This window comes from Xenopus tropicalis, chromosome 2, assembly GCF_000004195.4.
Source record: "Xenopus tropicalis strain Nigerian chromosome 2, UCB_Xtro_10.0, whole genome shotgun sequence".
NCBI lineage: Eukaryota > Metazoa > Chordata > Amphibia > Anura > Pipidae > Xenopus > Xenopus tropicalis.
Window position 1 is genome coordinate 78146679 of NC_030678.2, and position 144179 is coordinate 78290857.

Consider the following 144179-nt stretch of genomic DNA (forward strand, 5'->3'; position numbering starts at 1 on the left):
CAGGTTTGTGTGCATGCATGCAGACCGAGTCTGTGGGTGATAGTTTGTAGCTGGTATAAAGGTATTCTGGTAACTGTAGTTTCTATAGTTCAGCGGCAAGGCATTCTGGAAGGTGTAGTTTTGTAATAGGTTATCTAATGTAATATACGCACGTTTGTTGTGGAAGCGATTCAAATATTTTTGTGGTGTTTTCTGTCACGTGTATGAATGAAACAGAGTAGGGGAATGTGGATATGTGAGCAAGCTGGAGTTTTAAGGCTCGTTATATCAAGAGATGTTTAAAAAAATTGCCAGCAAAAAAATTGCAGCAATTTCTGAAATGTATGTAATCAGTAAAACTTGCATGTTTTACTCTTACATGACTTTTACATTTTTTTTTTCTTAAATAATTACTGAAATCATTTTGCCACCTTAGACCTCCTACAGCCCTATTGTTTTAAATGGGAGTGACAGAAAATAGCAATATTTTAATAACCATTGATGAAATGTCTGTAGTCAAGCTCAGACTTCTGGAAATGATACATACTCACAGGTGTAGGGTGGCAGATCTTATGTAGGGGGGCAGCAAGTTTGCGCATCTCTTAACTTAAATGGGAACCATCCCTTTTATCTTTTAGTATGTTATAGAATGGCATGTTCTAAGCAATGTTTCAACTGGTAATCATTATTTTTTTTTTTTTATCGTTTTGAAACTATCTGCCGTCTTCAGTCAACTTGTGGCTTTCAAATCGGGGTCACTGACCCCAGCAGCCAAAAAACTATTGCTCTGTGAGGCTACAGTTTTGCTGCTGTTGTTAATTTTTATAACTGATTTTTCTATTCGGGTCCTCTTCTATTTCTATAACAGTCTCTCGTTTAAACCACTCCCTGGTTGCTATAGTAATTTGGACCCTAGCAACCCTGTAACTCCAAATTGGAGAGCTGCTGAACAAAACAAATACCAACTAAAAATTGTCTAAAAATAATAAAAAATGAAAACCAATTGCAAATTATCTCAGATTATCACTCTATACATCACACTAAAAGTTAATTTACAGGTAAACAACCCCTTCAACAAAAATTGTAAATGGAATATTTTTTCTAACAGACTTCCTCCTTAATAATACTCTCTACATTCTATAACATACTAAAAGTTAATTCAAAGGTGAACAACCCCTTTAAAGTGGTGGGTTATCTTTAAGTTAACCTTTAATGTGTTATAAAATGGACTACTTCTACCAACTCTGCAATTGGTCTTCATAATTTATTTATTAATTGATATTTTTTTAATTATTTGCCTTCTTCTTCTACTTCTTTACTGACCCCAGGAACTAAAAAACTGTTGCTTTGTGAGTTTACATTTGATTATTATGTTATTGCCCCCTACTAGTCATATTCCAGTCTCTCATTCAAACCACTGCCTGCTTGCTAATATAAACAATATTCTAGCAACTCGGATAGGTTGAGCTGAACAAAAAGCTAAATAACTGAAAAACCACCAATAATAAAAAATGAAAACCAATTGCAAATTATCTCAGAATATCACCCTATACATCACACTAAAAGTTAATTTTACAGGTAAACAACCCCTTCAACAAAAATTGTAAATGGAATAATTTTTCTAACAGACTTCTTCCTTTTTTAATTGTTATTACTGGGAGGGCCATGGGTCAATACACTGGCACCATGAAGAGAGACATCCTAGGGCAGCCTGGATTGTAAATACAGACCTGGTCTTAGTCATTCAAAAGCCATGGCATTTTACTACTTTGATGACATTTCTGCTTCATCACTCCTCAAACAAGCGGGGAAAGTGCAATAATAAAACCATTGTACAATAATTTTTCTTTTTTTCTTTTTTATGCTATTTTTTTGGTTTTGCTTTTTCAATTAAACAACATCTTTCATGTTTATTCTCTCATGCGCATGCTCTACTTGCACAGATATACTTTCAACATACCTGCCAAATGTTTGCTTTATGGACATATTTAAAATATAAGTCACTATGCTTACTGCTCATACTACACGCAAAGGAATTGCATAATTGATGTTGCCTTATACATTGCCAAAATTTAGCAGTTGGTGTTTGGCAAGTTCTCACTGTAACAACTGAGAATCATTTTTAGGTGCACTTTGCCACTGGGCCTTAACAACCAGTATACCTAACATGTTTATAATGATCCATATGTGTTATATAGGTATGCCTTATACCTTCTCATACATTGAAATATTTCTGTGCACTTCATAGTAGAGGTCATTCCGTCTCACATGCTGTCTGAGGGGGACTTCCTGGTGCAAACTCTGCTCTAGAAATTTCTTTTATTTCTTATATTTTGGCTTTTTAATCAACATGGTGGATTTGCACCTATGGGTTCAAGCCGCTTCCATCCCCATGGACTAAAAATATCTTTGATAATGTTACCACTGCTGACACCTCTCACCATACTTCATGACAAGGGTAGCGCTGTTTCTTGACAGAGAGGGTTTGGGCAGATTGATACCCCACACCCCAGCATTGCAGGTTTCATGAATATATTGCTTCTCACATAAATATTATTAGGGATGAATAATATGAATACTGACTTCTACACAAAAGGTTTGTCCGAATACAATTACATTCTGTACCTATTTACTGAGGCAATGTAGACCTTGTCAGACCCCCAAAACACTTGGCTTTTAACCTGAGCTTTTGAAAGTTATGTATTAATAATGCCAGTTACTAACTATAATATTTAAACTGCTTTGTTACATAGCTTGCTTATTTAATAGGATGTTATATATACTTTGATAGATAGAGGTATGTTCTGCTTGGGTATGCAGAGTTACACTAACAGCTAGTAAAACTTGAAAATATAGAATGTTACTTTTCTTTTTTTTTGTCTGTAATATTAATACCTTCAAAATAAAATATTTCTGTCTCTGCAGAAAAAGGTATTTTGAATTTCATAGCTGAAAGCAAAAGCTTTTCTTTGCACTAGTGACTTTATGATCTCTCGCAGGAATGTTCTGCTGTAGCCAGAATTAAGTTTCCTGTTTTACAAAACAGGAAGTTAAATATACAAAGGAAATTTGCTTCTATAAGAATACTGCTTGTTCATAGGAATTTGTAAATTCAAAAGACACCTTTGGTCCTAAATGGGTGCTTCCCAGTGGACAGCTGGCTAAAACAGTGGATGGGAGAAGAAATACTGTTCAGCAGTGGCACACATAGGGGAAAGTTGTGCTAAACCATTAAATTTTAAACCATTAGGTGGTGCAATGAGGTTGTGACCACAAAGTACATACAGGCAACAAGAGATCCTCTGCACTCACATACCGTATACAGTCAGGAACATAAGTATTTGAACACCCTGCAATTTTGCAAGTTCTCCCACTTAGAAATCATGGAGGGGTCTGAAATTCACATTGTAGGTGCATTCCCACTGTGAGAGACAGAATTTTTAAAAAAATCAGGAAATCACATTGTATGATTTTTAAAGAATGTATTTGTATTGCACTGCTGCACATAAGTATTTGAACACCTGGCAATCTCAAGAATTCTGGCTCTCAAAGACCTGTTACTCTGCCTTTAAATAGTCCACCTCTACTCCACTCATTAATCTAAATTATGGAAAAGGCTGGAAAGGGCTACGGGGCAATTGCCAAGCAGCTTGGTGAAAATAGATCAACTGTTGGAGCAATTGTTAGAAAATGGAAGAGGCTAAAGACGACTGGGGCTCCATGCAAGATCTCACCTTGTGGGGTATCACTGATGATAAGAAAGGTGAGGAATCAGCCCAGAACTACAAGGGAGGAGCTTGTCAATGACATGAAGAGAGCTGAGACCACAGTTTCAAAGGTCACTGTCGGTATACTTATATTCCTCACTGTAATATATTATTATTATTAACATTTATTTATAAAGCGCCAACATATTCCGCAGCGCTGTACAATAAGATATATAACATATACCATATATAATAATACTGCCTAGGATTATCAGCCAGTCACAACTGAACTAACTTTTCTTAGTGCCTACTCTGGTTGGTCATGTTTTTTGCTGGTATTTCTTAGTTATTGACTATATATGATGTGTAGAGTGAGCATGCATTATATTTGTATTCTTTATAGTTTCACAAGCGCATTACTATGTCGAATAATTCTAGAAATCTCTGCAACTATTAACAACACAATCCTACCCTTTTGTAGGGTAGGATTGTGGGGGGTCTTCTGGTTGTCTTTAATTCTGTCATCTATTTTATTCTTGTATCCAAAAAACAACTAAATTAAGCCACTGTCACCTAAGTAACATCTCTAAAATATGTGGCTTACTCCATACATATGTTTGTCACACAGGATACAACCAAAATTATATTTAAGTCCCCTCTGGTGTTGAACCTTGATTATTATAACCCTCTGTAAACTGCTTCTTTACCAATCATTTCCCTCTCTGGGGGGTCTTCTGGTTGTCTTTAATTCTGTCATCTATTTTATTCTTGTATCCAATAAACAACTAAATTAAGCCACTGTCACCTAAGTAACATCTCTAAAATATGTGGCTTACTCCATACATATGTTTGTCACACAGGATACAACCAAAATGATATTTAAGTCCCCTCTGGTGTCGAACCTTGACTATTATAACCCTCTGTAAACTGCTTCTTTACCACTCATTTCCCTCTGCAAGGCCCTTACACCTGCTATCCTTTCTACCTATTTGATCCTGCCAGTTTTTATACTGTTACTATGTAATGCTACTATTTAGCATGCAAATTACTATAATTGACCAGAGGTTTCCACAACACTGTCCCAAGCTATATCTGTAACTAAGTTTTTTGTTAACTTCTGCCAATTATCTGCTGACTGATTATCATGGATGCAGCCCTCAGTTATCAGCACATGCACAGACTATGTGCTGATCACAGAAGAGCTGGGTACCCCCCCCCCCTTTCCCACCAGATATACCTGCAAATATACAGTGGTTTTTCCATGCATATTAGTTACCATATTGCCACCTAAGAGTTGCCCCCCATAAAGCTGCCACTATTGGCACAGGGTTCCTATATGCCATGGGTCCCCAACCTTTCTTACTCGTGAGCCATGGCCAAATGTAAAAAGACTTGGAGAGCAACACAAGCATCATAAAAGTCCATGGAGTTGCCAAATAAGGACTAAGATTGGCTATTAGGTAGCCTCTATGCACACTTTACAGGCTTTATTTAACTACCTGGTTTGGGGGCACTGAGAGCAACATCCAAGGGGTTGGTGAACAACATGTTGCTCACGAGTCACGGGTTGGGGGTCACTGATATATGCTAAATACAACCCTGCTAGTAATCACTGTTCACATTACATTTTTATATATACAGTTTCTCTGGAATTCCCATCCATTTTGCATCACAATTTCCACCACATTCTCAGCTCTAAACTGTTAAAACATTTGCATTAGTCTCATTTCTAAAATAAAAATTATAAACCTTAGCCATGAACTGTGCTTCACTGCCTGTTTACACAAATCACAATTTCCAGACTGTTCAACATGCCTGGCCACCAAAACCCCATCCTCACTGCATCTTCTTACAATAATGTATATAGTTTTACATACCCATTTATAGGCCCAACTCCTTTTGTACAGTGCTTCTCTATATGGTGCTTTGTATCTAAAAGATTGTCTCTACATTTTTATTAGTCTTTTGCATTTTTCAGCTTGTACCCACAATTAATGCAATCTGAACCTCAAGCTGGATTTCAAGGGCTCCAGCACCTTGCTTTTAAGGAGCCTCATGTTTTTAAACATGTTGTAAAGTGTGCAAAATTCTGAAAAAAACTTAACTGAGATTTTTGAGACCCAAAAAAATGTAAACTGAAAGAAAATGATACATCAGGGTACCCAGAGTATCTGTATAAGCTGAAGTAGTGAATAAACATAGATTATTTCAATGAAGGTTGAACTGCAGGGCAATTTCCCACAGTAGATCTATACACTTAAGACTGAGCCTCCTACCTTCTAGGATATACTGACTTAGATCTTCTTCTTATGTTTTTCTCTACTCTTTCAATATCCTGTTGCCTGATGAGCTCACTGCTTTTAGATGGAAGGCTAAAAGGAGGGCTGAATTACCATAATTCTCTGTCAAAAGATTTCTTGTGTCTGTAATTCATGTGCCAGAGACATGCAGCTCTCTGCTCTCTCTCCCCTCTCCTGCTCCCCCCTCCCTCAAGAATGCTAAGAACTCACTCCCCCCCCTTTAGGAATGTGGATCTGATCCAATCAGCAGGAAGCTGACTCATAGTCTTACAAACTGAGCATGTACACTTGGTCTGGGTCTCGGTGCAGGAGTGAGGCATTATGGGAACTTTCTTTACACAGCTCAGCGTTTTTTCTTCCTGTTTGGCTTCTGATCATCTGAACAGGTGAAATATGGGGAGACTTAAGGGCACTATTGAGACAACTGAAGGTATGCCTGCAGCTTGAGATTAACTCTTTATTAGCCTTTCCTTCTCCTTTAAAAGGAGGCTGACTGCAACAGGCTGTTTTGCTATGTATTGTACAGCCAATAGACTGTTTATTTTCTGCAACAAATGACTGTGTCAGTGAACACTGTACGAAGTCTCAGCTAGCAGTTGTATATTTGGATGCACTCATGGATGTTTTATAGTGAGGTGAGAGCCATGACTTGGATATCACTTGTATGGCAGCAGTAAAGATAAAAATGATTGACTTTTGAGTCTTTTTATAACCACAATCCCTGTTTACTTTATCTGTTTCATATGGCTGTAAAGTCTCATATAGCTGTAAAAAAAGCGGTACAGAAATCGACATCCAGTACTGATATGGCTAGTTGTAATGTACATCTATGTCCTGGACATAATTACTCTCTAACTGTGCACTAATGGGCCTTATTTTGCTCCCCTAAGGGGGCAGTAAGGGTGGCAAGATAAGGCTCCAGAGTGCTTGGTTAGAGAGCTCTTGCATATTAAGTTTTTCTAGACTGAATTATAATGGGTTATTCCAGGATTTTTTTTACTTTAGGGGTTCAATTTTTTCTTGAGTATTTGCTTAGGGCCTGTTTGGGTGAAAAGTTTAAATTTATACAAATATATATTTTGTTTATTAACAACAATTAAGGGTGAAGACAAACGGAGCTACTAATAAGCGTTCACCCTCAACTCCCTTTCAAGCTGGGCTTCACAAAATTAAAACCACAGATAATCACTCACAAAGTATCTCTGGCCTTCAGCCAGAGACACCTCTTCCAGTGTTTTGGATCCCCTTATGCTGATGGCCATTGGGGAGATTAGTCGCCTGGGTTAAATCTTGGTTACCGCGGGTGACTAATCTGCCCAAAATGCCTTCCCAATGGCACCAAAGTTCTCTCCTGCAGGAAACTGTGCACAACTTAAGAAAACAAAGCCACATATATGCCTTTCTGGCAATTCACTTTATTGTCTCCCCATGGGCCATTGCCCTTACGGGGCTGGCCCCGCAGTTGGTAAACTAGTGAATTCATTAAATCACAATGGTAAGTGCATTATTTTTATGTATGTTATTATCAATGTTAGTATAGTACCAACATATACCACAACACATATACATCTTTCATATCAGTCCCTGAACCAATGAAGTTTACAAATGCCAGAGAAACTGCTATAAGATGCCTTAGGCTATTTAAGGTACCAACAGGCCCTGGGCAATCATTTTTTGGTGGGCCCCCACTGCCCCAAGAAATTTGTGATAGAATAAGCCTCAAGCATGTCAATTTCAATATAGCAAGGCAGGCAGTGAATAAATGGTCTGTGATTACTGAAGATGCCGCCCTGGACCAATAGCCCTGGGAGCAGAATATTTACAAAATAGTGATGCAACAAGAAAAAAAGACAGAAGTTAAAACAAACGATTATACTGTAGAGCTCTTCTTGTTGGTAAAAATGATGGGTCTGCATCCATGGAGAATGCTTCTTACAAAATTTGCCCCAGGTTAAATGTGTGCTAATGGACCCCCTATTCTGGTGGGCCACAGGCAAATGCTTCTTTTGTGCATTTATTAAAATGGCCCTGGGTGGAAGGCTGTTTGAGCTTCTTTGTACTTGAAATGCCAGGGCCTATTGAATCCCAGGCCAGGCCTGCCAGTGTCTATGCTTTTGGAGTGTTGAAGGAAACTGGAATACTTGGAGGGAATCCACACAAACATGAGATACTAATACATTGCAAAGAGTGCCTATATTAGTGATGTGAGGGTTGGAAATTTTTCAAAACCTGCCCATTTTCAACCTGGGTATGATCTGGCCCAAGGTTGAGAAGGGAATTCAGAGCCCTAACCCAACCGGGGCCTGCCCTACCCTCTTGCCTGACATCATAGATGATGTGATAGGGGTGGGCTCCAGGAATTTGCACTTCCAAAGTGATGTGTGCTGTGGCAGAGGAAGTATAACTAGCACCTGATCTAGACCTGATGTGCAGACCCAAACCTGCCTCACTGGTGGGTAAACCCATGGGCCAGGGCGGGTTTCAGCACAGCGTGCACATCATTAGTCTACATCGAATCTCTTTTACCTTATCTATAGGCTATATTTTGAAAAGTACATATCTATAAGCTGATTTAATAACTTTAAGTTGAGTTTTATTATCTTAAAATAAGGGAACCTTTATTTATAAACTATCCAAAATACCATAATCTTTAAACTGATGGTTCCAACACTGACCCAGAATTTTGGTGCCAGCAACATAACTACTCTGCACTGGGCCCCCTGCAAAAAAGTAGCAAACTCACCCGAGCCCCCTGCCCTGATGCTTCCTCCCTCACTCTGATGCCCCCTGCCCACTTACCTCTCGTACCTGGGAGAGAGCCTGGAGCAGAGATGTACATGAAAAATGGAGGAAGCAGACCCCACACTCTGGGCCCTCCTGTAGTCTGCCCTGCCCCCCCCCCCCCCCCCCCCGCAACCGCAGGGTCTGCTTCCTTTATTGTTATGCCACTGTTTGGTGCTTTATTTACAAATTTAGCTCATTACTAATCTGTCCATAAATGGACTGATTAAAAATGGGTAACAAGAGTTAATATAAATTTGCCTCTGCCCATTAATTTGCTGGTCAAGCAGTATGCATATTCTGGGTTTCTGTGAGAGCACAGTGCCTCATAGGATCCAGAGGGATGGAATATAACAGTGTCGCTTTTTTGGATAATCATATGGCAAATATTGTTAGAAAAACATATTTTTAATATGAATACTTTATTTAAATAAAATAATGTCTAAAATGTGGGATGTTTTATGTGCTGCATTTTTATAGAGGCATGCAATGTTTAGAAGTATATTTTCAATTTTAGTTCCCTTGTATTATGAACTCTGCTGCCTGTTAAATTGAGATATAGGTAGCTGGGGCTTATTTATACAGACAAAATTGCCAAGATTCCAATATGTGGATAAGAAGGTAGGAAGGGTAAATATAAAAACGATTATTATTACTATTTTATATAAATGTAAATACTTAAAATATATAATGTAAATTAGCCATAAAATATGGATTTATCTTTTTTAACATGCAAGAACAGGCAGAACACATATTTTATGCAAGCCCTACTTATTTGGCTCATGGTAAACATAAACATACTTTTTAACTTTTATACTGACCTATATAAGCGATAGTCATCATTAATATACTGTATGTCATGGATATCTGGGCACCTCCGTTCTGTCAGGGGTAGAAAAAAATAGTATGTGAAATGGCATGGGGCCCAATAAGCCTTAATTTAGGGGCAAAACTTGCACTGGGTCTCTCCTCGGTTGATCTATGCTGTGGCCCCAAAATGGCTGTTTGCTAATGTCATTTAATGTCACCTTACTTATATCCCCCAACTATGATGTTGATATATTTCTTCTTAACTCGGTTGTTTCTACTATTTCTGTAGCAAATTGATGCTTGATGCTTTAAATCCCATGATTATTGTTATTGCATCTACTATAGAATACAGGCAGCCAGAGTGAAAAGCAGAAGACAGATTAAAGGGATACTGTCATGATTTTTATGGTATACTTTTTATTTCTAAACCACACTGGTTGCATAGCAATATTCACTCTACCATTTAAAATTGTATTCTTGAACCAGCAAATGTATTTTTTTAGTTGTAATATTGGTGTGTAGGCAGCCATCTCAGTGCACTGTGCCTGAGTCTGAGCTTTCAGAAAGAGCCAGCGCTCCCATGTGACTGGACAAGTCCCAAGGCGGACTTGGGTTTCTTACTATTGAGTGTTATTCTGATATCTACTGGGAATTTCTACCTTCCCATTGCTCTGCTGATTGGCTGCTTGGGGGGAAGGGAGGGGTCGATACCACTGCAACTTGCAGCATAACAGTAAAGTGTGACTGAAGTTTTTCAAAGCACAGGTCACATGGCTGTGGCACCCTGGGAAATGACGAGTATGACTAGCCCCATGTGAAATTTCAAAATTAACTATAAATAAATCTGTTTGTGTTTTTGAAAAATTGATTTCAGTGTAGGATTCTGCTGGAGAAGCTCTATTAACTGATGCATTTTGAAAAAAACATGTTTTCCCATGACAGTATTCCTTTAAGAATACTGTGCTGTATTAAGTTATTCCTTTGTGTTTTTTGTAGCTTTGGTTGATTGTGTTGTCAAATTAATTCCTATGGCGCAAGTTTATGTAATAAGAATTAGAGTACTTGGAGTTTTATTAGAATCTATATGTAATATAGTTTTGAAGGGTTACCTATGTGGCTGTACAGTGAAGCCTGGGATGTTTGGCTAGCTTACTGTCACATCTTGAAAGGCAAAATTTAAAGGCTTGAAATGAGCAAGTCTGAATAGAGGGTGTGGTAATTCAATGAATGAATGAGCACCGCTAAACCGTGCCACTCTGTGGGGCAGTGAGAAAGATGACCTCTCCTTCCATGTGTAATCTGTTCATTTTTGTCCCTTCAAACATGTATGCACCAGTGTCTCTCCCTACATTTTTATTTCATGGAAATGTATTTTGAAAAAAAGAGAGATGTTTTCCTATGATATTGTTTCTTTAAAGGAATCTGTCATGAGAAAACATGTTCAAAACACATCAGTTAAAGGAGCAGGAAAGCCTAAGTCACTTGGGGGTGCCAAAATGTTAGTGACTTTAATCACTTACCTTGTACCCCGGGCTGGTGTCCCTGTTAAGAGAGAACACTACCAGCCTGGGGGGTAGCTGCAAGTGCTTCCTTCATCCGCGTTGGTGCGCTGCGCATACACATTAGAGTGAAAAGCTGAACTTTAACAACAAAGTTGATTTTTCACTCTGATGCACATGCGCCAGCCCAGGGATTTTGCCGCAGAAGAAACGCATAAGAAGGAAGCGCTCGCTACAGGTACCCCGGGCTGGTGCGGTTTTCTCCTAACAGGGACAACCAGCCCAGGGTACAAGGTAAGCGATTAAAGTCACTTGGGGGTGCCTAACATTTTGGCACCCCCAAGTGACTTAGACTTTCCTTCTCCTTTAATAGAGCTTTCCCAGCAGAATCCTGTATTGAAATCTGTTTTATAAACATAAACAGATCTTTTTTTTATATTTAATTTTAAAATTTCACATGGGGCTAGCCATATTCTTCTTTTCCCAGGGTGCTACAGCCATGTAACCTGTGCTTTGGTAAACTTCAGTCACACTTTACTGCTGCATTGCAAGATGAAGTGATATCAATGGTAAGGAAGCAAGATAGCAGCTCCCAGTAGATCAGAATATCACTGAATAGTAAAAAAATCCAAGTCTAATGTGTAGCGCTGACTCTTTCTGAAAGTTCAGACCCATCCACAAAGAGCTAAGATGGCTGCCAACACACTAATATTACAACTAAAAAAAATACATGTGTTGGTTCAAGAATAACATTTTAAATGGTAGAGTGAATTATTTGTGTAAACAATGTAATTTAGAAATAAAAAGTACACCATAAAAATCATGACAGTATCTCTTTAACCAATTACTTTTAACTGGAAGACATTCTGACTGTTTGCAAAGTTTGAAAATGTAAAAAATTATAGAAAGGTGCATGTTCAGCTGTCGCACCAAGCCCTTTAAGCTAATCCTCCTCATCAAGAGGTTGCTGGTACCATGCCCAGCCACAGGATTTTATGATCCTATTTGCCGACAGGGAAGGTAACGATAGGGCTAGCATTCACAGTAGTTGCTGATCACAGTTAGGGACCTAAGTGATTATACTATATTTTTGCAAAACAGTTTGAAATTTGGTAGGTATTGATGTTTGGAAAGAATTTTTAAAGAGGCAGGATTTATACTTGGTGATTGGTTGTGCTTACTTTATAATCACTTACTGAATTAAACACTAATGTGGCCAACTTAATATGATTTCCCCATCTGTGAGGAGTGGTTGAGCCAGGTAAGGCACTGGGTGGGGTGCTGACGGCTGAGAAGCCTGAGACTGATTTCTGAGTCAGCTCTTTGTGACCTTGTGCAACAGACAAATTATCATTGTGCTTCAGGCACTAACATCTAAAGCCTTTATTCATCAACAGTTTAAACACTAAAATTATGTTTCCTAGAAAAAAAAAGCTGGGCTATATTAAGCTGATGTAAAATGCCAGATTACACTGAATGTTATTGATATATGCCAGTGCTATCCAAGTTCTTAGATATGGACAGGGTCGGACCTGCCCAGACCCTATCCCCGCCAGAGCTCCCCCGTGCCAGTCATCTCCCTCCCCCGACGCGCTGGAGCTAAGTTTAATTTCTATGCGTTTGGGTGAGGGGCTGTTGGGGGCTTCTGCAAGGGTTGTGGGGGCCCCAGGGTGGCAGCCCCGGTGGGCCTTGCACCCCCCAGTCTGACACTGGATATGGAAGGCTGTGCATGTGCTCTTAAGCTGGCCATACACTGAAAGATCCTTTGGGCCACACAATTAGATCAGAGCAATGGGAATACAGGCCAATCCCAATCAATATTTGGCTAATTTTTTTCCCACAGTCGGGCAAACCTTGTTGTTGGGCCCCATTATACATAAGTAGATAAGCTACCGACTTGGTTTGAAGGGGTTGAAACAGCAAATTCTGCCTGTGTTTGGCTACCTTTAAATGTTGGAGGGCCACACACTCACTTAAAGTTTTTTTTACCCCCCCTTTTTTTAACCCTTTTAAGCCATACTTACCATATTAATGTAGAAAGTATCTCTACATAATTCCCCTTTCTACTGTTTTTACCTATGCTATATACAGCTTTCCCTTCATTTCCCCTTACTTGCATCCCTCTTATTGCATCCCTTTTATTTCTCATGGCTGGCTAACTTTATCTTCTTATGATGTTTTTTCTCCTTTTCCGATTAATAAATTTATACTTTTCTTTAAACTTCTCTCCCTTTCTCACCCCGCATTTTCTTTAGACCCTGAGACCAATGAACCCCCTCCCTCCAATCCTATACTCTATAGAAATCCCTGGTGATCTTACCTTCTATCCCCATGCTTGAGTCCTGCAGCGGGTGGGTAACCTAATGGTTGCGGGTGGGTAACCTAATGGTTGCGGGTAGAATTTTCAGATGTGGGTATAGATGTGGTTGGAGAGTCCTGGGTTGGGTTACAGGTCTTATATATATTTCTTATATTATCTATATTTGACTCCTTTTTTATAACAACCAGATTCCACGCATGCAAGATGATGTCCGTTACAAAAGATCTGACACATATAATGTCAATGTGGAGTATAGTGATATAAATAAGTTATCTTGTCTCTAGTAATCTTAACATTCAAAGCAGTATTGATAGGCTTATTGGAAAGTTAGCAGATATATGTAGGCGATTAGGTAATTGGCTACATCACTCTTTGGTGTGCATATTACCATGCATGTATCGTGGTGAAGATCCGAGCTATAATTTAGTCAAAACAGAATAGTTCACCAATTCTGGACATGGTCATTCAAATAGATACCTGTTTTCTGTTGTATTGTGGATCCTGGGAGGCAGCAGTGATTTGTTTCATTTTGGGGCTGTTGCGGTATGTAATAGAGGGTTGGTGTCTCTAAGACTCTCTTGATCATACCAGGTTGTGCATTTGAATGTGTCGACTGTCAGCTGTCTGATGTCAGGAGGGAGGTTCAAGATATACAGTAGGTAGATCACATGTCGAATAATCTGTGTGTTTGGGTTGTTTTATTAATTGATGCCTCAAGCCAATCCACATGGAACAGAAATTGTAGTTTGTTATTGACAAGATTTTTAAACATTTTTAAAACTTTTTTTCTGCCCCGCTTCTAATCATGTTACTTCTGGTTTGCAGCAACAGCACTCACTGTTTAATAGTGGTCAGCTGGTCCTGAGTCCAGGTAAAAATCCAGGGTGTGCATCCAGATCACAGGTTGCAGGTCCGGGATTCAAAAATTTGTTCCATGCAAGACTTGTGTCACATCCCTTCAACCCACATTTTTAAATCTATTCACCATTTTCTCCTTATTGCAGTATTTTTTATCAATGCAGTGCTCTTTAGTTCATATATCTATTCTGCTTTTTCCCTTTTTTTTACCCTTTTAGAACTCTTTTCAGCAGTTTCACTCTATCCAAGTTTCCTGTGTGAGTGCTCTGTTTTAGGTATTTCTATTGGAGGCACATCACCCTGCAGTGGAGAAGATGCATGTGGTTAGAGAACTGTGAGCCAGAGACAGTATGAACATGGGCCACCAGTTGGAGACAGCTCATAGGTATATTTTATTGCACACCAGTATTAGGCAACCTTCAGTGTTCCAGCTGTTGCAGTATTATAGTTGCAATTATTGCACTAATGCAACCTGGGAAGGGCATTCTGGGAATTCTTATCTCGAATTGTTGAAGTAGCTGAAGTTGCCCATACTTTTTTTTATAACATGCAAGTGCCACTGATGAAAGAGTTTTTATATACATGATGGAAAGGGCTACAGGTCACTCTTTACAATAGAAAGTACTGTGCAAAATACACGGTTCGCAAGTATGGTACAGCACAGTCACAACATCCAATAACCACATGCAGGGCTACCATCAAGGATAGGGTTGCCAACTGGCCGGTAATTACTTCTCGGCCTTTGGCTAAGATCAAGTGTACTATCTGTAGGGAAGAGCTGCTGACTTATTTTTTGTCGGGGGCTTCGCACATGCTCATTATGCCTAATCATGCTTCACTTCCTTGCCACAGCCATTAGGCGGGCGGGAGGTATTTTTCTTTTATTCCTTCCAGCTGCCAGCTGGAGCCTTACCAAGGTGATTAATGGCATTGCACCTGTACACTTCTGCACCCTTTTTGTGTTTGATTTGTGCACCCTTGATAGGTGTCATAGTCCTCTGGGCTTGACCCTAGGCCAAGACTTGGTGGTTTTCACCCTAGCTTCGGCGAAGGTGGATCTGCCCGCACATGCTGTTCATTGGTGAAAGCCTTGGACACATGAGCATCGGAACCCATACCTTCGGGTAGGACTCACAGGCGATGACTCAACATCGTGATCTGAAATAAGTGGGCCATATACTGTGAGAAACCTTTCTTGGATACATGGAGAAACACCTGATCCTCTGGCCAAAGGGCCAGATGCTAATGAAGCCTGAGCATTTTTTTGCACCCCAGGACATGTCTGGGGTGCCATAAGATCACAATGATTGGAGTCACCAATAATCATAACAGCACTATGCCCACTTTATACTCAAGCACTTTAGCAGCACATACTCTTTTACCACCAGTCCTTTCAGAATAAAAGCAAATTTTTTAACCAGCTGAAAGGCTGGGACAATTACACTGTCACTTTTAATTATTTTACTTATTTATTGACACTCCTGTTTTGCACAAAGGTCCAGAGGGGGGTGAGCGTGGCCATTAGGCTCCTTCCCCCTGAAACCCTGGCCCGTCATGGGCACACAAGACTGGAGACTTCAGTGAAGAGAGCTAGAAAAAGGGGTCCTCCTAGCCTTGTAGCAAAGGAGATCTGAAGACCCTTACCTCTGTGGGCATTTTGACTGGGGGGTTGGGGATAAAGGGGTCTTCCCCAGTCTTCAGACCAAGGAGACTCAAAGATTCTGCTGCTTTGTGCCTTTTGGTCTGGTGGTAAGGCTACCCAGACTTTTCCTTTTTTAAGGAGTGTCATTGCACCCTTGCACTTTACGTGTATTCCATGCAGTGTTTTTTGCACTGGGTGATTTTGATTTTTAAACCATGCTCAGGCTTCAAAAAAAGGAAAAGAAAAATCTGTTCTTATCAGGTGGGGGGACATCCTAGCAAAGGGATGTATGTCTGGTGGAGCAGAGAGGCCCTAAATCCCAAAGGCTTGCTTATGAATGGAGCCCGCGAATGTGCCCCAGGCCTTTGCAACCCTGGGGTGCCAGATGAACATTGGCGGGCTTTGACAACAGAAGCACTTGCACTTTCACACATTTTGGCACTTTATTATTTACACATTTGCTCTTTAGCCCCTGTCCTTTTGACATGGTAACAAGAGAATCTTTAAATCCAGCCGATAGGCTGGTGCAGTACACTGCCATGATATTTTATGGATTTTTTTATCTTATTTAATTTTTTACCCCTGGCACTTTTCAATTTTAGCACTTTTTTGGATTGCAGCACAACAGACCCCTGGGTCAAAGCATGGATCCAGGGGATATGAGTGGCCATTAGGCTCTCTCCCCCCCCCCAAAAAAAACCTGTCAGTCGGGACCATTGGTTTATTCTGACATGGAAGTTGAAGGACAATGGGACCTCCCTTGCCTTGCGGTGAAGGGGGTCTGAAGATCCTTGCTTTCTGTGGGGCCGGGGAAGTTGGGGATAAAGGAGCTCTCCTAGCTTTGGCGAAGAGGAGTCCAAAGACTTCTGGAACATTTTGTTCCTTTGGCCAAGTGGTCCTTGAGATTTCTGGACTCACCTTAGTTACTTTGTGTATGTTTTAACATTTGCACTTTGGTGACAGAAGCACTTGGGTTTTACCAGCCTGGCCAGTAGAATGCTGCTTGATGCTAATGTTATTAATAGGGAAGAAAGATAAAATTATTGTTTTCCATGAAAAGTGGCAACCCTAATCAGGGATCACAGAGCCCCATACTATTAAGTTAGCAGGGACTTTTTCCCTTTTTAGCCAATTGGTCACTTGGGCCCCTTGGAGGCCGCTGCCACAAATAGAAAAAATGGACAATGCACGCACAAACACCCGCCCTTCCACGTCCCATTATGTTATGTTATCAATACGACTTTTAATAGACTAGCAGCAATTAGACTGGCTTTGAAGAAAATTTCATATACAGTTTCCGGTAAAGTAACAACATCATTATCAGCTAACAATAATATATTTCTAATGCAGACATCTCTGGTCTGCAGCCCTACAGATGTATTTGCAGTATAATTCCCAGGATCTCCTGTCATAATGGCGATTGCTTTTTGCAGCCCAGTTAGAGGCCATGGCCCTACTCATATGCATCATTAATAGCACTGTTCATTCTGCTCCCTTGTGCAGGACTTGCATTAGTCACCTTTTATGCCTCCCAGGGTTGAATTTTGAACACTGGGTTTTTCATTGCACTGCAGCTCTTCTAAGCTTGTTTCCACATACTTCTGTAACAGCCTTCTCTGGCCTGGTCTACACCTGTTCTCTCTCCTTATCTCCTCCTCCTTTTCTCTAAGGGGATCCATTGTGCAATTTAGGGATGCCATGCCAATGACCCTCCAGCTGTTTTGGCTTAAGGCTGACTGAGCATTCTGGGAGACAGATGGAGGGATGTGACTTTGACAGCCCTGTTGTAATTGTTCCTTTCAGAACTCTGCTTCATGCACCAGTACACACTTTCTCTATTATTACTTCCAAAAGCCATCCCCAGAGGGATGTGGAGCATAAGTGTCCCTACTTTTCTTTTCTTTTTCTATGTTCTACTTGTTTATACTGGGAAATAAGTATAGAAAGAGAGTTTTCTAGTGTCGGTATACTTGTGGAAATAAAATGTATTAATGGGGTTTATATAAACTAGGTTGGGGTAGGAATATTACTTGCACTTTTGGTTTCCTGTCCAATAAATGAGTCACGCAGTATCATAATAACTTCCCAAAGCAGCTGCAAGCCTGGCATAGATACTGCTTTTAGGACCGTAGAAATATACACACCAGTTCTAGGCTGAGAATATTCCTGTTTAGCTCTATTGAGCAGGGCCCCTTGTATCCCCCAGTTGGTCAATACTTGACCTGGCACAAACTAGCTTTTGTTTAATTTTTATATAAGGTGAGGGGGTTGAGAAGGGTTTGTTCTCTGGAAGTAACATAGTTAAAAGAGCCCTTGTAATATGGTTAATAATATGTATGTGTGAGTGGGCGATGATGGGGTAACTTACATGTTTGTTACAAATGCAAAACTGGCTCCAAAGGCAATGATTTAGAGAGGGTGCTGCCTTATGAGTGGGTGTTACCTTACAGTTTGCATAGCTGGTCAGTATAAACGAATGAAAACCAAGGGGAGTTAAACATGTCATTTGAGGATGTGTCAGCGCAATGTCCATTTTTTTAGAGGGAATCCACATCATCCCCCATAGGCCTTGCCTTCAATTCAGACCACTAATTTTACACAGTGTTCCCCTTTAAGCCTCCTGCAAAGGATTTTCCTGTGTACAGTCACTCTGCCCTTTATTCTTCCCTCCCATGACCTCCCTATTATGCTCAGCTGGTGTGTGCAGTGACTATTATATACCTGCATGGCTTGATTTTCCAGACAGCATTCACAGTGGGCTTCACACCAGGTATTTTCCCACTAGGGTTCATGTGACAAGTGTAGCCTTTGGGGTGTGTTACTTTAAACTGCACAAGGCATCATGCCAAGGAGGCTTATAGTACTGTGATGCTCTTTTTCCTTTCAGTTCTCAGTACGCTCTGCATATTTCTATGTGAAAAACTGTAGATTTCATAGGGAAACAATATGTCTTTATTGTCCAGATATACTTCATTTAAAGGGAAAGTTCATATTACAACAAACATTTGGTATGCTCTAGGTACTGATATACTAAAACAATTTCCAATCAGTTGTTAAATATTACATTTATTTTTAAATTGTCCACTTCTATCTGGTGGCTGAGCCTAGCAACATGGTTTGCATGTGAGAGTGAAGGGTGAGCTGCCAAGGAACCAAAGACGAACATAAACAGCACTAAAACATAAAGAAATATTCTCTGCACAAAATAATCAATGTTTTCACACACTAAGGTCAATGTAAAAAAAATAAAGTAAAGAAAGTTCATTTTTGTTATTAGGATATATTTTTCCTTTTGAAATTTGGTTTGCACAGAACTGGACTCAGAAGTGATAACAGCATGTGTCTTTTGATTTCTTTGCCCCAAGCCATAAATAGGGCAGCATGGTGGCACAGTTATTAACATTTCTACCTCACAGCACCGGGTTTGAGGCTCAGTTCCAACCAAGGCACTGGCTTGGTGGTGTTTGAATGTTTTTATTGCATTTATATGGATTTCCTTCTGGTTTCCTCCCATACTTGACAAATATACAAATAGTTTAATTGGTTACTAATGAAATTTACTTTGCAGTGATGGATATTATATTGTAAGCTACAATGGGGCAGGGACTGATGTGAGTGAGCTTCTTCTGTTACATAAATCAGTGTCAGACTGAGATGGCAGGGGCCCACCAGAAAACCTTGGACCATGGGCCCACTCTCAAAACTTTAATTCCTCCTCTCCTCCCTCAAACTCTTTATTCTCCTAGTCTCTTTTCTCTACATACTATACTCTATTCTTCCATTAATCAAGCTTCCTTGTTCCCTTACAGAAATAGGAAATGACCACAAAATAGGCTAAATAGGTAGAAGCAAGAGGGCTCACTGACACCTGGGCCCACCGGGAGTTTTCCTGGTATCCTGGTGGGCCAGTCCGACACTGTAAATAATTATAATAATGCTAACAGCTTATATGTAATACATACTAGAATGTAACCAGGCTGGTGGAGAAAGCAAGGGTGGTGGGGGGAGATAATCATGGATCTTATTAGACCCCCTCTCCCCTCTGCAGGCACAGGGTCTGTTCCCCCTATAGCAATAGCTTGGGACACAAAACATTGCTTAAAGAGATTGTTCACCTTTAATTAACATTTAATATAACATAATCATAGATATTTTGAGACTATTCACAATTGGTTTTCATTTTTTATTTTTTGTGGTTTTCCAATTATCTAGCTTTTTGTTCTGTAAGTCCCTAGTTTGAAATTTCAGTAGCTATCTGGTTGTCCGGGTCTTTTGAACCTTAGTAACCAGGCAGTTTGTTGAATGAGAGACTTGAATATGAATAAAAGGACACAGAATAGTAACATAGTAACATAGAATAGTAACAATAATAGCAAACTTGTAAGCAATCATTTTGTGGCTGCTAGGGTCAGTGACCCACGTTTGAGAGCTGGAAAGATATAGAAAAGGAAGGCAAGTAATTCAAAAACTATAAAAAAATAAATTATGAAGACCAATTGCAAAATTGCTAAGATTAGGACATTCTATAACATACTATAAATTAACTTAAAGGTGAACCATTCCTTTAAAGCACACAACAATTGTGACATATTTTAACTCTCTAGGGTCCTTGGCAATTTAGAAAGTTATAGTTCAACTACAGCTAAAGGCCCACAGGTTAGCTGTAGTTGAACTGTAACTTTCTAAATTGCCAAGGACCCTAAAAGAGAGTTCATGGTTATGTTTCCCTCTTTTTCAGATAACTGAATGAAATCACATTGGCTTTACTATATACTCCGGTTGTAAACCATAAAAACAGCTTCCTTGCATTACCTGTTATCCTTACTTTAGATTGTAAGCTCTTGCAAGCAAGGCCCTACAATTCCTTTGTTTAATATTTTTAATGATACAGATCTCTGGATGTCATTCCTTCCATGTGCTACACCTCTGTTGATATTCTTGATAGAATATTTTAAAATTATTAATTCCCCCTTCTACTACTTGTCATTTGCACAGATCCTTCCTACTTTATGTCCATTCCCCCCCCCCCCCCCCCCCCCCACTCTTCTTCTTCTTGCACCATTAGCCACCGGCACCTCATCTCACCTTCCCTCCTGTTTTCTTCCTTCTCCCCTCAGTAACCCCAGCAGTGAAGGGTGTGGGAGGGGGGCTGGCACTGTATATAGAGGGAAAGGGCTGGTTCTATGCCAATCAGTCTCTGCACACACAGCAGAAAAAGCCAGCCTGGGAGTTAGGGGGAGGGGGAGAGAGGACTTTACACAAGAAGGGAGGTGTGAAAACCTCTGAATCAGCTGAGAGGTGTCTGTAACATAACCCCTGAGAGAGGGAGAAGGAGAGAGAGAAAGACAGAGATGGGGGAGGAGAGAGATAGGGAAAGATAAAAAGGTTAGGGGTACAAAGTTATTCAGACATTTTGGAAAAGAAGAATCAATAAACCTGATGTCTCCAACTTGCATCCATAAATCTCTTCTGAACTACAAATCCCAGCATTCTTAACCAGAGTACAAGGGCTGAGAGTCTGACATCCTTGATAATGAAAGTAGACATGTAAGATAGCCATAAACAGAAGTGGGAAGAGGCATGAATACAGCAAATGAAGATAATTTAGTAGTTATTCGTAAGGACTGATGCTACATTGGTTCCTGTGTATTTTACAGACTTGGATTTGTCAAAACCATATACTGGGTTATATGCATAATCAGCTCCTTCTAAGCTCCAACTCTGTAAAACAATGCACATCCTCCTACACTGCCGTCTATTCTGTATGTGGTGAGAGAGATAAATTAGTTAATGATATCATCTATGTGTATTCAACATGGTTTCTACAACATGCGATTTGCCACACGCAAAATAATTTTTCCTTTTTTTTCAGTTAGTTGTAATTTCCAGATAATGAGAGATGCTCACTTTTCCCAACAACAGAATAGATTTGCAAAGCATGCGTCTTTAAGAGGTTTTTCCCATGAGACAGCATTTAATTACACAAAAGGCAGACACAAGAATCCCTTATGTATAGATATCTATTCCTCTTAAAAGGCCGCAGGAGTGCTTCTATGTCCACCCATGCACTTGCTACAAAATTTTTGTCCACTCCTGTTGGTCATGATTGGGAAAGTAACTTTCATGGCCTCAGCATATCAGTTTAAGTTATTGTGATAAGGATTCTCATAATGTTTATACAAAATATATTCATATATATATATATATATATATATATATATATATATATATATATACCATTTTCACATATTCTTGGACCTGCCACTGTTTCTTGTGATTTCTTTGGGGTTGAGATTATGCTGTGATCAATAAAACGTGGTCTCCATGATGGCTTTTTCATGTAACTGTGGTTGCATTGTTATAGATCTGGCCAGTCCAGCTGGAGGCCTGTGTGCTAAATGTGGCCCTCCAGGAGATTTTTTTGGCCCTAATCTTGCCCAAGGTCTCTAATGTATGACATTATTTTATTATAAGTCCTAAACTTGTGATATAGCAGAGAAGCAGTCGACAGCTCTGGCAAATAATCTTTGCTTAGTCCTGAAGGTGAACTTGCCAGTCATTTCTTTATGATCCTTTTGGGACATTCTCCTTGTACTATTTTTTTTTTTAATCCATCCCAGGTGAAGTTTTAGTTTTACCATGATCATAAAGGAAGTCTAGCCACATTTTAAATGTTGTCACCTGGCTGGTATTGGGGCTCAGTGGCTGTGAAGTAATCCTCCAAGAAGGACTGTAAGTATTCAAAGGTTGGTCTTTCCTCAGGGTCCCCTCGCCAACACTGTAACATTAACTCATGGAGTGAAGGTGGACAGGCAGGGGGGGCAGGCATACGATACCCCCTCTCTACTTGCTCTAGGACCTCCCTGTTGCTCATACCTGAAAGGAAGAGAAAGAGATTAAAATTTTAAAGCGATGAAACGAAAGGTTATATCTTTAGAAAACAAAAATGGGAGGCAAATTGGAGGAAAAAGAGGTGATTTTTTCTGAATTTGCCCTGTGTCTAGTAACCCATATGAAAAAACAGTGGCAAAGCTTTGGGGTCCCAGGCAAAATTTTTATTGGCCCCAGCAGAAAATTGTGAGATTTTGTTACATGAAACTGTGAGTCATGCACAAACCCCAATAATGGGCCCCTTCTTGGATACCCACACCTGCAGGGTCTGCTTTTTCTTTAGTTACGACACTGGTAACAAATCAGATGTTTGTTTTTAAACAGGTAAACTATATTCTATCTGCTGATTGCATGCAGTGGAATACTAAAGCTGGTGCAAACTTTGCATCTGTTGTTACATTATATTGTGCTAGGAGATGCTACTAGCAGTGTTATACTGGGGTGTCTGAGGCCCACTGGGGCTACTACACCAGGGGCCCCCACACCCCCTCAGCGGTCAGTGCCACCCACTCGCTCACTTGCTCATCCACCAAATGCCCCATTCCCGTGCCCACGGAATAACAATAGAGGGTGGGTGGCTGGGACGGTCTGGCAAGGGACCAGAAAGCAGCATTATTGATCATGACGTTGTAAGTGCCTATGAAATATTTTCTATGGGAGGTAAGAGACCTCAAGTTATACCCCTGATTGGTATTGATGTTGTCTGGACTGTAACTAGTCATATTTCTGGCCTCAGCCTTAAGCTTATTTTAGAAAAGGCTTAGTCATTAAAAGTATGAAATAGTAATTCACCTACAAAAGAAAGCAGAGACAGAATAAGGAGAGGGTGTGAAAGTGTGAAATATCAGGTATGAGAAAGAGTCAGAAAAACAAACACGCACAGTTTTGTTTATATACATAAATGTGCATCCTTTACACCCTCCCTTATGGTCCCCAGATCCTGTTGTTAGGCAGACTAAATGCACCTGGATACGGAATTCGTCCCTTCGTCACCAGCTCGCACACCATGATCCCAAATGACCAGACGTCTGATTTAATCGTAAATTTACCGTACAGAGCAGCTTCAGGGGCCGTCCACTTAATAGGAAATTTGGCACCTGTATAGGGGACACAGTAACCGTGCAAGCATGCAGAGACATTAGAGATCTAATGCAGGAACACTTCTGATAAATAGACTGGACACAAAATGCTGCTAGGAGTCAGCCAGTGAAATAAGGCACTCAGGAATAATGTTACAGCAAGGAAATTGCACAGGGCAATAAGATACTTAGTAACTGGGTTACTAGAAGGCAATGTTACAAGAATAAAGGCACTGGGAGCCAGGTTACGGCAAGGAGATTTTAAAAGGGCACTTAGGAGTTTGGTTGCTAAGAAGAGGATGCAATTGGGGCAATTAAGCACACAGAAACCAGGTTCTTGCATCGCAGGGCATCCAAAATTTACTCCTTAAGCTCAACCAACAGGCATATTTAAATGTTCCTTTAGGGGACAATTTGCTTAGCTTGAAAACACTGGGCAATCATCCTGCATGAGTCTGGCAAATACAATCCTATAGCTTTCTTAAAGGCAAACACACACTAGTTGTTGTCAAGGCTTTTTTTCATGAGTTATAACTTAGATATAAAAGAATGCATATGTAGTTTTTGGTCAGGTAAGTTTAAGTTGCTTATTTTTCATCACCGAAAATGAAAGTGCATTCAAGGTTTCATTGCTGTTATATGTCTGCATATAGCACTTGTGCAAAAACTTTTTAGATTGAAAAGTGGCAGCTTTTCTTTTCAACTTACCTAAAACCATTTGCACAAGGGCTTTCTGGGTTGTGTTGTAGTGGTAAATGCAGGCAGTTTATGGCATTTTGGGCCCACCTTCAGAAAAACTAAAAGATCAGGGCGAAAAAACCCCAATATGGGCCTGCCTAAGTAACCTTGGCCTATGTATTAGAAATATAATTACATAATAAATACAGTCTTGATACAGAAATGCGTTTTCCTTCCCTGATGGAATGCTTCCATGTCTTCTAAATAAATGGACTAAGGCCCTTTGTACATGGATGGAGCAGATTAGTTATACATATAATATTGTAAGATGGCACCAAGGAACTTATTATTAAGCTGCTATTAACAGTTGGATGAAGTATGGAACAAGAAAAACAGCTGCAGCACTTTTCCTTTAATTTACTGTAGTATACAGTATACCAGTGTGTGCTCTTACCTTGTCGTGCTGTATACTCATTGTCCTCAATGAGGCGTGCAAGGCCGAAGTCCGCAATCTTGCAAATCAAATTGTCACCCACAAGAATATTGGCAGCTCTGAGATCGCGGTGTATATAATTCATCCGTTCAATATAGGCCATGCCAGATGCTATCTGGAGGAGAGAATTTTGTATTCAGACTAGAGCAAAAAAATACAGCCAGTGTAAGAAAATGGCTTGTTTTCCCTGCTTTATAGGAAATAGGCAGAAAGATATCCCAGTTGGGGTCACCGCTGGTATTCCTGTTGCTTCTCTAGGTATTGTTTTTTTTATGACTGGCTTGGAGGGACACCTGAGACTTATATATGGTAAGTGCTATTGAGCATGGTTCTCTTTACCTTCTGTATCAGTCAGTATTTGTATAGAATTAGTATGTTTGATGTATCCACCCATCTATTGTACAGTGCCGCAGAATATGAATAATATGCTTTATTAATATGTTAACAATAATAATAATGCATTGCAAAAGTAACAAGTGGTAATATATCTTATTTTTACTGAATGGTGGACCTGGAGTATAGCACTTGGCAGGAAAGAGCCTTTGTATGCTATTCACTACAAGCAGCTGTCTCCTATTCTTAATCAATATAGCCTAGGGAGACTAAGTGCAAGGGGGTCAATACTTATTAAGCAGGGTGGATTACTACTTGATAATTTAACTTGCATCTCGAACTAAAGTGGGGGAGCAAAGACCAGGGGTGCATTTAAGTCTAGTGCTGCCCTAGGCATAGGACCTAAATACTCCCCTACATCATGCGTGTGATGTCACATGCACCAACGTCGCAAAAGTGATGTCACTTCCACTGAGCGCCGCATCCCACTACCGCCTCACCCCCCCCAGCTCTGTTGCTGGATTTCCTATGGAATGGGGCGCTTTATTATCACTACTTCCCTGGAAAAGATACTAATGGTCCCATTTATCATTGTTCACATTTGAATTTTTGCAGCGATTTGAATTATTAAGTGCTAAAACTCACAAATTCAAATGAGGACTTCTGTTCTGTATTCATTAAGCCCAAAAAACTTTGAATTATGGTTCAAAAACTTTAATGTCTGGTATTTACTAAGGGAAAAAAAAATCTGAAAAATTAAATGGAAAATTTCCTCTTGGCTTTGCCTAGGAAAACTCCCATTGACTTCTACATGAACTCGCAAGCTTTCAGACTGATGGCCCATGGAGCAAGTTACTTGGTCATGATAGATCTCTGCTACTGCAGGTAACTAACCGCTCCAAAATTCCTTTCTACTGGCAACAATAGGAGTTGCCGGAGTAGGACTTTTCTCCTACAGGTTCTTCTAAGGGCATTTTGGAGTGGTTAGTCACCTGCAGTAACAGAAATCTATCTTGGCCAACTAACATGCTTATGGGCCACCAGCCTGAAAGCTTGCGAGTTCATGTAGAAGTCAATGGGAGTTTTCCTAGGCAAAGCCAAGCCATATTTCAATTCAAGATTTTCGATTTTTTTGAGTTTTTTTTCGAGTTTGTGAATGCACAAATGTGAGATGTTTTTTAAATTTTTCATTAGAACAAGTTTTCCTTCTTAATAAATAAGCAAGCATTCAAAATACAAGTTTATTCAAATTAGAAAAACAATCTCAAATTCACAAACTCAAAAACTGATAAATAAGCCTGCAAGCTTTTTTAATTTTTTCTAGACCTATTGAAAATGGAAAAATTGGTAACATTTTGTTTAATTGAATTAAAAAATTCCAAAACAAATTTGAATTTTGATTAATAAGCCTCTAAGATTAGGAGAACATACAGGCCCTGACCTGCAATCTGTGGGTTCTGGCAAATGCCAGAGGGCTGCTATAAATACATTGGGCAGATTTAAGCTGCTGATCTGGGTCCATCAGACCGACTCAACAACTTATCTGCTCATCCAACAGGCCAGCTGGAATTATAGCTGGCCTCAAATCAGCTCATTTATGCAGTTCTCACTCCAATGGCTTGTATTCCCTTTATTGTAATGTGATCATTAGGCCCTAGGGTCAAATGATCGCATTATAATAATATCGACCCACCTAAGGTCGGCATATTGGGGGAAAGATCTGCTCATTTGGTGACCTCATCTTGTAGTTTCCATAAAGAGTCGCTATTTAGTTGGCCTATGGGGGGGCTGTTTGGGCCTCTTGGTACTTGAAATTCTAGGCCTATTTTGAGTCCGAGTCCAAGCCTGAGTACATAGGAAGATGTTTACTAAAAAACATCAAAATAAATGTCATTACAGTGATGCACATGGTACACTAAAAACATTTTTACATTTTAAAGCCTTTGCATTCAGTTTAATGTGTTGCTATGCTTGGTGGTAGCACAAAATATAGATACTAATGGTATTCACTTATATTTATAATTTCTACTGGAAAGTGCCATAATAGAAGATGGTGTCCCCAAAATATTGGAAAATATGTAATCCACATACCCCCCAAATGTCCCGCTTTCTATAGCTCATCCCGCTGTCCCGGATAGTTCCCTGAATGTCCCGCATTTTCGTAATAGATTATGGAAATGCGGGACATTCATAGAAGGATCCGTGACAGCGGGATGAGCGCTCCGACTCCTTGCGCTGCTTCTCTCATGCGGCTCCTTCTCCGGCGGTCCCTGGCCCTTTTATACGGTTGCGCCCGTGCGTAATGACGTCACACGTACACACGGGGCGCAACCTTATAAAAGGGCCAGGGACCGCCGGCGAAGGAACAACAGGAGAGAAGCAGCGAAAGGAGTCGGAACGCGTATGGGGGCTCTGTGTTTGGGGGGAACTGTGTATGGGGGGGCTCTGTGTTTGGGGGGAACTGTGTTTGGGGGGCTCTGTGTATGGGGGGCCTCTGTGTTTGGGGGGGCTCTGTGTATGGGGGGCCTCTGTGTTTGGGGGGCTCTGTGTATGGGGGGCCTCTGTGTATGGGGGGCCTCTGTGTTTGGGGGGCTCTGTGTATGGGGGCTCTGTGTTTGGGGGGCCTCTGTGTATGGGGGGGCACTGTGTTTGGGGGGGCACTGTGTATGGGGGGCTCTGTGTATGGGGGGTCTCTGTGTATGGGGGGCCTCTGTGTTTTGGGGGCCTCTGTGTATGGGGGGGCACTGTGTATGGGGGGGCTCTGTGTATGAAGGGCACTGTGTATGGGGGGCTCTGTGGGCTTCCTTAGGTAGTACAGTATGAGGGTATAGCACATTTGCATCTGATCCCACCATTTCAACTAAAAAATGGGGTGTGTTAATTGGGGCATGGTCACAAAAGTGGGCGTGGCCAAAAAATTGCCGTGCTGCGCGCGCCAAATCTTTTTGTCCCTCTTTTTGTTTTTCAAATGTTGGGAGGTATGAATCCAAATATTTCCCAACCATATCTTCAATTCCAGTCATCTTAATTCTAAACCTTGCTAGAAATACAGAGTTTTGAAACTATAACAAAATAACATAGTATTTACAATATGCAAAATATCCGAATACCACCAATGGCTTATATGGACCCACTGATGAATATTTGAGAAGAGGGTACAACGAGAGGAGGAATGAAATTGCCACAATTACAAGATTAAAGACAGAAGAGAAGACAAGATTAGAAAAAGAAGAATGCCACCTCACTCACCTGTCCAGACATATCTACTAGCTGGGGCAGCTTCAGGAGATGTCCCTCCCCTTCTTTCAGATAATCAAGCAAACTGCCTGCAAGGGACAGATACAAAATGGTGCACAGAACAATCATGAATGTGGAATGAGAAGGTGAAAAACTAATACTGGTACAACAAAAGCTAGTATACTGGAGCCCAGCCATTTTCACAGACCCACTGAGTTCTAAATATAGATACAGATATGATAGTTCGTTTTCTGTCAGGATTCACCATTTTCTCTTTCTTCTTTAAGTTCACAGTCTTAAAAATGTAGTAAAGCTAATGTCGGAATATGTCATGGATAAGTATAATCATGGAGCATGCATATCCTGGTAACAAACACAGGTATAGGATGCGTTATCTGGAAACTTCTGAATTACAAAATGTAATTCCACATAGACTCTATTTAAATCAAATTATTCAAAATTTTAAAGCATATTTGCTTTTTCTCTGATAATAAAACAGTACCTTGTACTTGATCCCAACTCTTTATTGGAAGCAAAACAATCCCATTGAGTTTATTTAACATTTAAATGATTTTTTAGCAGACAAAGTATAAAGATCCACATTACAGAAAGATGCCTTATCTGGAAAACCTCAGGTCCTGAACATTTTGGATAATAGGTAAACATTCTTAAACTAATTGGTAAGATGTCTTGATAATGCTCATGTGCAAATACATGTAAATAAATTCCTACCCTGGTTATATAAACACTTTGTAAAGGAACCTGTACCATTTTCAGGATTACGTCCAATCCATCTAGTCTGTGATGTATATATATACAGTATATATATATATTTATTTTTATACAGCAGACCCCGTGGTTGTGGGGGGCCCTGGCGACAGGGGAGCCCAGACCATGGGGGTCCAGGAAGGTGCGGGAAGACCAGGAGGGGCTTGTTTTAGGGGCTTCAGAAGATTTTTTCGCACTGGGGCATGGCGCGACTACAGTTACACTGCTCCATCTAGTCATTTATAAAGTACAGTAACTACCACTGTAGTTTCAATGGTCAATATTGGAAGAAAGTAAATGCTGGAATCTGAGGGTGTTACAACATGCTCAGTGAACCTGGTGCAGCTCATGTGGATTCAATCACCCCCCAATGCATACATTAATGATTCTTACCTTTGGTCATGAATTCAGTCACAATGTAAATAGGCTCCTCAGAAACCACTGCATACAACTGAACTAGTTTATCATGCCGCAGCTTCTTCATGATCTGAGCCTCCTCCAAGAAAGCTTCTGGAGACATTGTACTAGGTTTAAGGGTCTTCACAGCCACATTAGTTGTACCATTCCATGTACCTTTATTTTTGGACAGAGACAGAGGAAGATTTTTACTTCACTTTATCCAGAAACATATTTCAAACTGCCTGGTATGATGTCAATTGAAACCTGCAAAACTCAGTTGTTTCAAAGTAGAACAAATAGTGTGTAAATAGTGTAAAAAGTAAATGGAAAGTGTCCTATGTAGCAGTGCATGGTGCTACCTAAAAATGTATTTCTACCTATTTTCAGGCAGAGATTCCAGACCAAGATCTATTTGCACTGCTACCCACTGACGAGAAGCAGTTCCCCTGTGCTCATTACAGTAGAAACACATGGTGCACAAGTAACCACCATACAAATTCATCCCTTGTATGGCTGCTCTAAAGACAAGTGACTTACAGTGAATAGTGCCAGGGCAAACATTATTCACAGGCTCTCTGTCAGTTGCTGTTTATGTGTCTATGCCACAGGCTTTGGTAAAGGAGAGTTTTGTCACGGGTGAATAATCTACCCGTGTGCCACAGCCCTTATGTTCTCTCTTTGCACTCTCTGGGTACCCATACTTTACAGTGTTCTCTGGTTTCCTCCCACTCACCAAAAACATACAGACAGGTTTACTGACTCCTGATAAAACTGCCATTGTGTGCGTGAATGTGATAATGACCTTAGAATGTAAGCTTCACTGGGTCAGGGACTGATGTGAATGATGTATACTCTCTGTAAAGCATTGCAGCAATGTGTCGGTGCTGTATAAATACCAGGAAACAAATACATAAATAAGAGTGAGCCCTGGATGTTTGGTTCTTTGGTGGGCCCTTCAAGGCCCAGAACAACAATTGTGTAAAATGAAACATTTCTTTAGTTGTTCTCTCCATTGTATTATACTGCATAGTTAGTACAAAGCACTATTGGGACAGCAACTGACGGGCATGATAAACATCCTCAATAATTTGCAATATATCAGCATTACATATAGAAATAAAGCTTATTAATTGGGTTTATGTTAAACACAGATGTATAGTATCCCGTTTGTAAGTCACAGTCCTGCAATGAAAAACAAAATGTGTTTTGATTTACAGGTTCTTGATGCTGTCCTCCTGCCAACCAAGATGTATTCTCATTATATGCCATACAGCCTAAGGTCCCAGTCACATGCTATGGTCAATTTTTTCCAGGTTAAAAATATCCTTACTGTATGGTTTTGGAGAGTGAGGAAACCCACAGAAGCTCAGGGAGAGCAGACACCCAATTAGTGTTGCTTCTTTCCTTCTCCATATAACATACAAAGACTCACAACACAGATATTTAAACTGTGGATTTTGTGAAAAACTATGATGAAAATCTATTTTACCATTTCAACATGCTAAGAAAATAATTCTATACAAATGTTAAAGCAATACGTCCACTCAATCTAGGTAGATAGAACAGGTTTCCTAAGATATGTAAGAGCTGTACAAAATTCAGTATGTAGCAGTACGTTAGCCATGTCCTTGATGTATATTGATCTTCTGGCATGCATAATCTTCTGCCACAGACAGTCATGTATATTAGCAGGGAATCTTATGCTCCCATTGAAAGAACTGAAACCCTGACACTTCTGTTCTACACAGAATGCTCCTGTGGCTGCATACAATAAGGTAATTCTAGAGAACTCAGCCAACAGTGACCTCCACAATAACTATGTTACCATGGAACTGCCAAATACAGCTGAGATTTGAAGTACTGAGGCCTCCAGATGTGGCTGAAATAGAATCCCATCATGCTTAAGAAGCCTTTAAGCGGCTGGAGATCATGGGTGTTTTAGTTCAGTAGCTGAAAGAACATGGATGTAGTGTTAGTAAGAAATTTGGGGTAGGTAAACTGAATTCTCTTGTGTATACGTAAATATACATTGCATTCATAAAGAAATGTTCAGCGGTTTTCAAATAAAATGAGACAATGAGGTGTAATTGGTGCAACTGCATCATCACTGCAAGGGGGTTCTGGCCACTTTTAGTAGTGGGATGGTGTGGCGCAGCACATTGCAGTTCTATGCAATGCAACGGTCATAGGCTTGATTATAACCTGAACACTACCTGCAGGAGTTTGCCTTAGCAAGCTTGCTCCCACACTCCAACACATTTAGGTAAGTTAATTAGCTTTTGATGAAGATAACCGTAGTGTACAGATATCTTTTATTATTATTATTACAGACATCATTTTTATTAGTCTTTTACAGTCTAAAGGTGGCCATACACTGAAAGATCCACTTGTTTGACATTGGCAAGGTTGACCAACAAATTTATTTTTCCCCCAATATGCCCACTTTGAGGTGGATGATATCTGATTGATTCAATTGTTTGGCCCGATACACACATAAGGGCCGTGACAGACGGGGAGATTAGTCGCCCGCGACATGGGGCGGAATGTAAATCGCCGGTGGGATCGTATACGCGGTGCTGAAATCACTGAAGTTTCCTCTCAAGGCAACTTCGGCGATTTCGGCACCACGTATGCAATCCCACCTGCAATTTACATTCTCGCCGGTGTGATGGCATTGCAGGGATATTATTCGCCTTCGACTAATCTCCCCGTCTGCCACGGCCCTAAAGTAGAGTCAGTTCATCAGGTAAATTGACTATAATCTCCAATGGCCCATGAGCTGATGTGAAGTATAAACAATACCTGTACAGTCATGTGTAACATGTAAGACCTATATATCTGAAGAATTTTAGCAAACAAACTACACATGTAAAAAACCTGATAAGCTAAGCATGTTGACAAATGGCCATACCCAGTCTATAACAGAGGCCTCTACCTAGAATTTGTGAACAGGCCCATACTCAACATTATACTGCTGAGGCTACCTGCATTCTTTGGTTATTTTTCACATCTTCCTGACCCTTAGGAAACACATGCTTCACATAGCATTCTCTCTGCTGTAGGTTCCCAGTGGCACTAAAACAAGACCTTGCAATCAGCCCCTCCTTCCCAGTACATATACACATAAATACACAAAAAATATGATTACATGTGATATAAGGTACACATCATTGACACTAAATAGAGTATATTACAAAATGGTATAGCTGTACATTACAGGAACACACATATAAACCTCTGTTATACTGATATCAGATTTACATGTGCATATACATGCATTATTTTCTGTAACCTTAACTTGCACAGAAAATTTCAAACTCATATTATCATAACTGAACACAGGATTATGCTACTATTTACATACAATTGGCCAATAATTTGTCATATTGCATGTGCTATGATGTTATATAAGAATGTGGGGGCTTTGAGCATACTTGATGTAGGGGCACAACTTTCACTTTGGATGGCTATATCTAGCCTGTGGCCTTCCAGCTGGACTCACTTGAGGTAGGCTCACTGGTTCATAAGGACAGACACAGACAAATCTGTTACTATTACGTTACCTTTACAACATAAGATAGTCAAGGCCGGTTTAGATTATTTTTTGAGCATTTACAACTTAATTACTGATATTTGTACACCCTGCAAAACACTTCTGCTGCATCCAGACAGGTGTGCTACATACACAGGGCTGTAATATTGTGTTTGTCCCTTACCCTTCCAGACATCTCCAAAGCAGCCTTGTCCCAGTTTTTTATCCAAACTGATGGAATCTCGAGTTATTTCCCAAGCATCTTTTGAAAGCCCCAGTGTTTGAGGTTTCTGGTTGATACATGGATTCGTAAGCAGGTGACATAACCCGTCATTGAACTCTAAAACGACAAAAGTGAATGAGGTAGTAAGGCAGCATAAAATCACAAGTAAAAAACATATCTGTCTAGTTTGGCACTTATCAGAATGCATCTTTGCCAGCAGAATAGTCTTTATTGGCAGCAGGTACTCTAAGAAAAACAGACATCTCAGGCCCCATTATTTACATACAGTACCAACCTGTGACATTTGAACTGTTGTTAAATTACAATCTGGGTGAAACTGGGTGGTTAATGGGAATTGTGGTTGTACTTGCAGCTAAAGCTGCTTCTTGCAATTCTGCTTAGTAGCACCTGGTTACTGTCTGTCCTGCCTCCTGTTTCAATTTGTGCACAAGTGTGCATGAATTTATGACAAGGCTGAAAAGGCCCGGGCCTAGGGCTGCATGCCAACACTATACCATGCCATGTATATGAATGAATAAAGATATATTGGGCACTGCGTGGGAGATTTCTCTTTGTCACCAGCCCCCCCTTCAAAAATGTGTGTATGTGCAGAACATTCACTCCTGCCTAGACCACTAAAAGACAATTCTGTGTGGCATGCTGGTACTGCCCAGGAAAAAATTTATCCATTTTACTGAGGTGGAATGTGGCCAATAAGGTTAGGAAATGACTTGGTATAGATAAAAAATAGTAGAATTGGGGGAAAGATGTGTTGATAAGGTATACAAGGATCCTGAGGGCAGTGCAACAATATTTTGAATTGGTTCTAGTGTTCTCATAGCAAATACATTGCAATATGAGATATTACCACTTGAGTGCGCTGCTGCCTTGAAAAACAAAATCATCCAGAAATATGAATGTAGCTATTATGAATGGAATCGATTCCCCCCTTAAATATAAACATCAAAGTGAATCATATGATTCATGTTTTTAAATGATCAAAATTAAAACATTTAACTAATTCTTTTTTTTTCAGCTATGTGATTATTGCATATTAGTCACTGATTCTGTATTAAGGGAACAAAACCAATGTTACTCTGAGTGATCATTAAGCACAACACTGGGTGCTTGCCCATAAGATACAATTTTAGGTAGGCAGATTTTACGTGATTGTCATACACAGAGAGGAATGATACTATTTATACTATTCACTTTAATTTTCTTTGGGTATTTAGGGAAACATAGTGGATATGCTAATTTAGGGCAATTGAACACGGGGTGATATTGATGATGTTGTATGAAGTGGCATGAAAATGCATGAAATCTCCCTGCTTTGTTCCTATAAGAATCAAATGCAAATGATAGAATAGTCAAGTGCCATGTCAGCCTCTTCTGAACAAATGTACATCCTTATTTGCAGACTTGCCAAATTGCAATCATCTGTGCTGACAGTTTCTAATGATTCTCATATAGGGTTATGAAGATGTTTTTTTGTTAATTTTATTAAGCAAATAATCAGAGAAGTGCCTGAAATCACCTCATGATCCTTTGCCCAAAGCAGGTTATTCAGGCCTGGGATTCATTCATTCAAGGGCCATTAGAACAAATGGAGCTGTACTGGGCACTGTGTGGGAGATTCAAACAACTGTCAAACTGTCAACTTTTCTGCCTGGCATAAGGCATCAAAACAGCCACTTAGTAGCAAAGAAGTAGATGCACACACAAAAAAACATAAGAGGGTATTTAAGCCATTTATTTCAGCTATAGATTGTGACACAAAACACACTCTTAAATACGTTTTCATATGTGCTACTACATTTCTGGCCTGTCCAGTCCCCAGGCAGAATGGTGGGGATTAGAGGTGATTTGGCCCATCTTAGGGGTGAGCCAAACCAAAATTTCTTAATTATATTTTATTAATGTTATTTTATTTGTTAGCTGAAAGTCCACTATAATAAATATGATCATAGTGACCACAAACGTTAATCTGTTTTTTTCTGAGAAAATAATCAGGCAAAATGTTGCAATTATTTTGTGTGCCATTAGCTTAAATATGCACTCATGTTAAAATTAAAGAGGTATACATGTGCTTGTACACAATAGGGGTAATTTACTTTTCCCAAGAACTCAAGTGCTAAAACACTAAGGGGCCCATTTACTAAAGTTTGTATTTTTTTCCCACGATTCATGTTTTTTGCCTTTAATTTTTTCATGAAAAAAAACACAATTTTTTTGCCATTTATTATGCATAAAAACCACAAAAACACTAATACCAAACGTTACCATCTAAAAGATGTCTATCGATATTGCTCTTGACTGTTTAACTTTGTGTAATTTTGAATGGTATCAGTACTTAGAGTAACTGGCTCCTGTATTATTCACACCTCAGATTCAGGCTGTAATCCCCTGTATTGTTCACACATGTAAGAACTCAGACTCAGACTGCAGGCACCCTAACGGTGAAGACACATGGAGCTACTTGTCGTGGCTACAGATATAAACAATACTGAACATTTACTGATATTTGTATTTATGTGTGTTTTTAGCAGAGGCAATTCTCAGTATTGTCTATGGAAGGGTATTTTCTGGTGTTTATTAGCTGTAACAAGTAGCTGCTTCTTAGTAGCTCCATGTGTCTTGGAGTGGTCATGATTAGTTACCTGCAAAGTCATGGTAGGTCTCCTTTGCTACTCTGTCTACCATGCTCTACCCTGCCTGTGTGTGCCATACTCTGCTTGCCCTACCCTGCCTGTGTGTGCCATACTCTGCCTGCTCTACCCTGCCTGTGTGTGCCATACTCTGCTTGCCCTACCCTGCCTGTGTGTGCCATACTCTGCCTGCTCTACCCTGCCTGTGTGTGCCATACTCTGCCTGCCCTACCCTGCCTATGTGTACCATATTCTGGCTGTCCTACCTTGACTGTCTGTGCCATAATCTGCCTTCCCTACTCTGCCTGTGTGTGCCATACTCTGCCTGCCCCATGCTGCCTGTGTGTGCCATACTCTGCCTGCTTTACTCTGCCCGTGTGTGCCATACTCTGCCTGCTTTACCCTGCCTGTGTGTGCCATACTCTGCCTGCCCTACCCTGCCTGTATGTGCCATACTCTGCCTGCCCTACCCTGCCTGTGTGTGCCATACTCTGCTTGCCCTACCCTGCCTGTGTGTGCCATACACTGCTTGCCCTACCCTGCCTGTGTGTGCCATACTCTGCCTTCTCTACCCTGCCTGTGTGTGCCATATTCTGCTTGCCCTACCCTGCCTGTGTGTGCCATACTCTGCCTTCTCTACCCTGCCTGTGTGTGCACTGTATTAATTATAAGTAAAAAAAAACATGTTCCACAACTTGCACACAGTTTGCACATGTTCATTCTTATTTGGTGCATCACACAAATATTGCTGCAGAAGCAACTACTATTATCCTTGAATTGATGGGAAAAATGTTTATTGTAATTAAAACATGTCACTTTGCTTACCTATTTTGCAGGTTGTACTTTGTGCTGCAATTTGTAAATAAAACATAATATTCCTTCATTTATTTGTAAAAACTGTTAAAATAATAAATGGCCAGTAGATGGTGCTAGAGGGCTTTGAAACAACAAATGCTGTTTTAAAGGGGTAGTTCATCTTCACAAAATGTGAAAATATAGAGTTGGTGATACATTTTAATGCCTAACTAAGTAGATTAAAAAATGCTTTTGGGACTACTTAGGTATTCGCTTTAGGTATGGTATCTGATACCCAAAGCTCACATTTTTAAATCACCAACTCTATATTTTCTGGTTTTGTTCTATGGCTAATACAGTACAACACTCTATATGCAATTTGATAGTACAGTATGGGACCTGTTATCCAGAATGCTCAGGACCTGGGGTTTTCCAGATAAGGGATATTTCTGTAAATTAGATCTCCATAATTTGTCTGCTAAAAATCATTTAAACATTAAATAAACCCAATAGGATTGTTTTGCCTCCAATAAGGATTAATGTATGTATGTATAACTCATACCACCTGGCACTTATTCCCTGTGCATATATATATATTTATTGTATTTATTTGTTATAACACATCCTCCCTGTGTGTAATTTTGTATTTTGTAAGATTGTACAGCGCTGCATACCCTTGTGGCGCTTTATAAATAAAGTTATACATACATACATATAAGAGTATTTCAAAATAGTTCCCTAATATGTGTTACCTACTGTGTTTCCCTATGTTAAATGCGTGATTGTCTGCTAAGACCATAGGGTTGATTCACTAAAGTGCGATAACACTTATCGCATGCTTTTTTGCATTAAAATAGACAGGAAAAAATGCGTGATTCGCTAAAGTATTATCGCATGCGCTAAGTCGTATATCTGTGCGTTAATTAGCACGCAACCGCATGCGTTAATTTTACCGCGTTGCATTAATTAGTGCGCAGAAATAATACTAACGCATGATTCACAAAGACTTAGACGCGCTAAATATCGCATTACTCTATGCGAAAATTAACACCTACTTGGGGCAGGCGGTAATTATAGAAAAGTACAGTTCATGAGCTTTTGGCAACACAATATGGACTTTGCAGTGGGATTTATTCAAGTCTGTGTTGGCCCTAGAGTGATGTAGCCTCCAGTTTGCAGGGAAATGCTAATTTAAAACGAACGTAATGGTGTGTATGGCTAATATGGCGTGTGTGCGAAAAGTACTTTTCGTGTGCACGTACGTTAATTAGCGCGTGCGACAGGTAGCAAGCTGCATTAATTAGCGCGTGTTTCGTCAAATACCGCACGAAAATAGTCTTTGCGACTTAAATAATGCAGACAGCATCGCGTCTAAATTAACGCAAATATCCTTTTAGTGAATTGCGCGTTAAGACGCGATAAAATTTTTAACACATGCTATAAATAGCGCTCGTTTTAATGCACCTTAGTGAATCAGCCCTTATTTGTGAAATGCTGCAGGCTGTGTTTCTCAGATGAGGGTCTCTTTGTACATACATATTATATACATATTATAAGTATGTATCAGCCAAAGCCATCTAGTGCCACCTATTGATGACTTACCATATCACTCTGAGTAGTTGTTTATTGATTAATAGAAAGTCAGTGAAAATGGTAAGCTGAAAATATTTAACCATTATGATCTACACTTTAGAAATGGCTGGACATTTCTAGAAAGCATGGCATTTTAACTGATAAAAACTTATAGTTTAATTTTGGAAGGTTTAGAGGCACGAGGGCAGATCATGAATATATATATATATATATATACAGAAAAGAACAGAGCACACCCTAATAATAATCAAATGCCCCGGGTGCTTGCAAGAACCATGTGTATAGCAAGACAATGAGCCGCACACACAGGGACTTTGTTAGAAAACAAAAAAATTATATATATTATATATATATATATATTTATATCATCTAAGGTCCTATTGATCAGTATAGAATGGTTGGGGATTTTTTTTTATTCAAGAGGTAAAAGATTATAGGAAACACACTGCAATAAGTTTGACCAATTTCTCAACTATACTTAACAATATCTGCTTGATGGGTCCAAGCAACCTATTTTTAAATGGAATCTTCTCAGAAGTATGCAGATTGTGATCAGTTAGAATAAATTTAGATATACTGTTACAAGTATGGGATACATTATCTGGAAACCTGTTATCCAGAAAGTTTAGAATTATGGGAATGTCATCTTCCATAGACTTCATTATAAGTAAATAATTCTAATTTTTAGAAATGATTTCCTTTTCCTCTGTAATACTATAACAGTACCTTGTACTTGATCCCAGTTAAGATATCATTAATCCTTATTGGAGGCAAAACAATCCTATTGGGTTTATTTAATGTTTAATTATTTTTTAGTAGACCCAGGGTCAGACTGTGGGCCCCCACCGCACCTCCCTAACCCCCCGCCCAACTTCCTCCCCTGAGCCCGTGTAAGTGACGTGTCAAGGGAGGGACACCATCAGCCGGGGGAGCACCATCAGGGGTCGGGCCTGGGCCGCTGGGGCCCACCGGGTTTTTTCCCGGGGCCCTAGCAGTCCATTTCTACCCTGATTACCTAAGGTATGGTGATCCAAATTACAGAAAGACCCCTTATCCATAAAAACTTAAGGTCCCGAGCATTCAGGATAACAGGTCCCATACCTGTATAAGAGATTAAAGGGTCACTATGTTATCCACCACTTAATTAGCCCAACTGTAGTTTTGCTTATTGGGTAAACCTGCCCATATACCCAGCACTGGTATATATCAAAATACTGGTTCAGAAAAATGATATCAAGCTATTAGGAGCTTCTCTCTGTATACCTAGACCCTAAGCCAGTGATCCCCAACCAGTGGCTCAGAGGCAACATGTTGCTCACCATCCCCTTTGAAGTTGCTCCCAGCGGGCTCAAATTGGGTGCCCATGTTTACATTTTTGGCTTGGAGGCACGTTTTGGAAGCATAGAAACAATGTTTTACTTCAAGCAGAACCTCCAATAGGGTAGCAGTCCACATGGGGCTACCAGTTAGCCAATCATAGTCGTTATTTGGCATCCCCAAAGAACTTTTTTCATGCTTGTGTTGCTCACCAGCGTTTTTTACATCTGAGTGTGGCTCAGATGTAAAAAAAGGTTGGGGATCCCTGCCCTAAGCCATAAAGCAAAACAGGATAGCTGTTTTTCTAAAAAGAAAACAGGAATATATAGTAAATACATTACCCTATTCAGGCAAAAAAAAAAAAAAACCTGTTATGAAAATATATTTTTTTTCCATTTTTTGGTCATTGTCAGCTCAGTAACAAGAAAAGACTTTAAAAAGGGAGAGTTTGCAGAGGCTGGGTTAAAGAGATGCGGTAACATTTTTTCATCACTCACACAATAGCAGAATTAGCAGGCAAGGCCACACAGGATGCAGAGGGGTTTGTATTCTCACTAACGTAGCCTCCTGCATACATAATTAACCACTGGGCTTTGACCAAGAGCTTTGCAGTTCTGGACAAATGGAGAGGGGTTAAAACATTTAAATATTAAAAATTATTCAGAAGACCATTTGATCATGTATGTCTTTTATAGAGCTTATTTATGAATAAAAGTACAAAATCATGTGCATGTACCGTAAGTGGTTTTTATAAAGGTAATTGGGCCTGGTTGGGAGTTGCACGTACCACAATATTATTAACCTTTGTTAATTCTGGACCATGCTGATAACCTACCATGTAAATGTCCAAATTTAAAAAAAGACAGTACCCTTTTGCCAGAGGACTATGTCTACTCAAGTGCTATTCATAAAGGTGATTGCATCTGTACAATCTTTTGGCAATAGGGCTTAGTGACAATCCACAAACAATAGACAGAGAATATCTTATGGCCTTGCTGAAGGGAGCCTGACTTGCACAATTCTGCACAGTATGAGCTAGAGCTGTCTCTTCACTTATTGTATTTAATTGTTCATCATGCCCTGATTTTGAACTTAGTCGCAGCAGCAGCAGCACTGGGAGAAGAAAATAGAGTTCTACTGCAATATTGTCTCATTGACATTGTGTCACATCTAAACACATGCCTACATAGTCTTGACAATACTATCTGAACATGGTGTTCTTGCTATGCCACTTCACTATCAATCTGCTCTTTTGTCTACACTGTAATGTAAGCCTTGTTGCTAGGGACACTGCTGTCTATGAGATGCTAGCCTTGGCCCTTTGCCATAGTCCAATATTATGCATCCCTTAAGTTAACAATAATGATTTTTATTTCTGTGCATTTACCAGAGTATATGTCATATGTTCTACATTGCCTGCTCACCTTCCACATTCAAGCTGCTTATTCTCACATTCATGGAACAGGGTGGCAGTCAAAAGTTTCCCTGTCTGATGAACCTATGCCCTGTCTAGGCCTGATGGGAAAACAAAAGTAATGAGGTAGATGGGAACAATATACCATATTTTTAAAGGTACAGTACCAATTTGGCATAGAATAAGCAGTGATGTATAGTGATGATAGTTCTTCTGGGTGTACAATTTGTATTTAAATAATGGTAAGGTGCCTATAAAGTAGTTTCATGGAATCAACTGACAATGGAAAGCTTGCCTCAGACAGGAAGTAGCAAGAATCTTGTGAGTGCTATGTACCAGCCGAAATATTCACAGCTCAGATCTTTTGGTACAGAAGATTGCTTTCTATTCTAAAGATCTAACCCTGCTTGGGTGTAAGAGCAGTGCACTCTTGGTAGAAAACACAAGAAAAGCATGGTACTGTAGTAGTTAGCTTTACTACCTTGAAGCTCTGGGGTTATGGATTAAATTTAGGGCCAAGACACTATTTGCACAATGTACAAGTAACTTATATGTTCTCCCCTGGGTTCCCGCCCACACTCCAATATATGAAGCTTAATTTGCTCCTGAGAAAAATGACCATAGTGTGTTGTGTTGAGATAACATTTGCAATGCTCCTGTAAGTATCTGAAGGGAACAGTGAATCTGAGCACCTGTACTGGTAAGAAAATGGATAATTAGTTTTGAACCTGTGCATCACTGTTCTCATCCTAATTTGTTAAATTCTAACTTAACGTATTTGTTTTCATTGTTATGTCAAGTGTATAAGGTATAGGCTGTTCTACAAAACTTTGGTGTAACCTATAGGAAAGGGCCTAACCAGAAGATCAGCTGTGGCATTCCATGTCATCATCTACTGTACACTCAGCCTAAAGACACTATTTAAGATGAGATTATGTTGCAGATCTTTGCATGTTGGAGCCCTCTAATAGCACAGTGGATGGATCTCAACTGACAGATTTCTACCATTAAAAAACACTCAAACTGCCTGCCAATTACTTTAATTGAAACTGCTGGTGCAGAAAGTTTTCTGCTTAAAAATGCACACATCACATCATTTTCTGGCAGAATTTCACCAGTACCAGCAGCGCTGTGTGGTTTCCATTTAAGACAATGTGAAATCAGTCTAGTCTAAATCAAATGTTATAATATTCTCCCAGGGCAACACCTTATGGATAGCTTCATAACACTGTAGTGTTCTGAAGGACAGTTCATGGCAGAGAAAGATCAAACAATCCAAAGAGAGAACAGCAAATCATGCCTAATATATTTTGGTGGCATATCCATTGACCATAAATCAACTTTTAGTATGTAGGGATCCCAAAGATTTGGGCCCCTTAGGTTGGGTTCCCCTTTAGACAGGCACCAGAGGGTGGCCTTATGGGATATGAACACCTAAGGGTGGTCCTAGTTGTTTGTGTGTGAAAAGGGAGTTTCCCTGTTATTCAGAAGCAACCACTAGGAGGCAGTGTGCTGCAATATAAAAAGGGATGACACACATTTTGTGTAAGGTTTTTAGTCCTGGGACCCCCCTCTGTAAGAGGTTAGCTACAGGCTCCAGTTATAGAGTTCAGATAGATTCTGTTATAGTCACTCTAGGCGTGAAAAGATAGACAGAGTATCTAGAAAGGGCAGTCTGAAGCCCCAAGAGGAGATAAATTAGGTTAAGACCTCCCGGCATTACTGGCCGGAGTTCAGGTACACTAAGGGGCACATTTACTAATCCACGAATGTCCGAAAAGCGTCCGAATGCAGTTTTTTTGTAATGATCGGTAATTTGCGATTTTTTCGGAAATTGTCACAACTTTTTTGTAGCCGTTACGACTTTTTTCGCAAATTGCCGCAACTTTTTCGTAGCGTTACGACTTGCGCGAATTGTCGCAACTTTTTCATAGCCATCGCGCCGAGTACGAAAGTTTCGGATTCATTCAAGCTTCGGTATCGTGACTTTCCTTGGGCCAGGTTGGAGCTGCAGAGTGCCATTGAGTCTTATGGGAGGCTTCCAAAATCATGCTAAGTCTGAAAGTTTTGCCCGCAGTTTACGAGCGCTCAATACGAAAAAGTCGCGACAAGATACGAGCAAATCGTAACGGCTACGAAAAAGTCGCGACAATTCGCGCAAGTCGTAACGGCTACGAAAAAGTCGCAACAATTTACGAAAAAGTCGTAACGGCGACGGAAAAAACGCAAAAAATACGAAAAAGCTGCAAAATGTTCGTTTTCCAATCGGAATTTTTCCCATTCGGATTCGTAAGTAAATCAGCCCCTAAGTGGCCAGCTCAGGAGGTAGCTAGGGACCACAGAAAGGAGACTGCCTAAGCGAGAGGGTATTCTTGGCGTGAGTACCGGGGAATGTCCTAAGAGAGGGTCTCTTGGCATGAGTACCAGGGAGAACTCTAAGAAAGGATCTCTTGGTGGGAGTACCGGGAATAGGCCTAAGCGAGAGGGTCTCCTAACGGAAGTAAGGAGAAAGTACCTGAAACTGCATGTCATAATACTGGATACTGTGTGGATACAATAAAGGTGTTTATTTGGTTATTCAGCACTTCCAGTCTCCTGGTCAATTCCTGAAAGAGTGGATCCTTAGCTGCCTGGTAAGCAACCACCCCAAGGGGAGCAAGGTCCCGGGAGTTGCAGGGAGTCCCTACGTTTGGAGGGCTGCATAGAGTAACCCAGAGAGGTTTCCCAGGGAGGGGTTTTACAGTTCAACCTGTCCCTACCCTGGGTCGAGGCACGCCAAGCATTTAATATACCTGCTCCCCCATAGTAAGCGGGGGCAGAGTGCTCCTGTTAGCGCCACATGCATACCATTGCGTGTTAGAAGTAAAGCCATAGCCAAAAGTGGGCTACAAGTATGTTGAGGTTAATGTTAGCTACATTTTAACTGATTCTCATGTTCTCTTCCTAAGGTTTTTCAGAAATAAAATCCACTGTTGTCAGGGTCGGACTGGGGGGTGCAGGGCCCACCAGGGCTTCCGTCCCAGGGGCCCTGCAGGTGCCCCTATCCGGTCGTTTCCCCTGCACCTCCTAACCCCACCCTCCCCGTTTAGCCTCCCTTACCCCCCGCAGGGTCCCCCATTCTCACTACAAGAAGTGATGCTATTAAAGACGCCATAAATGTTTAAATAAAATACCTTTGCAAAGAATATAGGAATCCTGCCCATTTTGGCAGTTAAAAAAGTTAAAATACTGCAACTTTATTGATTCTGACAGTGTCGGACTGGGTGCCAAGGGCCCACCAGAAAACCCTTAGACCTTAGGCCCACTCTCCCCTTCTCTGTTAACTCACGTTCTTTAATCTCTTAATTACTTCTTTTTACATACTATTATCTATTTTTTCCTCCATTTCTTCAGTTTCTTTTTTTTCTGAATTGAATAATGGCCATGGTATAAGCATACAAGGCAAATGGTTGGCTAAGCAGAAGGGCCCACTGACACCTAGGCCCACCGGGAGTTTTCCTGGTATCCTGATGGGCCAGTCTGACGCTGACTGTTGCCCCTATATAATCTCAGCTACCCTTTTAAGCAAAGAACATTTGTGAGATTAGTGTAAAAGTAATTATATAAATGTAACTAACTACTCCTAACTTTTAGCCCTTGTGCAGAACATTCCTGTATTCCTGTATTTCCTATTAGTGTTACTTTTTATTCCTTGTCATTGTCTTGCCTTCTCACATGAATTATTCTACATGAGAATGCTCTCATCCTTATTTGTGTTGTTCTGCATTATTAAATCCTCCTGCTTCTAGTGTAATATACAGCTCCAAGTGTATGGTGAACCAGATATAAAGAATAGTAACAATCCCATTAAATAAGTCACTTGAGAAAACTGGGTTTGACAGGAAGTAAGAAATGTATTTTAACTCATACAGAGTTAACTCCTCATTTAACTATACAGATTAATTCCTCTGTATTGCGATCACGGAATAGCTGCTGCATCAAACCACTAGGAGTCACCATACATCTTTTACCAATACCAAGAGTCAAGTTAGTTGGAAGTTGCTCAAAATTATATCTCATATAGTTGGTCACTAGTATTGTTAAGTTCTAATCATGTGTTCTACTTGCAATCTGCTATGGAAAAGGCACAAGAGGAACTACTGTGTATGCCATTACAGTAGGACCTTCAGATATAGAGAATATAAGGAATGAATTGAGGTAGTGAACTATAAAACAGAAAAGTCTCTATATTATCCTCTCTATAAAGTCCCTATATTATCAGGTGTGCTGTTTGCTGTTATGTCTCCCCTGGAACCCCTCCTGTGCTTAGCACAGGACAAGAAGAGCAGGACCAGAATTAGAATAGAGTACCTGCTACATGAAATAGTAGAATTCCCAACTAAAAAATTTGGAGCAGGAGTTCCCTTTTTTTGTCTGTAGGAATAACTGTTCTCATCTTGTCTTATTTTAGGCCCGAATTGAGCAAATGACAAACACAGACAGTCACTATATCTATTGGGCCTTTGTGAACTTGAAATGTCAGGGCCGAATGTCAGTCCAGACCTGGCACCTGTATATTGTTAATGTCCACAAGGATAGGTTATTTCCCTAAAAGTGCAGCCTTCTTACCACTATAGTGTTCCACCAGCTCCTCCACAGTATCAAACTGGACCCTTGTTGTAATATAGAAGCCTCCATTGTCCAGCTTGCGGATCTTGTAATGTTTTGCGTGGTCTCCCCTGGTAGCATCCCAGTCACGAACAGAAAGGGAGTATGCACCTGCGAGGAACAAAAAGTTGTTAAGTTGCTGAAGGTAAAAGGCAAAAATAAAATAGTATGGTAAGATGTTAGTATCTAATTATATAGTGAATAAAGTACCCCCTATTGTAAAACATAAGGATAAGGATAGGAGTTCCATGATCATATAAAAGCACAAGGAAGAAGGACAATTGCTTTTATACAGGTAATGGAACTCCGCAGTGACTTCTAGTATCCTCATATTTTACAACAGGGAGTCCTTTATTTATTATATTACACAAGTTTCATTAAATCATGCGGTAGAAATGACATCACTAAACACTGATTATAACTGGTGGAATCACTAAGCACTTTTAATAAGGTTAAAATTTACAGGATATTCATGAATCTTGTGTATTACATATACATACATACAGTATATACACTCATGTTTCCTCATAAACTTTACCTTTAGTTGTCTCGCTTTCCCTGATCATAAAGGTTCCCCTCGGATTCCCCTCACACAAAAGTAGTCTCTCTGCATCCTTCCGGCCAATCTTTCCAAAGTACCAGCTTATTTGGTGATAGGGACAACAGGTGAGGTTAGAAAAAAACAGAAAAATAAATTCTTCAACCCCATTTCTCCTGAATGTCTCTTTTGAAGCTCATGAAATGTTAAAGATATCCTGATCCCTCCCCATAGACCCTATAGAACAGCAAAGTATTCAGTTTTTAATTGTATCTATGATTACAGATTTCACAAATTTCCACATTCCCTGAAGTATATATAACTAGAAAAATTAATCCACACTTTAGATTTAGCAATGTGTTCATTATATTACACCATGTTTAGTGACTTCATTGTCCTCAAAATTTTTCATTCTCCAAAAAAATATGTTCATTGGCCTTAAGATTACTCCCTGGGTCTTCTAACTGCTAGTGGCAAGCTGTAAATTAATTTTGACAAAACCTGGGGAAGACTGTTTTGTACTCATATATGTGATGAAGCCTGCACTATTCATTGCACAGAGCTTGTCCTATATTGCTGTTTATTTTTTTGAACCTACCCTACTTGTTTATTGTTGATCCCACTGGGGATCACATTTGGTACACATTGTTGCTGGACATCAGTGCCCCCCTCCATTCCTGCACTGCCTCCTAGAGTTTATGTCCTTATTGTAGTAAATTTTAGCTTCTCATTCACTGACCTTAGCCACTAATTTCTTTCACTGTAAAGTTATAGGGGAAAAGAACACATCTTGGCTGACAACCAATGCACACCATTAGGCATAAAATTATTAAATAGCAGCACTGATTAATTTAAGTCTTTTTTTGTAACAGTATTTGGTTATATTAGCTATAAAACAGAGTGCTAGTCTTAGCATGTCTCCACTATGTACAGGGTTGTACTCACTCCTTCGACTGAATGGAATTCATAGGTGCCACATAGTTACTGGGGATGTATCCTGTATTTCCAGAACTTAGTGATCGAGCTTCCCACCAATCACCCTCCCTGTAAAGAGAATAAATATACTGGTGTATATTATACAGAATATCTATGATTTATACACTACATGCTGTTGTATGTTCTCATAGACATTTGTACACAAATCACAGCTCAACCCCAGTGAGATACTTACGAGTTGTTAATAATATGGAACTTCTCCCCCTTTTTGAAGGTCAGGTCATCCTCTGTGCGAGCATCATAATCATACAAAGCAATGAACTGGGTTACCCCTCCTACAGAGACAATGTAGAAGGAATTGTATTGAGATTTTTACATACGTCTATGGAACAATACTGTGTTCCAAGAATTGATAGCCAGGCTAGAAAATGGTAATTTCATTTTTTCTTAGACCATCCCAGACTGAATAATAAAGGGAGGCGATTATGTAGGTGGGTTATGGCCATTTGACCAGAACTGAAATCCCAGTTTAGAAGGTACAAGGTCGGTTTACATGACCTACCTAAATTGCCTTCAAAAACTATTAAGTCATAGGCCAAATTGTTTTTTTTTTTTTTTTTAATGGAGATTAGAGAAAATTACCCTGGTCATGTTGGTCAACTATATAAAGAAAACTCTTGGTCAGGGAAATATCCCAGACAACTTGGTTGGGGCAACTCTAATGTTGGCCTCATGCATTTCTCAGAGGCTGCACTACCTATGATAGTGGGCAATAGCCCAAGGCCTGACTTGTTGCCTGGACAAAACTCCAAATAAAGAAGTGCTGGCTGCTGGTGCGATTTATGAACCCAGCCCTGGTCCCTGTAGACATGCAAACTAACTTAATCAAAATGGAGGAGGAAGAAGGATGATCCCCAACACCACCTGTCTAAGGACAAACAGGAAGCTTTTCTTCAGCAGCTAAATTTCTTTCAAGTAGAGGTTATGAAGAATAAGTGGTAGTAGTGTAACATAACTTTCCTGGGCCCCCCTTTAGTTTCTCCAAATGAGCTCAGTCCATAAACAGGCCCAACTCTTTGTTCTATATTTACAATTGAAAACACTTGCATCAATGCATGGTGGCAAGATTTATATTTTAAAAGCTGGTAGGGATATAAAGCTATAATGATTTGTGATTTAGTAAATGTTGCATAACACAATAAATGTTGGTTCCTAAAGTGACTTGTGTGCTTTAGTCATCCTTATAGATAGCAGGAGCTCATCCTTCTCACCAACTAAAGCTGGCCATACACGTGGCGATCCGACGATGTTTCGTACGACCATCGGTCGCACGAAACATCGTCAGATCCGCCACACACCATTCAGGGCTGAATCGGCAGGTAAGGAGGTAGAAACAATAGGATTTCTACCTCCTTCTGCCGATTCAGCTCTGAAGGGAGAATTTTGGTCAGGCGCCTTCTATGGCGCCCGATCAAAATTTTCTAACCTGGCCGATCGACGAGCCGACCGATTTCAGCAGCTTCCTGCGACATCGGTCGGCTCGCTGACATACCATACACACACCGATTATCGTACGAAACGAGGTTTCGTACGATAATATCGGTGCGTGTATGGCCACCTTAACAGCAGCTACACTCTTGTTATAACTGTCAAATGTTATATTTCCATTCATCAAGCAAATACTTGATTTCATATTCTTATTTTATTATCTCACTGTATGCAGTGTTTCCACATATTTTACATAACATATGTAATGTTAATTAAGTGCTCAGTCCTTCGTATAGAGCCTTCACCAATGTACCTGTAACTCCTACTCCCATTCCTCTCTGGCTGGAGCCTGCTATCACCCCTCCTATTCCAGCACTGATGAACGGTGTGTGGGTTTCCTGAATCCGAAAAGGCATCTGGCTTGTGGGATCTGGACAATACCTCTGGGGGATCTCCAGTGCATTCTCCTCCACCTTTTCCACTTTATCTTCTTTACACTGTTTGCAGCCCATTTCCTGCAAAATGCCGATATTCAATATTACTTATAGAGCTCATTTGTTACTATAAAAAGAAGACTCAGCTCTTGACAAACAGTATGCTCATTTTATTATCTCACTGTATGCAGTGTTTTCACATTAGTTTTTAACATTGTACAGTTTTTAAGCAGGAAGAACTTTCAGTACCAGCTCAATAGCAAATGAAATTATTAGCACATCTAATTGTAATGCAAAAAGTTGTTACCTACTAATGAAATGTGAGGTCAGAGAAGAGGCAACATCCATGCATCTGTTGGAAAGCAATGGCAAATTAAATTTCAGTCTCTTACTGTTCCTTTTTCCTAAAAAAAAGTTTTGTTTTTCTCTTCACAGACTGCTTTTTGCCATTTTCCCTTTTTTTAGGGTAAGTACAGGGAAATGTATGATTTGCTGCAAGAAAGAATAATTGGTTAATTTGGCACTACAGTATATGTAGGTGATTAATAAATATGACATAACTACATTATGTTCTCTAATCTAACGATTTAGAGCCTTATAGGGCCTGTGAGACTTGTTGCATGCAATACTTCTAATACATACTAATGTTATAAAATCCCCCACCAGTCATCTCCAATCTCCTTTGGCATTTTTTTGTCAGGGCTGTCACAATGCCTTTCTCTTCATTACTACTTGAATGCCCTGCTTTTTTCTTCCTCTGTTCTTTTTTTGTATATTATTTTCCTTACCCCCTTACACTTGTTTGCATCTCTTGCACTTGCTTTTGTTTCTTCCTGTCTTGTATACACTGTCCCACAAGCCTTTCGTTCTCATCTATGAATGTATGAAATGAAAACCCTCTTCCTTCCTGTATAGAGCTAAAATGGTCACTCATTTCTTTAACTGGGTTGAAAGCTTGAAGGCTTACTTTGTCTCGGGTCCCCAAACTTGTTACCCCAGTACATATACAACGTGTAATACAAAACATGGTATTTTGTACTGAATATACTCAACAGACTTCTGACAGATTTTTTTGTAACAAAACATCCCCTTTTACATAGCAAATCTTCCCCTCATAGACACTATTCCCTCTAATCTGTGCATTTGTGCGTGCACACAAATTTTAAGACCAACACACACAATAAATTGTGATGCACACAAAGAATTTTGTGTGAAAACACATAATTTTGTGCACACATGGTTTTAAAAGGTGCACACAAAAGAATTTTTGCACACACAGCCATGAAGACTGATTGGATCTTTCTTCTTGTGGATTCTCCAGTCAGAGCACAGCTTTCTTGACAGACAGTAAAATTGACCAATCAAAGCACAGATGCAGACTGGGCTCAGGAGATATTACAAACTAAAGGCAGTGCAGAAAGACTGAAAAGAAGAATCTGCAGGCTGTAACTTTACCTGAGAACCAATTCTCAACTTTTGCTGCAGATTTCATCCCACTCCCACAGGTACTATACACAGGTGCTATACCCAGGTACTATACACAGGCGCTATACCCAGGTACTATACACAGGCGCTATACCCAGGTACTATACACAGGCGCTATACCCAAGTACTATACACAGGTGCTATACACAGGTACTATACACAGGCACTATACCCAGGTACTATACACAGGTGCTATACACAGGTACTATACACAGGTGCTATACCCAGGTACTATACACAGGCGCTATACCCAGGTACTATACACAGGCGCTATACCCAGGTACTATACACAGGCGCTATACCCAGGTACTATACACAGGCGCTATACCCAGGTACTATACACAGGCGCTATACCCAGGTACTATACACAGGTGCTATACACAGGTACTATACACAGGTACTATACACAGTCACTATACACAGGAACTATACTCAGGCACTATACCAGGAGTAGGGAACCTATGGCTCGCGAGCCAGATGTGGCTCTTTTGATGGCTGCATCTGGCTCGCTGCCAAATAAAAAAAAAATAACAGGGGGCATGGCCTGTGCTCGGTGGATTGAAGACGTGTTCTAAGCCTTAGAACACGTGTTTTATCTGCCGAGCACAGGCCACGCCCTCATCCGCATCCGGCATCGTTGGGACCCACCCTACCTTGCCCCTGCACCCGGCGGATAGAAGACGTGTTCTAAGCGTTAGAACACGCCTTCTATCTGCCGAGGGCAGGCCATGCCCTCCACTGCATCGCATCCAGCATCCTTGGGACCCACCCTACCTTGCCCTGCAGCATCCGTGGCCAAACATATTGTATGGGTCTCACGGAATTACATTTTAAAATATGTGGTGTTTATGGCTCTCTCAGCCAAAAAGTTTCCCGAATCCTGCACTATACAGTTCTAAAGGCTGAATCACTAGCTGAAATGAAATTGTTTTTTGCCTGACCTGACTTCTATCCTGACCTGATGCCTATCTCCTAACCTAACAGATGGATGGTAAGTTAACTCTTTCCCCCTGAAAAAGCTCATTGTGCTTTTATATATTTGTTGTTGTTTTTTGCACTTCCTATTTTTTTTTGCACTGCTTTTCATTGTATATATTGTGCTGGTTTTGTAAATACAGACTGCGTCTTACTGTATATAATGTGCCTGGGGTGTCAGTACCCACTGCCTTTCTTGCTATAAAAACATAAACACATCTAAAGGGGTGGTTCACTTTTTAGTTAACTTTTAGTATGTTATAGAATGGCCTATTCCTAGCAACTTTGCAATTGGTCTTCCTAACAAATTTTTGATAGTTCTTGAATAATTTGCCTTTCTCTTCTGCCTTTTTCCAGCTTTCAAATGGGGGCCAAAAATGATTGCTCTACAATGCTATCATTTTATTATTATTGTCATTTTTTATAACTTATTTTTCCATGCAGGCCCCTTAACTATTCATATTCCCATCTCTCTAAGACCCTAGCAACCAGATAGCTGCTGAAATACCAAATGGAGAGCTGCTGAACAAAAAGTTAAATAACTGAAAAACCATTAAAAATAAAATAGGACCAAATCAAACTGTCCCAGAATATCAGTCTACTTTATATTAATTATTTAAAGGTGAACTACCCCTTTAAGCTAACTGATCACAAACACAAATGTTTGCAGATCACCTCACAGAAGTGCACATATAAATACTTTTACATCCTAAGCATTTTAGGGTAAAAAAGCCCTCCCGTCTGCACTTTTGCACAGAATCCTTGGAAGTCAGTGAGAACCGCAAGAGGTAGTTGGGAGGTTAATTTTTTACACCAGCAGCGAATCCACTAAGTCTCACATTAGCTTTAGGTCAGTTTATGTATGGTCCATCTTTAGCCTCCCCAAACAAAAAAGTACCTGGCATAAAGTACACTTTTTGCTACTTTCCTGGCTGACTCCTCTGCTCCTCTAAGCTTGGTTGCACCCCCCACTACTACTGCTGTTTCCTGTCTTAAATTATTCTGCCTTGCTGCTCCTTATATTTGGAATGCCATCCCTGAATACCTCCAAAACAGAATCCTGGACTCTTTAATTAAACTGTATTTTGTATTTATTTGTATTTATTACCATATGCATTTATTTATCTATTATTGTATTGACTTCCTGTTTGTTGTGTTAATTTATTGATTTGCTGTGAAGTGCTGTGTGCAAGATCTAAGGGCTCTGGCACACGGGAAGACTAGTTGCCCGCGACAAATCTCCCTTGTTGCGGGCAACTAATCTCCCGAAATGCCATCCCACTGGCGAGAATGTAAATCGTCGGTTGGATGGCATACGCGTACTTTCCTCTCAAGGCAACTTCCGCTATTTCGGGGAAATTTACATTCTCGCCGGTGGGATGGCATTTTGGGGAGATTAGTCGCCTGCGACAAGGGAGATTTGTCGCGGGCGACCAATCTCCCTGTGTGCCAGAGCCCTTAGATCTTATCCTTAATAGTGTTGGGTCCGGGTGCTCATGCCCCAGACCTTCATCTTGAGGAGCCAACATAGAAAATCGCATGTTGGAAATTCAGGCAGACACTCCGGTGTTCCCAAAATAAAGTTTTAATATTAATATTACACTAATGGCTACAGAAAGAGATGATGACTTCTATCTGAGGTTGTACATAAGGGTCTGTTGGTATTTGTTCCTTCTTGGTGGTGAGAGACAATAGGGAAACAACAACAAAAACATTTTTGAGAAATCTACAAAATATTGAATCTGAGGCTGAAACTGAGATCCCAGAAATATGCCTTTTTGACCTTATGGAACAAAGAAAGGGAGAGTAAAGTGGGAACAGAATCAAACATCTAAGATGATGACAGAATTAGGGAGCAGAAGTAAACCTGTTTTCTCTCCCTGCCTTTTATCATAGAATTCCTCATAACAATGAAATTTTCTAGCAAATGTTAACAGTTTTTACTCCTAGGCCTGGTGTGATTCTAGTATAAACACAATTTGCAATGCCCCCCCTCAGCCCCATTCGCTTACCTTTGCAGTGCTCTAGGGATCATGGGGAACCACATCACTAGTACAGGGAGCGAAATTACAGTACCTGTACTGTAAATTCAACTCTTAAAGTTCCCAGAGCAGATGATAACTTATGGGGTGTATGTCAGCAAAGGGTCTTAGGCAAAGGGGCCTGTCATTATATATAACTGTGGTTTATATAGAACTGAGTCTTAATCTCTGTGGTGTGTACAAATCTCAATCTCAGTTAGAGTGAGGGCTTCTCTCCAGCTGCGTTTTGTAGGCAGATTGAGCATTAACCTTTTCTAAAACATACATTAATTGATACCATACGTTTACTACTTATCCCCCTGATCAAGGTAGATGCAAAGAGTGCAGAACTAGCATGCACAAATGAGACTTTTTCTTTTTTTTAATTAACTGATTACTTAGAGAAGTCCTTTAGGCACTTTTACAATAAAAAATAATTATCTATTTTAATCAGTTTCTGAGACGTTAGCAGTTTAAAGCCATACACGTTCAGATTTTAGTTGTCTTACAGCGAACATTTGGGTATCGATTTTATGTTTAAATGCAACAAACTAAAACTAACTTTCAGTTTGAAACTGTAGGATAAAGTCCTAAAAATAACAAATCTGACAATGAAAAAATGATACCCCAAAATACATTATAGGTCAGCTATGTATACTGCACAGATATAAGTAATATACATATGCACAGATATTATCCTTATCTTACAGAAATCTTCTAACCAACTAAATAAATTGACTACACAACTCATCACCATGGTACAAAAATTTGTGGGATAATAATTTGGAGTCCACACATGGTCCTAAAATAGTACAAAACCTTGTTATTATACAGATTTTCAGGGACCAGGGGTTTTCCAGATAATGGATTAATCATAATGAGGATACAATTAGAAAAAAAATACTTATTTTATGCTGAGTAGGGTGCCGAACCCTCATACTGTGCACTAGACTGTCTCTACCTAAGGGGCCAGTGTGTTCTGGTGATTAAATGCATAATCGTTAATAATGAGGTGCATCATGTTTTAGGGCAGTGCTGTCCAACTTCTGTTGTACCGAGAGACAGAATTTTTCTGGCCTACATGTGGAGGGTCTATAATGGAAGCCAGTTTTGACCACTCCCTTTTTTAAACTGTACCAACTTCAAACCACAACTATGTTATCACAAGACCTTTTAAGACCATGCCCACATTAATGTGGTGCTCGCTGTAGTGATATCACCCTTCATTCATTTGTGAAAAAATATATAATGTCATATTAAGACACACCCTTAAATCCATATGCCTCCTCCTTCCCTGTGGATAGCACAGCAACTCCCAGAATATAATCACACACCTTAGGGGCCATATAATGACTAACTTCCAGAACAAACCCCATCCTGGTTCTCCTTCCACAGACAGCATAGGGCAGGCAGAATATGGCACTCACAGGCAGGGTAGGGCAGGCAGAGTATGGCACACACAGACAGCATAGGGCAGGCAGAGTATGGCACACACAGGCAGTATAGGGCAGGCAGAGAATGGCACACAGGCTGGGTAGGCAGGCAGAGTGCTGCCTGTGTATGCCATACTCTGCCTGCCCTACCTTGCCTGTGTGTGCCATACTCTGCCTGCCCTATGCTGCCTGTGTGTGCTATACACAAAGGCAGCATAAGGCAGGCAGAGTATGGTACACACAGTCATGATACAGTGATACAACGCTGACACTGCTCCTATAATCTGAGGTGTGAACAGGAGAACAATGTAGGTGCTTACAGGCTGAGCATGAGGTGTGAACAATGCAGGGGGTGAACAAAGCAGGGATTAAAAGGTGTGAACAGTACAAGGGATTACATGTTTATACAATACAGGGGTTTGAATCTGAGGTGTGAACAATGCAGGGGGCCAGTTAATCTCAGTACTGATACCATTTAAATCTTACATCTTAAAGGGTAAGCAATCAAAGCAGCCAGACAGGTGGAGGCCACACAGAGGGGGGCCCGTGGGCCGCCAGTTGGACAGCACTGCTTTAGGGCATCAAGAATAATCTACTTGTTTAGTATTTTAGTTAAGAATTACTTGTATAACTAGAATCATATGGAAAATTATATTGCTGTATTTCAAGGTTTTCTGGATAACTGGTTTCCTGATTCAAGATACCGCTGTTATAAATAAAACCAAAAAAAACAGAGTCCTCACATCACAGCATCCAAAACCGCTAGTCACATGTTGTATCTAATGACAGGAATAGACCTCTTCATAATAAGATGCTGCAGTATGAAGAGGCAGTTTGCAAACACATTTGTGTTTCTAATATTAAAATCAAGTAGCAAATGAAAACAGACACTAGGGGGCTGATTTACTAACCCACGAATTCGAATCCGAATTGGAAAAATTCCGATTGGAAAACGAACATTTTGCGACTTTTTCGTATTTTTTGCGATTTTTTCGGCGCCTTTACGACTTTTCGGAAATTATCGCGACTTTTTCGTTACCAATACGATTTGCGCGAAAAAACGCGAGTTTTACGAAGCCATTCCGAAAGTTGCGATTTTTTCGTAGCGTTAAAACTTGCGCGAAAAGTTGAGCTTTTTTCGTAGCGTTAAAACTTAAAAGGCGCGACGTTTTGCACAAGTTTTAACACTACGAAAAAATCGAAACTTTTTGCGCAAGTTTTAACGCTACGAAAAAATCGCAACTTTCGGAATGGCTACAAAAAACTCGCTTTTTTCCGCAAAAATCGAATTGGTAACGAAAAAATCGCGATAATTTTCCAAAAAAATCGCAAAATACCGATCATTACGAAAAAAACGCAATCGGGCGCATTCGGCCCGTTCGTGAGTAAGTAAATGGGCCCCTAGGACTTATTTATGTCCACAAGCGTAGTGGGCAACTTGTGTCTTTTCTGGCAAAAAACACTTTCATTAAAGGTACTTGTGACAAAAAGCACTCTTCTCATTCCTGTATAGTGCCGCTCTGCACCACTCAGTCCTTCCTGCCTTACGTTCCAAATCAGGTGCTGCTGTGCCTATTCACACAGGGAAACCCTGTGTCAATAGGTGCAGTACACTTGCATGGAAAGAATAGGGTGCACATTTCACTCCTATGCCAAACACTGGCAATGATGCTAGACAGACTCAGAAAAGACTTGGTGCAACTGCAGTAGGTGCAGCTTGATGAACTGGACACAACTACACTAGATAAAGTACAATCTGCAATGATGCTGGAATTCTGGGGAAAACGTTGCATTGTGCAAAAAATAACATGGCAATTGTGCTCAAAATCATACCTTGCACACTGTTTCAAAACAAGTCAGATTAATACATAACAGTAACAGACAGTAGTCTGAAATACAGTAGCTAATTTATTGTAACATAGGTGCTAACTTGCACCAGTGTCTAACAGCAACCAATAAGAATAAGCAAATTATTTATAATTGCTACAGCTTCTAGGTCTGACTGGTTACTTAGTATGGATAAATGTGCTGGTGCAATTTGGTTCCTATATTTGTAAATCAGCCCCACAATTAGGGATGCACCAAACCCATTTTTTTGGGTTCGGCCTAACCCCTGAATTGGATGGATTCGGGCGAATACCGAACCGAATCCTAATTAGCATATCCAGAAGTCAGCATGCGTGGCAAAATGTTTTCCCCCCATAACATTTAATACTTCTGAATGCTAATTAGCATATGCTAATTTATGCTAATTCAGATTCAGGATTCAGTTTGGCCAGGACTGGGGATTCGGCCAAAACCGTACTCTGCCAAAAAAGGCCAAATCCTGGCCGAATGCTGAACCGATCCTGGATTCGGTGCATCCCTACCCACAATTTCTTGAAAATTAAAGGAACAGTAAAACCAAAATATGAAAGTGTATAAAATTGATTGCTGTATAATGCACTGTTGCCCTGCACTGGTACAACTGGGGTGTTTGCCTCAGAAAGACTACTATAGTTTATATAAACAAAGCTGCTGTGTAGCCATGGGGGCAGCCATTCAAAGGAGAAAAGGCACAGGTTACTTAGCAGATAACAGATAAAGCTCCATTATATTCTACAGAGCTCATCTGTTAGTAGCATTTGTGTAACAAACACAACAGTTTTACTAGTGCAGGGCAACAGTACATTATATTTTAATTACTTTAAAACACTTTCATCGTTTTGCTACTGTTCCTTTAATTTGCAGCCATCACCCTTGGGTGGAGCTCTTCTTTCTGGGAACTTAACATTTGCAACTCTCTTAGTATGAAGCACTGCCTGTGCCTAGCAGTAGAGCTTATCAGAGAAGCATGACTTGGGCCAGACATGGGTGTCCCTGCAATGTGATTCATACAAGATGGGCAAGGCAGGAGCACCGACACATGCAAGAAAATCCTGTATTTAATGCCTATTCAGAGCAAGTCTTGGGCTTTTTGATGCCTTTTGATGCATCAGAAGCATGTCTCTTTACAACCACAGTTATGCTGAAATCATTGTGACTAAAAACATGCAGCTTGTGCTCAAACTTGAACTTAGCCCACTGCACTTGTGGTCATAAATGGCCGCTTATATGTATATCTTACTTAAAGCATAGAAGAATGTACTCTGTACATATGGGTAAGGATTGATCTGTCTGAGGAGCAGCCCATCGGAAGGGTCATGGAATGAAGACTGCATTAGCCCAGCTTATAAGAGTAATATTGCTGGTCTACTGCTCCTAGTGCTCACTATTTATCTATCTTTCTAATTAAAGTAATAGTGTTACAGTTGCAAAAACAACAATTGTTTTTAACTCTTTCATACAGGGATGCCCTAGCCTTATGTTTAAGGTGTAAGGAATACAAATGGTGCTCTACATACACTCACATGAAGCAAAATGCAATCATTTAGGAACCCCTGTATGTGAGGGACTAAAGAGTTGTATTTGGGGTAGAGGTTATTAAAAAAAGGGATGTTAGTCATGCATTAATGCTTTGGTGGGATAAGTGTAGCATTCACTGTTGTTCATCATAGGTGGCAGCCTAAAATGAATTTAAAAAAGAGTACATAGCTCCACCTGACTGTATCCCACATGCAGGGGCTTATAAAAGCCAGAGTTAAAGAAAAGCACCCCCTTTCTGGTTATGAAGAGTCCTTGCGATGCTGATTTTGGATAAACAGCAATGTGCTTTGACATAAGTAGTTACACTCTGTATTATGGTAGATCTGACTATGAAGCAGGCCAGGAAGGGAGTTTTGATGATTATGACATCCCTTAGAGGATAGAGCTGATCAAACTGATCCAAGTGCTATTGCCCTCAATTGCCAATGGAATTAGCCAAAAGCCAATTATGCTTTCAAAAGTCTGGAGGGAGGCACAAAGTCAGGCTTTCTGGGAACAAAATGCAAGCTGGTATTCTTTAGTGGCCTTGCTTTTCATGCATATTATACTAAAATGAAGTTCTACACAAAGGAGGAAGGAAGAGTGGGGGAGTGCAAAGGAGAGGAACGACTGATATCTAATTTAGTAATAGAGAAACCACAGTGACCTTATAGTGAGCAAAGAGAGACTAATCAGTAATAAGTGATAAGATGCAATGTATAATGCCTCTCTTTATCTACACATAGTTTACAAGTGACAGGGAGTTAAACCTGTGACCCAAGATTTGGTTAACAATTAATGATATATCACATGGTTTGTCAATTGTTTATAAATTAAATACATTTTATTGTTCCAGGTGGAAATTTTTATGGTGGCCTGCCCTGAGGACATAAAAATTACATGTAAGATGTACTGTATGGTCCAGTTTTAGCTACTCTCATGGTCCCTCCACGTATGGGGCTAAATTAATGGAAATGGCAACATGGAAATTCCAAACATAATACATAAGCATTAAAGACTTCTTTCCACTGTCACTGTATCTATGCTACTTTAAATAAGGACATCTAAACTCCAAAAAAATAATTTATGTAAACTTACTCTTTGAACATGTTTACAATTTACAATAATTTTATATTTTAGCAGTTTCTGAGATATTTGAGTTTTTCAAGACAAATACCAAGGTTTGAGAGTCAGCAGCTGTAGGGTTAACTGACTGTCCCTATCCATTCCTGTACAGAACGTACACTTGCACAAGTGAGCTGAGGAGTGGGAGGTGGGGGATCTGATGACCACCGGGAATCCTTTTGGGCCTGAACAAGCAGAAGACAGGCAGAGGAGGTACGTGCCAAGCGGCCCCCAAGCATTGCACCCAGTGTTGGACTGAGATGGCAGGACCCACCAGAAAACTTTATTTCCTCCCTTAAACTTTTTATTATCATAGTCACTTTTTTTTTTACATACTATACTCTGTTCTTCCATCTATCTTTGTTCCTATACAGAAATAGGGAATGACTATGAAATAGGCTAAATAGTTAGAAGCAAGTGGGCCCACTGACACCTCGGGAGTTTTCCTGGTATCCTGGTTGGCCAGGAAAGTGTCTACTTTGCCTACTCCTAGTTCCGTCCCTGCTTACCACAATTTGTTGTGTGCACTGGCCTCAAAATTTGTGTGCGCGTGCATGAGTGCACAGATTAGAAGGAACATTGCCCATGTTCTACCATCACTAGTTGGTAAAATACATTTTGGGCTATGACAGGGTTACAGACCTACAGTATAAAGGTGACACTTTACACACTCACCACTGGCTAATTTCTTGTAATTTGGGTGTTATCAGCTGAAACTGCTCACACAATAAATGAAGCAAGCACTCCGATTGACATATTTGAAAATCGAAGCAGGGTCAGACTGGGCCTTTGGGACACGGGGAAAAAACCCTTTGGGCCCTGCCGGCCCAGACCTGATCCCTGGCAGGCGCCGGCGCTCCCCAGCACCGGTGATAGTTCTTCTCTGAGCACACACATCTATACACTTTGGACGTGCTTGAGGGAGGGGTTACGTGACCAGTGGGGGTCCCTGGGGGGGCATGGGGGCTGGTGCGGGGGCCCCTTGGGCAGTTTTTGGGGGCCCTTGGGGTGGCAGCCCCTGCGGGCCCACACCCTCCAGTCCAACCCTAAATCAACGTATATTTGAAAGAGGAAGTTCTGTGCAGTTTGCTTGTGATACTGATTTTTTAAGTGGGCCCACAATTTAAAGTGAAGTGGTATTGTACAGATACTGTCCATTTATAGGTCAAACCTGCTTTCTGAGTATTGCTGTTCTGGCATTGTTTGTGTTGACATTAACTACTGATTGCTGGTACTTTAGACCCCTTTTCAGGGAACCAAATACATTTAAAATGAATAAGCTTTGACCTTGACATATCTCTAGGCTCTGATAATCTTCCTGGGCTAGAACAAAGTGCTTCAGTTGTCTGTATTAAAATTGCATGAGATTTTCTTACATATTATTTGACAAGAGGGTAAATCATTTGCAAGCTTCCCAATTTTTTTTCTACAAGAGCTTAACAAATATGGTATCAATAGAGATCAGGTCCAGACTGGATTTAACATAGGCTCCACATATCATGTACAAGCTGCCCCCTTCCAGCCCACTATATAGTAATTGGCATCTCACAGATACCCCTCTGGCAATTTCCAGAATCCACTGTTTGCCAGTCTGGGCCTGGAGACAGGAGATGCTACCCCTTTCTTATCTGCTCTGCACTTACCTCTTTGGGCTCTGGCACACGGGGAGATTAGTCACCCGCAACAAATCTCCCTGTTCGCGGGCGACTAATCTCCCCGAGTTGCCGCGCGATTTAGGCAAATCGCGAGACAACTTTGCCGATTTGCCAAAATCGACTGCGCAGCGTGTACCATCCCACCGGCGACTTACATGTTCGCCGGTGGGATGGTAGTTCTGGGAGATTAGTCGCCCGTGACAAGGGAGATTTGTCGCGGGCGACTAATCTCCCCGTGTGCCAGAGCCCTTTGGTGTTAAGAAGGGGCTGCATCTCTAGTGAACACTATTGCTCTTAAAGGACAAGTCAACCCAAAATATATATTTTTTGCCTAATAAAAGAAAGCAGAATTCTGTAATGGCCATGGTATAGGCATACAAGGCAAATGGTTGGGAGGGCCCACTGACACCTGGGCCCACTGGGAGTTTTCCTGATATCCTGGTGGGCCAGTCCAACACTGTGCTTAGAATTATATTTTCTTTTATTAGGCAAAAAAATATTAGGACAGATGGCTTTTTGCTTACACAAATGTAGGGGTGAACAATACATTATTTAAAACTCAGCTCTTTTTTTGCAGGATTTTCTTGTTTTAAAAAGCTTTTAAAACACTCTACTTACCCCGTGTGCATTGCCTCTGTTGGGTCCCACTTGGCAATAATTCTTGTCCCGCACTTTGCAGTTTTCTGTCCCTAATTATACATTGCCAGAACTTCCACAAAACTTCCATTTAGGATAGGATTCCCACAGATATGCATTGATTTGATATTGGACTGATCTCATACACACAGCCACGATTAATGGGTTGTATACGTGTGATACTGGCCTGAAAGCTTTTTGTTAAATGTACATGGTGCAATCACAGTAGAAGTTGGCACAACAAAGTTACAGTATATGGTGTACTCAAATTTAGGGGTAAAAAATAGAAGGTCTAGTGCCCCCAAACAATCAATCAGATGATGCTTTCAAACATCAGATCATTAAATGCTACCTACAGATTTACTAATAGTTTACTATACCTTACAGTTATTCATATTCATTCCTCTTTTTTTCCTAATGCTTGGTTTACACTTTGCTTTTTGTGTATGGTTTAGGTACCATTTATTAATTTTCCTAACTATTTAAAACATTAAAGGGAGTCATTACTGGAAATAAATAACAATTTAAGTTGTTTCTTTGTGTTTTATTTGTATGTTAAAGGAATGTCATTATACAAACCAATTATGGATTTAAAAACTAAAAAAATATTTACGTGCATTTTTTCTTGTAATTAATTATGAAATTATTAATTTTGTAGTTAAAAGTAAAGCACTTTAAGATTTTCATGATAATTTCTCTCTGAATTCATTTTTTTTTACTGGAATTTACACATGATATTTCATACATATGGGCATTTCAACTTCACAAAACATGTGCAACATTTGCAAAAAAATGCACAAATAACTTTTTTTAGTTGCCTCCAATTTAGTAATTTTCTTTTCTGCAATTCTTAAATGAATCTGTATAATTCCCCCCTCCCCCCCCCATATAAACCCAGTAATCCAATTCAACCACATTTCCATCTGTACCCCGGCAGTTTCAGAACTCTTCACACATCCATTCAAGCAACTCTAACAAGTAACACCTGCTTTGAAGAGTTGCATGATACTTTGGTAATCCTTTCAAAGTAACTCCACAGCATTCACACCTCTGTGAGTTTCAGATGTCACCTTTCTGAAGAGTTACATAGTGCTATTGTGATTGGATTAGTGGAAGAGTATATATGCTGAGGACTTCCCATACCAGTCAGTAGAACTGAAGAAGCTGCTCAGATGAGTAGTGAAACGTCTTCAATGATTACCAAACAAGTCCAGTTGCTTTAAATTTATTTATACTAGATATTTCCATTGCTTATTTGAATAGTGCCAGCCAGGCCCAGGCAAACTGGGGATTCTGGCAAATGCCAACAGGACTACTGTAAATGCCATAGCCAGTCACTATTTATTGGGCTGGTGGGGGGCTGTTTGGACCTCTGTGTACTTGGAATGCCCATTTTCGAATGTCTATTTTAAATCCCACTCCAGACCTGATGCCAGCAAGTTACATAGCAATTTCTAAAATGTTAGTATAAGAAACATTATTTGAAACCTTTCTTAGCAATATCAAATCAGCGTCAGACTGGGCTGCCAGGGCACTGGGAAAAAACCCAGTGGGCCCCAATGGCCCAGACCTAATCCACGCAGTGTGCCCCACTGATCCACCAGTTTCATTTAGGCGCATTTGGGGGAGGGGGTCGGACGGATGGTGGGGGCACCTGCTGGGAAGGTGCAGGGGCCCCTGAGACAGTAGCCCTGGTGGGCCCTGCACCTCCCAGTCCAACCTTGTATGAAATAAATGCCACCAAATAATATATTCAGTTGTAAGGCTCGCAGAAAAAATTCTGAAGTCCATTTCAGTTAAATCTGCTTGTCACCACTCAAATGTTTGTTCATGCAAATGTTCCATAATGCAAAAATAGGCTGCATGGCCACAATTGCAAAGTGATTTTTTGACATTTCAATTTGATATATTTATTAACATTTAGGTTACTTTTTTTCAGAAAAAAAAAATACGCAGGTTTGATCTGTCATGCACCATTAATCCTATAGAAGACTTCAAATACTAGAAAGGTTCGAATTTCACTCGAAAATGGTTAAAAATGTGAATATTAATTGTCAGTCTGTCCTTTCATTACAGACATTTAATGGAAAGTTTAACACACCATTGTTTTCTATTTCACCCAGTTTTAAGGGGAAACTAAACCTGTAATTATTTTCTATTTCAATGAGTACCAATGGTCCTAAAATGGCTGCTGGAGCAATTCCTGTTTGGAAAAAATAAAGAGGAGTCATGGAAACGAATGTCTGTTTAAATTTACTAAATTTACACATTTTTTAGTTTTTGAAGTAAGTGTATTTCGAAACATCAACTCAAAATTTCTGTACAAACAATTTAATCATTATCATGACATTTAATAAATACAGCAATGATCAAGTTTAATTCAAATTTATACCATGTAGAGTTTTTTTTTTTTTTTAATTTTTTTAGTAAATCAGCCCCTAAATGTCACAATAATGTTGGTATGGTTGGTATCGTGTTTATAGTCTGAAAATCAAAATTTTTTCAAAAATTTGTGAAATTTAAATGGCTGTTCATTTCCATGAATCCTTTTTCCTTTTCCCAAACAGGAATATCTCCATCATCCATTTTCGGAGCATTGATGCTCATTCTTGGAAAACAATAATGTGTTTAAGTTTCACTTGAAACTGGGTGAAATAGAAAACAATGATAAGGACAGGCTGTTACTGACTATTCTATTCTTTTACTATTCTAAGACTCCATGTGACTCAATGGTACGCAACAGATCAAACCTGCCAAATTTTTTTATGCCAAAAAAAGTCAACTAAACTTTCAAAAATCATGAATTATGGGAGTTATTTTCGAAAAAACTCAAATTTTTTGGGGAAAATTTTCCAGGAAACTTGCATTTTTTGATAAACAATATCAGAAAAATCCAGTTCTGGGAACCTATTTGTAAATTTCAAAAATATCTAGAAGTAAAAAAAAGATAAAAACTACTTTTCTCAAAATTTCATAGTAAATGTGCCCCTTAATGCTGTTCCACTGTGACAAGTGGATACTCATCACAACAAAAATAAAGAGACCAAATCAAGTAGATAAATTAAAAAAAAAATAAAAAAAGACTTTGGAAAAAACGAAGTTCCACAACATACATTATTGCTTTTAGGAAAACTTATGAAGGAGACTAGTCATCCACAGCAGCGAAGATTTATTGTGGCCGACTAATCTCCTTTTGTGCCATGGCCAAGGAGAGTTTGGATAAAGTGGTTAGTGAAAATGAGGTAGAGGTAGAAAGCATAAGGAGGGGGGCATTTGACAGCTGCAGAGGATATTTTGTTTTCCTGACATTACCTATTCAGAGTGGGTTTTGGAACTGCTAACCTATGCTAATCTATGCATTTACTTCACCCTAAAGTGGGTCAAATTTGGTATCTATGGCAGAGCTGCCCAGCAGGAGTTCTGAAAGCTGTCTTGAAGAAATTTAGACAGCACTAGTCTAAGGGATGACTCTTCAAGCCACATAAAACAATGCAACAGGATTTAACCATGCATTCTGATCTAGCTACTTCTGAAGAAAATTAACAGGGATGGATTAATCACTAAGTATTCAGTGTGATCAAGGGCCCATTCTGCTTCAAAAAATTGCTTCAAGATGCATTTATTCAACCAGGTCTTTATTGTGCTCTTTCTTGTTGCATGTGCAGTTAGTTGCTTTTCTGCTGTGAATCGATACAGCATCATATGTGATGGACAGTCGCGTTTTTCTCTCTGATATTTACTAAAATTGACAAATAAAGTACCTCAACTAGAGTCTATCAGCGCAGCTACTTTCTCTTTCGACACAACACATAGCTAAATAGCACAACTTCTCTTTTCTCAGAATATGCTCTAATAGACCAGAAGACAAATTATTTTAGAACCAATTATTAAAGAAATGTTTGTGGCCTCTTATCTAGCATCTATCCGTTCCTCCCTGCCCTAAACCATCCAGTGACATCTGTGCCTCCCCCCCAATCAAAATGCTTGGGCTCTCATTTTATGTATATATATTGGTGCAGGTGTGGGCCTGGGGAAGGAAACTTGGTGCAAGCCCCTACCAGTCACCTTCTTACCATGTTCCCCTGCAACTGCACAGTGTGCTTCCCATATTATGAAACCACTGTCTGTGATGTCATAAATTGATGACACATTCACTTTCTAAAAAACGACTTCAGAAGACCCTCTGTTATGAAACAGCATAGTTTCTGTCGCCCTGTACCAGACAAGAAATTCATCTTCTTCTTGTAAGAATAATATCATTTCACCCACTTCTCTAAACCTCCCTGACATGCACAAATAGGACTTCCACTTCCGTTAAATGCACAGAAAAAATGACCAAAACATTTTGAAAATGCTATTTTTACTCATAAGTCAGCTTTGAGTAATACCACCTTATTTTTTGGTTCCTAGTACTCCATGCTGCATCCTGACTTGCTGCACTTAGACATGCATGTTACATTTCTCAGCTTGCCAAAAAATGAAAGAAAAATTATTTACTTCATTCACAAACAGCCTAATAATTCTTTAAAGAGAGATTATCAGGTGGGTGAGGTAGTTTTACATCAGCTCAGCAAGAAGAAGTGCAATTCCAATTAATTTAGTTCAGCAGATTTGCATAATATAGAGAATGCCTGTTAAACTTCACCCAGCCATACATAGAAAAAACTCCACAATATAGAATGATATTAGCTAAGTCCATACAGAATTGCATTTACAATAAAGAGATAAGGGTAGTTTATCACGCACAGTTAAGGGTGCAAAGTATAAAAAAACAGCACACAACCAGTGAATACAGCACTGCCTGCTTTCAGCAGCATTGTGTTCATGAGGGGTGGGTTGGGAAAGGAAGTCAACTTTCCCTAAACTGTGCATCATTCAGAAGCCCAAGTTAAAGAGAACAGACCCCCCAGACACAACTGTTTCTTGAATAAGCACTAAGGGGTGTGATTTTGCACCCAATAGTGCTCTTGCTTTTGTATTAGTGGTATTAATAAATTACCCTAAAATGAATACATCTATAAAGGAGATAACCACATAGCCTCACAGGATGCAACGTGATCAAATTTTCAAGGATTTGGGGTGATGAAAACCAACTTTTAGTTTCTCAGGGGGACATTTTACCCTGGATGGCTGGGCCAGTCACTTTCTTCCCAGGTTAAAATATCCAGCTGTGTTGGGAATATAGTGCATTTATTATCTGCCACATTAATATTTTTATTTATTAAGCCTTTTCTCCCCTTATCCTATTTGAGTATTTAAAATACAAAATATCAGGCTTTCTATCAGGGCTTCCACCTAGGTTCCACCAAGGTTTTATCAGCCTTGCTGGTAAAAATGACACTTGATGCCAATGTCACTAGTACGGAATAAACATGTCACATATGAAGGCTGGTATTTTTTTGATACATAGAAACTATACAGACTAATAATTATCACTGAAATTAGTTCACCAGATCAAACTTGTTGATATTCCCCTTCAATGGGAGTATAAAGAATTTCTTGTGGGTAAATTAGCATTAGAAATCTTGGGGCTCTATATTACTTAGTCACCACAGCCCCCAGGAAGCATGGGTTTTTATCCTTCTGCCCTTGGGTGGTGTGCCCTGCTAATGATGTGATTTCAATAGTGATTTAGTACCAAATTTCCATTATTACACTGACAACTACCTTTACATCCCTTGGATTTAATTGGACATTAAGTTGCCCAATAACCTTTTAATTCAATCAGCAAATTTAGACCAAAAAGTGGGACTGCTACCCAGAAACTCAGTAATGTGCTGCATTAGTTCCAGAACAAAATGAATGCAATATAGATAACTATATTTTTGTAACCGTCAATTTAAAATTGTTCAGTAATCGGGGAATGTAATAAAAATTACAAGCAATGTGTGAAATCACAACTTTGTGAATGTTTAGTTCTGCTCGCCATGTAATACTGTTCACTAAACATTTAGTACATTGTGAATATTTAAGACGTTCTTAAAGATTGAGATGTTGAGAAAATATTGACTTTTTCATTAAGAAATGTTTTTACATACACTGCACACTGGCGCAAGCTAAAATTTCGCAGTCACTATCCTACTGTCGCATGAAAGGCGAAGGGTTCACAAAAGGTATTTTACATTTGTGCAACGGCAAAATTGTTTGCAATGTGAATTTTAGTCCCATTGAGAATGTTTTTTTCCATGAAAAATATTACATTCCCCATAAGTATATTATGTATAGGTGTCTTTATACAATTTGTTTCTGAAATTGCCCTCCAGCACCAATGTCCTGATATTTACGTTCTCTTTTTATCACACAGAATCCCCTTACCCTAACATCTTACACAGACCTCAGCCTTTCTGGAATCATACCACATTAGTCTGCTTCTCTTGATTGCATGCATACACTGTCACATAACTTAGATCTTGGCAACACTACCTCTGGTCAATATTGTGGAAACACATAAAGGACCATAAGCCTTGGAAACATTATTATGGGTTTTTTTTACCTCACTGCCAAAGAAATTTGCATAACGGCTTTCACCAGCGCTACCACCTCATACCCAGACATTCAACAGCCCTTTGGGCTACAATGTGGTTCTGAGTAGAAGTATAAAATAAACACCCCATCTCACCTTCTGAAGTGCCTTTCACGTAACGACTTGTGTGTATGTCTCTGTCTCACGTCCTTCAGTGACACCCGTAGAGAACTTCCTTTGCTTTTCGTAATAGGCTGTCCCTCACCTCCCTTGCTTCTCAATTCCCCTCATCTAGCTGTTCTTTCCTACTTCCCCAAATTTCTCTCTTCCTCTCACAGTTAGTTTGCCTCCTACAATGTTCACACACCACATATTTGTATCCCAATCCCCAACTTCTTTTTATAACATCAGAACTTTTGCCTGATATACCCACTTCCTCAAGTTTTCACTCCCGATGCTTGCTCTCTCTTTCTTGTTTGAATTTTTTTTAGACTATGCTAAACACACAGGCATTTAGAGGGTTAACGAAGCTTTCACACAGTTAAAAAAGGGGAAGTTGTCTGCCGAAAGGAAGTAGCTCTTTGCAATTCTGGGTGTCCTATTAAATGCATGCCTGTTCTTGTGACACTTTATATGCGTAGGATTTCCCCCAATGTGCTGTGACTCTGCTAACTGAAGTAGCACTTGTATGAATAACTACAACTGTCTGGCAGGGCAGAGTTAATTTTGCCCTAAGAGTAAAGCATCAAAGGGGCCACTTTGGAGTTAAATTTAGTAAAGCAGATATACAATATTGCTTAATAATTCTAGTGTTTCAGGTTGATTTATTGAACATTTCTCCAAGAACCCCACTAGTCCCACCCATCTGTGCCACTTCCTTTTGCCTTCTTTGGCATCCTGTGCAGGGGGGCTGGCAGCACTCAGTACACTGCACTGTAGGTCAGGAATCAGTCAGCAGCTAAGCTGACCTAATTGGAAACTGAACCCTGTCTTTGCTTGTGTGACTACTTGGCTATCCCCCTTCTACTATGCTCTGACAGGGACTGTTAGGACAGGCCCACCCCTTATTTGAAATACAGACTGGGACCAGAGAGGATCTATAGGGAGCTCCAAAAAGGGGTGATTTTTACAGACAGTGTTAATTTTTAGACCAAAGTGAAACCAACACCATATATTATTATCCTATATGTCTCCTTTAAGGTCTTTCACCCATTGCACCGGTTCTCCCAAGGAAAACTCAATGATCAAAAGCTTTTTGGGTCCTCCTGTAACAATATATTTGGATCTCACCCCTTTAGGCCCCTCCCCCCACAGTTGCATTTTCTGTGCCAAAGAACAGCATATTTCCCAGCAGTTCCTTTATTAAAAGATATGATATATTAACCAAACCCCCCATGCTACACAGCAACACACCCAGACATACACCATTTGGGGTCTAATTACAAAAAGTCTCTACTACTGCTGCTAGTCACTTCCCAAAGTCATTGCCACCCTACATTTACTCAAGGTGTGGACACAGGTCCTCTAATATGTCTACAGTAATTTTATTTCAGGAGAAAATAGAAAATTCCATGTCCGTCCACTATATATGGCATACAAATTAGTCAATATTTTTAGGCATATAAAACAGAGCATACGATGAGAATAGGAATGGGCACCTTAATTATGCTTGCAGTCTGAAAGCTGTGAGCCTCAGCCACATCCTCCTACTGTATCTGACAGTTCTAGCCACACTGACCACATTACATTTACAAGACATAAGACTAACATAACTACAGATCCATTTATATACCCCCTTACCATTCCCTAATCTTCACTACTCTATCAATCTATACTCCTCACCCCTTGCATGTAGGATGAAATGCTGATGTCCTTTCAATTACAGGTTTTATTCCTTCATCTAACAGGAAGCAATGTCGGACTGACAGAAGACACAGCCAATAGGAGTTAAGGTTGCTGCCAGTTCAATGTGTGACATCATATAAAGAAGCAAAAAAGCGACTGTATTGTTTATAGGGGTCACTGCCCCCCCCCAGCACAGAATCTGTGCAGAAGTGAAGGATCAGCAGAGGAATGATTCTAAGGTGAATATCTCCCCAGCTGCACATTTTTTGTTAACTATATATACACATACCCCCCAACTGTCCCGCTTTTCGCGTGACAGTCCCGGTTTTTACAGCGCGTCCCGCTGTCCCGGATTGTTCAATGAATGTCCCGCATTACGGAAATGCAGAACATTCATTAAACTATCCAGGCCAGCGGGACGCGCTGGCGGCAGCGGAGCGCTCCGGCTCCGTCTCTTCTTGGGCTCCTGCTCCTTATTCGGCTCCTCGTACGGCGGCGACAGGTCCTTTTATAAGGTTGCGCCCGTGCGTACGTGTGACATCACACATACGCACGGGCGCAACCTTATAAAAGGTCCTGTCGCCGCCGTACGAGGAGCCGAATAAGGAGCAGGAGCCGCAAGAATTCTATGGGGGCCGCTATGTATGGGGGCATTTTCTATTGGAGGTACTCACTATGGGGGCAATTGGGGGGCTCTGTGTATTTTAACTATTTAAAAAATGGGGTGTGGCAAATAGGGCGTGGCCACAAAGTGGGTGTGGCCAAATCAATTTTGCCGAGTCTTTTTGTCCCTCTTTTTCATTTTTCAAATGTTGGGAGGTATGTATACATACCTCACAACTTTTGAAAAATGTGAATGCAGAATTTTTCACCACACCCATTTTGTGTCCACACCCCCAAAATACCACAAAATTTGGCAGGTTATGTAACATTTGAACACATTTCTTGAGGTTTTGGGGTCTGGTTGTATGTGTTATTACAGTTTTTCTAGTGAAGGTGAAACTGCTCTTTAAGATGCAAGTTTCAGTTCCCCCGAGACCTGTTTATCTTATTAGTTGCAATTGTATCTAAATGCAGGTGTTGACTGTTGAGTATTCTGTGCTCTCCAAAAGCCTACTTATCTAATTAAATTTGAGAAACTTTGTATCTTATTTGGAGTTCAGTGCAGGAGATCAAAGGGAAATGAGGAACTTTTAGATTTGTGTATGTCGTAGAAAGGTAAACAACCCCTTTAAGGTCACATACCCATTGGGCCCCCAGATACCCTAATGCTGCCAATATAGTTCAAGTTTACTCGAGACCATCTTTACATGAAATGCATTCGTTTGGGGGCCACCCAGGTACAATAAATCCCAATCCTGGGAAATTCAAACATGTGCCTTACAGTTCTGCTGGCACAGTTTCTACTGTATTATAACACGTAAAATGTAAAAAATACACAATAAAAATATTGTTATTATAAACCTTCAAACAATGTTGTTAGAATGATCTCTTAAAAAGACAGCAATATGCCATAAAGCATGACAGAAGTGATACTTTGTGAGAGAAACGCAGGAGACCTAACATTTTTCACTTCCCGTGCTAGCACAAACATTGCATTGAAATGTATTTGAAATTTTAATATTACATACATATTTAAATAAACATTACACCCTTTTTCCAGGCACAAATACATACTTTCTTTTTGGTTGATCACGTCCCTTTAACGCCAGTAATATGCTCCTGTCTTGGTGTCTCTTGTGATCATTTGCATTTTCGTGCTGATCTGTGTGTATAATCTTATAAATAAGCTTTAGCTAACTTGTTTGTTCTCTCGCCATCAGGGAAGATAAGCAGCACATAATGGCTCATTTATCTTGCTTGATCTGTTTTAATGTCATATTAGATACTCTCATTTGCCCATGCAAGCATGTGGTGTGAATTATCTTGCCATACCCCCTGCTGTAAACTGCACACTTATATTGGATGCACACAGCAGGTCTGTAATAGCACCCCAAGGAAAGACATTGCCCTGCATTGGCATCTATTATTTTCTTTAATGCTCTTTAGTGTTTATTAATGTTGAACAAGTTTAGTTGCAACTTTATGTTACATAAGCCTGTGGGAGTAAAATAGTGATGTGCGGGTAAGCCTGAAACCTGCAGGATCAGTAGGTTAGGTGGGTTTGAGCCAACTAATTGGATCATGGTAGGTGGCAAGCTGTATTCATTGCCAGCCCAGCCACTCCCTTACCTCTCTGTGCAGTTACAACCTCACTATTAACAGGATGACAGTTATCATTATACTTGCATTCACCTCTCTTATGTTGTCAACGAAGGGTGGGGCAGGTATACAGTATAATCCTATGTAGTGTGCTGGGTCTGCAGTAGGTTGGGTTAAAATATTCAATCCACGCATCACTAAAGTAAAAAGATACCCCCTGCTTTTAAGAGCCTTGCATATAGACAATTCCAAAACTGATGAAAACCCACAGAGGCAAGGTAATGTATTTTTCTAATTGGATGCTTTATAAGTGGGGGCCCTCTGTAACATAAAACAGCATGACTCTAAGGGCTACATTCATCAAATCACGAGTTCGAATCCTGAAATGGGTAAAATTTGGATTGGATACGATCATTTCTGATGATCGCAAATATCACAAAAATGCTTACGAAAAAAAATGAATAGTCACGATAACATCGTATTGGCGCTCTGAAAGTCATAAAATTTTTGTACCGAATGATTGTAAACAGCGGGAAAACCTTTCCGACTTTGATCCTTCTGTGCATGATTTTGGAAGCCTCTGCAGCTCCAACCTGGCCCAAGGAAAGTCACGATACCGAAGCTTGAATGAATCCGAAACTTTCACACTCTGCGCGACAATACGATTTTGTCGCACAAATTTTGTCGCAAGGTATGAAAGTGTCGCGCAAGGTGCGAAATTGTCGCAGAAAATACGCTCGGAGCGTTTGTACATTAATAAATGCCCCCCTAAATGTACATAAAAAAGAAACATTTTATAAAGCAGGATACATTTTAGGATAATAGTATCCATTTAAAGCATCTAGAATAAGAAAAACATTGGCAGCTGTATGTTGAAAGTTCATATAACTTGAATTATCATACTTCATCATCAGCAGTTGTTAAATTTGCTAAAGCAGAAATCCTAAACCACCAGGCCGTGGACCGGTGCTGGGCCATGGTTTGTGTCAAACCCATCCCCCTTTGGTCCCGGATAATAGCTGATCAGATTCAATCTGATCAGCTATTATCCTGGCTTTTGCATTGAAAACCCAGTGGGTCAGCATTAGTCTATAGGATAAACCCATGTAAATGGGACAAGCCCATGTAAATGGGACTTTTCTAAGAGCCTAAAGGAATTTCTTCCCAGAATCCTGTTATGATATTTGCATACGTATGAGGCGGTCTCCTCAACCCCTTTAGCTTGTTCGTGTATCCCCACTCCTGGCTCTACCTAAGCTGATCAGAAAACCCTGCACTACACAGATGAGCCCCAAGAAGGGCGAAACTGGTCTGTAGTTGGGAATCTGATCAGCTATTATCCTGGCTTTTGCATTGAAAACCCAGTGGGTCAACATTAGTCTATAGGATAAACCTATGTAAATAGGACAAGCCCATGTAAATGGGACTTTTCTAAGAGCCTAAAGGAATTTCTTCCCAGAATCCTGTTATGACTTATTTGCATACGTATGAGGCGGTCTCCTCAACCCTTTTAGCTTGTCCAAATAGTTAAACAACCTTTCAGGCGTAGAGCAAATACCAGTGTAATCATCACCTTGGAAAAAACTCTATGAGTTACTGCAAGACCAAAATGTGATGAATTGAAAATTAATTCATTGTTTACTGCATATCTTACAAATTTGTAGTGAGGATGGGATGAGTATGTGATAATAGGCTTCCTGGATTTCCACACTGCTCAACCAAACTACAGGAAGTAAGGCCTACCTTATTTTATTCAGTGAAACTGGTTTAACTAGTGATGAACAAATCTATCCCAAAACATTTGTGAAACCATTGGAGACAATGGGTGCTGTGCTTTTTCGGGGCAAAATGTTGTCAGCTGTGTGCGTGCTGCACTCCCCGACCCCACCCTCCATCCTTTGCAGTCCCCCATCTGCCACTCGTGTAATTCTGGTGGTTGGTGAACTTTAGGGGAACAATAAAAGGCACAACAATACAGCAGACCACACAGTCTAGGCCCCCCTGTCTCTAGCGCCCCTCCATGGCTGTGCTTGATTTGTTACACCACTGTCATCTGCCTACTCCTTGTTCTGGCTCTTGTTTAGGTATTGTTGCCATGCAAGAAAATACAGAACCAGGGGGAACAGTGAGAATCAGCTGGGGCAGTGCTCTTCAACCCCCCCCCCCCCCCACTCTCCCAGGCCACACCCACCTTAACCTAGCAGTTGTGGCTTCTTCTGTATGGTACTTACACCAATGGTCCCATTTCCTGCTATATGAAGTATCAATTGTCTTTTTTTTTGCCTGCTCACCCCTCCATATTCTCCATTGTATAGACATAGAGATCTTGCAGCACAGTTTGGCTCCAGCTATGGGATTGCTACCAAAATGACATCATTAACTATCTTTTGCCCTAACCGGCGAGTATTAACTATGTAAGTGAGAGCCTGTTGTGAATTGAAAATTGGTTCCTATAAATATTTCAGATTGTGAAAGAAAGATGGTTATGAAAGGGCTTAGTGATAAGCATTGTACAGCAGAGTAACAGGGGAGATAATGGGCTATTGCTGAATACAGTGTTTGCTCATATAAATATTATTAATTCTAAAGGGGTATTATACATAAAATTCTACATTTCATATAATTATTATGAATTCTAAAGAGGTATTATACATAATAGTATATATTTCATACTAATATTATCAATTCTAAGGGGATGTTTGGTGGCATTGCCACAAAGTAGGCAAGTATGCTGCTGCAGTATGTGTGGCAGTGAATTGTGTCCCTCTTTCTGCTTTTCAAATGTTGGGGTATGTTTGAATGTGTTTGTTCTGTGTTCTCTATGTAAACACTGGAGTTAAAAGTTTGTGAACCCTTTGGAGTTTTAATAATTCTGCATAAATATGACCTAAAACGTGATCTGTTTTTCAGTCCTAAAACTGAGATGAGAACCCAGTTAAATAACATACCCACAAAAATGTAAAACCCTGCTTCATTTAAATAAACCATTTTCATAAAAATATACTTTTTTTGTAGTATGTGCTTTTGGGTACTCCTAAATAGAAAATTGCCATTTTAAGAATTAAGGGCCACCCCCTGGCATTATACAATTCACAGTGCACACAAGGGCACACATATATGTTAGGTCACATCAGCCAATGAATGGACAGAGTTCTGCCTTTTGCTTTCACGCCTGTTGGTTAAGTATTCATTCTGGGGGTATAGTTTTCCTTTTAGAGATAAATATCTGTATATAGCAATATTATGTGAGCCTTTTCTTCCATTAACTGGTGTTCATTCCATGGACAGCAATTACTAGTAACTAAATGTTTCCAATAAATGTTGATCAGTCCTGCACACCTGCACACCAGTTTGAAGTTATTTTAGCCCAGTGCTCCTCAGAGATGTTGGTGGTCTTTCTTGCATGATGAAGCTAATATCATTAATTGCCTCCTAGCTCTCTCCTTCTAGCTAAAGCTGCACCATCTCAGGGGCCAACAATCAGATCATACTGCTGGTCTATAAAGACCCACATTAGATGCAGTTCTTGTCCAATTGCCTCTTCTAACCTGTCCCATAAATATTTGTCCAATTTTCTAGCCCATTTTAATTTCTATAAAGGCTGAAAATGTTTTAATATTATGTATGTTCCAATGTACTCTTTCATTGTATTGCAAACTGTATTAATTATAATATAAAAAGTCAAATGTAGTTTTCTGCATAACCTGTTTTTTTTGTGTTTTTTTGCTATCTTACTAGTGTCCAAGGGCTCAAAACCGTCTACTTTTCTCTATGTCATGGGTGGGGAAGTGTTAAAAATTAGTGGTAATATGTGAACATATATTTTTTTTTTATTTTACACATTCTATGCAGAATTCACTGTGGCATGCAAATAATTTGCAACATGGAATGGTAAAGAATATATTGTGCCTACTAAACTGTGTTGTTTCCTAGCTAGAGGTGCCACCTGGCTGGCATTTTACTGGCTACTAATAAAATACCAATGTAATTTATCTCTTACACAGCAATGTTAAAGTCACACAGGGTGATTTCTCTGCCATTCAACACCGCCTTGCCACCTACCGTGCATAGTAACAGAAACTGCCAGATTGTGTGAGTACTGGTGGCTCTCACAGAAATTGTTGTGGGCCCAGTACTGCCTGTCAACACTGGATTTATCATTTCCCCCCTCCCAGGATTGCGCTCATGCGCATCTATTTAGCTCACATACGGAGCACTGGGGATAGGACGCACTGAAGTTTTCTGCATGTCCTGTCTCCAGTGCTCCATATGTGAGCAAGGTCTAAGTGCGCCTGGGTGGCATACTGCCCCTAAATTTTTTCCGCTCTAGGCCTGGGCCTTTGTTGCCTCGCCACAAATTCGGCCTGCTGCCGGTAATTGTGATGACAAGCGGTTCGCATTCAAATCCATGGGAGGCAAGTAGGGTGGTGTTAAACATTTCCCTGCCAGTATGCTTCTTCCCATGTGACATAAGCCCTAATGATCTTCTATAGAACCATAGCTGGAGAACTGCAGGGTATCCTTAAGCAGCCCCCATAGCAGCTTCCCACAGCTCAGGTATACATTTTCAAAATCTATTTTATATGCATTTTCTTTCTTGAAAAAAACACAAGTATTCTAGAAATAATGCTTATTTATTATTATTATTATTATTATTATTAATAACATTTATTTATAAAGTGCCAACGCTGAGTTTAAATGTTAGGTACCTTCAGCAAGCATTTTTCATTGTTTTATTTATTATGTTGGGTTGAAAAACCCAACATACTGTTCTTCAACTTCAGCTTATTCTTCTGCTTCTTCTTATTCTTAGAGCCCCCCAATTTCTAAATGCTACTCCTCCTACAGTTTTAGGGTTACAACACCCAAACTCTCCACACTTCTTCACCCTATAGCGGAGCAGGTTGCTTGTGCTTTTCTAAGCGATCCCTCCCCCCGCCTTTTTGTGGCACCACTCCGAACACCCCAATTTTCCCATTGACTTTGACAGGGACGATTTTAAACTGCTGCCACTCTTACAGCCTTGAAGCTACACCCCCAAACTTGAATAACATAATCATGGGGTCACTCTGAATGAAACAGCGATATTTGTTGGATGACCCAAAGCAGAAGGGGCCAACAACAGCCAATCAAATTTCACTCATTGACTTTAATAGGGAAATTGAAACTGCTACCAATCTTACAGCTTTGAGGTTACACTCTCCAAACTTGAATCACATAGTCATGGGGTCAGCCTGAATGAAAATATGATGATTGTTGGATGCCCAAAAGTGGGAGGAGCTGTGAAAAGTCAATGAGATTTTACCTATTGACTTGACAGAAATTCAGCCTGCTGCCATTCTCACAGTAATACCACCAGGGTCCCCAAACTTTTCACAGTTGGTCACTAGGGGACTGCAGTTTTTAGTTTTGAAAAGTGGGTGGAGCCACCAACAGCCAATCAGATTTCACTTATTGAATTTTATTGGTTTAATGCCAGGGTTCACTGGGTGACTACTTTTTTTAAGTGGGCGGAGCCACCAACAGCCAATCAAATTTTACCTATTAACTCACAGTATTAACTCCAGGGTCCCCAAAACTTTTCACAATTGGTCACTATGGGACTGCAGTTTTAGTTTTGAAAAGTAGGCGGGGCCGCCAAATGCCAATCAGACTTCAGTCACTGGCTGACCACGTATTTAGGGTCAGAAAAAGTGGGCGGGCCACCAACAGCCAATCCATTTCCACACATTAAATTCCATTGGTTTATATTTAAACTGATGCCATTATTTAAGTATTAATTCCTGGGTTGTTAAACTTTCCAAAGTTAGTCACTGGGTATTTGCGGTTCAAAATTAGAAAAAGTGTGCAGAGCCACCAACTGCCAATCACATTTCACCTATTTACTTTCAATGGTATAGTGTAAAATTCTTTCCAAAGTTGGTCACTGGGGGAGTTCAAAAATAGGAAAAGTGGGTTGGGCCACTAACAGCCAATTAAGATTTCATTCATTGAATTTTATTGGTTTAAATTTAAAATGCTGTCATTCTCACACTATTTATGCCAGGGTGCCCACTGTTTGTCACTGAGTGACTTCAACTCAAGGTTAGAAAAAGTGGGCACACCCACCAACCACAATTTACCTATTGACTTTTATTGGTTTAAATTTAAACTGCTGCCGTTCTTTAACTATTAATCCTAGGGTCCCTAAACTTTGCAGAGTCACTGGATAACTGCAGTTCCAGGTTATAAAAAGTGGGAGAAGCCACCAACCGGTCAAAATATTTCAGCCAGCACAACAAGTAAAGTGCACTTGGCACTTTACTTGTTGTGCTGGCTGAAATATTTTGACCGGACTGTGTGGAGAGTGCCGACTCTCTAGGCTGTGCACCAAGTAGTAATTCTCTGGAGGACGTAAGGGTGTGCTGGTGTAAATATTTTTCCCATTGTAGGAGCCACCAACCACCAAGCAGATGTCACTTGTTGACTTTCAGTGGGGAAATTTAAATTGCTGCACAGTGGTTTTTACTATATAACTGTGGTCCAAGGTTAGAAAAAGTGGGCAGAGCCAACAGCAGATCAGATTTAATTCAGTGACTTCAGGTTTTTTAAACCAACATGAAGTTTATTCTCAAACTTCCCTTTCTTGTTATAAATACTATTTAATTCCATCTTCTTTTAGCAAACAATATAGAGGCTGGTAGAACATGAAAATATGTAGATAAAAAATGGTGTACTGTACAAAATATGTTACTGCAATATTTATAGAAAATAAAGTGAAAACATACTTATAAGTACTGAATATTTTCTCTTAAATCTTCTTCTGCTTTTTCTGTTGTGACAAACGCACAATCCGCTGCTCTGTCATGCCTTCCAGTTAATTTACCCAGAGTACAGTTACCAAATTGAGTACATATGCTGGGACCTAGGGAAAAATCCAGGTTGTAAAAAGTGGGAGGAGCCACCAACCACCAATCAGATGTCACTTGTTGACTTTCTGTGGGGAAATTTAAATAGCTGCTATTCAGACACTATTAAAACCAGGGTCCCCAAACTTTGCACAGTGGTTTTTACTATATAACTGTGGTCCAAGGTTATAAAAAGTGTGCAGAGCCAATAACAGATCAGATTTCATTCAGTGACTTCACATTTTTTTAAACCAACATGAAGTTTGTTCTCAAACTTCCCTTTCTAGTTATAAATACTATTTAATTCCAACTTCTTTTAGCAAACAATATGGAGGTTGGTAGAGCATGAAAATATGTAGATAAAAAAATGGTGTACTGTAGAAAATATGTCACTGCAATATTTATAGAAAATAAAGTGAAAACATACTTATAAGTACTGAATATTTTCTCTTAAATCTTCTTCTGCTTTTTCTGTTGTGACAAATGCACGACCCGCTGCTCTGTCATACCTTCCAGTTAATTTACCCAGAGTACAGTTACCAAATTGAGTACATATGCTGGGACCTAGGGGAAAATCCAGGATTACAAAAGTTATTTTGTAATCTGCTAGTGTATACATTTAGGGTAAGAACCCACAAAGTGAGTGTAGGGACCCATAGGGTTAAGGTCCCTATGGCTTTATCCCCTACCTCTTCACACCTCTATTGTTATTGGGTAAGAGCCCCTTTACTTAATTTACAGTTCTAACACTATTCCTTATAGGTTTAGTCAGGTTGACCACTCCCCCTGTAGACTGATATAGTGTCTAGCAAGGAGGAGTGGCTTCCTCTTTGGCTGCCTGTCTGCATCCTAAGCACAGCTCCCTCTGAGCCTGGGTGCAGCAACAGGCCCCAGTAAGCCACCTTAATCCAAAGAACACTTTACCATCTGAAGAAGTCGGGGACCAGGGCCCCGTGAATGAGGATAAGCAAGCACAGCAGATTCATTCGGTGGGCATTCCACTGACCACTTCTATTTTTATTGTATTGTATATTATAGAACTCCAGCACAGGGCAAAATGCCCTTACATAGTTACATAGTTAAAGGAACAGTAACACCAAAAAATGAAAGTGTATAAAAATAATTAATATATTATATACTATTGCCCTGCACTGGTAAAAGTTGTGTGTTTTCTTCATAAACACTACTGCAGTTTATATAAATACCCTGCTGTGTAGCCCCGGGGGCAGCCATTTAAATTGAAAAAAGGAGAAAAGGCACAGGTTACTAAACAGATAACAGATAAGTAGCAGATTCCCATTGTATTCTACACAGTTTATCTGGTATCTTCTTATGTAACCTGTGCCTTTTCTCCTTTTTTCAATTTAAATGGCTGCCCCCATGGCTACACAGCAGCTATTTCTATTAACTATAGTGGTCTTTCTGAAGCAAACACGCAACCTTTACCAGTGCAGGGCAACAGTACATTATATTATATGTTACTGTTCCTTTAAGTTGGGTTAAAAAAAGACCAAGTTCCATCAAGTTTAACCCCTCCAAACAAAACCCAGTACACATATATAGACTCATACAGACCTATCTATACACTCACCATATACTGTATGAACTATATATACACCGATATTTAGTTACACCGATATTTAGTCCACTGACTAAGAAAGCATTACCTATTTCAACACCATTCTCTTCTGCTAGGGAAATGCTTATATACAGTAAGGTTGCAGTGCACTCTAGTGGCAGGGAAAGGGTTACATATGGCCAAGTTTATGGCTCTTCATTTGGCAAAAGAAGCGTTGCAAAGTTCAAAAAGTATTATCCATTGTCATATTGGCTAAGTGTCTATTTATGTTCATTTAAGGGTTAAGCAATATTGCAGTGGTTCATACAAGTGTTGCGTTCACAGCTTAGCCACAGTTACAGCAAAGGCACTACCAATGAATTCACTTTTGCTCAAGTTAAAAATTCTTTCATATCTGGATTGTGCAGTCATCAAGCCCTGGGGTAGAAAAAAAGTCAGGGAAACTCTGCCAAGAAACACTGCCGTCTGGGTTTATTGTGCAGACTCATCTCAAAGAGCACAAAACAGATGACATCACTTGCTGAAGATGAGGCAAAGAACAAGGGGGTCAGAGTTTAATCCGCACAACGCTAATTACTTACAAAACAACAGCAGCTGTTTTGTATTTTTCATCTCACAGTGACACAAGATTTTAGTAGAACAGAACGGCTGACAACCAGCCATAGCTGTCCAATACCATTGTTCACCTTGGGTGATGTTCCCAAACACCCTAGTTCCACACTGTGTTTACGCCTCATGGTGCTGCAATTATTCTTTATAAATATAGGATTTACGTTAACCAGCATGTGGCTATGAACTTGGAATTTACTGTAGTAGTAACAATTACAAAAGGTCATGAGCTTCTGTATAACTTAGAGAACGATTTCCCCCTTTTTACCCTATTGTATCTATTGTATCTATGAACAGATTTACTTAGTCCCAATTGTGGTAAATGCTTTGCCATTACCTCACAGAATCCTTTTTTCTTACTCTTTCTCTCTTTTCTTCCTGTCAGCTATTGGAATTCTCTGTTGCTTTCCTTGTTTACTATATTTCCATTTTTGCTGTTTTTCACTGTTTACCTCACAACAGTAAGGGTAATCACATGTAATTAAATCTGCACTACTATGGGCAACAAGTCTCCCAAAAGTGACTTGCCATTCAATAACATTATGATCCTTACAAGTAAATGTGGCCATTCACCTTCAGATCCGCGCCACCTACGGGTGGGCGATATCGGGCGAAACCAGGCTAATTTGGTAGTTTGGCCCTGGGGCCAAACGATCGAATTAGAATGATGGGTATAGGAAAAATCGGATCAGGGACCGCATCAATGAGCCGATGCGGTCCCCGATCCGACTAAATTTTTTAACCTGCCTGATCGATATCTGCCCAATTTGTGTGAGCTCAGCTCAAACAAAGCAGAATTTTTATCAGAGACAGTTGTGCCTGTGTGAGCCTGTATTCTTGATGAAATGTACACTGAATAAGGGTCTCTGTGTGTGTGTGTATGCTGTTTGCAGCTTTAGAAACATGTGATGGTGCCGGCAAGTGGAGGGGATATATGCAGTACAAATGATGCCATTTGGGTGGGGGAGACATGCCCAACTGATATACATTGTAGGTAAATGTAGGCTTTACATGTCCTTTAAGCCCTGCTGCCCTAGGCCCGGGCCTTTGTGGCCTTGCCACAAATCCGGGCCTGCATGTGAATTTAGAAATACATCAGTCTTCACCCACTGGCACAGACTATGTTTAACCCTTTTTGTACTGTGTTTCTTTAATGTTATAGTACCTTGTATTGTTCACCTAGCATAGATCAAAGGGAAACCCAGAAAACAATGGTTTTTTTATGCCAATGCCGTAGATTCTCTAGATTACTCTTAAGGGTTCTGGCACACGAGGGAGACTAGTGGCCCGCGACAAATCTCCCTTGTTGCGGGCGACTAATCTCCCCAATATGACATCCCACCAGCGAAAATGTAAATCGCCGGTGGGGATGGCATACGCTGTGCCTCGATTTGTGGAAATAACTGAAGTTGCCTTGAGAGGCAACTTCGGTGATTGCTCCGCTGCGTATGCCATCCCACCGGCGATTTACATTTTCGCCGGTGGGATGTCATATCGGGGAGATTTGTCGCGGGCAACTAATCTCCCTCATGTGCCAGAGCCCTAAAAGTGTAAAAAAATTATTCCAGCAACTAAAAGTACCCCAAAGTTAGTCTGTAATTTAGGTATTTGTTTACATACAGTAAATGTAATTATTAAAAAAATTTTGAATACCTAATTTTTAATATATTTAGCTCTTCGTAGCCATACAGAATTTTTGGAAATTCCAGGTAAAAAGAGGCAGAATATAAAGAAAATAATGTAGAAGAAAATAACAATAATGAACAATGGTAATTCATTTTGAATCTGCAACATTTTTAAAGTATGTTTTCTTTTCTCTTTAAGTCCCTGGCACACTGGGCATTTTCTCTGCCGCTGCCCTCTGTTGGAGAAGAGTGGCAGACAAAACACCCTCTGTCAATGCTCTTTATACTATGGAATGACAAGCGAGCTATTGAATGCACACAGAGCAAAGTGCTGAAGCTGGTGGTGCTCAAGCTCTGTTGCTGCTTTGTGTACTTTCAACTGTGTACTGGTCATTCACTAGAATAATGAGCAGCGACAGAAAGAGGGTGTTGCCTGAGGGCAGCAGAAAACAAATAATCCCATTTGCCACAGGTTTTATTTGTAAAGTTAATTTACTCCAAATGCTTCATATTCTGATGAGTTCAGGTTTATCTGTATTTGTACAGGGGTTGGGTTGGTTGGGGGCTGTTTGGGCCTTTCTGTAATTGAAATGCCAATGCCTATTTTGAATCCTAGTATGGGCCTGCTTGTTCACAAATACATCTCTGTTACTGTTTTTGTAGCTAACCTGTGCCTGTTTACCAAGTCAGCAGTTTCTGTGACCTCTGCCCTCACCTCACTCCTTTACTATACTTTCCTCTCCAATCTCCAATCTCTGCTATCCTAACCTTATCTAAATCCTTTTCATGGTGTTCCTAAATCAGTGGTTGTTTGACTTTTTCAGCTGAAGACCCCATTGGCGGGCTAACCTTGCCCCTCCTTTAACTTATAACAAGATTACAGATATAGACAAATATTGGTTTATCAATCTTTAATAGTACCAATAGTAGTTTTGGTGGCCATACACCATCATTTGGGAGGTCCTCAAACAAGCAGATCAGCCATCAACATGCCATACCAGGGTCGGACTGGGGGGTGCAGGGCCCACCGGGGCTCCTGCCCCAGCTCCTGGCCCAAGGGAGCCGCAGGGCCCCCGCCTGACGTCCTCCCCGAGCGTGTATAAATTGAACGCGTCAGGGGAGGAACAGTCAGTAGGGGGAGCGCCGGCAAAGGTCAGACTGGGCCGCTGGGGCCCACTAGGGCCGGGGCCCACCGGGATTTTTCCCGATGTCCCGGCGGCCCAGTCCGACCCTGTGCCGTACCATATGAGACTAATCTAATCATTGGTCCTGAGACCTTCACGCTGACGTGCATTTTTAAACCTGTCTGATATCTAAATGATTTTCAACCAGATATTGGCTGGACAGACCTGTCAGGGGGCCCTATAGCGAGGTGAAGAAGTGGCTGAATGAGCCTGAAGAAGCTCTTATATGTCCATGTAATTATTAACCAGAACTGGGAAAATTAAAACAACAAGAACAGAACTAGAAGGGGAAGTTTGAGAACAAACTTCATGTTGGTTTGAAAAACGTGAAGTCACTGAATGAAATCTGATCTGTTGTTGGCTCCTCCCACTTTTTCTAACCTTGGACCACAGTTATATAGTAAAAACCACTGTGCAAAGTTTGGGATCCTGATTTTAATAGTGTCTGAATGGCAGCAATTTAATTTCGGAAATTTTTTTTTACACCAGCACACCCTTACCTCCTCCAGAGAATTACTACTTGGTGCACAGCCTAGAGAGTCGGCACTCTCCACACAATCCAGTCAAAATATTTCAGCCAGCACAACAAGTAAAGTGCAAGCAGGGCTTAGCCCCTGCGTGTTTATTCAAAAAGCAACGTTTCGGGGGCGTACCCCTTCGTCAGGCATACAGACACACCAGTGCACATGATTAAATAGTCACAACATTAACATATGTGATTGTTTGGTTGATATATTAACCTTTAAAACACTCTAAAAAACTTTATCCAAATTGTGCAATACATAATTCACAAAAACTTTGATGAATTATATTATACAAAATTAACCATCCTTCCCAGTATTCAGTGTCCATAAGTGTAACCTCCATAAGCAAGGCATAATTCAAACAATGGGTATAGATCTGCAAAAATTAATACATAAAAATCCATAAAAACATACTCCATCAGTCTTATTTAAAAACATTATCCCTTTAAACAGTTTCCTATGTCCTTAACATTCATTATTGTTACATAGTCTCAATTTAACCTTATAACCTTTTAACAGTGTAACCAATCCTAAATTTTGTTTCCAAAACTAACGAAAGGTTACAAGATCAAAACTCAGACTCACCCTGAAGCAAGAAAGGATTCCCTGTCATTGTAGTTCTGCATGCTTCCTCAAATGTATAATAAATTATCTGCAGGGAGAAATATTTTTATATATAATTCACTGAACATACTACCAACAGAGTCTATAAGAAGCAGGACATAATGCACTCCTCATTTAACCCTCTAGGGCAGTGCTGTCCAACTGGTGGCCCGCGGGCCGCATGCGGCCCGCGACCCCCTCTGTGTGGCCCCCCACCTGTCTGGCTGCTTTGATGGCTTACCTTTGAGTAAGCATTAAATGGTATCATTACTGAGATTAACTGCCCCCCCTGCATGGTTCTCATCTCAGATTCAGGCTGTAATCCCTCTGTATTGTTTAAAAATGTAATCCCCTGTGTTTTTCACACCTTTTAATCCCTGCATTGTTCACCCCCTGCAGTGTTCACACCTCAGGCTCAGACTGTAATCACTCCCATTGTTCACTTCTTCACACCTCAGACATAGGTACTGTAGGCAGAGTATGGCACATACAGCCAGCATAGGGCAGGTAGGGTATGGCACACACAGGAAGGGTAGGGCAGGCAGAGTATGGCACACACAGTCAGCATAGGACAGGCAGAGTGCTGCCTGGGTGTGCCATACTCTGCTTGCCCTATGCTGCTTGTGGGAGGTGAACCTGGCAGGGGTTTGTTGTGGGAGTTTGTTAGCAGTTGGAAATAGCCATTAAAGGAACAGTAACCCCAAAAAATGAAAGTGTATAAAAATAATTAATATATTATATACTATTGCTCTGCACTGGTAAAAGTTGTGTGTTTTATTCATAAACACTACTGCAGTTTATATAAATACCCCGCTGTGTAGCCACGGGGGCAGCCATTTAAATTGAAAAAAGGAGAAAAGGCACAGGTTACTAAGCAGATAACAGATAAGTAGCAGATTCCCATTGTATTCTACACAGTTTATCTGGTATCTTCTTATGTAACCTGTGCCTTTTCTCCTTTTTTCAATTTAAATGGATGCACCCATGGCTACTCAGCAGCTATTTCTATTAACTATAGTAGTCTTTCTGAAGCAAACACGCAACTTTTACCAGTGCAGGGCAACAGTACATTATATTTTAATTATTTTAAAACATTTTTAGTTTTTTGTGTTACTGTTCCTTTAAATGGTCCCAAAGGTGTGTAATTATGTACTGGGGGTTGCTCTGCTATCCACAGGGGAGGAGGAGGCATATGGAATTTAAGGGTATATCTTAATATGACATAATTCTTTCACATATGAATGATGGTTGATATCCCCACAGTAAGGACCAAGCATTTGGGATTTTGCTGTGCTACCACCATTGTGATAAAATAGGTGTGGTTTGAAGTGGGTGTGGTTTCAAAAAGGGGAGTGGTCAAAACTGGCTTCCATTAGCGGCCCTCCACCATGTATGCTAGAGAAATTCCGGCCCTCGGCACCGTAGAAGTTGGACAGCACTGCTCTAGGGTATTTCGTTTTTAAAGCCCAGATCCAGTAACACTCCCTTTGTAATAAATGTCTTTTTATATCATGATCTTCCCTTCCTTTCACCTGTTCCAGTATTTGCCCCTCAGTTGCGAAACTTGATGGCCACATTCAAAAAAATGTTTAGCTAATGTAGTTTCTTTTTTTTCTCTTTTTTCTTTTCCCAATTTTTTAACCGGTTCATTTTCTTTTCCTTTTTCCAACACAATCACATATGTTAATGTTGTGACTATTTAATCATGTGCACTGGTGTGTCTGTATGCCTGACGAAGGGGTACGCCCCCGAAACGTTGCTTTTTGAATAAACACGCAGGGGCTAAGCCCTGCTTGCACTTTACTTGTTGTGCTGGCTGAAATATTTTGACCAGCAATTTAATTTCCTCACTGAAAGTCAACGAGTGACATCTGATTGGCTGTTGTGGCTCCACCATCTTTTTTTTAACCTGGAACTGCAGTCACCCAGTGACTAACTCTGCAAAGTTTACGGACCCTAGGATTAATAGTTAAAGAACGGCAACAGTTTAAATTTAAACCAATAAAAGTTAATAGGTGAATTGTCATTGGTGGGTGTGCCTACTTTTTCTAACCTTGAGTCGAAGTCACCCAGTGACAAACAGTGGGCACCCTGGCATAAATAGTGTGAGTATGGCAGCATTTTAAATTTAAACCAATAAAATCCAATGGATGAAATCTGATTGGTTGTTAGTGGCCCAACCCACTTTTCCTATTTTTGAAATGCAGTCCCCCAGTGACCAGCTTTGCAAAGAAAATTTGGCATAAAAATTGTGGGATTTTACACTTCACCATTGAAAGTAAATACGTAAAATGTGATGGGCCGTTGGTGGTTCCATCCACTTTTTCTATCTTTGAGCAGCAAAGTTTGGAAAGTTTAACAACCCTGGAATTAATACTTAAATAATGGCATCAGTTTAAATATAAACCAATGGAATTTGATGGGTGGAAATGGATTGGCTGTTGGTGGCCCTGCCCATTTTTTGCTAACCCAGCCAGTGACTCACTGGGCAAAGTTTGGGAACCGTGACATAAATAGTGTGGGAAAGGCAGCATTTTAAATTTAAACCAAAATAAATCAATAGGTGATGTCTGATTGGCTGTTGGTGGCTCCACCCACTCTTTACAACCTAAAAATGCAGTCTCCTAGTGACCCTGGTGTTAATACTGTGAGAATGGCAGCAGGTTGAATTTCCTCATTGAAAATCAATGCTTAAAATCTGATTGGTTGTAGGTGACCCCCACCCACTTTTTCTCACTCTGAATCACAGTTACCTGGTGACTAGCAAAGTTTGGGACCTTAGAATTAATATTTAAAGAATGGCAGCAGTTTAAATTTAAAATGTATGAAGTCTATAGGTGAAATCTGATTGCTGTTGTTGGCCCCACCCACTTTTCTAAACTTGAGTATGTACTCACCCAGTGACTGACTGTGCAAGGTTTGGGAACCCTGGCATCAAACCAATAAAATTCAGTAGGTGAAATCTGATTGGCTGTTGGTGGCTCCCCCCACTTTTCAAAACTAAAACTGCAGTCCCCTAGTGACCAACTGTGAAAAGTTTAGGTACCCTGGTGTTAATACTGTGAGAATGGGAGCAGATTGGATTTCCCCATTGAAAGTCAATAGGTAAAATCTGATTGGCTGTTGATGGCTCAGGCCACTTTTTCTAACCTTGAACCACAGTTACCTGGTGCCTAACTCTGTAAAGTTTGGGGACCCTGGGGTTATTACTGTGAGAATGGCAGGAGGCTGAATTTCCGCCAAGTCAATAGGTAAAATCTCATTGACTGTTCACAGCTCCTCCCACTTTTGGGCACTCAACAATCATCATATTTTCATTCAGGCTGACCCCATAACTATGTGATTCAAGTTTGGGGAGTGTAGCCTCAAAGCTGTAAGATTGGCAGCAATTTTAATTTCCCCATTAAAGTCAATGGGTGAAATTTGATTGACTGTTGTTGGCCCCTCCCATTTTGGGTTATCCAACAGATTTTAAGACCATACGCACATAAAAAGATAGCACACCAAAACAAATGAATAATTGGTGCTCACTGCATAAATATCACCCTTCACTCATATGTGAAAGAAGTTTATTATGTCATATTAAGACATAACCTTAATTCAATATTACTCCTCCTGTGGATAGCACAGCAACCCTCCAAATGCTAACAAACTCCCCAAACCAACCCCTGCCAGGTTGACCTCTCACAGGCAACATAGGGCAGGCAGAGTATGGCACGAGCAGGCAGCAGGTGTGAACATATGCAGGAGCTTACAGGTGTGAACAACACAATAGCCTATGACTAAGTGCGCTTGCGCATGAAACACGTCAGGCGTGATGCTTTTAATTGCAAAAATAAAGTGGATATCCTATCGTCCGGTGCGCTTGGAGTCAACTTTTCAGTTTATGGTTTACCTTCCCTAGTAACGGGTTCAGGGATTCAAGCACCCAGACCAATTAAAGGACACGGTGAGTGATTTTTTGACACAGGAGAGCCTTGACTGTGTTGGGAATTCTGATCTCCGCTAATCAGCGACAGACCCAGGGTTTATACACCTGGGTCTTTCAATTCATTTGTAGAGATGTAGCGAACCTCACAAAAAAAGTTTGCAAACCTGTTCGCGAACTTCTGCCAAAAAGTGCGAACTTTTGCAAACTTTGCGAACCCCATAGACTTCAATGAGAAGGCGAGTTTTAAAACCTAGAAAAGCCATTTCTGGCCATAAAACTGATTTTAAAGTTGTTTAAAGGGTGCCACGACCTGGACAGTTGCATGCTGGAGGGGGATCAAGGGCAAAAATTTCTCTGAAAAATACATTGTTGACACAGCGCTGCGTTTTGTGCTTTAAAGGGCAGAAATCACACTACATTTCTAAACTTGTATAATAAACTGCTTTAAAATGTCCGGCATCTACATGCCAATCAAGTCGTGTAAAGGTTACAGCCGGTTCACACACAAAGACAAAACGCCACAGTAGTGGATACGGAATATATTATTGCTGGTGGAAAAACGTCGCTCAGGTGATTTTATTGCAATGCAATGTCACTACTATGTGTAATGTGTTTGGTGCACTACTATGAACAACAGCAAACAGCACTGGACACGTTAAAGAACAGTAAGTTAAATTTAAAAAAAAAATTAATAATAAAAAAAAAGTGATTTCTGGTTGGTGCTGGTGGTGAACTACTAGGAGCAGCACACCAGTCCCCAACACAGCTAGACTAATAGCACTCGGCTCTATAAATTACAGTAGCAAAGTAAAAAAACACAAATAAAAACAAATGATGTGAATGTGTGGTTGGTGCTGGTGCACTACTATGACCAGCACACCTGTCTCCAACACACACAGACGGAGCTGCAGTACACAATGAAAAGAAGAGTAACAGTAATCAGAAAATAAAAGCAGTCCTTACAAGGACTATTGGGTTACAGCAGATGAGATCAGCAGGACAGCTGTCCACAGCAGCTACATACAGAGCAGTAGAAAGTAGATTACTAGTCAGCAAAGCTACCTAGACTGTCCCTCAAATCCCTGCACAGCTCTCTCCCTATGCTAATACAGAGCAGTAGAAAGTAGATTACTAGTCAGCAAAGCTACCTAAACTGTCCCTCAAACCCCTGCACAGCTCTCTCCCTACGCTAACTCATCAAGCACACACAGGCAGAATGTAAAATGGCTGCTGGGCTTCGGTTTATATATGGAAGGGAGTGGGAGAGGTCAAAATTTGGCTCCAGCTAAGGCGAACCGAAAATTGCAAACATCGCTAAAAGTTCGCGAACTTGCGAACACCTGATGTTCGCACGAATTAGTTCGCCGGCGAACAGTTCGCTACATCTCTATTCATTTGATACGATACTAGTTAATTTGCCCAACGTGGATGGCACTTTTCCTTACTTAGATTAGGTTTCTTTAATTGACTTTGACAAGGAAAGTCAAAATCTATTAAGCACACTATTAAATAGTACTACTATTGCTGTGTAAAAATGCTATATTCCTGGCTTGCCTAATGAAAGATTTACAGAGATACACATACTAAAACCTACATACTTGTTTCAGTGAACGGCGCTGCCATATTGTCCAGCATGTCTATATGGGCTATTGCTGAAAAGCACAAGCCAGCCCCCCTCCGATCCCCGCACCTGCTCACAAACCCCTCCCTTTATATGTTTGCCTGACACTTGCATTTGCCTTCTGCCACAACCAACCCCCCTCCCCCCCACGCACTTGCCGGGTCTGCATGTCACAAAGTTTTGCAGAGTTTAGCAGAGTTTAGAATTGCCCCCCCCCCCCGCTCCCCGCACCTGCCACAACCCCCCCCCCCCGCTCCCCGCTCCTGCCACAAACCCCCCCGCTCCCCACTCCTGCCACAAACCCCCCCGCTCCCCGCTCCTGCCACAAACCCTCCGCCGCTCCCCGCTCCTGCCACATACATGTGTAAACAATATATGGGCTTAAAATGTAGGGGCTTACAGATGTGAATAACACAGGTTTTTAATGAATCTGAGGTGTGAACAATGCGGGAGGGGGGCAGTTAATCTCAGTACTGATACCATTTATAACTTACACAAAGGTAAGCAGTCACAGCAGCCAGGCAAATGGGGGGCCACACAATGGCGGGCTGTTGGCTGCATGTGGCCTGTGGGCCACCAGTTGGACAGCACTGCTCTAGAATGTAATGGAGCCATGGATGGGACCATTTATGATTTAGATTAGAACAAAGTATCAGTCCATGAATGGAAATAAAAAATAAAAACATATTTATGTGGTGCTCTATTATATTCTTCCACAACTTGTAAAAGGACAATATACATACAACCAAATATTTCCAAATGGTACCCACAAGTTACACTAATGTGCAATCTTTGTAAAGTTTTAAAAAGATCTCAGCACTTTTGCAATTTCCATTTTAATGTTATATTTTTCCATGCATAGCCAAAAAAACCCAAAAACATAAAACAGAGCACTTGACTTCAATACCGAATGGGTATTAAAGTCATGTCTGAAATATATTCTGCCAGAATGTATTTACATTATGGTTCAGGTACGGGATGCATTATCAGGAAACCAATTATCCAGAAAGTTCCATATTACGGGAAAGCCATTTTAATCAAATCATTCAAATATTGAAATGGTTTCCTTTATCTCTGTAATAATAAAACAGTACCTTTTATTTGATCCAAACTAATATATAATTAGTCCTTATTGGTGGCAAAACAATCCTATTGGGTTTATTTAATTTTTTTTAGAAGACTTAAGTATTTATCAGTCTAGATAGTACAATCTAGATAGTACATGTACAATAAAATAAGCTCTATGGAGAAACTACTACTGATTAGTTTATCTTTGGCTGAATTAAATATCCAAACACCAATTATCTTTCCATATCTCTATGGTTATTACTGAAATGTTGTATTCCCATGTTGCGTAAAGTTTTGACAGTTTTTTGTCATTGGCATTATTAAGGTGGTCATACACAGGCAGATTTAAGCTGCTGATTCATGTCCTTCAGACCAACGGACCTACCCAACCGATATCTGGCCGAATATGGGCCAGGTGTCAATCGGACAGATTTGATTTTCCCATCAGATTGGGGACCACATTGGCGCATTGATGTGAGCCTTACTCCAACTGTTCCTATTCATCTCGCCAAATGAGCAGATCTTATAGTGCAGGGATACTCACCCGGCCCCCCCTGTGTCCTCACCCCTGGCTACTACGTGTCTGCCTCATTGCAGTGAGGTGAGGACGCAGGGAGCAGAAGGACACAGTGGGGAGCAGGCCACTGGAGTGGACTGTAGTTTGAGAACCCAGCAGGGAGTGGGGTGCAGGCAGCAGGGAGCAGGCAGTGGGAAGCAGGCAGTGGGAGCAGACCATAGTTTGAGGACGCAGCAGGGAGCTGGAGTGGGCTGTAGTTTGAGGACACACCGGGGTGGGGGGGGGGTACGTAGTTTGAGAACTATAGTCCAGCCCCCCCAAACAGTCTGAGGGACCATGAACTGGCCCTTGTTTAAAAACAGGGACCCCTGTTATAGCCACCTTTAATTGGGCATTGTAGCATGAAAGAAATTGGATGAAGGCCGCCTTATGTCATAGATTTTCTATGCATCTGGGAGATTCTACATTCTGCAGCACTGGTTGGGGAGCGGAGGAGTGGATTTTAAGTGGTTTATATTGCAGCAGCTAGAGTGTCAGATGTGAAAATCAGGGGCGCTTCTGCCATTAGGCGAGTTGAGAAACTCGCCTCAGGCGGCAGAAGCTCCCAGTTACCAGGGGCGGCAAAAAGCCGCTCCTGGTAACTTTAAGAGCCGAATTTCCGGTTTTTAAACCGGAAATTCGGCTCTTCTAGTGCAGAGAGCGCAATTGCGCTCTCTGCACTAGCGATCTCACCACCCCCGGACCCGCTCCTGCGCTCAGAAGGTAAGCGCTGGGGAGCAGGGGGGGGGGCGGCATCCAGGAGCCACCTCAGGCGGCAATATGTCCAGAATCGCCCCTGGTGAAAATTCATATGCATATTATGTGGTAAAATACATGCTGTGTGACAATTTTGAAAAATGTCATTGGGGCACATAATATACATACCAAGTACTTATAGGGCAGCAGCTAGAGTTTCAAATGTGAAAATTCAAATGCACTTTTGTCATTTGGGTGCCTCTGTATGCCACATAGTTGGTTAAATCCATGCATATTGGCCATCAAACTGCTCAGTAGACCCCTGGTGTTCATATTTATAATGTTTTATGTTGGTACATTACGAAATGCATATAATGGGGTTTTTCTGACATTTTTCAAAAATTTAATAAAAAGGGAAATTTAGTCAGGTCAATCGGACAGATTTGATTTTCCCATCGGATTGGGGACCACATTGGCGCATTGATGTGAGCCTTACTCCAACTGTTCCTATTCATCTCGCCAAATGAGCAGATCTTATAGTGCAGGGATACTCACCCGGCCCCCCCTGTGTCCTCACCCCTGGCTACTACCTGTCTGCCTCATTGCAGTGACGTGAGGACGCAGGGAGCAGAAGGACACAGTGGGGAGCAGGCCACTGGAGTGGACTGTAGTTTGAGAACCCAGCAGGGAGCGGGGAGCAGGCAGCAGGGAGCAGGCAGTGGGAAGCAGGCAGCGGGAGCAGACCATAGTTTGAGGACGCAGCAGGGAGCTGGAGTGGGCTGTAGTTTGAGGACACACCAGGGTGGGGGGGGGTACGTAGTTTGAGAACTATAGTCCAGCCCCCCCCCAACAGTCTGAGGGACCATGAACTGGCCCTTGTTTAAAAACAGGAACCCCTGTTATAGCCACCTTTAATTGGGCATTGTAGCATGAAAGAGATTGGATGAAGGCCGCCTTATGTCATAGATTTTCTATGCATCTGGGAGATTCTACATTCTGCAGCACTGGTTGGGGAGCGGAGAAGTGGATTTTAAGTGGTTTATATTGCAGCAGCTAGAGTGTCAGATGTGAAAATCAGGGGCGCTTCTGCCATTAGGCGAGTTGAGAAACTCGCCTCAGGCGGCAGAAGCTCCCAGTTACCAGGGGCGGCAAAAAGCCGCTCCTGGTAACTTTAAGAGCAATTGCGCTCTCTGCACTAGCGATCTCACCACCCCCGGACCCGCTCCTGCGCTCAGAAGGTAAGCGCAGGAGAGCGGGGGGGGGGGGGGGGCGGCATCCAGGAGCCGCCTCAGGCGGCGATGTGTCCAGAATCGCCCCTGGTGAAAATTCATATGCATATTATGTGGTAAAATACATGCTGTGTGACAATTTTGAAAAATGTCATTGGGGCACATAATATACATACCAAGTACTTATAGGGCAGCAGCTAGAGTTTCAAATGTGAAAATTCAAATGCACTTTTGTCATTTGGGTGCCTCTGTATGCCACATAGTTGGTTAAATCCATGCATATTGGCCATCAAACTGCTCAGTAGACCCCTGGTGTTCATATTTATAATGTTTTATGTTGGTACATTACGAAATGCATATAATGGGGTTTTTCTGACATTTTTCAAAAATGTAATAAAAAGGGAAATTTAATAAAAATGTAATAAAAAGGGAAACGTTTAGTTTTTTGTGTTTTACCCTAAAAAAAAGCAATAAATTAATCTTCAGCAGCCGAAGTGATTTCCGGACACGGCCGGCGGGGGCACCTGCAGGCACCTGTGGGCCCTGCACCCCCGAGTCCGACCCTATTTTGACTTCTATTTCTTTTTATGTACTTTCAAGTACTTTTTCAACCCTATCAGTTCATTGCAGCCCAGAGATGCGGCCTTGTAAAATGCTGATAACTTAGTTAGAAGAAATGCATATAAGAACTGTTTACTATAACGAAGGAACATGTAGCTTCACAGACAACAGAGTCACAAACACACACTATCACAGGAACAGGAAACTATATAGGTGCAAACCAGAACCAATAGTTACTGTTTAGTGTAAACATAAAACTGGGTAAATCAATTGGCTATGCAAAATAAAACGGTAAATAAAATGGTTCTGATATAGTTGGTAAGCCAAAAATGTAATCTATAAAAACTGGGGTGAACGGATGTCTAATGTAGCACAACTTCCTCCTTTGCATCTCTCTAACCTGTTAGTCAATCAGCGATTAGACTAGACTAGACACGACTAGACCTGTGCGCTCAGGATCAAAATCAAACAAACTGAACATTTATGTCCCATGTGGCCAACCCTCAATTTGCTGACTGGCTAGCAGGTTAGAGAGATGCAAATAAGGATGTTGTGTTTCCTTGTGAGGCAACTTTGAGTGACTGAAGCAATGCTTATACCATCCCACTGGTGATTTACCTTCTTCCTGGTGGGATGGCATGTCGGGAGATTAGTCGCCTGCAATAGTGAAGATTTATCGTGGGCGATTAATCTCCCAGTGTGCCACACCAAAAAGACTCAAACAAACCAAAAACCAATTCTTAAATTCTCCATATTATGTGTGTTTTGGGGCATTATTCTATATATGGAATTGAAACTGTATTTATCTTGCCATGTGTTCTGGGGTATTATACATGGCACTAGATTTTATTCTTCAAGGTGTTCTAGGTATATTACTTGAAATTGATACTGCATTCATCCCGATATGTATTCTGGAGTAATATACATGGAATGGACCCTGGGATACTCTGAAGGAGTCTATGTAGAAAATGTCTTTACTTATGGTGGCCATACACAGGCTGATAAAAGCTACTGACAGTCTGAGTGGACCTGAGACGTCCTTGCCTAACTGATATCTGCCATAAATAGGCCAGATGATGATGAGGCAAGTTTAAAAATCCTTTTGGAGCAAGAAGCCCCAACTGCCTGCATCCCGCCTATGTGATCCTCAAGGTGGGCATATAGAGGAAAGGCCCACTTGTTTGTTGACCTCTCCAAACAAGCAAATATTTTAGCAGCTGAAGGGCCTGGAACTCATAGTAGAAGTGGGGAAGTTAAAAGGGAGTGGTATCGAGTACCCTTTATTTGCAACCAGCTTTAGGCCCACCTTATGAATTACCAGAGCCAGACCAAGGTCTGCTGGTGCATAAGGCCAGGTACCAAGCCATTCCTTTTCCTGCTTACCTCCTGCTCGTCACTTGCTCAATAACCACTTCCAGTATAATACAGCCCCCATTCAGTAATGTAATTTGCTCCAGGGGGGCTAAGTGCAGAATGTGTCCCGTCTCTCCCTTCACTCTGTTGCAGATATACAGTGTTGTTCAAGGTATATTGAATGGTTATCACCTCTTGCTACAGGTTCAAGGCAGCTGCCCCTGAACCTCTGAGCATTTGTTGAGATATGGTTATTCACTGTAAAAGAAATGATCAACTTTATTTTTCAGTGCAGTGTCGAACTGGGGTGCCAGAGGCCCAACAGAAAACCTTAGGCCAGGGGTCCTCAAACTTGGGGGCCATTTCACGGCCCCTCAGACTGTTGGGGGGGCGGACTTTAGTTAGTCCTCAAACTACGGCCCAGCCCCCCGCTGCATCCTCACCCCTGGCTACTATCTGTCTGCCTCAGCCCCATTGCACCATGTTACTGCATCACACCACCCAATGAGCGTCATTAGCATTGGCCAGTGTGACACGGTTATGTGACACGCTAGGGCCGAAGACCACGCACTCACATTGCTTAATTCTGATCTTGCCCATTCCCACACCTTGTATCTCAAACCTTTCTCCTTATAGATTGTAAGCTCTTTTGGGCAGGGCCCTCTTCACCTCTTGTATTGGTTATTGGTTGCTTTATATGTTACTCTGTATGTCCAATGTATGAAACCCATGTCTTGTACAGCGCTGCAGAATATGTTGGTGCTTTATAAATACATGATAATAATAATAACTGAGACTTTCCAAACCCTTTACCAGCTTGTCATTTTGGAATACTGACCATAACATTTCCAGACAAAAATCTCCTGACAAACAAGTGCACTCGGACGTGATTCACACTTTAAATCTGATGTTCGATGCATAAATAGCATAAATAGTATAATTAATGTGGAAATTGTTACTGTTTAAGAAATAATTAATATTTGTATGTAATGTTTTGCACAAGATTTAGATAAAAATGTGTTTAGTACCACCTTTGTATTTTACTTTTTCTTAGTGTACATGATCTCTCAATTACACTGTAATCAGTCCCTTTCTATGAGGAAAACTGATCTTGTCACCATGATCTGGGCAAGGTTAGCTTAGCCCAGAGTACTCTCCATTAATCCAGATGTAGAAAAGCTACATGTGCCAATAACCTAGAACAGGGATCCCCAACCAGTGGTTCATGAGCAACATGTTGCTCCCCAACCCCACGGATGTTGCTCCCCATGGCCTCAAAGTAGGTGCTCATTTTTTAAATTCTGGCTTGAAGGCAAGTTTTGGTTGCATAAAACCCAGTGTAAAGCCAAACAGAGCCTCCTATAGGCTGCCAGTCCACATATGGGAAACCAGATAGCCAATTTTAGCTCTTATTTGCACCCCCAGGACATATTTCCATGCTTGTGTTGCTCTCCAACACTTTTTGCATTTGAATGTGGCTCACTGGTAGAAAAGGTTGGGGATCCCTGACCTAGAATAATGGCGCACACAGTGTTTACCTTGCCAGCATTAACATGCTGGAGGAGAAAAAACATTTTTGCTTGCATTGCCACTGTGTTGCAGCAGCACTGACAGACTTAAATCCTCCTGTCATTGCATACATGGATGGATTTTGGTGTAAACACACGAATCTGTATATTTTCATGCAGTAATTGCTACATGTGATCTGCCCCACTGATTTTCATAAGCTAGTCCTGTCAGTGCTATGGCAACACAGGGCTGATAGGAGGGGATATGTGTTTTCTCTGCCAGCATTTTTATATCAGTGCAGAAAACACTGTGCATACAATTAACTTTAGGCTGATGGGCCATGGGGAGAACTGCACCACTTTTGAAAACAAAGTGACGGGCATGCCTTTCCATCCGCAATTCACTTTGTTTCTGGTGGAAAGGCATTTTGGAGAGATTAGTCGCTCGCGGTAGCCAAGATAAACCACAGGCAACTAATCTTTCCATGGGCCATTGCCCTTATGGCTAAGACACACAGGGCAATTAAAAAGTTGTGAAGACTAATTGGCGTGCCGCAAATCGGGGCACAATCAGTCACAGCAACTTGTACATTAGTCTATGGTGGATAATTTGCTGCAATTAGTCACCACAATTATAGTTGTGGCTACTAATCGCTCCATGGGTCTTTGCCCTTACAATTTTTGTGTAAATTGATTAATGTATTTTGTTGTTTAGTATTTGCCATATGCAAATATATTCAGTTCAAATGATAATGCAGTAATACCTGGTAAACACTTGGCATATGCAGAGTAAATAGGATTTATTGCAGACTTAATGCACAGCAGGGGTGTGGATAGTTACACCTTTCTTCCTTTCTAAGCGAAAATGTAATATAACCCTGCATAGGAATGACTGGTGATCATTCTCAGATATCCCCATTTTTATTCATTTGCCTCCCAAAATGCCCCACTTATATAAAACAAAAGTTTTTGAATATTATAGTGAGAAGAAAGCATTTTTTAAAGACTATTTTAAGTAACCTTGTGTGGATGAAGATAAATATTCAATAAACACAGAACACTTATAATCATGCTTTTTGGCACATCACCTGTTCCACACAATATGTTACAAATCAATGTTTTTCATACTTCATGAGTTTCTGCTTCCTTTTGTGGTCCAAAATATGGTTAGGAGAACCATTTTGTTGATTTTTGGGGCTATACATAAAAATTAGTTTCTGGAGCATTCACTAAAAGGTCAGATGTTTTTCAAGCTTCCCTGTCTTTACAAACAGTGGTGGGTGGTTTTTTTATTTTATTTTAAGTAAGACCCGTCTGGAAAACCATGTATGCTCAATAACTAAGCAATTACAATTAAACTTGGCTCGTTTTGCCTATTTGAAATTTCCGTAGTACTATATATCTCGGCAAAAACTACAACTCCCGTGATCTTTTTCAGGGGGGCGGTGAGGGCGACGTCACTGCTGCGAATCTATATGTGGGAGGCAACAAGAGGCGTGGCGTGTTCGGGGGTTATTCATAGCGTCACCGGCAGGATCGGCTGAGGAGAGGACTGCCGTGATATTTGTCTTACCAGTAGTTTGCTGAGAAATATCCTTACAGAAGTTTTATTCGTATTTTTCCAGGCCTTGGTTACATCCTGGAGGCAATCTGTTCTGTGCCCCCTATAAGGGTGGCTGATAATGTCGGTACCAGAATCCTGGAGGAGGGCTACACCAGTTGCCAGCCGTGTTCTGCCAGCAGGAGGTTGAAGGTATTGGGATCCTAGCTTTGGAAGAGTCGCTGCTCTCCATTTAGTTGGGGCGGGGGCAGTGGGTTTAGTTTTTGGTAAAACGCAATTATGGTTGTGATTGCGTCATTGTACCTTTATGTGTCCGTTCGTCAGGGACAGTTATGTGAGTTCGTCTTTTGGTTTCCCTACTTCTGTTCCGTAGAGCCTAGCCAAAGTGTTTGCGCCGGTCCTGGCTTCTATTGCTTTGCACCTGGGAGTCACAGAGTCCCGGCTTGGTTCCCTGACACATATGTAGACATGTCTGGGCAGCTGGCGTTCGTCATTGGTAGTTGTCACCCCAGTTTTGCTTGCGTGCCTAGTTCCGATTACCCTACCATTCAGGTATACTGCTTAACTACACCCCAACTTTCTTTCTTAGTCCGTACATAGTAATAATTCTTACTAAGGAAAATCGTTACAAGTGTGTGTCACTCTTATCCCCCTTGTTTACTTTAGTCAGTGGGATTTGTCTGAACAAACTGATAGCGAGCTTTGTCATCATTGTCTATCACTCCCCTTCTAACTTTCATTGTTGGCTTAAATCTTATTTAAGTGACAGCAAAAGTATGTAAATTAGGTATAAGTGAATACACAATCCCCCAGACAAGGCCATTCATTCATTTTTTTTATTCATTGGAAACTAAAGGTGGCCATACACTGGAAACTGGCTGCTGATTTGGGTCTGTCAGACAGATTGTATGGGTCGCTCTGACTGACCTACCTGACCAACAACTAGCCAAAAATCATCCAGAGGTTGTTAAGGCAGGCTCTTACGGCCTGTAGTCCCATCGTTGTAAAGATGGCCATACACTGGCAGATTTAAGGTGCCATTTCAAGTCCTTTAGACTTATCTGCCTGTGTATGGGGAAATCCGATGGCCACTGCCTGACCAATATCTGGCGTTGATCAGGCAGGTTTGCTTTTTTTAGCCAGATCGGGACCACATGGGCTCACTGATGCAGTCCGTGCTCTGACCTCGCCTATGCCTGTCAACAAAATTTTGTTATTTGGCCCCAGGTGTAAACTATCTAATTAGCTCGATATCGCCTTAAAGGAACAGTAACACCAAAAAATGAAAGTGTATAAAAGTAACTAAAATATAATGTGCTGCTGCCCTGCACTGGTATAAGTTGTGTGTTTACTTCAGAAAGTCTACTATAATTTATATAAATAAGCTGCTATGTAGCCATGGAGGCAGCCATTTAAAGGAGAAAAGGCACAGGCAGTTAACAGATAAAACACTATTGTATTCTACAGAACTTATCTGTTATCTGCTATGTAACCTGTGCCTTTTTTCCAGCTTGAATGGCTGCCCCCGTGGCTACACAGCAGCTTATTATATAAATTATAGTAGTGTTACTGTAGCAAACACACCAGTTTTACCAGTGCAGGGCAACAGTGCATTATATTTTTATTACTTTAAAGCTCTTTCATTTTTTGGTGTTACTGTTCCTTTAAGTTGGTATATTGGGGAAAATCCACTTGTTTGGCAAACAAGCAGACTTTATAATGTATGGCCACCTTAATTTGATCACTTGGCCCTAGCCCTTAGGTGGACATATAAAGCTTGTTTGGCTACCTCATCAAACAATGGGATCTTATATTGTATGGCAACTTAAAGTGGACCTGTCACCTTAAGAAATAATTTCAAATTGTTTTCTATTGTGTTTGGCAAGCAAAATAAACTTTACTTACACTATATAAATTATTTTAATCTTATTCTCTTCAGCCTTGGAATTCACAATTGCAGCAAGCAGGCAGGGGCCATTTTGTGGACACCGTTATCAAAGCAGGCATTGCATCCTGCCAGAATCTTGTTTCTGTGCCAGTATGGGGGGGACCTGATACCCATATCCATGCACTGGTTACACAGTTACATGGTGCAAAGGGAGGGGGAATGTGAGGAGGGCAGCAAGAAGTTCTGAATTGAAAGTGAAAGTAACTGTCTGCCCCACCTCTATGCCTAAGGCATAGAGGCGGGGCAGGCATTATATGATTGACAGCTGGGATTTTAAAATGCTTTTATAATGGGTATGGATGTGGTAATAAAAAAATTATTTTGGGTTTCATGTTTAATTTGAAAAGGGCTTTTATTATACAGCTTTTTATGTCTGGGTGACAGGTCCACTTTAAGAAATGGAGTACAAGCATTACATCTGTTACCTGGAATGCTTGGTATTGTGGATAAGAGGCTTTTGCTTTATTTAGAGCACCCAAACAACATTTGGGTTTAATGGTAAACATTTAGAAAATCAATCTAAAAATAAGTATTTGCTTTCAAAAGAATACCACTTGGGTTCCCTACAGATGCCTCCCTCCTAATCCATGCCCCCCCAATACTGCCCCATACCTCAAAAAAACAGATTACCACACTGGGGTTGGCAGCCCACTTGCCTTCCTCTCTGAGGTAGGGATCACAAACCAGGAACTTATGCAGTTCAAGGTTCAACTGCACATGCTTGTAGTTACCAGAGAGTCAGGGAGAGGGAGTCAAACTGCTAGAGATGGGGGCTGGCATCGCACGTGTGCCACTCTACCTTTTATCATGAGGTACCGGGGCTGTATTGGGGCACAGGGTTGGTGCAGATTCATTCTACATAGGTGCTCATAGAAACACTGGTGGACAAAACACAGATCTGCTGCATTCTGCCATGTCTTCAGAATGCACTGATTGGCTTCTTTAGACCAAGTCAGGAGTTTATAGGTCCTTGTATAGACCCTTCTGGTGTCCTGCATCATCGATAGCTAGCCAAAAATCTCATTCAGGAAAGAATTGCTTTGGCCTGTTCATGGGGTCCTCTCCCATCAGGTCCATATCATGATCTGATTGTTGGTCTACATGTGTACAAATCATGAAAATTTGCTTATTGCCTATCTTTGCTAAACCAGTGCATATATATGTGCATGATAAGTTCTGTATCAAAAACTTCTTCTTTTCCCCTTTTGTCTGTTTTGCTTAAAGGAGAAGGAAAGGTACAATCACTGGGGCTTAGGCACTCCCCATTGATTGTAATTTCTTACCTGAAAGCCTGGACCGGTACTCCTGTTAGAAGAAAAGTGCATAATCCTGCATACAAGTGATGCTCTCTCTTTTTTTTTTTTTTTTAGCCATTTGCACATGCGCAGTAGAGTGAGAAACTGAACTTTAACAAAAAAAGCAGGCTTTTTTGCTCTATTGTGCATGTGTCTGCCCCGGGATGGTGAAAAAAGTCGGAAGGAAGAGGTACACTGGGTCAGTGCAGTTTTCTGCTAACAGGAGCACCAGCCCGGGATACCAAGTAATAACAATCACTGGGTACATGGATATTGGTTTGGATTGGCAGGCCACCATACATATACCAATAATGACTTTGATTATATTGGTACATGTATGGCGAGGCTAATTTCAGAGCTGACAATATTTGCAGCAGACAATGACAATACTGTCTGATGCCACATGTGTCTGATGACATTAACTTTAATGGCATGTACCATGGGGCAGATTTTGTCCTGAATATGTACATTTAAGGCCTACTATTGGTAATTTCTCCACTGGTGGAGAAAACTCCACATTTGACATTAACCTAAAAGTTGGGGGGCTGTTTTGACAAATAATCCTTGGATGTGGTGGACTGAGAATTATTAATCATGATGGAAGATTTCTATTGGTAGGCCAAAAAAAGAAGTGGAGGACATACAGCACCTCTTTGCTTTTTAAGTGAGTGAACAGAACAGTTGATAAGTGTGCATAAACTGGATCCCAAACACAGCACTTCTAATTCAGGCCACCCCTTCCCTCCTGTCTGCTGTAATCAACCCTTTGCAACTCTTGTCCAAGGTTACATCAGCCAAGAATCTATAACATTCTGTCTTGTGCCAGATTGCTCGGTTTCATATAATTCAAAACCTCCCAACATACATTTTAAAGGATAAGGAAGCCTCAAATCCACTGATGGGTGCCAATATATTAGCCCCCCCCCCCCCCCAGTGAATTTAATTGCTTCCTGGGCCTGGTACTCCTCTTAGGTAAAATAAAATACAGTGATGACTGGAAAAGCAATGTAAGATGGGGGCATGGCGATGCAATAGAAACTAGCCCGGGCTGTGCCTTTTTCCTAAAAGGAGCACTGATCCAGAAAACAAACTCATCAATTGAATTCAGTTTGCTCACTCTAGACCCATGCATGTTCTGAAACTATCAAATGTATAAAAGGGATTCTTACCAGCACTCCTCCTTCAGTTTTGAATTTTGTTGCATATATTAAAGCTGGCTGTATAAGGCTAATGTCCCACAGAGTTATTTATTTGCCCGTGATAGATCTCTGCTAATTTGGGCGACAAGTTTCTTTGAAATACCTTTCCACCTGCAACAATAGTTGTTGCCGATGGGAAGACCAATGTATTGCTTTGGCTTTCCGAAGTTGCACAAAGTTTTCTCCTTCAGAAAAGTGACGAGTTGGCCTTTCCACTGGCGACTCATGTTGTTGCCAGGTCTATCACAGGCGACTAACTTGCTCTGTGGAACATTAGCCTAAGGGAAGATCTACTTGTTTATTATGTTTGCCATGTTTTGAAAAAGGCTGCGGAGCACATTAATTGTCAATGGCAATAAAATGTTCTAGTGTTCTTAAATCATTAATACACCGCTGCAGTTTTTTCATGTCCTGGTATAATACAAGATCTATTATCTGGATTGCTTGGCAACTGGGATTTCTGCCATTTTGATCACCATACTGTAAGGCTAATAAAATCATCTGAACATTGAAAAAAAGAAAAAAGTATTTCACCCCGCCAATATGCATTTATGCTAGCTTATTTATCATCATGTACAAAGTACTGGTGTGATGGTGTCAATTGCGGGAAAATGTAAAATCAGGGTTCTGCTGTACTTATTTATATTCATATCTTATCACTGCTTCCTCTTTGAACATAGCCAGGTATGGTGTCATCTGTTTGCTTATTTTAAGGAAAAGTATACCCTCAGAATGAATACTTAAACAACAGATACTTTATATTATGTTGAGTGACCTATTAAAGAATCTCTCCAAACTGGAATATATATATCAGTAAATATTGCCCTTTTACTTCCTTTCTTTTGATCCACCATTTAGTGATGGGCTGTGTGCTCCCTCAGAGATCACATGACCAGAAATAATGCAGCTCTAACTGTAACAGGAAGTAGTGTGGAAGCAAAAGGCAGAACTCTGTCCATTAATTGGCTGACGTGGCCTAGCATGTATGTTTGCCTTGGCTTGTTTGTCTGCACTATGAATCCTATGATCCCAAGAGTCGGCTCTCAATTCCTAAAATGGCAATTTTTTATTTAGGATTACCCAGTAGCACATACTACTAAAAAGTATATTTTTATGAAAATGGTTCATTTAAATGAAGCAGGGTTTTACATATGAGCTTGTTTATGTAATATGTTTATAGAGACCTACATTGTTTGGGGGCATCCGTTATTAGAGCTTTTCCAGGAAAATCCTGCATTGAAATCTGTTTTTTTTTTTTTTTTTTAAATTCAATTTAGAGATTTCACATGGGGTAAGACATATATTTTTCATTTCTAGGGTGCCACAGCCAAGTGGTCGGATAAGCTTTAGTCACTTTTTCTGCAGGAGCTGCAAGTTGGAGTGCTATCACCCCCATCTCTTCCCCTCCCAACAGCCAATCAGCAAAACAATGGGAAGGTAGCAAGATAGCAGCTACGTGACACCAGTATTGCTAAGGGTGAAGACACACAGAGCTACTAGTAGCAGCTACTTGTCGTGGCTACTAATATAGACAGTGCTGATCATTTACTGATAATAGTCTCTTCATGTGTTTTAGCAGAGGCAATTCTCAGTATTGTGTGTCTTCACCCTAAACTTGGTAGATATTAGAACAGCACTCAAAACAAATCTGGCTTGGGACTCTTTTAGTTTTTGGAGTAGGAGAAATAGGTTATCGGAAAGCAGTTCTAATGTGTAGCACTGGTTCCTTGTTTACAAGCACAATGCACTGATGGCTGCCTTCACACCAATATTACAACTAACAAACAATACATTTTTTGGCTCAAAAACAAAATTTAAAATAGTAGACTGAACTATTTGCTATGTAAATAGTGTATTTAGCAATTAAAAGTACACAGAATCCCTTTAAGGGGTTTGTTCAGCATTAAGATAACTTTTAGTACGATGATGTGAGTAATATTGAGATAGTTTGCAATTGGTCTTTATTTTTAATTTTCTCCGGTTTGGAGTTGAAACACTTATCTTGTTGCTAGGGTTCAAATAACCTTAGCAACCAGGGAGTGGTTTGAATGAGAGACTGATTTATTTATAGGATATAGAAAAATAATTCATAAAAAGTAACAGTAAAATTATAGCCTTACAGTGCAATAGTTTTTTGGCAGCTGGGGTCAGTGACCCCTGTTTGAAAGATGAAAATAGCCAGAAGAAGGATTCATATAATTCAGAAACTGTAAAAAATAATAATAATAAAGATCAATTTGCTTAGACATTACTTAGAACTGGCAATTTTTATTTTGTGCAGCCTGTTTCACCCAGTTTCATTTTTACACTAAACCACCCCTTTAACTCCCTTCAGTATAGTCAGATTTTGGTTTTGGTTCTTTGTATCTGGCTATTTCATTTAATAGGTATTTTTTTTCACCTGGAGCTTGAAGTGAAAATTGTTGACTGATATAACTGTGTAAAATTTTAACTTCACAGCACCTACAGATTTGTAGGGTTGTCACACCTGCTTTTTGTTTGGGTTATTATCAATGACTTCTGTTTCCTTCTCTGGTTTTTAAATGTCACAGGAACAAGGAGAGGAGATGCGACATCGCGGTACCAGAGGACCCAGTGCTTATATCCCTGTATCGCAGGTAGGGTGTGTGCAGTTCCTACACTTTACACACAGTAGTATACTTTAAATCAAAATAACTGTTAAATACAGTAAATTAGAAGTTCTTTGAATAATCAGTTTAAAATCAAAGGACCAGTAACATCAAAAAGTGAAGAAAAAAACAAACAATTGTTTTACAGTTTAAGTTTTAATCTGTTGAGCAAGATCCTACAAATATGTTCTTGGACACAAATGTCTGTTTAAGAGAATGTCCTGTAAAGAGCTATGAATTACATTTTACAGCTGTTTATCTTCTTAAACCCATTGTATTCTTTGGAGCTTATCTGCTAGTCTGTACCTTTTTCCAGGCCCGGATTTGTGGAGAGGCCACAAAGGCCCGGGCCTAGGGCGGCAGAAGTTTAGGGGAGGCGTGCTGCCCCGCCGCAAGAACATTTTTAAATTTTGCTCCCATACGGACCAGTCGGGACCTCTCCCCACTGCTCCGTATGGGAGTTAAAAGGAGCGTTCGTGCATGCGCATGGGGGGGCACGTTTGCGCATGCTCACGGGGGGGGGGGGCCTTCGCGCATGTGCACGGGGGACACCCACAGGGGCGGCCTCGGGGTGCACGGGATAGAAATCCGGCCCTGCCTTTTTCCCCATGATTATACGATAGCTAATTTATAGAAACTATAGTATTGTTTCTAAAGCAAAGCAGTTTTACCAGTGCAGGGCAGCAGTACAATTATACTTTTATTCGGATATTACTGTTTCTTTAACTCTGAGACATCGAAATATGTAGAAGAAAGAATGTGATTTATGCTTTGGCACTTTCTTTGAGTAGAAAAAGCACTTCACCTCTGGCATTGGAAAAGGGTAACACTCAAAATTGGTAAACCAAAAAATTTACTGCTTGGTTGGCAATATAGAAAAAACTTGGTATAAACAGAGTCTTATCCTAACAGATTTGAATTTATTTCCAATGCAAATCCAATGCTTCTGTATCTTTGGTAAACCATTATGAACATTGTGTATTGTTTTTCAGCTAACAAGTCCATATATGGGTGACAATATTGCAGCAGTGATGGGTCTGCATCCTGATTATCTGCATGTTTTCTGGAAGACACAGCATCAACTGCTGCGTATGGATGGAGCTCTGTCCCTTCCAGAGAGACACTATGTGGCAATAATGGTAAAATATGATCTTTCTGCTAGAAAATTACTGCACTACTGATTATATGCTCATATTTTCCCACCATAGTTTCTGGTATTGGACCTTTATTCTATATTTTTGTGTCCTATTTATATCCTAGGCCTCTGCTCGGCATCAGTGCACATATCTTGTGTCTCTTCACTCATCCTGCTTTCTGCAGGTTGGAGGGGATCACCGTTGGCTGGAAGGATTAGATGCTGCCCCTTTGAAACTGCGCAAGCTAAATGACCTAAACAAGATCCTTGCTCACAGGCCGTGGTTAATAACCAAGGAACATATTGAGGTGAAAAGGGAACTAGAACTAGGCAGAGAAGTAAGACAATGCATGGGATTAAACATCTGGAGTGTAAAATTCTCTACAGCATGAAATTTGGGGCCAAAATCAAATCATGTTAAGTCTAATACATATTTATTTAAAGGACATGTAAAGCCTACATTTGCCTACAATGTATATCAGTTGGGCACATCTCCCCCACCCAAATGGCATCATTTGTACTGCATATAGTCCCCTCTGTTTGCCAGCACTGTCATATTTTCCTAAAGCAAATAACAGCTTTCACCCGGTAGCCATTTTTCCTCTGATACATTTAATTTTGTAAACAGCATACACACACAAAGACCCTTATTCATAATACATTTCATCAAGAATACAGGCTTACACAGGCAGAACTGTCTTTGATAAAAGTTCTGCTTTGTTTGAGCTGAGCTCAGGAGAGGAGGTTAGGAGAAACAAAATTAAAGCGTACAGCTAGAGCTTAGTTTCTATGGGAACCAGCAATGCCATCTCTTCACTGGCTGCTAGCCTGGAGTGCGTGTTTAGTAATCTAAGCTTAGAACAACTGAGCATGCCCACAAGCCAGAAGTCAAAGCAAGTTCCTGAGTGAGGGGGCAAGTGGGTTACAGGAGGAGAAGGAAAGCTAAGTGATTAATGGGATGCTGCAGCCTTTGTATTAACCTCTGGACAACCAGAGTTGCAGGTATTAAAAGGTTTTAAAGAGGCTGTTTACTGATTACATTTTTCTGTGTGGGTTTACATGTCGTTTAACATGTAGTAGAACAGTACTCTTCCAGATTTTTGTTCTGTGGTGCAGAGAAATATCACTTTTATTCTATGAACAAGCACAGATATCCAAATCTGGTTGACTAGAGGACTGGTAGATACCACTGTAAAGTCCATGCATTTGCATAAGGCAGGATGTTGCTATTAAGACCTAAGTCATAACCATTAAAGAATAGCGCACCTTGTTGGGTAAAAAGGTGCACTTTTGATATGAGGTTGTGGGAAAAAGTAATGTAAAAAGTTATATTGGTTATGCTTTTCCAACATTTGCAAGGCTTGCATATCTTATTCAATTCAGTCATGTCTAAGGGCAGTAACACACAGGGAGATTAGTCTCCCGCGATAAATCTTTACTACCGTGGGCGACTAATCTCCCCAATATGCCATCCCACCGGCAAGAATGTAAATCGCCGGTGGGATAGCCTACACGTCAAAATTTCTTTGCGAGGCAACTGAAGTGATGAGTATGCCATCCCACCGGTGATTTACATTCTTGCCGGTGGGATGGCATATTTGGGAGATTAGTGACCTGTGGTAGTGAAGATTTATTGCTGGTGACTAATCTCCCCGTGTGCCCACTGCCCTACAGGGAAGGTGTAGAATAGTGAGCACTCCCTTACCCGCCCCCCATATACACAACCACTGTATGTCTTTTGTCCTTGGCCTTAAAAACTTGGGCAGTTGAGTAAACAGTGTAAGATGGTGGAAAGTTTATAGACTATAGTCATCAAGTGGAGCCCGGTGAGAGGTCTGTTGATAGGCCCTAATGTAGTTGTTAAATAATTACAAATCAGTACAAATAGGTAGATTTACATGCAGAAATGCAAGGATTTAATGACATTGGCTATGTTAAATTCCTGTTTCAGGAATCTTATAATCTTTTCGTCTGCTTCTCTCTTTGCAGATTCTTCTGAGCTCACAGGGGGGCCACTCTTGGTCTCTCGCAGAGCTAATCCATGCTTTGGTGCTGCTTACTCATTTTCATGCACTTTCTTCTTTTATATTGGGCTGTGGAATCTACCTTCCAGAGGATAATAATGCTGTTCCACGCCCCCCCTCTCCAGACATCCCTCTTAGTGTGGTGAGTAGAGAAAAAGTAACACGGAATTGCAGATGTTTTCAAACATGAACTTTCTCACCAGATGAAAGGAGGGTGGCAGCTTTGAAAAGAATGCTTATGCAGCTATCCATATGGATGCCACAACAGGATAATTTTCAGTGTAAAGCCCCCTTAACATGACATCTGATTATAGGAAATCCCACCCCAGTCACATCATGTGCTCCTCCATCAGCTGCCACAGGACTTGCCCCATACCTGGCCTGCGAAAGCAGAGTAGCACAGTAAGATTGTTGACCACAGTGTCTATTTGCTTCACATCTGGTCTCCAGACTTTCCCCATGATTGATCAGTAAGAAGCATGTGCACTGGAAATTGGGTCCAGATCATCTTCCAGTGCACATGCTTTTCCTTGGTGATCAAGGCTGTCCCAGATTTCCTGCATGGCAGATATGACACATGGAGTCTGCAAACTGAATTTCACTGCTCTCAAACCAGGTATGAGAGTGGTTAGGCCTAAGCACATTTAAATGATTGGTTTGCAACCTAACTAAAGGATGAAGTTTTGTCATCAGTTTGAGTGGATCAAAATAAATATATGATATTCATCCAACCAGCAGGCAGATCCATTAGACAACTTTCTTGAATTGCAATTGCTTGTCCATTGGGATTGACCCATGGCGATTTCTAGTGATGTCCCATAATTATAAATACAATTGGCAACAATCTCTGATTTGGATTTTTAGATTTTGCTGCTTTCAAATATGCCTTGCAGAATATTGTTAGATTGCTCTTTTGTCACACAGTAGTGTAGCACTCTTCAAATAAGATAGCTAATGCTCTTGTGATTAGCTTGGGTAAAAATAGTTTAAATGTTTTGCCTTAAAGGGAATCTAAACCCTGTAGTTTATTTTGATTTTCTGTCTTTAGTGATTTCTGAAATATTCATAGTTTTAGATAGTTCTTTACTGCTGGTAGCAGTTTGTCAGTGACTGTAAAGGTGGCCATACATGGGATGATAAAAGCTGCCAATTCAGCATTAAAAAACTTTGGCAAAAGCAAAAAAGTATCTGCACACTCAAAAGAAATACAAAAGAAAAAAAAATTATTAATTACAAAAACATAGAAAATAAAGCCCAACGCGTTTCAACCCAATAAAGGGTCTTCATCAGGGGCAAAAAAATTTAAAAAAGGGGCAGAAAGATGTGATTATTTTTGGAGTTTCTGAATGTGTTTTCTCCAGTGTTCTGCATCTCTACTATTATTGTTGTTTTGATGAGGTGTGCACTCTGGCATTTTGCAATATTAAAGAACGTTGGCATCAATCACCAGCCAAAAGGAGGCTGAGAGCTAAAGAGTTCTGTTTCATTCTCTGCATCATCTGGTTTGGAGTTTCCCTAAACCATGTGTGCATTTTATTTTTTGTGCTGCATTGCTATTTGTAGGCTAAAGCACACAATCTGCCTTTTTCTAATTACTAGCACATGGTTTCCCATGACAGTTTTCATTTAAACATTTTCCTTAATTGGAAGTTAATTACTGTGATCTATTTGTAGAAAATAACTTCTCTATATTAGAGGATTGTATTGTATATTGGGTCTCGACTCCTGACCCATTTATTAATTATCCTTGTATTAACAGAAAACTGGCACTATTCACTTAATAGAGACAAAGGAACTAATTCTTCTAACCAGACCAATATCTATTATATCTTTATAGTCGATATTTTTTATGTATAAAGGGGTAAATAAGTGATCATATGGAAATGTTGTTGTAGCATGTAGCATTCTTGTATGTAATCTTAGATAAATATAATTTTGTGACATTATAGTATATATATTTTATGAATTAAGGGCAACAGCACACTACAAGAGGCAGAGCGAGTTCTTGCCGAAATAAAGAAACTGGATGAGGAAGGAGAAGAGACTAGCCAAGAAGAAATGGAAACCAGGTTTGAGAGGGAGAAGAGAGAATGTGCAATGGTTCCAACTAATGGTTAGAGTTTATTTGTATTTTTCAATACATAGTTTACAACTGTTATTGTTATTTATGTATGCTAATTTTAGTTCATGTTTCCATTTTTTGTATGGCAGGTGATAACAGTAAGCCAGTGTGCTTTCCTGGCATCCTGCACTTTCTGGAAGACCCAGATTTTGGCTACATTGATTTTACTCGTCGGGGTGAGCAGGCTCCGCCTACATTCCGTGCCCATGTAAGCATAATTGAAATAGGCTCCTCTTGTAATGCTTAAAAACAGATCTTTACTAACGCAGTTTGATTGATGTAAGAAAATGGATCAGAGCTGAGCAAATTGCCTAACCACATAAAATATATGGACACGTCTACAGGCTTCCCAAAATCATGATGTTTTTTTTTTTTTTTTTTTAAAGTTAATGCCAGATTGTCAGCCCAGGATGCACTGCAATAGCGGGACAGCTATTGTAGATGCACAAGCTAACATCTAATCTGAACCATTAGATTTAAAAATTTTGGCAGGGTAACGATGAAATTTGTCATTGATTTGAATGACATTTAAAGTTCTTTTACTGCACTTGTGGGTGATGTCATCATCGAACGTAAAAAAAAATATTATATAAATATATAAAAGGTATTATATAAAAAAAATTATATAAATATCTAAAATATATTATATAAAATATTATATACCAGTTTTTAACAATTACAGTTAAAATAAGTAGTGTAACATTTATGTTCTGTTTCTATCAATCTACTAAAAAAGTAGAAAATATTCACAAGTATACAATTTAAAACAAAAACCTTGCTGTGGCTTTAATATAAACCATAGATATTGCAGTAATGCAAGGAAATGATAAAATATTCATAAAGCTTGTATACACAAATTGATACAAGTGCTATGGCTTTGCTATAGGAAATGTGAAATAGTCACACTAAAATCTTTTATGATTACGGATGGGTATATATTTATATTGTTAAAACAATTGCTAATTGATATTATGGGTCACCTGAGTTGATCATAATCAAGTTTGAATTTGAATGGGTTATATAGCAGTATATATAGCTGTTAGATATAGTGACAAAAATAATAAGATAATTTGGTCAGTGGTGCAGATGCAGCTTAGTAAAGCTTAGTATGGTTTTCCCTGTCTTGTTTTATTAGGATTACACATGGGAAGATCATGGTTACTCACTACTACAGAGGTTAAATCCAGAAGTTGGACAGCTGCTGGATGACAAGTTCCAAGTGGCCTTCAACCTAACTTACCACACTTGTGCCACTCATAGTGGTGTGGACACTTCCAAACTAAGACGTGCAATATGGAACTACATACAGTGCATCTATGGAATAAGGTGAATTGTGGTTTAAAGACTGGTTTTGTATATACTTGAAAGGTTGGCATATTATGGAAACAATCATGTCTACTAACGCCTATTTTTTCTTTTAGGTATGATGACTATGATTATGGAGAGGTGAACCAGCTGCTTGAAAGAAGCTTGAAAGTTTATATGAAGACTGTCACATGTCACCCAGAGAGAGTGACCCGACAGCTGTATAACGACTTTTGGAGGCAGTTTAAACACTCAGAAAAGGTAAAATTGAAAACCTAGACTTTATTTTTTTAAGTCTAATAAATATGTTTATTACTTTGATCAGTCATCCCAGTCTGAAGGTTTCTACAGATTTGCTCCTTTCTGATTTAGGAACCTGTAACCAAACTGTTTAATAACATAAGCCCTTATTAGGTTGCGTAATTAATTGCCTTTCTCTGACATTAGTCTGGGGTACTCAAGGGTTCTCAAGAGTTATTGGATCCACACTTCTACCTTTCTCTTATGAAAACATAGGTGCTAAACAAAATAAGAGACCATAATTTGGGTCTGCTTTTAGAATCTATCATGCTGTTTAATGGAAATTTTGTACTTATTGTTTCATTTTAAGATGTGGATTTTGTTAGTTTGTAGATTTATTGGTCTTAGCACTTTGTAAGGATTTTTTCAGTGCACATAGGAGGGTGCTGATCTCTACAGCAGCGTTTTTCAACCACTAGTGTGCCGCGAGATGTTGCCTGGTGTGCCGTAGGCAGGGCACCAATGTACTAGGGGGGCACTGCTCTTGGCACCAATGTACTAGGGGGGCACTGCTGCTGGGCACCAATGTACTAGGGGGGCACTGCTGCTGGGCACCAATGTACTAGGGGGGCACTGCTGCTGGGCACCAGTGTACTAGGGGGGCACTGCTCTTGGCACCAATGTACTAGGGGGGGCACTGCTGCTGGGCACAGAGTTAAATTTTTTAACATTTTCTAATGGTGGTGTGCCTCGTGATTTTTTTCATGAAACAAGTGTGCCTTTGCCCAAAAAAGGTTGAAAAACACTGCTCTACAGCCTCAAATACCATGCTTACATATATTGTTAAAGCTAGAAGTGTACTGATGAGTTTTGCTTGGGTTTATAAATAAATTTACCAAGTTAAAGCAATGGTGGCAGTTCCCATTCATGTTTATAAAATTTAGTTCTTGTTTTGCAGAAAGACTGCACATACCTATTAATAATAGGAATAATGTTAGCATTACCAGTGACTAGAGCAGTCATTTTAATATCCCCAATACCAGTTTTAAGGTGGCCATACACTGCCTAATTCGGTATAGTAACTGACTAATAAGCTCACTGCCGTAAGATACCATAAAAGTGGCCTAACATGTGTATGGCTACTTGGACTGACAACCCAAATGATCAGAACTTTAGGGAGAAAATATGAGTTGCAGCTCCTCTTCACTCATCTTCTAATGCCCCATAGGGTTGCTGAGATGGTGCATTTGTTGATGACATATTTAAACATGTTTATATGCGATCTGATTGCAGGATGGTTCATGAGAAGAATTCTAACCTAGTATACATATCTAGATGTTGTAGCAGTATGGTCATATTCATCCAAACTGCCAGACCAAATCTGGGCATGTGAGGACAGGTTTTTAATCAAATGTTTTTTATATGGTTTATTTTCTCTTTATGTAAAAATCCATGGTGTTTACACTTCTACCTGCATATTTCAGTGCTGAAAGGATAGGTACACTTGGGCACCTGAGCTTATCTCAAACACTCCTTAGAATCATTTAGACATTTTCGCCGTGCTGTAAACAGTGCCGGGCCAGACGCCCTAGGCAACCTGGGTAGCCTCTTCGCTCTATTTCCATCCCCTAGTGGGCACACTGTGATGTCGGGGTGGGGGTAGAGGGACAAGAAAGTACTGGAAGAGCACAGGGGACATGAATGGGAGTTGGATCCTAAGCAGGACCGAGGCACTTGGACTAGGGGTAGGCAGACAAAAGAGTACATGGCTAGTGCCCCCTCCTCCCCTAAGCATTGCGCCCTAGGCATGTGGCTCATTGTTATTTATTTTTACTTAGCTGTTTTGTAAATAATCACACCCATTGTCTCTAGCCAAAAACTAGATTTTATTTTAAACAAACATTAAGCATAACGCACCCTCCACATAATATTCTATAGCAATGTTTTAGTGGATTTTATAAGGAAATTACTTAAAATAAATACATATTATTGGAAAGTTTTATCACAAAGAAAAAAGACATCATAATCTGTTATACATTATAGTCTCAGCTGTAGTACATGCTTAATAGGTGAACAAGAGAAAATAGCACATGGATATGAGTACAGTCCATATAATGTCAGATGGGGTATGTTATACTTTTAAACTTAGATTTTAGTTGCAAAATGTTTCTTTTTCTCTTCTCCCAGGTTCATTTGAACTTTCTCCTGTTAGAAGCTCGACTTCAAGCTGCTTTGTTGTACAGTCTCAGAGCAATCACACGCTACATGACATGAGCTTCTAAGTGATATATTAAGCAAGCAGTTGGTAAATGGCCTACGGACCAGATCTATCTAGTGACTGCTGTGTCTTCAACGCATATTTGCACTAACTTGGCTAAGCAGTCTTTGCTTATGAGAAGAGAGCTTCTAAATCTGCTTTAAGTGGAGGAGTTTCCTTATGCCTAAAGAATGGGTGTCCCTCATCTTCCACAGGTCTAAATGTAGCAAGCTTTGACATTTTGCAGGAAAGTTCCCGCATTCCCTCTTGTTCACTAAGGCACTGTGGCCACCATTGCACTGTTCACTGCATTACTACACCTTTTGGAATGTTGTGTTCTGTTTACATTTGGTATGATATGTTAGACATACATGTATGTCTGTTGTACATATATGTGGCACTAGGCATTGCATACTTGTACACTACTTTATGCAGCATTGCACATGGAAAAATTACGTTTAACTGCTACACGGATTCATAATCTGCACTTCCTCCCCCAGCGTGGTCCAGTTCCTTTCATTTAGTTTTTTAATAAGAAATGGTGTTTACACAGGAAGTTGCCTTAAATAATGGCACCATTTTAGTCTAGAATCTTAATCGATTTCACTTTTGTGGAAGCGTGTACAGAAAATTTTTCCTTTGTGTTGTATAGTAGTTATTTCCTACTTGCGGCCTTTCAGCTTCTAGAAGATTTGGGAATAGAGTTCATCAACAGCTAGAAGGTCACAAGTTGGACTCTGCAGTATTTCTACAGCAACGCACCCCCTCCCCCCTGTAGACTACCTCTTCTTTCAAGGCACCTTTTAAACACAGTGAATTTTAGACTGTGAAGAACATTTTCTCAGGTTACTGATCTTGTTGAATGTTTATCTTGCAGGATTAGCAGAAGGGGGCCTGTCTAACCCCTGTAACTTATTTCTTGATTGTTTGTGTTCTTTCACAAATCTTGTTGAAACAATATTTTTTTGAAGTTTGTTAAACTGTGTGAAATAAAGATTTTGGTTATAAATTTGGTTGACTGGTATGATCTTAAAGGAGAACTAATCTATACTAGTCTGTAAAAATGGCCTCCTTGTTGGCGCTACATAGATCTGCTATTGTCTGTCCATCTTTGAAATGGGGAGTGGACCTGTCCTAATAGTTCCTGCCAGAAGGAGGGGAGTAACCAATTACAGCCCCACAGTCACACATGCAAAGACAGGCTTCAGCTCCCTATCAGGTCAGCCTAGCTGCCGATTGGTTCCTGTCCTACAGTGCAGTGTGCTGAGTGCTGTAAGTAGTATATACTATACTCTGTCCTTTTTATTCTCTGCCCTGGTAGCTCCAGCAGACTGACAGACATCTTTCCTGGAGGTGACTGGCTTTTGCAGCGTTGTTTAAAAAGTCAACATTGTTTAAAAAAAATAACCAGGAGTTAAAAGAATACTGTCATGGGAAAACATGTTTTTTTTTTTTTCAAAATGCATCAGTTAATAGAGCTTCTCCAGCAGAATCCTGCATTGAAATCATTTTTTTTTTTATATTTAAGTTTAAAATTTCACATGGCACTAGCCACATTCTTTATTTCCCAGGGTGCCACAGCCATGTGATCTGTGCTCTGATAAACTTCAGTCACAGTTTACTGCTGAGCTGCAAGTTGGAGTGATATCACCCCCCTCTCAGAAGTCGATCAGCAGAACAATGGGAAGGTAGCAAGATAGCAGGTTCCCAGTAGATATCAGAATAGTGCTCAATAGTAAGAAATCAAAGTCCAGCTTGGGACTCCTCCAGTTACATGGGAGTAGGAGGGAACAGTAGGTTACCTGAAAGCAGTTCTAATGTGTAGCTCTGGCTCCTTCTGAAAGCTCAGACTCTGAATGCACTGAGATGGCTGCCTATACACCAACATTACAATTAAAAAAAAAAAAAAATTTGGTTCAGGAAATTTTTTTAAATGGTAGAGTGAATTAATTGCTGTGTAAACAATGAAATTTAGAAATAAAAATGACACCATAAAAATCATTACAGAATCCCTTTAAGCAAATACTGCTTTCAATAGCAATTACATTTACAAATAACCTTCAAAGCACTACAAATTTTTAATATTCATATTGGAAAATTGCTAACAATTTCATTTTATTAGGCAAAAAACATTTTTTTTGGTTGATGTCCTTTAAGTTGTTAAAAAATTGTGTGAAACACCACACATCACTGTTTGCATGCCAAATCTATTGTATTTATAAAGTTGTGTATTGGACACCACTTCATATACCAGAAATGTACTTTCTGTTTGAATTTTTCAGTTTTTACCCCAGTTAAATCTTGTTTGAGGTGGTGTAAAATAATGGCATAAGCTTCAGAGGTGTGGTGGCTTAAATGGAAATACACACCTATTAGACTGTGACTGTTTCTTTTTAATGGATGATTGCAGAGATTGACGAGATGGATGGTGTAAAACCGTAAGAAATTCAAGTTTCTTTTACTACAATATTTAAAACAGTTTTTAGCTTTCCCAATAGCTTTAACCAATGGTAACGTCTTGTCACAAATACACATCAATATCTTATAAATATGATTTCCTTTGCAGAATAACCTAAAAGTTCTAAAATGGTTTGCATAGCATTTTAAAATGAACATTAAAGTGTAATTTGGGTGTATTATCTTTTTAATCTAGTTTTGCTGGCTATCTGAGGGTAAAGAACATTGTAACCACTAGTGTAAATATAGGCAGAGAAGACCGTGGGGAAGAGGGGGCTTGGTAAGGTTTTGTCATTACCTCACCAACCAATGCCTTTTTAGAACAACCCCACAAAAAATGACATGTGAACAGCCTCTGAAATCTTAAGGGTAAGAACTCACAGAGCGGTTCAGTTACCTGTGATAGAGCTCTGCTATTGCAGGCGACAAACCGATCCGAAAAGGCTTTCCACCAGCAACAATAGGAGTTACCAGTGAAAATTCCTTTGCATCGCTTCAGTATCTGAAGTCGCTCAAAATTTCCTCCTGCAGGCAACTTTGTGTGACTTCTGAAAAAGAAGCATTGTGAAGGGAGTGGTTTGTTGCGATGGACTTAACCCGCTCCATGGGTTCTTACCGTTAATACCTGCCACTCCAGTTGTTTAAAAGTCCCCTTCCTTTTCCTCATCTTAAACCATTTGGCCCACTCCTTAAGGAATTTACATTGGCTGTCGGCTACTGGACATGCTCCTTCTTCTTCGCTCAGATTACTAAACACTCCCTCTAATCTAGCAGCCAGTGAAGAGATGGCATTGCTGGTTCTCATAAAAACTCTGTTCTAGCTGTCTGCTTCAGTTTCTTCTCCTAACCTGCTCTCCTGAGCTCAGCTTAACCATTACAGAGATGGACCATAGCAGGACTTTTTGTCAAAGTAAGTTCTGCCTGCATTCTTGATTGCATGAACTTTACAGCACACATGCTGTTTGGAGATGTAAATGTCATTGAAGATTCGTGCAAGAAAAAATGGCCACTGGGTGAAAGATGATATTTGTTTTAGGAAAATGTAATAGTGCTGGTGACTGCAGGGGTATATATGCAGTATAAATTATACTGTTTTGGTGCTAGAGATGTGCCCATGGTACATGGTAGGAAAATGTAGGGTTTACAAGTCCTTAACAGGACCACTATAAGCTTAAACTTCCCAAAGACAAATAACAGATGCCTCACAACTCAGTTTCTCTCCAGATTGACTAGATGTAGTAATAGGTTGGAATAGGACTGGATTCAACTGCAACCCCCTCTATTTCTATAACGGGTAAAAAAAAAACCCTTAAAACATGGGAGAGCTACATTATGGCATTACCTATTAAAAAAAAAAGCCAGATGCTGGCGCAGTTCTTCCAGGGGCCTTCTCGGTACATAGAAAACTTACTCTTAAAAGCACACTGATGAAAACAATGATGAAAACACCCCTGGCCACTAAAGAAGAAGGGCAGAATTGTTGTATATTACGTTTTGGGGGTTTCGAAAAGCCAAAGGTGACCACAGCTCTGTAGCAATGAATATATGTGCCTTTAAAGGAGACATATTGGATAAATGAGAAAAACACTTATTTTGTAGGCAATTATAAATAATATAAGGTGCTGGTTTCACTTTGTGCTAAAAATTAATCCTATCTGTAAAAATGGCCCCTTTATTGGAGCTCCCTATAGATTGTATCACTTCTCCGTCCAGTGTGAAATGAAGAGTGGGCGTGTCCTAATGGTCCCTTCCAGAAGCACAGTAGGAGGGGGAGAGCCAATCACAACCCTGCACTCACACAAGCAAAGACAGGCTTCAGTTCCCTATCAGGTCAGCCTAGCTGCTGATTGGTTCCTATCCTACAGTGTAGTGTACGGAGGGCCGCCGGCTCCCCAGCTCATCCAGAGAATTCAGCCAGCAGGAAGTGGAACTGATGGGCGGGACTAGTATGGTTTTGGTGGAATTTCTCAATAAATCAGGTGAGTGATGGAGGCATGGTCAATCAAGTCAGGGGTGGGGTTATGACGGGTGATCGGCCACTGGCAACTGTCAGTCTAAGAGAGTCTTGCCCTGTTTCCCTAATTTGAAAAACTGGGCAGGGAGTTTTGCCCCAAACAGTCCTCCCAAAAAGTGAGCTGTCCGAGTCAAACAGGGCAGGTCCTGAAGAGACAAAAATCAGTATTCAAGCTTTACCATTGTCATCTGTTCTGAGCAAGAAGTGGACAGACTTGCATATTTTTTGCAAGTTATAATTGAGTCAAAATTAAGCCACCAGTGCTAGCATTAACCAATGTTATCACATATTTGTAATTGCGCCAAGACAGGTTTAAGAGCAAGTAAAGATCTATGATTTGTACTAAGATATATGGTTGCCAGTAGTAGGGTGGCCCGATTACTTTAAATTTAGGGACATGTCTAAAAAATCCAGCTAGCAGGGCTGTATTGATTTTAAATGCAATCAGTGCTGCCCTGCAACATGTATTTATTAGACGTGGTCCTGAATTTTCAGTAATCTAATCACCCACCAGTAGGGGAATTTTTGGTTTTGGCAGATCGTATTGGCTTCCTACGAAATAAGGGGCAAAATACCCCCCTCCCCCCACGACTGCGTTAATACCTTCTATTTCGAGCGTCCTCTCCTTTACGGCACATACAAGCGTGCTACGTCACGGCCCAGTCTTCCGTGCCTCAGCAGGCACCCTGGTGCCCCGCCCTCACCCCAAGTGCGTCACACGCACGCAGTACGCAAATGCAAAAGCTCCTGGTGTTCTGGAGCCAGCCTCCTGAGGACTTGAGGGAGAGTTGTTTTATGGCGGGTTAGCCGTGCACTTAGGCACCGGAACTTAACTTATTAGCTGCTTGAGCTTGCTGGCTGTGCTCTAAATGAAGTAATTGATCCCGTCGCATCCCGGTTCCATTCACTTATTTACAAAATTTTGTCGGGCACTTTGTTTTAGTAAGTGTATGTATTTATCAGCTGCCGTGTTTGTACCTCTGTGTCTTTATTGTTAATGAATTGTAAAAAGAAAACACAGCTCTGCATATACAGTTATTACATAAAAATGTACACACAAAACACCTAGGATTGCTGTCTTTTCAGTAGGAAATGACTGGCCTTACAGTCTTTGTTTTACTTCCTGCTTAATAACTTTGGAATAACGTTGGGATCCCCAAACCTTATTATGCATGAACCACATAGAAAGGTAAAAAGAGTTAGGGAGGAACACACGCATGTGAATGTTCATGGGGTGCCAAATATGGGCTGTGATTGGCTATTTGGTAGGCCCTATGTGGACTGGCTAATTTGAGGCTCTGTTTGGCAGTGCACCTGTTTTTTTAACCATAACTTGCCTCCAAGCCAGGAATTCAAAAATAAACACCTTTGAGGCCACTGGGAGCAACATCCCAGGAATAAAACAACATTTTGCTAGCCTGGTAGTACTCTACTTAACAGATCTAAAAGTGGGATGACCCCCATTTATGTCTATGTGAGGCTTGTGCACATAGTGCTATGTCAGGTATTGTTAAAGGAGAAGGAAAGGATGAATCACCGGGGTTGAACTCTTTGTGAAAGATTAGGCAAAAGTAACCTGATTTTAAGGATTTGGATATAGTTTGGCCTGAAGCTTGGATTTGGCTGAACCCTGCTGAAAAAGGCAGAATCTTCACCAAATCCTGAATTAGGTGCACCCCTAAATTAAACCATACCTAGGAAAGTAGGAAAATAATCTGAAGCATTGTACTGGCAAAGTGAATGCAATTGTTTCTGTTTTTATTCAGGACAAGTTCAGGCTGGAGGGGGGTTCTAGTAGAACATAAGCAGTGCAGTATTAGTGGAGATTCAGCCTTGTCTTGACTACAATTGTAAACATATGAATATTGTGTATAATATATTTGTTTTGTTTATTTAGAGAACTAACATTTTGCAATGGAGGCTCCCCCAGTCACAACAATGCCTGTATCTGGAGGAACTATTAACATGATGGAGTACTTACTGCAAGGTAAGAACAGCCTAACAAACTGTACTGTTACTGTATTAATGGTATTAGTTTGTCCCCTCTAACCAAAAAGTCTGTTTAGGCCCCTGTTTGTTTAGCAAGGTATACGAAAACATGGTTCTAGTAGTCACTGTATATAATTTTATAGCTGTCAAAAAATGTAAATAGCATTTGGTCACGTCACGGCCCGGTCTTCCCTGCCTCAGCCGGCACAAGCCCTGGTGCCCCGCCCTTACCCCCAAGTGTGACACACGCATACAGCTATGCAGAAGATCCTGGTGTTCTGTATATAATTTTATAGCTATCAAAAAATGTAAATAGTATTTGGTCACGTTTACAGAAAATAGCCTTCTGTCTCGGCATATCATTCCATTTCTTTTTAGCCCCAAGTAATGCCAGTCCTGCAGTTCATTTATTTTCTGTTTATTATGTTTATATAATGCCAACCTGATGAAGCACTAATTATTAGTCATTTACAAAAGCCTCTGCTCACCATTGGAGCTGCTATTATAGGGTCGTAATTAGTGATGCCTTACCCACACATGCCTGGCATCACTGGAGTGGAGGGGTTTGGCAGAATAAAGATATAAATAGGATGGTAGCCAGCTAGTGGAGTGCTGCAACATGCTGACATCACAGGGTGGTACATGGGTAGAGTCAGGACTAGAACAAGAAAAGTGTTGCACCAGCCCGATCATGCCCAGCCATTGGGTCCAGACATTTTAGGCTGGTCTGTGCAACACTAGTCTCAATCAACTTCACACAACAAAGGTTTGATTAAATTAAAATTTGGTTTATCTGTATGTTTTTCGAGAAAAATAAAAACATGCAGACATGCATAGATATTCCTGTTAGATAGTGCCTAGATAAAAATCAAACTCATGGCATCTGTGCTGAAAGGCACCAGTGGTAACCACTGGTGCCTTGACATGCACTGATAAAATCCTATGACTTTACAGTAAACTCTTTTGAGCAGGACCCTGTTTTACCTCTTGTATTGGTTATTGGTTGTATTCCTTAATTTTTTTCTTTTTTAATTGACAATTTTTTTGCATCTAAAAGTTTAACTCTCAAGATTTGCATTATATCTATATGTATCTCAAATACTGAATGTGTCTGTACGTGAATCACAGGAAGAGAGAGCATAGAGAGAGAAGGAAGTGAAGTAGGAAGAAAGAAAAGGAAGAGAACAGGGGAAAGAGAAAGGAGAAAGAAGAAAGAAAAAAAAATATGAAGAGCAAATAATATAAATTATTAGCTATAATTCCTGGATATCAGCCTCAGTAAAGTTCTTCCATGAGTCCCATTGCATTGTGATATTCAAGGGTTTGTGAGAGGTTGATAAAGTTTTTTAGTTCCAGCATTGAGGGAATAAGATCGGTTTTCCATTTTTGAGCTAAAAGAAGCCTTGCTGCTTCTAATATGTGTACTGCAAGGAGTTTGTTGCTTAAAGGAACAGTAACACCAAAATATGAAAGTGTTTTAAAGTAATTGAAATGTAATGTACTGTTGCCCTGCGCTGGTAAAACCGGTGTATTTGCTACAGAACGCTCCTATAGTTTATATAAATAAGCTGCTGTGTAGCCATGGGAGCAGCCATTCAAGCTTAAAAAAGGAGAAAAGGCACAGGTTACACAGCAGAAAAGATAAACTCTGTAGAATACAATGGCATTTTATCTGTTATCCGCTAAGTAACCTGGGCCTTTTCTCATTCAAATGGCTGCCCCCATGGCTACACAGCAGCTTTGTTTATATAAACTATAATAGTCTTTCTGAGGCAAACCCACCAGTTACACCAGTGCAGGGTAACAGTACATTATATTGTTATTGCTTTTATACGCTTTCATATTTTGAGGTTACTGTTCCTTTAATAACACTACTTGTTAACTCAAATACTTCTTGCCAGTACTTTTGTATTTTAGGGCAGTTCCACCAGGTGTGCACGAGTCCCTTCCTGTCCACATTTTCTCCAGCACATTTTAGTGGCTGTTTGTGAGACTATTCTTTAATTTTTCATGCATACACCCATTTATTTTACAATGCTGTGGAATATGTAGTTGTTTTATTAATACATGCAATAATTATAACAATTTAAAAAACATGACATTAAGTATGATTTAGTATATATTTTTTTATTTTTTTTACACGTTCTGACCTATATCTGTGTACACTAGACATTTGTTGGTACATTAGTTGGGCAGGTTTGCTAATTTAATATAACAACACACCATATCCACCAGTGCTGGGTGCATCAACTGATAAATTAGTGAATAAGAGCTGCAGCTCCTGTTATTGCTGTCCCAAACAAACAGAACAACAGAAAGTTGCACATGCCCTGGACAGTATGTATGTGTTCAGATACTGCATTGCATTGACATGTCTATGGTCACACTAAGCCATGATGTACACACCCAGCTATTTCAACAACACCAGAAAAGGCTCTCTATTCCTGCTTTAGAGTCATTTCTAGTTATCTGAAAATACTAAAGTTCATACTCTATGTAAATAGAATAGGTTGGCAAAATGTTTTGTATAAGGATTTCATCCACTTACAAATAAGTTTTATTGCAGAGAAACCAGTTTTCTCGAGCAGGTGTATGTATTTCTTTTTATAGTGCCTGTGCCCCAGGGTAAAAATAGCTTTACAACAGAAAGGTACATAATAAATCAAACAAATAAGTAAATGCACATACATATTACCTTACAAATGATTTCTAGAATCTTGTAGGTGGAAGAACACAATTTTGATATCTGCAGAAAGCTTATTGATTGATGCATCTGATTTTGTAAATAATTTAGAAGTTCAAAAAATGTTAAACTGTGAAAGATCAACTTTTATAGCCACTCATGCAGCACCCGTTTTTTTTGTATCACAAGTTAAAGGGGCAATCTAGTTAATGTATTTAAATAGGCAAGGAAAGGTTAATTCACTGGAGGTGCCAATATGTTGGGGCTCCTAGTGTATTAAATAGGTAAATTTGTTTTAACTCACCAACCCCCATATGTAAGAAGAGGCACTCGGTAGCTCAGGAGCAGTAACCCATAGAAAGCAATAAGATGTTTGCTTTTAATCGGGTAACCAGTATATTCTACCTGCTGATTGGTTGCCTTTCCACCGGCAGCAATAGGAGTCGCCAGGTGGAAAAGTCTATGCATCACTTCAGCTTTCCAAAGTCGCACAAAGTTGCCTGCAGGATGTGTAGCCTTAAGGTTCTTTTCCCACCTTGCTCCTTCAAATCTATTTATCCTTTTTTGCACCTTTCTGTACAACATTATTTCTATAGGTACATTTTTTACCAAAACTCTCCTGACACCTAACCTCTCATTCTGAAACCAAGGGTGTTAGTATAGTATCAAAGGTTGGTTTTCTCTGCTTTATTCAAATAGCTGTAACTCATTTTAATAAGTTAACCTCTCTGCTACATTGCCACCCAGCTACTAGAATGGCTAGAATTTGACTCCTAAAAAGAATTTGCACTTTAAATTCCAGCAGCGACCCCTGTCACAGAAGCAAGAGCACTTGTTTGTATTATGACTGCAAAGCTCAGAAGGATAGCAGGCAATTACATGGTGGTACAAACCAGCAATGCTGTCTGGTTACAGGGTTCTGCTGGAATTTCAAGTGTTAAGATGCTATTTGGGCTGTGCCATTGGCACCCTTGGACTTTAGACTGAAGCTGACAGTTGAAGTACAAAGGATAAGAAGTGGTGGCATGTTTTCTGGCAATTAAAAAAGATACGTTTTTCTTTTGTTCAATTTTATAATGTGCTAAATGCAATGTCGCAAAGTTGTTTCTGTCCATTTATTTCCCATTTAAACTGCCACAGGGTAGGCAGCACAGTCAAGAATGTCATCATACCTTGGTTTGCTTTTATGTATGTATGTATGTATTTACATACATTTTACTGGAACTAGGGGCCCTAGTCCTAAAAAACAGCCCCAGACCATTGTTCCTCCACCAAACTTTTATAGTAGGTATTATGAATTATTGCAGAAAGCATTTAATTGGTATTCACCAAACAAAGACCTGTTGGTCAGATTGCCAGATTACCAGAGGTAAACTGCAAATTGAGAATTAGTTTCCACTGCTCCAGTAGCATTGAATCCTAAACCATATAGCCAAAACTTTCCATGGTTTTGCCATTAACAAAACAGTTTTTCTTGCTTAATCACTTTTTGGAAGCCTAATTAACTTTAGCAGTAACTGTTATCACATATTAAAGCCTTTAATTTTTTTTTTTTCAGGTAGTATTCTTGACCAGGGTCTAGAGAGCCTCCTCCATCGTTTACGTGGTTTATGTGACAATATGGAACCTGAGACATTTGCAGATCATGAGAGTGTCTACCTTCTCAAGGGTCAGCAGGCCAGCCCCTTTGTGCTACGAGCACGTCGCCCTTTGGATCGGCCAGGTGCTCCATGGCACCTTAGGTATCTGGGTCAGCCTGAGGCTGGAGACAGAAGCCGCCACACGCTAGTGCGTAATTGTGTTGACATTGCCACCTCAGATGTTCTTCCTGAATTTCTGCAGGAGATGGGCTTTCGTATGGACCATGAGTTTGTGGCACGCGGCCACTTGTTCAGGAAAGGGGTTATGAAGGTGGCAGTGTACAAGGTGTTTCGGGTGTTGGTAGCAGGAGCAGCAGAGGGTGCTGAACCCTTGTCACTTTCATACCTTGTAGAGCTTAGTGCAGTGGCGCCAGCTGGTCAAGACAATATAGCTGATGAAGTCAGGGGGTTTGCAGAACAGCTCAGACCACTCGTGCAGCTGGAGAAAATAGACCCTAAACGTCTGATGTAAAGGGGACATTCCAAAAAACAAGACTCAAGATTGTGTGTTTCTGGTGAAAACCGTTTACACTGCCATAATTCATTGGTTTTTCTCATGAGCTGAGATGGCATGAAATTCCTCTTGACTGTAAAGGGACCAATGTCAAGTTCTGCTGGTTTCATTGTGACACAGAACAGCATCTGCCACTGTATTGTGCAGACCAGAAATAGAATGATCTGTTTTATTATTAAATTTGTTTTATTTTTCCTGTTGTGTTCAGTATTGTCCTCCTGACCTGCAAATTTAAAACATTTTTACACATATTTACTTTGAAAGATCCATGTAATTTTTAGCTTTTTTTACTTATCATTTTTTCAGGCACTCCCCTATTGATCTCCCATTCTGATAGTCAAACTGCTGCCTGGTTGCTAGGGTAGTTAAGCTCTAGTAACCAGATAGCAATTGAATTTCAAAGCATGAGAGTTGCAAAAAAAATAAAAAATTAAGTCTGTCACATTGTACTTGAAAGCGGATATCTACATAATAATTTTTAGGTCTATGGCACATGTTGGGATTAGTTGCCTGCGATAAATCTGCTCTACCCTGTGGTGACTAATCTTCTGAAATAGCTTTCCCATTGACAATAATGTAGATTCTCTTGCAATCATACACACAGCTGCTAAGCTTGAGTTGCCTGTTACGGTTTATGATGTTACCAATTTATTATTACTTAAAGGAGAAGGAAAGGCAAAGTCACTTGGGGGTGCCAAAATGTTAGGCACCCCCAAGTGACCTTGTACCCCGGGCTGGTGCCCCTGTTGCTGCAGCACTTCCTGCTTCGCGCGCGCATGCGCAGTAGAGTGAAAAAGCTGAACTTAAACAGAGAAGTCGCTTTTCACTCTACTGTGCATGCGCCCGGCCCTTGGAATTTGCCGGCAAAACGAAGCAGGAAGGAGGAAGCGCTCGCTACAGGTACCCTGGGCTGGTGCTGTTTTCTCTTAACAGGGGCACCAGCCTGGGGTACAAGGTAAGCGATTAAAGTCACTTGGTAGCGCTTTATAAATAAAGATATACATACATACATACATACTTGGGGTGCCTAACATTTTGGCACCCCCAAGTGACTTAGCCTTTCCTTGTCCTTAGAGAAAGGTACATCAACAGGGCATTGTTCAACAATCAGCAGTTATATTTATTTTTAATAAAATTCAGATACTGGACAGTCCCTCTGAGTATTTGCTGTGTACAGATAGAAAATTGCACACCTAGGTCTGGATGGACAGCTTATAATTGTATTATTTGTCTGAATTAATAATAATTATATTTTTCACCTGTACCTGCAGATTTTGCCATTTGCAAAGAAAATGTGTTTACATATGCCAAAAATGTCATTACAAAAAAGTTAAATACTGTAGGAATAGCTGAAATATTTTGGCTTGTTTAGCAACCTTTTTGGCAACCACTGTCAATGCAGTGTTAGAAACTATTTATTTCTTTAAGTTATATAGCGCCAACACATTTCTGCAGTGCTTTCCTGAGATTATTCATCATTCCTTGTCACAGAGAAGCATAAAAGCCCCTATCACATTCACACTATGGTGAATTTAGTCAGAAGCCAATTAACCTGCCTGTTTTTGGAGTGTGGAAGGAAAGCCACTCAGACATTGGGAGAACATACAAACTTCTTGCAAATTGTGCCCTAGCTGGGATTAAACTCAGGACCACAGCCACAGTGAGTGCTTCTCACTGAGCCAATGTGTTGCTGCTGAAATATTATGAATGTTAGCCTTAGAAGCACACAGAATCAGTCTAAATCAGGGATCCTTTCTTACTTGTGAGCCACAATCAAAAGAAAAAAAGACTTGGAGAGCAACACAAGCATTATAAAAGTTCATGGAGGTGCCAAATAAGGGCTAAGATTGGCTACTAGGCAGCCTCTATGCACACTATCAGCTTACAGGAGGCTTTATTTGGTAGTAACTCTTGTTTTTATTCAACCAAAACTTGCCACCAAGTCAGGAATTCAAAAATAACTACCTGGTTTGGGGGCACTGAGAGCAACATCCAAGTGGTTGGTGAGCAACATGTTGCCTCCAAGCCACTGGTTGGGGATCACTGCTCTAAATTAAAAGAAGCAGTTGCTGGGAAAACTCTATTGTGTTGAAGGCAAAAGCAAGGTTTTTACATTTTCTTTAAACAATCCCTTTTAGTCAAATTCTCCTTGAAGCTTATAGTATCAGTGCTCCCACAGCATAACAAGGCTCAGTGAACCCATATAAGTGCTCTTGCTCCATTTGCTACTTTAGGTACATAATGGTCTTTCAAACTTGTGCTTTGGTATATTCTCTTGGAAACTTTCTTGATTTTTTTAACACTATTCACCATTTAGGTTTAAGTCAGTGCTTAGTTTTAACTTGCTAAACACCCTTCCTGCAGAGTTTTAATTGTAGAGTTGACAAAAAGAACACTTATGCCCTTATGTCACGCACATACAAAATCCCAAAAGTATACGTTTTTAATGCCGATACAGTGCCACCAACATTTTTGTCAGAAGCATCGATATTGGGAATGCTCCCTTTTCATATATTGATGTTTATAGAACACTTCTGCATTTGGCATTTTTAGTAAGCATGTTATTTTTGTTCTTAAACAAGTCATGATTACAACATTTGTTATTTTTTTTAGCAATAAAGTCACATAATAATACAACAGTATATAAAAACATAATTACAGCATTAACACTAAATCCAACACAGTAAAAAAAAAAAAAAAAAATACTGCGTAATATAACTGAGTAATATCTGTTTCAGATGAAGCTAACATAGTCTTTCAAGCAATCTGATAAGTTTATATCTTTGTGACATGAATTAATGAAGTTTAAAGGGAGAATCAAGGCATTGTTGCTGCTATAAATCATTGGCTCTTGGCCCAGTTTACAAACCTACTGCAAAATTGCCATTACTGCATAAAGCCACAAGAAACCAAACATTAAATTAGCCATGCCAACTGCTCTGAAGTGCTCAAAGGTAATTGTTTGCTATGGATTACTGCTCTACAAAACATCACTGTTTTATATTAGCATCTTGTGGACCAAGTACACATGCTGTCTGCAAAGTAGTTATGCCCTTTCTTTGTTTACAAATCCTTAAATTTTTTCATGATTATGTCAAGGACTGAACAGCTTCTAGACATCTAGATCATTTTCTTTTCTTATGAATAGGTATACATTACAGAACAGTAGCCATCCATGTAGTCAAGAAGAGTTCAAGAGAAATCTAGAGTAAATCTTGTACTGTTTTTCCACTCTTGTTTTTTTACCTAGATGAGTTTTTTTTTATAATCATCAGATAACAAAGGTCAAATGTGCATTCTGCAGTGAGATACTGCACTGGCTAATCAACAACTTGAAGACTTTTCTCTTGCTGTCTATGGATCTACAAAAATTCTAGTTATTTTAGGAAAACGATCAATGCTTCCTATTAGGCAGTAATGAGCATCAATATTCCAATAAAGGAAAGCTGTTTTGCTGGCCAGCTTGAAATGGCACCAATAATTCTCTGTGGCACTGCTAAAAGGTTTAGAAGAATTCCCTTGAGAACCAGCGACATTATTGTGTTACTACCTGGAATTAAAATGGATTTAAATGAACAGTACACCCTGTTGTTCAACATGAGTGCAATAAATAAGGCTTGTGCTAAACATACTTTTTGCATACTGCTGTCATCAGGAAACATCTTTATTTCTTAAGCTAAACAGAACATACAGCAAAATTTAAGTTTGCAAAGTAGGTAATAACAAATAGAGTGCATTATGCAGGGGAATTATGTGTGCACTAGTAATATAATTATCAACCTTGCAAAGCCCAAACATGAAGTAGTCTTATGGGCAGTGGCACATGGGGAAATAAGTCACCCGCGATACATTTTCATTATTGCAACTAATCTCCCCAACATGCCATCCCACCGGCAAGAATGTAAATCGCCAGTGTTGCCTCGCAAGAAAATTTTGGGCGACTTCGGAGATTAGTCGTCCACAATAGTGAAGATTTATCGTGGGCGACTAATCTCCCCTTGTGCCACTGCACTTAAGAGATGTTCACCTTCAGATAGTATGTTATAGAATGGCCTATTCTTAGCAATTTTTTAGTTGGTCTTTACAGGATTTTCTATTTTTTATCGTTTTTGAATTTTTAGACATACTCTTCTGACTCTTTCAAATGGAGGTTACTGACCCCAGCAACCAAAAAACTCTGTGAGAGTACAATAAAAGTCACTGGGGGGTGCCTAACATTTGGCACCCGCAGTTATTTTTTCCATTCCTTCTCCTTTAAAGGTGAACTACCCCTTTAAGGGAATACTGTTATGGGAAAACCTGTTTTTTTCAAAATGCATCAGTTAATAGATCTTCTCTAGCAGAATTCTGCATTTAAATCAATTTTTTTCAAAAATATATTTAATTTTGAGATTTCACATGGGGCTAGCCATATTCTTTATATCCCAGGATGCTACAGCCATGTGACCTGATAAACTTCAGTCACACTTTACTGCTGAGCTGCAAGTTGGAGTGATATCTCCCCCCTCCCAGCATTCCTTCTCCTTTAAGGGTGAACTACCCCTTTAAGGGAATACTGTTATGGGAAAACCTGTTTTTTTCAAAATGCATCAGTTAATAGATCTTCTCTAGCAGAATTCTGCATTTAAATCAATTTTTTTCAAAAATATATTTAATTTTGAGATTTCACATGGGGCTAGCCATATTCTTTATATCCCAGGATGCTACAGCCATGTGACCTGATAAACTTCAGTCACACTTTACTGCTGAGCTGCAAGTTGGAGTGATATCACCCCCCTCCCAGCAGCTGATCAGCAGAACAATGGGAAGGTAGCAAGATAGCAGCTCCCAGTAGATATTAGAATAGAACTAAGCAGTAAGAAATCCAAGTTTGGTTTGGGATTCCCCCAGTTACATGGGAGTAGGAGAAACAATAGGTTGCCTGAAAGTCGTTCTAATGTGTAGCGCTGGCTCTTTCTGAAAGCTCTGACTGGCACAATACACTAAGATGGCTGCCTACACACCAATATTACAAATAAAAAATACATTTGTTGGTTCAAGAATAAGGATTTGCTATGTAAACAGTGTACTTAAGAAATAAAAAGTACACCTTAAAAATCATAACAGTATCCCTTTAACTCTTTTACTGCCAAGCACGTATGGCATACGTGTCTCATACGTCGTTGGCGTTTAAGCGCTGCCCTCTGCAGCGGCGGCATGTGCCGCCGCTGCAGAGGGCTTCTAACAATGACAGCCCCCCTGGGCAATGTGCCAGGGGCGCTGTCATCAGGGTCCTGCGAGCCGATCGCTCGCAGGACCCTCCAGGAAGCAGCAGACGCGATCGCATCGCGTCTGCTGCTTCCTGCTTCCTCCCTCTCCCCCAGCGCCGGCCCAAATGAGGAAGGAGGCGATCGGTCTTCAGGAACAGGTAAGGAGTTTTTTTTTTCTTGCATTTACACACTTTTACACACTTTTACATACATTTATACACACTTACATACATTTACACACACTTACAGCACACATTTTAGCATTTTTTTATTTTTTATTTTTATTTTTTTTTCATTTTTCACACTTTTATACACTTATTTACACTCATATACACACTTACACACTATCACACAACTTTTACACATGTACACACATGTATACACAAACACTTTGGGTTTTTTTTGTTTTGCTTTTTTTTTTTCATTTTACCACTTTGTTTTTATTTTCTTTTACCTATAAACTGTTTATTTTGACAGCGTAACTATTGGATCAGATATTCTGGCCACTAATTACACTGTCATGTAACTTATTTTGTTGTTTTACTGATTTGCACAATTTTTGTGGTTTTATCACATTTTATCCCTATATAAGTGTTCCTGATCTGTTTTTAGCGTAGCTTTGCCAGGTGTAACTTTGGTGTACAAAAATAACTTTACCTATTTTGAATTCATCAGAATGTGTACTTTCCAAAAATATATGGTTTTCTGGGGGTCACTGTATAGTTAGGGGGGGGTTACTGCACATAATACACTGACAGGGGGCTCTGTGTGCAAAAGCTGAGTTGGCAGGCGAGAAATCCTTATGCGCTATTTTCATTTTGGGTTCAGTACATACCGCAGACTTTGGTATATCTATGCATATTGGGCATCAAACTGTTCAGTAGGCCTCTGGTGTTCCTATTTGGGGTGACTTGCCTTTGTACGCAAGAAATTGTGTGAGATAAATGCGGCAAATTGCAACATTTTTAGGCGATTTTCTGAAATGTCATAAAAACCGATAACTTTAGGAAAGCTTTGCGGCTTGGTACTTTGGTGTAGAAAGGACTCTTTACCCTTGTTGGATTTGTCAGAATGTGTACTTTCCAAAAATATATGGTTTTGTGGGGGTCTCTGTATAGTTAGGGGAAGTTTTGGCACATAATACACTGACAGGGGGCTCTGTGTGCAAAAGCTGAGCTGGCAGGCGAGAAATCCTTATGCGCTATTTTCATTTAGGGTTCAGTACATACCGCAGACTTTGGTATATCTATGCATATTGGGCATCAAACTGTTCAGTAGGCCTCTGGTGTTCCTATTTGGGGTGACTTGCCTTTGTACGCAAGAAATTGTGTGAGATAAATGCGACAAATTGCAACATTTTTAGGCGATTTTCTGAAATGTCATAAAAACCGATAACTTTAGGAAAGCTTTGCGGCTTGGTACTTTGGTGTAGAAAGGACTCTTTACCCTTGTTGGATTTGTCAGAATGTGTAATTCCAAAAATATATGGTTTTGTGGGGGATCTGTATAGTTAGGGGAAGTTTTGGCACATAATACACTGACAGGGGGCTCTGTGTGCAAAAGCTGAGCTGGCAGGCGAGAAATCCTTATGCGCTATTTTCATTTAGGGTTCAGTACATACCGCAGACTTTGGTATATCTATGCATATTGGGCATCAAACTGTTCAGTAGGCCTCTGGTGTTCCTATTTGGGGTGACTTGCCTTTGTACGCAAGAAATTGTGTGAGATAAATGCGGCAAATTGCAACATTTTTAGGCGATTTTCTGAAATGTCATAAAAACCGATAACTTTAGGAAAGCTTTGCGGCTTGGTACTTTGGTGTAGAAAGGACTCTTTACCCTTGTTGGATTTGTCAGAATGTGTACTTTCCAAAAATATATGGTTTTGTGGGGGTCACTGTATGGTTAGGGGAAGTTTTGGCACATAATACACTGACAGGGGGCTCTGTGTGCAAAAGCTGAGCTGGCAGGCGAGAAATCCTTATGCGCTATTTTCATTTTGGGTTCAGTACATACCGCAGACTTTGGTATATCTATGCATATTGGGCATCAAACTGTTCAGTAGACCTCTGGTGTTCCTTTTTGGGGTGATTTGTCTTTATCTGATCTTTATCAAAAAATTGTGAGAGATAAATGCGGCAAATTGCAACATTTTTATGCGATTTTCGAAATGTCATATAAATCTGCAAACTTAGGAAAGCTTTACAGCTTGGTACTTTGTAGCAATAAGAAATATTTACCCATTATAGATTCGGGGGGATGTGTATTTTCCAAAAATATATGGCTTTCTGGGGTGAATGTACTTTTTTTGTAGCATTATCCCACATAAAGGATGTAAATATGTTGATTTTGCAGGAGCTGAAATGATAGATCATATGGGGGTATGTTCCCATTGGGGCCCCTACATGCCACATACTTAGGTAAACCTATACATATTGGGCATCAAACTGTTTAGTGGACCCCTGGCGTTCAAATTTAGGGTGTTTTATCTTGGTACCTAACACTATGTGGGAGATAAGATGCTGCAAAGTGGAAGCTTTGAGGGGATTTTTGGAAATGTCATCAAAATTGCTAACTTTAGAAAAGCTGTGCGGCTTGGTACTTTGGAGTAGAAAGACATGGGTACCCATTTTAGATTCGGGGGAATGTGTACTTTCCAAAAATATATGACTTTCTGGGGTGAGCGTACTTTTTTGTAGCTTTATCCCACATATAATGATGTAAATGTGTTGATTTTGCAGGAGCTGAAATGACAGAAATGACAGTATATATGGGGGTATGTTCACATTGGGGCCCCTACATGCCACATACTTAGGTAAACCTATACATATTGGGCATCAAACTGTTCAGTGGACCCCTGGCGTTCAAATTCAGGGTGTTTTATCTTGGTACCTAATGCTATGTGGGAGATAAGATGCTTCAAAATGGAAGCTTTGAGGGGATTTTTGGAAATGTCATCAAAATTGCTAACTTTAGAAAAGCTGTGCGGCTTGGTACTTTGGAGTAGAAAGACATGGGTACCCATTTTAGATTCGGGGTAATGTGTACGTTCCAAAAATATATGGCTTTCTGGGGTGAGCGTACTTTTTTGTAGCTTTATCTCACATATAATGATGTAAATGTGTTGATTTTGCAGGAGCTGAAATGACAGAATGACAGTATATATGGGGGTATGTTCACATTCGGGCCCCTACATGCCACATACTTGGGTAAACCTTTACATATTGGGCATCAAACTGTTCAGTGGACCCCTGGTGTTCAAATTCAGGGTGTTTTATCTTGGTACCTAATGCTATGTGGGAGATAAGATGCTTCAAAGTGGAAGCTTTGAGGGGATTTTTGGAAATGTCATCAAAATTGCTAACTTTAGAAAAGCTGTGCGGCTTGGTACTTTGGAGTAGAAAGACATGGGTACCCATTTTAGATTCGGGGGAATGTGTACTTTCCAAAAATATATGACTTTCTGGGGTGAGCATACTTTTTACTAGCTTTATCCCACATATAATGATGTAAATGTGTTGATTTTGCAGAAGCTGAAATGACAGAAATGACAGTTCATATGGGGTATGTTCACATTGGGGCCCCTACATGCCACATACTTAGGTAAACCTATACATATTGGGCATCAAACTGTTCAGTGGACCCCAGGCATTCATATTTAGGGTGTTTTATTTGGTTACTTTATGACCTGTAGGAGATAAGATACTATAGACTGGAAGCTTTGAAGCGATTTTTAAAAAAAATCACAAATTTTGATAAAAACCAATAACTTTAGGAAAGCATTGCGACTTGATAGTTTGGAGTAGACAGACAGTTGTGCCTATTCTGTATTCCCCAGAATCTGTTCTTTCCAAAAATGTACAATTTTCTGGGATAAACCTTCTGTTAGTGGAATTTTGGCCTTGAAATCCAAAGTATGCAGTTTTTTTGGAGCAGTGCTTTGGGAATTTGGTAGTGTACTGCTGGGAGTTTTTGACCTATACAAGTGAGAAATCTCCATAAAACTATATATATTTGGTATTGGCACGTTCAGGAGACATGGGACTTTCCAAATCAGTTGTATATTCGTGCATAAAATAATTTTTGTTTCTAGTATGTGTGATTATATTATGGAAAATTTGCTTTTTTTTGCATTTTTAGACATTTAGAAGCCTATATCTTGTTACAGAATTGGAATTACACAAAAATTCTACCATATTTTGAAAGCTTAGGTTGTTCTGAAAAAAACGATATATTGTTTTCCTTGGTAAACTAAAAGTCCCCCCGAGGAAAGGCCCCTAAAGTGAAACAGTGCAAAATGTTCAAAAACTGTCTGGCAATACAAGTTCCGCTTTGACCAAAATGGCTGGCAGTAAAAGGGTTAACTTGCCTTTCTGCCATGTTCAGATCAAGAAATAACACAAATAATAGATTTTTCCTGATTAAAAGAAATTGCAAAATATATATTCAGCAGAAGTTCTATTTATTGCACCCATGTTAAAAAAGGGGGCATACACCCAAAAAAAACTACTATACAAAATATTAATGAACATTAAAAGTACATCATGCTCGTCATTTTTAATTAAAGGTCTGCTTTTGTAAGTGTTACTTGAAGTTCCTAAACTTCACTGTTTTCTTCTTATTAATTTATTATTAGTTTTCCCATTACTTATCCTCCTACGTCATAAGAAAAACAAATCCTAATCCTATCCCTTCTCCGACCATTAAACATATTGCAATATTAAAAATATGCTATCCATCCTAGAATTCTGCAACCTTTTATTTAGCAGTCACTAGTCTCTCATATATGTTTGTATCAATTTATGTTGAACTCTGCTGCCAGTCCTTTATCTCTTGCCTTAAAGAGAATGGCTCCTCCACTGTTAAACTTGCTTCCCATTACACAAATTATTTACAAAATCCTTCTCTTAGGGCTGTGACAGACAGGGAGTTCAGTCGCCGTGCGACAAATCTCCCATGTCGTGGGCGGCTAATCTCCCCGAAATGCCATCCCACCAGCTAGAATGTAAATCACCGGTGGAATGGCATATGCAGCGCCGTGATTTGCTGAAGTTTTGGAAGTTTTCTCTCAAGGCAACTTCAGCAAATCGTGGCGTCACGTATGCCATCCCACCGGTGATTTACATTCTAGCTGGTGGGATGGCATTTTGGAGATATTTGTTGCGCGACGACTAATCTCCCCGTCTGTCACAGCCCTTAACTTACAAAGCCCTTCACGTTGCCACACATTCATTCCTGAATGCAGCCTCTAACTTTTAAAGTAATTTCTCCTGCTGTTTTCTCACTGAAAGATTTCTATTTTTCAGTTTCTTAAACTACATTCCTGCTTTTTTTCACAAAAGCATCCTCAAATGTTATTATTCCTCTAGATCAGTGCTGTCCAACTGCCGCATGCGGCCCGTGACCCCCCTCTGTGTGGCCCCCCACCTGTCTGGCTGCTTTGATGGCTTACTCTTGTGAAAGCTTTAAATGGTATCAGTACTGTGATTAACTGCCCCCCTGCATGGTTCTCACCTCAGATTCAGGCTGTAATCAGGCTGTATTGTTTAAATATGTAATTCCTTGTGTTGTTCACACCTTTTAATCTCTGCATTGTTCACCCCCTGCAGTGTTCACACCTCAGGCTCAGGCTGTAATCACCCCCATTGTTCCCCTGTTCACACCTCAGGAGCAGTAGAAACCCACAAATAATCCCTGCACACTACAAAAAGAACATATACTGAGGTGGTACTGCAATTAAAAAGTTTTTTAATATATAGTTATTGTGCAGACTGTAGGAGCAGTGCCAGCATTGTGTCACTGTGTAGGGCAGGCAGAGTATGGCACACACAGGCCAAGTATGACACAAACCAGCCAAGAATGGCACACACAGTGAAAGTATGGCATGCAGGCAGAGTATGGCACACACAGGCAGGATAGGGAAGGCAGAGTATGGCACACACAAAGGCAGGGTAGGGCAGGCAGAGTATGGCACACAGGCAGGGTAGGGCAAGCAGAGTATGGCAGGTTTTTGCTGTACTACAACCATTAATATGGGTATGGTCATGTGATAACATGGGTGTGGTTTCAAGTGGGTGCGGTTTCAAAAGGGGGAGTGGTCAAAACTGGCTTCCATTATCGGCCCTCCACCACATAGGTCGGAAAAATTCCGGCCCTCGGTACCACAGAAGTTGGACAGCACTGCTCTAGATCAGTGCTGTCCAACTTCTGCGGTGCCGAGGGCCGGAATTTCTCGCGCATACATGGTGGAGGGCCGCTAATGTATGCCAGTTTTGACCACCCCCCCCTTTAAACCACACCCACTTCAAACCACACCCATTTTATCACAACGGTGGTAGTGCAGCAAAAACCCAAATGCTTGGTCCTCACTGCAGGGATATCAACCATCATTCATATGTGAAAGAATTATATTATGTCATATTAAGACACACCCTAAAATCCATCCAAACTCCTCCTCCCCTGTGGATAGCACAGCAACCCTCAGCATATAATCACACACCTTTGGGACCATTTAATGGCTATTTCCAACTGCTAACAAACTCCCAGAACAAACCCCTGCCAGGTTCACCTCCCACAGGCAGCATAGGATAGAAAGAGTATGGCACACACCGGCAGCACTCTGCCTGCCCTACGCTACCTGTGTGTGCCATACGCTGCCTGCCCTATGATGCCTGTGTCTGCCCTATGATGCCTGTGTCTGCCATATGCTGCCTGTGTGTGCCATACTCTCCCTGCCCTATGCTGCCTGTGTGTGCCATACTCTCCCTGCCATATGCTGCCTGTGTGTGCCATACTCTGCCTGCCCTATGATGCCTGTGTCTGCCATATGCTGCCTGTGTGTGCCATACTCTGCCCTACCCTGCCTGTGTGTGCCATACTCTCCCTGCCATATGCTGCCTGTGTGTTCAATACCCTCCCTGTCCTATGCTGTCGGTTTGTGCCATACCCTCCCTGCCCTACCCTGCCTGTGGGCAGCATAGACCAGGCAGTGCATACAATGAGGTGTGAACAGACGAACAATGTGGGTGATTACAGCCTGAGGTGTGAACACTGCAGGGGGTGAACACTGCATAGATTAAAAGGTGTGAACAGTACAGGGGATTACATGTTTAAACAATACAGGGGGGTTACAGCCTGAATCTGAGGTGAGAACCATGCAGGAGGCCAGTTAATCTCAGTACTGATACCATTTATATGTTACACAAAGGTAAACCATCAAAGCAGCCAGACAGGTGGGGGGCCACACAGAGGGGGGTCGCGGGCCGCCAGTTGGATAGCACTGCTCTAGATTACCATGGATCACTGCATGTAAAGTAATAACAATGAATCCAGAGAAGCAGGTATTTTGGGTATTTTATTGCCCACAGGAGGGCCATGAATATATTTTAAGGAACATTCAGAACTGTGTATAAAATAGCACTCAAACATGTAACTTACATTTCATTAGTTGCATACTGTCAGTGTTTTATGTACTGGTCTCATTTTGATAGGAAAAGGGAGAGAAGAAAAGTCCCTGAATTAAAGAAGCTGCATCCAGCACAAGGCTATATCAATTCCAAAAAAGCATTTATTAAATAATATACAAATTTAAAATTGAACACACAAATTAGGTCATGGGCTCCCAAAGTTCATTAAGTATATCCAAAGTTCATCTAGTATATATACAGTGGTTTGCAAAAGTATTCGGCCCCCTTGAACTTTTCCACATTTTGTCACATTACAGCCACAAACATGAATCAATTTAATAAATAACTGCAAAGTGGGGTGTGCGTAATTATTCAGCCCCCTGAGTCAATACTTTTTAGAACCACCTTTTGCTGCAATTCCAGCTGCCAGTCTTTTAGGGTATGTCTCTACCAGCTTTGCACATCTAGAGACTGAAATCCTTGCCCATTCTTCTTTGCAAAACAGCTCCAGCTCAGTCAGATTAGATGGACAGCGTTTGTGAACAGCAGTTTTCAGATCTTGCCACAGATTCTCGATTGGATTTAGATCTGGACTTTGACTGGGCCATTCTAACACATGGATATGTTTTGTTTTAAACCATTCCATTGTTGCCCTGGCTTTATGTTTAGGGTCGTTGTCCTACTGGAAGGTGAACCTCCGCCCCAGTCTCAAGTCTTTTGCAGACTCCAAGAGGTTTTCTTCCAAGATTGCCCTGTATTTGGCTCCATCCATCTTCCCATCAACTCTGACCAGCTTCCCTGTCCCTGCTGAAGAGAAGCACCCCCAGAGCATGATGCTGCCACCACCATATTTGACAGTGGGGATGGTGTGTTCAGAGTGATGTGCAGTGTTAGTTTTCCGCCACACATAGCGTTTTGCATTTTGGCCAAAAAGTTCCATTTTGGTCTCATCTGACCAGAGCACCTTCTTCCACATGTTTGCTGTGTCCCCCACATGGCTTGTGGCAAACTGCAAACGGGACGTCTTATGGTTTTCTGTTAACAATGGCTTTCTACTTGCCACTCTTCCATAAAGGCCAACTTTGTGCAGTGCACGACTAATAGTTGTCCTATGGACAGATTCCCCCACCTGAGCTGTAGATCAGCGCTCTCCTTGTTTGGCCTGAGTTTAGGTGGACGGCCTTGTCTTGGTAGGTTTACAGTTGTGCCATTCTCCTTCCATTTCTGAATGATCACTTAAACAGTGCTCCCTGGGATGTTCAAGGCTTTGGAAATCTTTTTGTAGCCTAAGCCTGCTTTAAATTTCTCAATAACTTTATCCCTGACCTGTCTGGTGTGTTCTTTGGATTTCATGGTGTTGTTGCTCCCAATATTCTCTTAGGCTGATGCCACACGCGGCGTAGGGCTGATTTTTTCAGCAAGCGGAAAAACGCTTGCCGAAAAATCAGCCCTACGCCTGCTACTTGGGCCTGCACCCGAATGAATGGGATATGCTCGGGTGCAGGCACATGTAGCCGATATACGCATGAAAACGCGAGAGAATGCAAAGTTTCGCGTTTTCATGCGTATAACGGCTACATGTGCCTGCGCCCGAGCGTATCCCATTCATTCGGGTGCAGGCACAAGTAGGAGGCGTAGGGCTGAATTTTCGGCAAGCGTTTATCCACTTGCCGAAAATTTCAGCCCTACGCCTCGTGTGGCATTAGCCTAAGACAACCTATGAGGCCGTCACAGAGCAGCTGTATTTGTACTGACATTAGATTACACACAGGTGCACTCTATTTAGTCATTAGCACTCATCAGGCAATGTCTATGGGCAACTGACTGCACTCAGACCAAAGGGGGCTGAATAATTACACACACCCCACTTTGCAGTTATTTATTTGTAAAAAATGTTTGGAATCATGTATGATTTTTTCACAAAATGTGAAAAAGTTCAAGGGGGCGAATACTTTTGCAAGCCACTGTAAACGCCTGTCAAAACATCCATCTATTGAAGGGGATAAAATATATTCCTAAATACCAGGGCATAGATAGATATATATATTTATTTATATTGATATGCTCAAAATGGCCCACTGTAAACGGTCGTGTTACGAAGAGTGTGTCTTTGAGCACTGGTTCCCTTGTCATCTGCAAGTCTTCAAGTTTAATTGAGAAGATCCCCCCAGAGAGTAACAATCTACAATTCCCACTCTCTTCTTGATGAAATTAAAAATATAATGCTTACTTAAATTAAAAAATAGAGAACATAAGATAATATAGAATCAAAAAATTAAAGAAATAGCTTGCAGGGCTAGAATAACTCTCACATCCAAAGATTACACTGCTCTGTTACAAAATGTCTTCACTGGAAGTAACCTTCAAGTTCCATGATGAATTCAGCCTGTCAAGAAAACTGCTGACAGAGAACATTTTTGCACAGTAATGAATTTTTTTTCACACGCTGATCACAAATTCATACCTCCCAACATTTGAAAAATGAAAAGAGGGACAAAAAGATTTGGCATGTGCAGCGCGGCAATTTTTGACCACGCCCACTTTTGTGGCCACGCCCTAATTACCACACCCCATTAAAAAAATATACTCCTTTTATATAGATGAAATGGCGGGATCAGACGCAAATGTGCTATACCCTCATACTGTACTACCTAAGGAAGACAATATAGCAACTCCTACATATAAAATACAAATACAGAGAGAAGGCAGTCAGTTATAAGTGAGTTATAACTATGTACCAGTTTTGCCCCCCATACACAGTACCCCCATACACAGTGCCCCCATACACAGTAGCCCCCCATACACAGTAGCCCCCCCATACACAGTAGCCCCCCCATACACAGTAACCCCCATACACAGTAGCCCCCCCACAGTGTCCCCCATACACAGTAGCCCCCATACACAGTAACCCCCCCCATACCCAGTAGCCCCCCCATACACAGTAGCCCCCCCACACACAGTGTCCCCCATACACAGTAGCCCCCCCATACACAGTACCCCCCATAGGAGCTCTGCCTTCATCTGCGGCTTCTCTCCTTATGCGGCTGCTTGTGCGGCGGTGCCAGGCCCTTTTATAAGGTTGTGCAACCTTATAAAAGGGCCTGTCGCGCTAAAGAGAGGAGAGGCATAACAAGCAAAGCTGCAGGAGAAGCCTGAAAGTCTGGCTCCAGCCAGCGCATCCCGCTGTGCTGGATAGTTCAATGAATGTCTGGCAATGCGGGACATTCATGGAACTATCTGGGACAGCGGGATGCGCCATAAAAAGCGGGACTGTCCCGCGAAAAGCGGGACAGTTGGGGGGTATGCAAATTGTGCATAGTATGGTGCCTGTGGAACAAGAAGTATGTAATTGTGTATATTCTCCAAGTACCGTATATACTCGAGTATAAGCCGATCCGAATATAAGCCGAGGCACCTAATTTTACCTAAGAAAACTGGAAAAACTTATTGACTCGAGTATAAGCCTAGGGTGGGAAATGCAGCAGCTACTGCTAAGTTTCAATAATCAAAATAAATACCAATAAAATTACATTAATTGAGGCATCAGTGGGGTATATGTTTTTCAATATTTATTTCAAAGAAAAACGGTAAACTAGCTCTGTAAGCGGAGAAGAGGGTCAACAAAAACAATATGAGTACTACCCCACGCTCATTGCACATTGGCAAACTGGCAGCAGACCCAGTCCCGGAGGGATGTAAAGGGAAATAAGTATTGCTACTGGGAGCCTAGGCCAGGGCACTGGAGGGTCTGGTTGCAGGTGGCCTAATTTGCACACAAAGGAGAGAGGGTGCTAGTCAAGAGGGACCCATGGCACCCGACTCGAGTATAAGCCGAGGGTGACTTTTTTCAGCACATTTTGGGTGCTGAAAAACTAGGCTTATACTCGAGTATATACAGTACTTCTGTGGGTTTTTCCCTGTGTGCTCTAGTTTTTTACCACACTCCAAAACCTACAGCCAGGTTAACTGGCTCCTAATAAAATTAACCACTGTGTGTAATAGGGACCTTAGATTATAAGATCCACTGGGGCAGGGATTGAGGTTAATTATGAATAATCTCTTTAAAGCAATGCAGAATGAACTTGGGCTATATAAATTAATGAAAATGATGAGAAATGATTTATTCTATTCACAACTATCCCTGTAGTCAGGAAGCCATCTCTAAGCAACAGGCTTGGAGGAAACCCCACCTTACTAGTCCTGGAATGCAAATACTCTCACAGAGGCAGCAAGTATGTGAGAAACAATCAGTGCATTGCCCAGTTTTGCCTAACATAAGACTTTTTAGCTACAGGATAATTGCTCTGCAGCAATGTTAAATCAATAGGCTCTTAAAGGAACAGTAACACCAAAAAATTAAAATATATTAAAGAAGTTAAGCTATAATGTACTGCTGCCCTGCACTGGTAAACATT

The 144179-nt window shown here is 40.4% G+C and overlaps 3 protein-coding genes and 1 pseudogene across 8 annotated transcripts; 3 read left to right on the top strand and 1 right to left on the bottom strand.

Moving 5' to 3' along the window:
* Positions 1 to 14981: 14981 nt before the first annotated feature.
* LOC116409058 lies at positions 14982 to 15133 on the top strand (annotated as a pseudogene).
* Positions 15134 to 20929: 5796 nt separating this feature from the next.
* fgr (FGR proto-oncogene, Src family tyrosine kinase) lies at positions 20930 to 69009 on the bottom strand. Of its 4 annotated transcripts, none has more exons than XM_004911549.4 (13): positions 68673 to 69009; positions 49651 to 49691; positions 49219 to 49420; positions 47653 to 47752; positions 47427 to 47525; positions 46482 to 46585; positions 45905 to 46054; positions 33491 to 33646; positions 29769 to 29948; positions 28620 to 28696; positions 24999 to 25152; positions 23753 to 23884; positions 20930 to 22772 (listed from the first exon to the last, which is right to left on the bottom strand). In XM_004911549.4, the coding sequence occupies exons 3-13, from the start codon at positions 49415 to 49417 to the stop codon at positions 22564 to 22566; spliced, it is 1560 nt and encodes a 519-aa protein (XP_004911606.1). In that variant the 5' UTR covers positions 49418 to 49420; positions 49651 to 49691; positions 68673 to 69009; the 3' UTR covers positions 20930 to 22563. The 4 variants fall into 4 exon arrangements, with proteins under 4 accessions (XP_004911606.1, XP_012813789.1, XP_012813790.1 ...); XM_012958335.3 differs by having other exon boundaries at positions 49647 to 49691; XM_012958336.3 differs by having other exon boundaries at positions 49651 to 49831.
* Positions 69010 to 99635: 30626 nt separating this feature from the next.
* Positions 99636 to 116826, top strand: sesn2 (sestrin 2). Of its 2 annotated transcripts, none has more exon segments than NM_001079562.1 (10): positions 99636 to 99850; positions 106653 to 106718; positions 107723 to 107869; positions 107991 to 108173; positions 109855 to 110031; positions 111861 to 112002; positions 112101 to 112219; positions 113147 to 113337; positions 113433 to 113577; positions 115744 to 116822. In NM_001079562.1, coding segments are annotated over 9 exon segments (1242 nt in total). In that variant the 5' UTR covers positions 99636 to 99850; positions 106653 to 106667; the 3' UTR covers positions 115831 to 116822.
* A 4095-nt stretch (positions 116827 to 120921) lies between these two features.
* On the top strand, positions 120922 to 127306 carry med18 (mediator complex subunit 18). 2 transcript variants are annotated; one of them, XM_018091274.2, is made up of 3 exons: positions 120922 to 121232; positions 122182 to 122271; positions 126515 to 127306. In XM_018091274.2, exons 2-3 carry the CDS (start codon positions 122199 to 122201, stop codon positions 127066 to 127068), a joined length of 627 nt encoding a protein of 208 aa, XP_017946763.1. In that variant the 5' UTR covers positions 120922 to 121232; positions 122182 to 122198; the 3' UTR covers positions 127069 to 127306. The 2 variants fall into 2 exon arrangements, with proteins under 2 accessions (XP_017946763.1, NP_001017086.1); NM_001017086.2 differs by having other exon boundaries at positions 121073 to 121226; positions 126515 to 127305.
* The last annotated feature ends 16873 nt before the right edge of the window (positions 127307 to 144179 follow it).

Excerpts from the sequence above, each read along its gene's own strand:
- fgr (XM_004911549.4), bottom strand. The coding sequence starts at position 49,417 with ATGGGCTGCAAACAGTGTAAAGAAGATAAAGTGGAAAAGGTGGAGGAG. Across the intron at positions 47,526-47,652 it reads TTCCATATTATTAACAACTC|GGAGGGTGATTGGTGGGAAG; the intron begins GTAAGTATCTCA and ends TTCTCTTTACAG. Across the intron at positions 28,697-29,768 it reads GACTGAATTCATGACCAAAG|GCAGTTTGCTTGATTATCTG; the intron begins GTAAGAATCATT and ends TGTCCCTTGCAG.
- sesn2 (XM_031896070.1), top strand. The coding sequence starts at position 103,066 with ATGGTGAAAAAAGTCGGAAGGAAGAGGTACACTGGGTCAGTGCAGTTT. Across the intron at positions 112,003-112,100 it reads TGCAATGGTTCCAACTAATG|GTGATAACAGTAAGCCAGTG; the intron begins GTTAGAGTTTAT and ends TTTGTATGGCAG. Across the intron at positions 113,338-113,432 it reads CAGTGCATCTATGGAATAAG|GTATGATGACTATGATTATG; the intron begins GTGAATTGTGGT and ends TTTTTCTTTTAG.
- med18 (XM_018091274.2), top strand. The coding sequence starts at position 122,199 with ATGGAGGCTCCCCCAGTCACAACAATGCCTGTATCTGGAGGAACTATT. Across the intron at positions 122,272-126,514 it reads GATGGAGTACTTACTGCAAG|GTAGTATTCTTGACCAGGGT; the intron begins GTAAGAACAGCC and ends TTTTTTTTTCAG.